The sequence below is a fragment of the Onthophagus taurus genome, chromosome 3 (genome assembly GCF_036711975.1).
Source record: "Onthophagus taurus isolate NC chromosome 3, IU_Otau_3.0, whole genome shotgun sequence".
Lineage (NCBI taxonomy): Eukaryota > Metazoa > Arthropoda > Insecta > Coleoptera > Scarabaeidae > Onthophagus > Onthophagus taurus.
In genome coordinates this window covers 23787405-23911667 of record NC_091968.1, presented here as the reverse complement: position 1 = coordinate 23911667, position 124263 = coordinate 23787405, and the positions used below count along the sequence as shown (strand labels likewise).

The window sequence follows — 124263 nt, the reverse complement described above, 5'->3', positions numbered from 1 at the left end:
CATAACGTTGCACAGTGGTCCGAGCGGTAAGAAAACCCGATCGAAAATATTATTTTGGTGTTAGCAATTAGCTAGCTTTATGAAACTTGGCATATGATTATATAAGACCAAAAGGGTAATGTTGTGTCAAAATTTGAATTAAATTCGTCAACCGGAAGTAGTACTACCCAAGCAGTACTTTATTTAAATTCATACACATTTTCTTTTCATATTAATTAGGACTTTAAAGAAGAATATTACTATAAAATTTTGTGCAAAACATTAGACGTATATTACTTCACATTTTTTTATGTAATTACGTGATCGCAAATTCCTATCGAAATTGTTTTATAGAGGACCTATACCGGATGTCTCACGCAACTGGTTCGTTAGAACTTTTTTAGGTACCACTATTCGTAGCGGTTTGAAATTTTGACAACATGGGTTGTTCATTCGAAGCTTTCGATCTAAAATACTTTCAAGATGGCCGCCACTTCCGGTCTACCGGACAACTTCGTTATTTTAAATGGAATGCTATAGTTTTTAATGCACCTTTTAATTATATTCGACAAAATAAGTTGACTTTGATAAAAGTTATTGGTACCTACCATTTTTCGTTTTCGAGTTATTTTGTTTTTAAGTTTTTCTTTGGCAAATTACTTTATGCTCTTTAAAACCTTATATCTCAGCCAACGCTCATTCAAAAAAGCTCTAAATTGGCACGATTACTCTTGAGATGTTGTCAAACAGATTGTCATTTGTTGTATTAAAGTATCTTATACAGGTGGTCAAAAATTGAATTATCGTTTCTCCATATTCAATGGTAAGAAAGTCGAAAATTTTAAATGGAACGCCCCATATTTTTTTACCCTATCAGAAATGGAATTTGATAAAAATGTGGCAAAATTAATTGGCAGAATTAGTTGGTTAGATAGCTCAATTTTACTTAGCTTTTACTAAAAATGTTTTAAGAACTATTCGAGAATAAACTCATCGCTCTTAATTTGAAGTGATATTGGAGACCATAATACGTAAGTTTGAAGCCTACTTATAGTAGAATTTTCCCATGATACTGAGATAGTCCACATACATTTCAAATTATTCGAGATAATATAAAATATTTTGTTATATTCACCAACATAACAAAATTTATCTCAATTTGTGGGAGTCTTCTTCATTTTCTAGATCTTGTTCCTCTATATTTACTTCTTCATCATTATTGTCTTCTTCTTTACTTTCTTCATCATCATCTTCTTCTTTACCTTCCTTTTCTTCTAGAGACTTGTCCAGTATAAGTAAATTTTTCATGTCTTCATTTATATTTTTATATCTTTCTGAACATTCTTTATAAAAGTTACTAATAAATGGATCGGAGCTCAGTAATAGTCTTTTAAATAAATCTTCATTTGTTTGAAGTCTACCCAAAACAGAAAAGATAAAAACCAAAACATAGCAACAAAATAACGAAAATCATAACAAGGATAAATAAGATCCACAATTATGTGTTAAGTAATCTTTGACTGCCAATTTTTTGGTTAAGGCGCACGTTGGCGCAAGATTTCTTTCTTATGCTATGTACACCATACCTTCAGCAATAAAAAAATGTTAGCTACAATTGTTCGATTTTGTTCGCTCGCAAGATAGTTAATATAAAAGATTGAATGGTCAAAAAATATAAGTATTTATTGACGTCAATAGAAATGGTTGTAATTTTTTTCAACAAACATCTTTTGAAATTTGGAAAGTCGTAAAATGAAGACCTTTCTGTACTTTATAAGAAACCAACGACACAATATTTTCAAGTAGTGATATACCATCTTTTTTGTTTTCTAAAGTTGTGTCGTTTTCTAAAAAATTTCCTTATACAAAATAAGGTAATTGTAATAGCAATTTATTTCGCGCAGTAGCTATTATAAAACATCAAAGACTTCATAAACTTCACTAAGGGACTATTAATAGTTAAAATATATGTAACATTTAAAAAAACAACACTATAAAATTTTTTTTTTAATTGATTTTCGATCGGGTTTTGAGTGTTTTCGGACCACTGTGCGTTGGCAGAAGACTAGATACTGCTTCTAGAAGACTAAATACTGCTTTATGAAGACTAGATACTGCCGACAGGTCTAAATACAGCGTCTGGAACACTAAATGCTGCTTTCCAAAGACTAAAATTGCTTTGTGGAGACTAAATACTGTTGTCTGAAGACTAGATACTGCTAACAGGTCTAAATACTGCAAAAGAAAGATAAAATATTTTGGAGAAAACATACATAACGTTGGCAGAAGACTAGATACTGCTTCTAGAAGACTAAATACTGCTTTCTGAAGACTAGATACTGCCGACAGGTCTAAATACTGCGTCTGGAACACTAAATACTGCCTTCTAAAGACTAAAATTGCTTTGTGGAGACTAAATACTGCTGTCTGAAGACTAGATACTGCTAACAGGTCTAAATACTGCAAAAGAAAGATAAAATATTTTGGAGAAAACATACATAACTTTGGCAGAAGACTAGATACTGCTTCTAGAAGACTAAATACTGCTTTCTGAAGACTAGATACTTCCGACAGGTCTAAATACAGCGTCTGGAACACTAAATACTGCTTTCTAAAGACTAAAATTGCTTTATGGAGACTAAATACTGCTTTCTGAAGACTAGCTACTGCTGACCAGTCTAAATACTGCAAAAGAAAGATAAGATATTGTTGGAGAAAATATTAAAAAGGCGCCGGCGTGAAGCTGAAGGAACACCTCTTAAGAAAACAAGGAAAGGAAAGTATTTAGGTTCCAATAAGCAAGGTTTAAAAGATTCTTTAATGTTTGAAAAACATCGACAAAACCCGATTTTAAATAATAAATACTGATCCCATAGGCAATTACAGGCAATCTAAATTAATAATAAACTATATTTGATTGCGGATTTGACAGTATTTTCCAAATTTTATTTGTTGCTGCTGTAGATAATCCACACATAATGGAGTATTTTATTGAAGAGAAAGAAAAAAATTATTTATTTAATGCCATTGCATATACTTTAATTAGAATAAAAATAACAAAAAAAGCATATAGTATAAGGGCAGATGCTATAATAAAATCTATGGACATTACATTAAAAAAAGGCATTCAGTACGTAGATGGAACAGTGAATATTGTCATATTGTTTGAAAAATTATCTGTTAAACAACCTTCTCTAATTAAAGCGACTGTAAAAATTGGAAAGATGTTAAATGGAAAGTATCACACATAGGTAAGCATTTTATGGATGTCAGATTTACAATTATATTTTTTCATTTTCCAAGATTAGTATTGATTTTTTTAAATGTTCTTGCTGGTTCTAAATTTTAGGTCCAATGTCCTGAAATTACCCTAAATAAAATTCCTAAATATATACAATTTCAAGATAAACAATTTAAAGTTATTGGTTGCGTTGGATATTTAGGCAATCAAAATAGCAATACCGTCGTAGGACATTATATAGCAATTTCATACCGAAATAGCATTAAATGGGTTGTTTACGACGATTCGAAAGATGTCGCTAAGGAGGTTTAACTTTCAGGCCTTTTGAACCCATACCAGCATTAATTATATAACAGGGTGTGTCAAATGTCTGGAATATAGCCAATAACTTCGCCATTTGTGGATTTAATAGATTTTCATGTTCATTGTTGTTTATGTAAAATTCTTCCCATATATCCATTTCCTTCGATTTAGTCAGTATTTTAAGAATTTTCATGTTGTTTAGGTCAGTTCTATGTATGTGTTTTGTGATGTGTTTGAAAAATATGGAGTTATGTTTTGAGATATGTTCTTTGTATCTCGTTTTTAATTAGTACTCTTTTAATATAATTTTCAAAATTCGCTATAAAATTAATTTCTTGAAGGATTCTTGTGAAAATATAATTTCTTGGAATATGAGTATGAAAATTTCTCAAAATATTAATAAGAGTGTCCTCTTTCCAATGAACCAACACGTTTTGAAAAATAACTTTTAGTTTTTGAGAAAACAATATTTGAAGTTTTGACAAAAATTTTCGATGTTGCAATTTTCAAAATTCGTTATAAAATTAATTTCTTGAAGGATCATTGTGGAAATATCACCAATTATTAATTAAAGTATCCTCTTTTTAATGCAACAAGCCGTTTTGAAAAATCTCTTTTAGTTTTTGAGAAATAAATTTTTGAAATAATCGATATTTTTCGAATTTTGCAATTTACGCCGATTAAGTTTTAAAAATTCGTATAAAATCCATTTCTTGGAATATGAGTATGAAAATTTCTCAAAATGTTAATAAAAGTGTCCTCTTTCCAATGAACCAACCCGTTTTGAAAAATAACTTTTAGTTTTTGAGAAAACAATATTTGAAGTTTTGACAAAAATTTTCCATGTTGCAATTTTCAAAATTCGTTATAAAATTAATTTCTTGAAGGATCATTGTGGAAATATCACCAATTATTAATTAAAGTATCCTCTTTTTAATGCAACAAGCCGTTTTGAAAAATCTCTTTTAGTTTTTGAGAAATAAATTTTTGAAATAATCGATATTTTTCGAATTTTGCAATTTACGCCGATTAAGTTTTAAAAATTCGTATAAAATCCATTTCTTGGAATATGAGTATGAAAATTTCTCAAAGTGTTAATAAAAGTGTCCTCTTTCCAATGAACCAACCCGTTTTGAAAAATAACTTTTAGTTTTTGAGAAAACAAAATTTGAAGTTTTGACAAAAATTTTCGATGTTGCAATTTTCAAAATTCGCTATAAAATTAATTTCTTGAAGAATCCTTGTGGAAATATCACCAATTATTAATTAAAGTATGCTCTTTTTAATGCAAAAAGCCGTTTTGAAAAATCTCTTTTAGTTTTTGAGAAATAAATTTTTGAAATAATCGATATTTTTCGAATTTTGCAATTTACGCCGATTAAGTTTTAAAAATTCGTATAAAATCCATTTCTTGGAATATGAGTATGAAAATTTCTCAAAATGTTAATAAAAGTGTCCTCTTTCCAATGAACCAACCCGTTTTGAAAAATAACTTTTAGTTTTTGAGAAAACAATATTTGAAGTTTTGACAAAAATTTTCCATGTTGCAATTTTCAAAATTCGTTATAAAATTAATTTCTTGAAGGATCATTGTGGAAATATCACCAATTATTAATTAAAGTATCCTCTTTTTAATGCAACAAGCCGTTTTGAAAAATCTCTTTTAGTTTTTGAGAAATAAATTTTTGAAATAATCGATATTTTTCGAATTTTGCAATTTACGCCGATTAAGTTTTAAAAATTCGTATAAAATCCATTTCTTGGAATATGAGTATGAAAATTTCTCAAAGTGTTAATAAAAGTGTCCTCTTTCCAATGAACCAACCCGTTTTGAAAAATAACTTTTAGTTTTTGAGAAAACAAAATTTGAAGTTTTGACAAAAATTTTCGATGTTGCAATTTTCAAAATTCGCTATAAAATTAATTTCTTGAAGAATCCTTGTGGAAATATCACCAATTATTAATTAAAGTATCCTCTTTTTATTGCAAAAAGCCGTTTTGAAAAATCTCTTTTAGTTTTTGAGAAATAAATTTTTGAAATAATCGATATTTTTCGAATTTTGCAATTTACGCCGATTAAGTTTTAAAAATTCGTATAAAATCCATTTCTTGGAATATGAGTATGAAAATTTCTCAAAGTGTTAATAAAAGTGTCCTCTTTCCAATGAACCAACCCGTTTTGAAAAATAACTTTTAGTTTTTGAGAAAACAAAATTTGAAGTTTTGACAAAAATTTTCGATGTTGCAATTTTCAAAATTCGCTATAAAATTAATTTCTTGAAGAATCCTTGTGGAAATATCACCAATTATTAATTAAAGTATGCTCTTTTTAATGCAAAAAGCCGTTTTGAAAAATCTCTTTTAGTTTTTGAGAAATAAATTTTTGAAATAATCGATATTTTTCGAATTTTGCAATTTACGCCGATTAAGTTTTAAAAATTCGTATAAAATCCATTTCTTGGAATATGAGTATGAAAATTTCTCAAAGTGTTAATAAAAGTGTCCTCTTTCCAATGAACCAACCCGTTTTGAAAAATAACTTTTAGTTTTTGAGAAAACAATATTTGAAGTTTTGACAAAAATTTTCGATGTTGCAATTTTCAAAATTCGCTATAAAATTAATTTCTTGAAGAATCCTTGTGGAAATATCACCAATTATTAATTAAAGTATCCTCTTTTTAATGCAAAAAGCCGTTTTGAAAAATCTCTTTTAGTTCTTGAGAAATAAATTTTATACAATGATACAATTAATTTCTCTTTTTAATGCAACAACGATTTCTTATTCGATTCAAAATCAAAATCAATAAGCCTTGGGTTACCTATATAAATAAAATGACGATTTTTTACATCTAATCAGGAAATGAGTACTTCACCATGTGCGGACAAAAATAATGAATCCATTTAAGGAATTTTCAAACACCTGGATTTTCTTTTTTCTTGCCCAACCTTCAACAATACTTTTTATTCCTGTAATGTTTGTTTTTTGTTCTTACAATAATTGTTCTTTCATTACATTTTATTAAAGTTTTTTTTTGAAACATTTCTAATACGATTTCCTAAAGAGACCAAGAGTGGTGTGGTATTTTTTGTGCGTTTCCCATTCGATAGCCGCGTTCCCGAAGAAGATTTATACGATATCAAATGGTAGAGATACGGCCGTCTTGGTATCCGCGGCGAAACGGGCCCCGTAATGGTCGTCGGGGCCTTCGCCGAGAGAGCCGGAATCGGTCCATTTGCGGTAAATTGAACTGAGCACCGACGACGACCGCGCAGACAGCTTGGCACCGACAGTCTACTAGCTAAATCAATCGGTTCCAATAATTATCGGCGACCACTGATCGATTTATTGGTTTATTTGTCCCCGTCGAACAATAAACCATACCCGTATGCAAACATTAACTACGCTTTTAAACTCACTCAATGCACCTTGTACTATAAATTGAAATTTATCGATATCTCTTTAACATTTTCCAGCTCTATTCAAAAGAATTTATAATGAATTTGTACAAGAAATTATATTGGACTACATTTTAACATCTTTACAACTTCAATCAAGAATCCAGATTATTATCCATTAAGTGTAACTTGAACAAGTTTGCAAAATCAATATAAATCTTGACCCACAACAACTTGGTAAGTTATTTTTTGTTCTGCAGCTATGAATCTGCAATTTGCTATACATTAATTAATTATCGCACCCAACGTTATCATTGCAAGTATGCAACCAATATCGCACTGAATATATCTGAATACGCTAATCGCGTATTGCAATACCAATGTTGTGATATTGGTTGCATACTTGATGTCGGGTACTTATGTGTTATCTTATTTTTTAGCTTTCTACAGGACTATGAAGATGAAGGCCGAAGTAAATTGTGATGGAGGCTTTTTCACTTGACATCATAGTATTGCAAGTTGTAATTTAAACGAAAACTTAATGATAAAGGAAGAAAAAAGAAAAGGATAATAAGGATGGATCTTTTTTACCAATCCGAATTCCATGGAGGATGTTATCCGGCGCCACCGTTCGAAATCAATAAATAACTATCCGAAATTCCCGACGGACGTGCCGTTGTCAATATCGATGAGGTCCGGACCCGAGCATCGTCCTCTCCATATAAGGCCACGGGACGCCACCGCCGCGACTCCCGTAGTAAATTCCTTCCACTTGCCTTTCCGAACTTAAATCATTGTTATGTCGTAAAAAAATCGACCATTTCGTGCTCTTTACGTCGTAAACATTGCGCGCCGATCTGCTCATACTATAGCCAAAATGATCTTTTTAAATCTGTTATAAACAAATAATAAGAAATGAAAATCGACGGGTGTAGTAATAAAATTGCAAGTGGATTTAAGGAGTATTGTTTTGGTAAAGTATAGTTGGTGGTGAAGAAAACGAGTTGAAAACCTACGCGATATCAAAACGAAAGTCGTTACTTCCTACGGTCGGGTTTTAAATGACCAAAGAAGGCGTCACCAACCGGATTGGAAGTATATAAAACGGGACGTTTCTATTTGCACAATCGATTCGATTTATGCAAATTGATTCGTTAATATATTTGACCTAGGTCGTTAAAACTATCGCGAAAAATTTACTAAAACATTCTATTTTATATGGGTATCGAAAGTTAAGTCTTATTCGTCTTGTTCGTTGATGATATTTAATTATTTCGTGCAATTTAGTGATAAATTATTCAATACTTCCTCAAGAGTTGCTTATAAGAAGTGAAGATAGAGGTGCTGATTTTGATTTATATCAAATCTAGCCGATGTACTATATTATTATCTACACTATGCAGTGTTGTATTAATATTACCTAGTAGAAATGTATCAATTTGGTATAGCCATCGTATTCCGGAAGTGTACATTTAAGATATGGACATACAAGAACGTAATGCAACTTTCAAAAAAGATGTTCTAAATGTTCGGATCATCATGATTTACATATTTGTCAAAGCGACACTATAAAATGTGTTCATTATGGACAATCACATCTTTCTACCGAGGCAGGAACTTCGTTAGCAAACCGAGTGTGTCCTCAGTATTTACGCAAAAAAAAATAAAAGAAATTATGGCCACTCATAATTACTCTCGAACAGGTGTAGCTAGAAAAAAACATCAGAAATATATACCACACTAATTTTTCCCCCTTTAAAGAAAGATGACGCTATACAAAGGACAATCAATTTTGCTACTAGCACAGCGTCTCGAAGACAAATGGTGGACTATTCTGATATATTCAAAAAAAAATCACAACAAAAAATCACTAGAACTACTCCGAAAAACTCAACAACGACCTCATTACTGATACGATACAAAAGTCAAGAGAGTTCTAAAAGAAAATTTCAAGCCATTTGTAACATGTCTTCACGAGGTGTAGCATTGACAAAAAAAACCAGAATCACTTTTACAAAGGGATCTCAAGACCCAATAACAGAGTCCGAAGGTGAAGAAACATTTACAAATCTAAATAATTTAGTAATGCAAGACAGAAGAAGACAAAAAATATTTCCAGAAGAAGAAATTCCTATCGATGAGGACATTACTTTGGAATTTTTAACATTCTAAACATGTATGAACAGGACGTAGTTATAATTACTGAATCAAGGATGAACAAAAATATATTATATCTACACCTCAATATGGTCATTTATACATGTTTATCTATTTTAATAAACAAAAAAAGAAACTTCACATATTATGATAATGTTTCATGTTCGGTGGATAGAGTACACCTTTTATGCGTTTCCATAAATAATATCATTATCCTCGCCGGACAGTTATGGTTAGAAGACTATATAATAAAGTCAGGAATTCCAAACTCGAGCAAACATGGGACCTCTATAGGAAAGCCCTAACGGAATATAACGTGGCTATCCGCAAAGCCAAAAGAAAAACCTGGCGCAGCTTCTGTGAAGACATAGACAATACGCCTACAGTTGCTCGTCTGCATAAGATCTTGGAAAAAGATCACAACACTGATCTAGGCCACTTATGCAAACAAGATGGTAAATACACTGAGGATGCTAAGGAATCGTTGGAGCTCCTAATGAGTACACACTTTCCTTCCTCAAAAGCCGACCCTGAAGTAATGGACATAACCCGTCCATCAGGTAGGGTTCGCAGCATAGCTGGGAACATTTACTTCACACCCAACAAAGAAAAGTGGGCTATTTCTAATTTCAAGCCCCTAAAATCGCTTGGAGGAGATGGAATTCTGCCTATTTTTCTGCAAAAAGGCTTAGAAGACCTTCTCCCAGTAATAATATCGATATATATAGCTAGCTACAGCTTTAGCTATATACCCACTCTATGGAGGAAAGTAAAGGTGGTCTTCATACCTAAAGGTGGCATACAGACCAATTAGCCTAACTTCATTTCTCCTCAAAGGGATGGAAAAGGTAATCGATCAATACCTTAGGAATGGAGGGCTTGTCACTAACCCACTCCACCGTAGCCAACATGCTTACCAGAAAGAAAAATCAACAATTACCGCTCTCCATGCTTTGACAAACACTTTAGAGGAGGTAATTGCAACCAAATAGATAGCCCTATGTGCTTTCATAGACATAGAGGGTGCGTTTGATAACACCTCATATGAATCCGTCGATAATCAAGTGGTGTATAGCCTTGTTGAAAACTAGGCAGATCACAGCCAGTGTGTGAGGCGAGTCGCTAAATCTATCACCTCTATTATGGTGCCTGGTAGTTGATGACTTGATGAACACCTTAACTAAAAACGGATTTAAGGTTCAAGGGTTTGCTGATGACCTGGTAATCACAATCCGAGGTAAATATAATTCAATCATAACTCAGCTAATGCAAGTTAGCTAATGCAAATTGAACTCTACTTTGTAGCTTCCTTCTCCACTCGGAGAAGGAAGCTACAAATAAACGCACCCTCCATTGAAAGTAGAACTATTAACCTCAAAACAGAAGTTAAATACCTATGGGTAATACTTGACAGTAAACTAAACTGGAACTCACACTTAGATAAGGTGGCACCACGAATGGCTCACTGGGCCTACGTAGCAATAATCAGACCCATGGCCGCCTACGCCTCATTGGTTTGGTGGCCAAAAACAAAACATAAGACAGCACAACACTTGGTCTCACACCGCTCCATTTATTCACTGAAGAAAAGAAATGAACCACCCCGAAGGAGGAGACGCAGAACTTCAAAATTACGTAGAAATAGTTAGTGCCTAGAGACAAACAAATGATTAAATTTTCATAAACAAATGACAATATTTATTGACAATATTGTTAGTAATGTGTTGCATCTCCGCGTACTCTTATACATTCAGTAACCCTTCGTGGCATGCTGGAAATCAGATGGTCGATTGCCTCTTGGGGCAGCTCATTCCAGGCTACCTGTAGCTGTTGACGTAATTCCTCTAAAGTGTTGGGAAGATGGGATAATCGACGCAATTTTCTGTCCATCATGACAGACATGTTCAATAGGGTTGGGCAATTGCAGAACATTGTTTTGTGCTAGAAACTCTAACGTTACGTGAGCAATATGAGGTCGCGCATTGTCGCGTTGGAAGACGGGCTCTGGAAGGTCTTGGAGGAAATGCACTAACACGAGCTCCAGAATGGCGTCAATGTAACGGCGCGCGTTTAGGGTGCCCTGAATGAATGTCAAAGGAGACCTGCCACCGTAGCGTATTGCTCCCCACAGCATTACACCAGGAATTTGAGCCGTGTGGCGACGCTGAACAAACTGTAAATTTTACCTCTGACCTCTAGGTCGTCTGATCCGTAAACGTCCGTCAGAATTCCATAAGCAAAATCGGGATTCGTCGCTGAAGACGATAGTTTCCCATTCATGTTCGCAATGTTGTCGGTTTTGGCTTCACTGCAGTCTGGCATCTTTATGTTGTTGAGTCATAGGAAGACGAAAATAAGGACGATATGAACGTAACCTAAATGTGTGTACTCGACGATAAATCGTACTCATAGACACTCTGCGACCAATTGCTCGTATCCAATTGATTGCAACAGCACGCGTTGTTTCTACTGGGTCTTGTATTGCACTTCGCCTTAATAGCCGATCTTCGCGTGCTGCTGTCACTCTAGGACGTCCACTGCCTCTACGGCGGGTTTCTAAGCGTTCTTCCTGCCAATCCATCCAAGTCTGTCTGATAGTGGCGTGAAGTCGGCCCATGCGTCTGCCAATTTCCCGAAAGCTTAAACCAGCCTTATACATCCCGATAATTCGTCCTCTTTCGAAGGGCTTAAGATGGCGAAAATTTGCACGTCTTCGAACTCGTGGCATTTTTGAGACACTAACTTTACTAATGCAATGACAACAATCACAAACAAACAGCAACACGCAATTTGAGGACGTAACAGACAGATAATTTCTATCATTTGTGGCAGATGACCGTCAAAATGTAATCATTTGTTTGTCTACATGGACTAACTGATTCTACATCATTTCAAAGTTCTTCGCCTACTCGTACGGAGTGGTTAATTTCTTTTGAAAAGCTGAATATATACAAAAGAAGGCAGCTTCAAGCGCCTTATCATTGAAAATAGTTTCTTCACTCAAGTTGTTACAGGACCCATGTCTAAATCACCTGATTGAAATTATACCGACAGAATACAATTTCAACCAGCCGTATAATGATGATTGGGCCTCAACTAAAAAGAGGAATCCTAGCCTGGTACACCGATGCTTCAAAGACAGTTAGATCCGGAGTAGGCATGGGCATCAATGGACCAAATAGCCACATCAAATTGCCCATCAGCTCGGACATAACAATTTTCCAAGCAGAAGTTCTTGCTATAAACTTCTGCACCGCTTTGAACCTACAGAAGGGACAGAAAGGTGCATCCATAAACATTTTCACAGACAGTCGGGCCGCCTTAAAGGAAATTCAGGCCTACACGTGTGACTTCGCACTGATCAGAGAGTATACCAGCAACCTGACAGAACTCGCTAGGGGCAATGATGTTACTCTATGGTGGGTTCCAGGTGACAGCAACATTGAAGGCAATAAGAAGGCGGACAAGCTGGCCAAAGAGGCTTCATTGGACCCCAACCTGGTTGTGGACTACAAAAAAGCCAACTAAAACAAATAATCATCAACTGGGAGGTCTCAAAGGTAGCCTTACGTTGGAAAGAACTTCCTGGTTACAGACAAGCGAAGAGTGTGATAACTCCGTCGCAAAACAAAACCAAAGAGGTTTTATGCCTCAGCAAAAGGGATCTAAGGACGCTCTCAGGCTACCTGACCGGCCATGCGCCCCTAAAATACCACCTCTTCCACATTGGACAAGCTGAGGATCAAACTTGACGACGAATCAGAAACTGCTGAACATATACTGTGCAATTGCGTTGCCAGAGGCCGTCTAAGACACAACATTTTCGGTAAAACTCCCTTGTTACCTACCGACATAAAGGTTCAAGACCTCAGGACAATACTAAGGTTGGAGTAGCGTAGATTTGACAAATTAAAGGTCTCTATTTGAAGTCGTGCACACAAAACACTGAGTTCGTAAGTCATATGCGACTTGTGGCCGTCAATAAATAAAATAATTGGTGGATGGGGATAAAATACGTTGCCAATATATTTATAGAACGTTTCTGCAGTCATCCAACCTGTATCACTTCGGCCAATTCCCCAAGATGGATCAATAGAGTTTGCTATCTTTTGCGGTATCCTTTTGTAAGGATAAACTATCAAAAACTTTTCCTGTTTGGGAACAAATTTGGAAGCTCATTTCGTCTCCATTATAAACTCGTGTAGGGTCTTTGATGACTTCTGCTAAATTTGTTGCATAATATAAGAGTTAATATCTCAAACCAATTTCTTATATTAGTTTCGCTGACGCATGCACTGGCTGAAGTTACAGCTTCACTTGTTCTTTCAGTGATTTGGGGAGGTCTTCTCTAGAAATCTCTCAGTCAGCTCAGTAAATGGGTTGTTGCGAGGGTTATCTTGCAAAAACTTCTGAACGCTAGACAAAATATCTTCTTTCTTCCGAGGAAAACCCTTTTGAGACAAATCTAGAATCCATTTTGTTAGACAGCTTTCCTCTTGTTCTGTCAATATAGTTGGGGGTCCAAATGAATCTCGATGGCCAGGATTTTTTAATTTGAATTCAATAGTAGACCTAGGTTTTTCTTATTGGACATTTTTTTGACGAAAAAACAACTTTAAACTTACCTCTACGTGGTGTCCAGTCAATTTGCAGGTTTTTGTTTATTATTAGTTATAGTTTATTTATAATCACCAGCAAACTTTTTAACACTTTCTTAAGAAACCCGTTGTTTTGAGACGTGTTTACAGATTTTTTTTTAACGGACTATTCGGTTTAAAACTTTGAAATAAAGTTGTTTAATAACGATAGATGGAGCAGCATGAAACTTCTTGCGGTATTAAAAGTAAAGTGGAACGCTTAAAAATTATTGAAATAGTCTCTCTGTCCAATAACTGTCGTCCAATAATTGTGTGGTTTACCTATATAAAAATATATATTTTTGTATATTGCATTTTAAGTAAAACCAACTGTATATGAATAAATTTAAATGTTTTAGATAAGATTAAATCATCCCTTAAATCCTCTACCTATATAAAGTCAATATGTTTTTATTTTTTAACTAATCAATGAAATAATTCTTTTTTTTTTAGTCATTTTTTATTCGCTTTTAATTAGGCCTGTTCTGGCCGAGTCGTGTAATAAATAAAAATCAAAAATACAAAAAGGATGTTTATGAAATCGATTTATAACAATTAGGTCGACTGCGGGGCGTGCATCGAGATGCAAATTCGTCCCCATTGTATAGTGTAAACTGTGCCCCCCGATACGGGCATAATAAATTCACCCTGCAAATTTTATGTACTCCCCAGTATACATTATATCGACCCGCGTTTACTTTTATATATGGCATAGGTATCGATGTATTACAACAACAACAAAAAAAAATAAGCAAAAACAAAAATTCCTTCTTAATTGGCTAACCTAAGTTTAGCAAATTTTCGTTTATGGTATTGTTTCGGCCGGAAATTGCGTTGTTTTGCTTCATATTTAATCAATATCGAATCAATCAATAATTAAATAATAAAAATCGTATTCGCCAAATTTAGAAACGAATAATTTAACGCTTTATGGGGATTTATAACGAGAAGGGTTTTTGATTACTTCACCGATGTTGTTGCAACTTTCCAGGTGTACCAAGCGAAATAACGATTGTATTACGAAAAGATCTTTTACGTTTATGGCAATCACCATACAAGAAAGATACTCTTCTAGTAGCACATCAAAAAATAACAACAGGAAATCGGTCTTAATTATATCTTAATACGGTCTTATTAAAACATCTTGTTATTCTATTATATTTCATTAAATTAATTTATGTATTATTTTTTTTTATGGAAATTAAGAAGTGATTTTGATATCAAATTGAAGCTGAAACGTTCCTCTTTAAAATGATATATAAAACATGATAGGTTGAATAATAAAAATTCTATGATAAAGGGGTTGCAATTTTATGTTGTCAACTTAACCTCAAAATGTCAAAAAAGCCGAGTTTTAAAAAATCGTGGAAGGGTTATTTATGGAAATTAAGAAGTGATTTTGATATCAAATTGAAGCTGAAACGTTCCTCTTTAAAATGATATATAAAACATGATAGGTTGAATCATAAATTTTTTGATAAAAACTTGCATTTATGTTACGATTTCAAGTTAATCTAAAAATATCGAAATGCAACCGAAATCTAAAAAAATCGAGGAAGGGTTATTTATGAATATTAAGAAATGGTTTTGGTATCAAATTAAAGCTGAAATGTCTCTCTTTAAAATGATATATGAAACATGATAGGTTGAATAATAAAAATTCTTTGATAAGGGGCTTGCAATTTTATGTTGCTAACTTAACCTTAAAACGTCAAAAAAAGTCGAGTTTTAAAAAATCGTGGAAGGGTTATTTATGGAAATTAAGAAGTGATTTTGATATCAAATTGGAGCTGAAACGCTTCTCTTTAAAATGATATATAAAACATGATAGGTTGAATAATCAAAATTCTTTGATTTCTTATTTCTAGTTTTAGTTGAATACAAATATACTAAAGTGGGTAAAATCCATGTTGCAAGATCAAATTTAAATAAAACAATACGATGTATGATTAACTTCTTTCTTACCATATTTTTATTCAATTCCTCGGTACCGGTTTCAACCTAATTTACAAGGTCATCATCAGCCGAATCTACATGACCAAGAAATCACAATTACAAACATTCACAAATAACCTTTTAACGAAATATAAAGAAAAAGAAGTAAATGATGTATAATAATCGTTGGGTTGAATTGGAAAAATATTGAGAAAAGAAATGTTGAAACAAAACTTACATTTTCGTATAACCTAAAAGTGTCAAAAAGATGCAAATTTAAAAATTCCTGGAAGCCGTATTTATTGAAATTAAGGAATTAGGCTTGTTTTAAATTAAAGCTCAAAGCTTTCTCTTTAAAATGATGTATAATAATTGTTGGGTTGAATTGGAAAAATATTGAGAAAAGAAATGTTGAAACAAAACTTGTATTTTCGTATACCCTAAAAGTGTCAAAAAAGATAAAAATTTAAAAATTCCTGGAAGACGTATTTATTGAAATTAAGGAATTAGACTTGTTTTAAATTAAAGCTCAAAGCTTTCTCTTTGAAATAATGTATAATAATTGTTGGGTTGGATTGGAAAAATATTGAGAAAAAAATGTTGAAACCAAACTTACATTTTCGTATAACCTAAAAGTGTCAAAAAAGATGCTAATTTAATAATTCCTGGAAGTCGTATTTATTGAAATTAAGGAATTAGACTTGTTTTAAATTAAAGCTCAAAGCTTTCTCTTTAAAATGATGTATAATAATTGTTGGGTTGGATTGGAAAAATATTGAGAAAAGAAATGTTGAAACAAAACTTACATTTTGGTATAACCTAAAAGTGTCAAAAAGATGCTAATTTAAAAATTCCTGGAAGCCTTATTTATTGAAATTAAGGAATTAGACTTGTTTTAAATTAAAGCTCAAAGCTTTCTCTTTAAAATGATGTACAATAATTGTTGGGTTGAATTGGAAAAATATTGAGAAAAAAAATGTTGAAACCAAACTTACATTTTCGCATAACCTAAAAGTGTCAAAAAAGATGCTAATTTAAAAATTCCTGGAAGCCGTATTTATTGAAATTAAGGAATTAGACTTGTTTTAAATTAAAGCTCAAAGCTTTCTCTTTAAAATGATGTATAATAATTGTTGGGTTGAATTGGAAAAATATTGAGAAAAAAAATGTTGAAACAAAACTTACATTTTCGTATAACCCAAAAGTGTCAAAAAATGCAAATTTAAAAATTCCTGGAAGCCGTATTTATTGAAACTAAGGAATTAGACTTGTTTTAAATTAAAGCTCAAAGCTTTCTCTTTAAAATGATGTATAATAATTGTTGGGTTGAATTGGAAAAATATTGAGAAAAAAAATGTTGAAACCAAACTTACATTTTCGTATAATCTAAAAGTGTTAAAAAAGATGCTAATTTAATAATTCCTGGAAGACGTATTTATTGAAATTAAGCAATTAGACTTGTTTTAAATTAAAGCTCAAAGCTTTCTCTTTAAAATGATGTATAATAATTGTTGGGTTGAATTGGAAAAATATTGAGAAAAAAAATGTTGAAACAAAACTTACATTTTCGTATAACCTAAAAGTGTCAAAAAGATAAAAATTTAAAAATTCCTGGAAGCCGTATTTATTGAAATTAAGGAATTAGACTTGTTTTAAATTAAAGCTCAAAGCTTTCTCTTTAAAATGATGTATAATAATTGTTGGGTTGAATTGGAAAAATATTGAGAAAAAAAATGTTGAAACAATACTTACATTTTCGTATAACCTAAAAGTGTCAAAAAATGCAAATTTAAAAATTCCTGGAAGCCGTATTTATTGAAACTAAGGAATTAGACTTGTTTTAAATTAAAGCTCAAAGCTTTCTCTTTAAAATGATGTATAATAATTGTTGGGTTGAATTGGAAAAATATTGAGAAAAGAAATTTTGAAACAAAACTTACATTTTCGTATAACCTAAAAGTGTCAAAAAGATGCAAATTTAAAAATTCCTGGAAGCCGTATTTATTGAAATTAAGGAATTAGACTTATTCTAAATTAAAGCTGAAAGCTTTCTCTTTAAAATGATGTATAATAATTGTTGGGTTGAATTGGAAAAATATTGAGAAAAAAAATGTTGAAACCAAACTTACATTTTCGTATAATCTAAAAGTGTTAAAAAAGATGCTAATTTAATAATTCCTGGAAGACGTATTTATTGAAATTAAGGAATTAGACTTGTTTTAAATTAAAGCTTAAAGCTTTCTCTTTAAAATGATGTATAATAATTGTTGGGTTTAATTGGAAAAATATTGAGAAAAGAAATGTTGAAACCAAACTTACATTTTCGTATAACCTAAAAGTGTCAAAAAAGATGCTAATTTAAAAATTCCTGGAAGCCGTATTTATTGAAATTAAGGAATTAGACTTATTTTAAATTAAAGCTCAAAGCTTTCTCTTTAAAATGATGTATAATAATTGTTGGGTTGGATTGGAAAAATATTGAGAAAAAAAAATGTTGAAACAAAACTTACATTTTCGTATAAACTAAAAGTGTCAAAAAGATGCTAATTTAAAAATTCCTGGAAGCCGTATTTATTGAAATTAAGGAATTAGACTTGTTTTAAATTAAAGCTCAAAGCTTTCTCTTTAAAATGATGTATAATAATTGTTGGGTTTAATTGGAAAAATATTGAGAAAAGAAATGTTGAAACCAAACTTACATTTTCGTATAACCTAAAAGTGTTAAAAAAGATGCTAATTTAAAAATTCCTGGAAGCCGTATTTATTGAAATTAAGGAATTAGACTTGTTTTAAATTAAAGCTCAAAGCTTTCTCTTTAAAATGATGTATAATAATTGTTGGGTTTAATTGGAAAAATATTGAGAAAAGAAATGTTGAAACCAAACTTACATTTTCGTATAACCTAAAAGTGTCAAAAAGATGCAAATTTAAAAATTCCTGGAAGCCGTATTTATTGAAATTAAGGAATTAGACTTATTCTAAATTAAAGCTGAAAGCTTTCTCTTTAAAATGATGTATAATAATTGTTGGGTTGAATTGGAAAAATATTGAGAAAAAAAATGTTGAAACCAAACTTACATTTTCGTATAATCTAAAAGTGTTAAAAAAGATGCTAATTTAATAATTCCTGGAAGACGTATTTATTGAAATTAAGGAATTAGACTTGTTTTAAATTAAAGCTTAAAGCTTTCTCTTTAAAATGATGTATAATAATTGTTGGGTTTAATTGGAAAAATATTGAGAAAAGAAATGTTGAAACCAAACTTACATTTTCGTATAACCTAAAAGTGTCAAAAAAGATGCTAATTTAAAAATTCCTGGAAGCCGTATTTATTGAAATTAAGGAATTAGACTTATTTTAAATTAAAGCTCAAAGCTTTCTCTTTAAAATGATGTATAATAATTGTTGGGTTGGATTGGAAAAATATTGAGAAAAAAAAATGTTGAAACAAAACTTACATTTTCGTATAAACTAAAAGTGTCAAAAAGATGCTAATTTAAAAATTCCTGGAAGCCGTATTTATTGAAATTAAGGAATTAGACTTGTTTTAAATTAAAGCTCAAAGCTTTCTCTTTAAAATGATGTATAATAATTGTTGGGTTTAATTGGAAAAATATTGAGAAAAGAAATGTTGAAACCAAACTTACATTTTCGTATAACCTAAAAGTGTTAAAAAAGATGCTAATTTAAAAATTCCTGGAAGCCGTATTTATTGAAATTAAGGAATTAGACTTATTTTAAATTAAAGCTCAAAGCTTTCTCTTTAAAATGATGTATAATAATTGTTGGGTTGGATTGGAAAAATATTGAGAAAAAAAAATGTTGAAACAAAACTTACATTTTCGTATAAACTAAAAGTGTCAAAAAGATGCTAATTTAAAAATTCCTGGAAGCCGTATTTATTGAAATTAAGGAATTAGACTTGTTTTAAATTAAAGCTCAAAGCTTTCTCTTTAAAATGATGTATAATAATTGTTGGGTTGAATTGAAAAAATATTAGTATAGTAGAAAGTACCGACAGCTCTAAATGCGCCGAATAGATGACTACAGTTTAAAATGACTGTTTAAAACTACCGGTACTTTAAAGTACCGTCGGGACACAAAGGGTTAAATATTAAAATTCAATCTGTTTTCAATATTGCTTATTTTAAGATTTAAAAACTTTATTATTTTCTAACACGATGGTGAAGTTTAATTTATTGTGTAATTGGTTGAGATATTTTATGAAATTCGTTTAAAACACTAAGATTATCTTCCCATATACAAAAAACGTCATCCACATATCTTATCCATTTAACTATAATATGCTTTTTGAAAAGATTTTTAGCATTCATAATATGATGGTTTTCAAAATACTCTAAAAATATATCGACGAGTATGCCCGATAGAAAAGAAAGGCATGTCCATCGGTAAATATTCTGATATTTTGTAAGTTTTATTATTAAAAATGCATTAATTTTGTGTAACTATATGAATGTACAGGGTGGTTAAAATTAGTAATGATTAAATAACAATGTAAAAACATCTTTGATCGTAGATAGTATTTAAAAAATAAAAGACTAGAAATAGCGCAACGAATATTATTGATAAGAGAGTTAATTATTAAATGTTGTATAAAACAAGCAGAAGAAATAAATAGATTATTATTACAAGATAAAAGACCTTTAAATAACTAACAATTAAAACGAATAGGCTATCTCCGAAACTATAAGAGTTAGAAAAAAAGTAGCTTACATGTCATGATCTAGTTTTTCGAGAAACTGCTAATGTCAAAAACCCCAAAGCGCTATCGTCTTTTGTTTTTCCCCTAGAGGCCAAAATTGAAAATATCGTACAAGTGCAATTATCTTGGTTATTATTATTATAGGTGGAGTATTATAACTAATTGTAAGACATTATATGGACACTTTTTTACAGAGAATTTGATGACGTAGTCAAAATTGTTTGGTTTTGGATTAACCATTCGTTTATTAAATTCGTTATTTTACAATAAAGCTAAAAATAAACTATAAAAGAAACAATTTATTTCTTTTTTAGATTATTTGTTCTTGTCTTTCTTGGTAATTCCATACGATTGTTATTAAATTGGAAAGTTTGAGGAGATACCAACCAACCTAAACCGAAATTGGTCTCCCACCAACGATCGTTGGAAATAAAGGTGGGATTACAGACTCAGCCCAGTGCCATATTTAGCTTAGCTCGATGCCATTTATGGTAAAAACGTCTCTGAAGGGAGGTCCCCACGTGAACCACGTGCTCCTTCTTTCCCCACCTATCTTTACATCAACTTATTAACGTTTACTTTAAACTTTATTATGAGTTTAAAATAGACGTTATAAGAGGAAATGATCTGAATTCTGAATAGAACTAAATTTAGAAAGTTGTTTGTCCTGGAATCTGCTCATTTTAAAATAAATTTGTATCAAAAAAGTCAAGTTAAATAATCGATAATTAAAAAAAGATTATTTATTACAAATTACGAATTAATTTCGAATTAATTTCATTAAATTCATAAATTAAATCTTAAAAATAAACAAAATTTGATACAAAAAAAACCACCTGTATATAATAAAATGAAATTCGCGCAGAAAAAGATAGGAGGGGAAAAGTAAGGTTATGTTTGACGTTTGTATCCGCGCTTGCGTATAGGTAGTTTGTCAATTGGCCGAGTGGAGGCGCGACACGTTAAAACAGTTGCTCGACAACAGTCGAAGTGTAAGCACTGAACGCGTTTTACTTAGTGAAGGTGCGTCGCGTTCTCCCCTTTTATTTTGATTTATTATTTATTTTGTTGTTGCCATAAAACGAAAATCGTGTTCTTTATAAACAGGCAAAAAAAAAGTTTAACGCGGTGCCGTAAAACGGAAAAATCAATCAAACTGTGGTGCAGCATGGAGCCCCCTGGTGGGAGAGAATCCCGTCTTAACCTCAACTACAACATGGATCTAGTGTCAGGAGGTTGGCCAAGTACGAGTTTACAACCGGCTTCACCACGCCATATGACATCGAATTTTTCTTCTCATCGTGGTATGAAAGCGGATTCTTACGATGAAAGGGGTTTGCCATCGCAAACGATGGGTTTAGACGGTATCGTTAATGATATGCCCGAAGATCCGTACAACTCGCAATTACCACCCAAGAAATCACCCCCGAGTAACGGCAAGAAAACTAAAGGACGTGTTAAAATCAAAATGGAATATATCGAGAACAAATTAAGACGATATACAACCTTTTCAAAGCGAAAGACTGGAATTATGAAAAAGGTAAAGCGATTTTAAAAAAATATTACAGTTTTCTTTTTTACCATAACCTATTAACATATTATTTATTTAATAATTTTATTTATTATATCACTTTATACGATTTAATATCTAAAAAAACACTTTTTAAAACAATACAACAATTAATCTAATTAATTAAAAAATAAATTTAATTAAAATTACAGTTTCCTTCTTTACCACTAAAAAAATTTGACAATTTAAACGTCAAATTAATCGCAAATAATTTTCGTTTTATTTAAACTAATTGATCGTTTTTATTAAATTTGATAATTGATTTCGATTTAAGTAAATATATATATGTTTCATCAACACATGTAAAGAGTTGCGCGCGCAGCGCTTCTTGGACCGCTATACAAAAAATGACAACAGATAAACATCTGTTCTAAAACGGGTGATTTCTCGAATACAGAGTGATTTTCCGGTATCGTACCTCCAGGGAACGGTTTATCACGGTTCAAAAATGCGAGTGGACGCGTTTCGCGTTTAGGAAATGAACGGGAAACGCGCATAAACGCTTCCGTTTGTAACACGTGACCGATAATTACGTTGGGGTCCGTACGGTAACTGCACCAACTGGTCAGTTGATCTTACCGTGGAAGACATATGGTCGGTAAATTTCGGGCTTCTTAGATTGCGAAATACCTAAAGGTGTCTTGACTCTTCATTTTTTAGGGATTCATCTTTATGATCAATCTGAACAATTTTTTTTATTGAGTTTTTAGATTATTCATAATATCAACATCATTTTTGATACATTTATTTGGTGTAAAATGGAAAAACTTTTCCAATAACATATAAATCCCGTTATTTTTATACATGATCCTTTTTTTTTTGGCAAAATTGTCTTTTTTAGATTATTCAACCTCTAACTTTCTTTTTTTCGCATTTTTAGTTATTTGAAATCCATCATTGGTGTAAAGCTGGAATCAATTTTGTAAATTATTGAAGTACACCTTTTGAAGGAAAATTGTTTAGAGAAGATTAAATATTTGATTGCCTTTTTGTTGAGCAACTCCTTATTAGCTATTGTTGTTCTTTGAGCTTACATACTTACGGTCTCAGTGGGGCTGTGATTGGCTGTGATAGTTCTAGGTCTAGTGTTAGTTCTAATTTTACACCAGTACTATGACTAGAACTAACAGAAGACCTAAAACTAGAATCATTCGGGTTTAGCCGTCTTGAGAGACGTGCGGCTAAACCCGAATGTTTCTAGTTCTAGATTTAGTGTTAGTTCTAGTTTTAGTTGTTATTCAGCGCTAGGTTGTTGTATATATATTGTATGAGAAAATGTTTATACGTCGAACACATATGGTCGGTAAATTTCGGGGTTCTTAGATTGCGAAATACCTAAAGGTGTCTTGACTCTTCATTTTTTAGGGATTTATCTTTTTATTGATTATGTTCAATCCGAACAATTTTTTTATTGAATATTTAGATTAGTCATTGAACTAAAGTTATATCTTTTTATATCAACATAATTTTTGACATATTTATTTGGTGTAAAATGGAAAAACTTTTCCAATAACAAAAAAATCCCGTTATTTTTAGACATGATCTTTTTTTTTTTGGCACAATTGTTTTTTTTTAGACTATTCAACCTCTAACTTTCTTCTCTTCGCATTTTTAGCTGTTTGAAGTTGATTGATGAACATCTTTTGAAGGAAAATTGCTTAGACGACATTGAATATTTGGTTGCCTTTTTGTTGTTGCAGCTCCTTATTAGCTATTGCAGTTCTTCGACCTTACATCCTTAGGGTCTCAATGGGGCGATGATTAGCTATGATAGTTCTAGGTCTCGTGTTAGTTCTAGTTGTACACTATCACTAGAACTTAGATTGCAAAACACCTAAAAGTGTCTTGACTCGTCATTTTTTAGAGATTCACCTTTTTCTTCATCTTTATGATCAATCTAAACAATTTTTTTTATTGAATTCTTAGATAATTCATTGAACTAAAGTTGTATCTTTTTATATCAACATCATTTTTGACATATTTATTTGGTGTAAAATGGAAAAGATTTTCCAACAACATAAAAATCCCGTTATTTTTAGACATGATCTTTTCTTTTTGGTACAATTATCTTTTTATTGAATTGTATTCCTAGACTATTCAACCTCTAACATTCTTTTCTTCGCATTTTTAGTTGTTTGAACTCCATCACTGGTGTTAAGCTGGAATACATTTTTTAAATTATTGAAGAACATCTTTTGAAGGATAATTGTTTAGAGAAGATTAAATACTTGGTTGCCTTTTTGTTGTTGCAGCTTCTTATTAGCTATTGCAGTCCTTTGACCTTACATCCTTAGGGTTTCAGTGAGGCTGTGATTAGCTGTGATTAGCTGTGACTATCACTAGAACTAACAGAAGACCTAAAACTAGAATCATTCGGGTTTAGCCGTCTTAAGAGACGTGCGGCTAAATCCGAATGTTTCTAGTTTTCGGTTTAGTGTTAGTTCTAGTTTTACACTAACTCTATTACTAGAACTGACACAAGACCTAAAACTAGAATCATTCTGGTTTAGCCGTCTTAAGAGACGTGCGACTAAATCCGAATGTTTCTAGTTCTAGGTCTAGTATTAGTTCTAGCTTTACATCATACTAGCACTAATGCAGGGTCTCAATGCTTCTACGAAGTCTTTTTACCTTATAATTGTTATGCATTGTTTTTAGGTTATTAATTCACTAAGATTTGTAGCTTATACGCGTTCCTCATTACCAGAAATCATTCAAGGAGTCAAGCCGGGGGCTGTGATTAGCTGTGATAGTTTTAGGTCTAGTGTTAATTCTGGTTTTACACTACCACTATCACTAGAACTAACACAAGACTAGGGAATGCATTCCCGAGATCCCGAATTCCGGGATCCCAGATGATTTTTGGACTCGAAAATCCCGGGATTTTTAAAGCTGAATCCCGGGATTATAACAAAATTGAAATAATTTTGTAATAAAGTGCCCAATTTCCTTAAACGATTTTGCCTTAATTTCCTTATTTCTGAAATAATAGAAGTACTTGAGCCAATTAAATTAGCTGTAGATGCGTAGTGTAGACGAGACGCCAATTTATGTACGGCAGATGCTGTATTAATATTTTTATTTCGGCAAATTTTTGAAGACCAGTCTAATTTTGCTAATAAAATGTTTCAAGTACTAAAAGCTTGTATGGAAAAAAGATGCCATGTAGAAATTACTAGTGTATTAAAATACCTTCAAAATCTTAAATATAACGTCGAGAAAGACCAGACAAATGTTTGTAAAGTTTTTGGAATTCCTTCTCGAACCGTTATTGAAAAGCAGATAAAAAAATGTATTGAAAGACTAACAATTGTAAACAAAGATAATTTAGAAACATGTTGCGATAAAGATATGGAAGACAATATGGAAGTGGATCAAAATGAAGAATCACCAATTCGAGCACCTTTATCATCAAAAGAAAAGCTGCAAGCAGAAATTGAAAAGTGCATGAAGCCAAAAACACAAACTTCTAATTTAATGGCAACAATAAGGAAGGATTTAAGAAGGATTAAGGAAGTTCATAATTTAAGCAAAAGCGAAATTATTAAAGAAAAACGAAAATAAAGTATTAACTTTACCTTACCCATCTATCTTCGTTATTGTTAATAATTGGACTAAGATAAATTGGGTTAAATCGTAATAATTTAATATAAGGAATTCACTGTTGCTCTGTGTCCCATTAGTAATGGACCACTCTGTATAATTTCGGGATCCCGGGATTGTAAAACTTGCCTGGAATTGCAATCCCTACACAAGACCTTAAACTAGAATCATTCGGGTTTAGCCATCTTGAGAGACGTACGGCTAAATCCGAATGTTTCTAGTGTCTTAGTTCTAGTTTTAGTTGTTATTCAGCGCTAGGTTGTTCTGTATATAAGGATCGCAGTGGGGCTGTGATTAGCTAAGTTTGATAGTTCTAGGTCTAGTTTTAGTTGTTATTCAGCACTAGGTTGTTGTGTACAGGGTGTCTCAGCGAGACCGGTCATTAGACGTTTCTGGGGTTCTGGGGAAAATAAAAATTTGAGAATTCAGACTTAAGTATTATCAATTACGATCTCTTCGTCTAAAATATTTTCAGATTTCTTGCACTCCCGGTTATACCGGAAGTCGCCACCAACTTTATTTTTTTAAATGGAACACCCTGTATATTTTTACATATTTGGATTTGTCTGTTTTCAAGGTTTATAAATAACTTTACTTTTTGCAATTTGATTCGGTCGTCCTCGAGTTATTCGAATTTTTCTCGAAAAATCTGCTCCAGCAGACATTTGTTCAAAAAATCAGAGAACACTCGATTTTTGGGATATCAATTTAGGATTGAGAACATGCTTAAGCAACATGATGGAGTATGTTTTGGTGCCGAGAACTGCGGTCTAGAACGTTTGATCACTTTACTATGGCACGTTATCTTTTCAAAATTTGGAAGTACCATAACTTCATTTTTTTAAATGGCACCCCACATATTTTATTTTTTAGTCGTCTTCGGTGTCTCATTCTACATCTTTTATATCCCATATGGCCCATACCTAATATTAATAGTTTGGGAGATAATTAGGGTTTTTTGAAAAATGCACATATATCATATGGATATTTAGCCTAGTGTACCATGAAAAACAAGCCTTCTGAATGAGTTCTTGTCAAAGACTCACTTGTTTACGTCATTTGATGCATGTGAGCTAATAATTATCTGTTACGTCCCTTAATATTAGTACTGAAACGAGTTAAAATCGATAACAATAACGAAAGTAATATTTACACAAATCAAGAAATTCTTAATTTATTTTTTTTGCATAAAAAGTGCGACAAAGTTCGTAGTATGATTCCCAGATCTTCTTTGGCAGCTCGAATTGAGGTGTTGGGACTAGGCTCGAAATAAGCCAAGGTATTCACCTCTTCCGTTGCATTATCTACTACATTTTTTGGTCAGTTTAACAAGTGATTAATTCGTCCAAAATGCAAAAATTTGCTTCTATTCCTCTAAATTTACCTTTTGTCATCGGACATAAATGTGGATAATTTTCATTAAACATTCTGCAAGTTCTACTAAGAACTTTGTCGCACTTTTCGTGCACAAAAAATAAATTATGAATTTCTTCATTTGTATAAACATTATTTACATTATTAATATCCATTTTAACTGGTTTTAGACTCACAAGCATCAAACAACCTAAATTAGACTTTGACGTTTATCAATAAGTCATTAAACATTTGTTTTCCATGGCACACTAGGTTAATATCGATATGATATGTGAGCATTTTTCAAAAAACCCTAATTATTTCTCAAACTATTAATGTTAGGCATAGGACATATCGAATATAAAAGATGTAAAATGAGACGCCGAAGACGACTAAGTAATAAAATATGGGGGGTGCCATTTAAAAAAATGAAGTTATGGTGCTTCCAAATTTCGAAAAGTTAACGTATGATAGTAAAGTAACCAAACGATCTAGACAGCCGTTCTCGGCACCAAAACATACTCCATCATGTTGTTTAAGCATGTTCTGAATCCTAAATTGATATCTTAAAAATTGAGTGTTCTATGATTTTTTGAACAAATGTCCGCTGGAGCAAATTTTTCTAGAAAAATTCGAATAACTCGAGAATTGCTGGTTCAAATTGCAAAAAGTAAAGTTATTTGTAAACCTTCAAAACAGACAAATCCAAATATGTAAAAATATACAGGGTGTTCCATTTAAAAAAATAAAGTAGGTGGCGACTTACGGTATAACCGGAAGTGCTAGAAATCTGAAAATATTTTAGATGAAGATAACGTAATTGATAATACTTAAGTCTGCATTCTCAAATTTTTTGTTTGGCCAGAACCCCAGAAACGTCTAATGACCGGTCACGCTGAGACACCCTGTATATATATACATATATACAACATATATATACACAATATATATATATCTATTTTTTTTGGCAGAATAATCTTTTATTGACTATTCAACCTCTAACTTTCTTTTGTTCGCATTTTTAGTTGTTTTGAAGTCCATCATTGGTATTAAGCTGGAATAAATTTTGTAAATTATTGAAGAACACCTATTGAAGGAAATTTGTTTAGAGAATATTAAATATTTGGTTGCCTTTTTGGTATTGCAGCTCCTTATTAGCTATTACAGTTCTTCGACCTTATATCCTTGGTGTCTCAATGCATTTACGAAGTCTTTTCACCTTATAATTGTTATGCATTGTTTTTAGGTTATTAATTCAGTATGACTCATAGCCAGAAATCATAAGGAGTCAAGTCTGGATAGCTATAATGGCTTTTAATGTAACATATCTTTTATGCAACGACTACATCATCTTTCTCAAAGTATTCTACTACTCCAAACTTTAAAATGCCACATCATACAGTAAACTCAACGTATAGCTAATCTGTTTGATTTATATATATTGATACAAAACTTGTATAGTTTGCGAAAAAACTCGGCCGAGGTGTTACATAATTTCCATAGTGAACAAAAAATAAACAGTTTACCTAAAATCTTTTAATTAAGCTGAGATGACTTGCGACTGAGGCGCTATATTGATACCATATCGATACAAAACACTTACAGTTTGCAAAAGAACTCGCTATTTTGTCTACATTTTGTCGCATTAAATTGTTATCATATCGATGCAAAAGATTTACACTGGGATGTTCCAATGTGCATGGCAGCTTTTTAACATAATATTAATTGCTGAACCTCAGCTACAAGCAACCTCGGCTTAATTAGATAAAACCCAACGTTCTCTGGTCTTGATTTATCAGTGGCCGTTTCAATGCGCTGGGCAACTTTGTTTCCGGGTTAATAAGATAATACTCAACGTTTTTCGGTCTTAATTTTAATTTGCAATTCATTCTGGGACGTTACATGGCAGTGGATAGCTTTGTTCTAGCGTGATATTCATTACTTGGTCATTACTCGTCGGATTGAGGGTGACTCAAACTCTTCCAACGAAGCTTCTAGTCTTTAACTAGTACCATACGAGTGGTAACATCTTTTTGGAATATCGGGTATGGTATGCCAAGACCAGTAAAGGTTTTTACGACTTAAGTTGATACTTGATGCTTATTATAGGTTTGTTTAATGTAATAGTTATTGTATCCAAGCAAGCGACAAACTAGTTGTCAAAAATAATTGATGATTTTATTTTTGTATTCTTTGCATCAAATAGCAGCGCTTTATGCTAGACTACATGATATAATTTATTTCTATATTTGAGTAATACATTCTGTTGTAGAATCTTAATAGATTTGATAAAGTTGTGTTGAAAACACCGTTTTTCGTTTATTTATTTTTTGAGGTCCAAGTTTTTCTTAAATGTAGTAATTCCCTTTGCTATGTTCTCCAACATCTTGCTTTTTTACTCCACATCGACATCGTTTTGATCATCTATTTTGTGCAAATGTTATGAAGCTTTTCCTCATTTTGCGTCATCGATTTCCCAATAATTAACGTTTTATAACGAAAAATTTCGCAATATTTTACAATGAAAGAAATAGGTGAAATAAAGATGTGGTTAGAATTTTCATTTCACAATACTATATCTGATAATGGGGTCATTCATTTTTTTTTCGCTAAATTCACGAAGATTTGTATTTTAATATGTACATTCAACACTTTACATCTAAGCAGTTAGTTAGAATATTGTTGAAAATTCAACAAAATCAATTCAGCTCCGTGATCAGGAATTGGGCAATCTGAAAAGTTTTTTTGCAACTTTATGCTTACAAAGTTTAATTGAGTCAAGGACTGAAAGCAACTGATTACGCACATCGAAGAGAATTAGCTGAATGGATTATAGATCATTTTCTTCAAAGATTTGGATTTTTTTTGAAACGGACAACTAGAAGGGTGAGGAAATAAATTAAATAAAGTGTTGCACCAAACACTATTCCAAACCTCAAGCTAATAATGTCATCTTGTCAGCTGCAAATTTCACAAAATTATAGAAATTAGGCTCAAGTTTTACTTGATTGAAATGAAATATGATTTCATGCAACTTTATTTTAAACTTCTGAAGTGTTCTGTAGATATTGAACTTAGAAGATGTTCCAACACTAGGTAACTTAAACTTCTTTATTTCATCCACCTCAACAAACACATCAATTAAATAATTTCTTTGACATATATTAATGGTTTTTATTGTACTTGCTGAAGTAGTGCTTCTTATACTCCAAATTTACTCCAAACGTTGTAAGTTGTGTGATTTGTGCACAATGTTTTTATTTTTCAACACTACACCTAGAACTAGAATCATTCGGGTTTAGCCGTCTTAAGAGACGTTCGGCTAATCCCGAATGCTTCTAGTTCTAGGTTTTGTGTTAGTTCTAGTTGTGGTTGTTATTCAGCGTTAAATTGTTGTATATTTGCATTGAACTAAAACTAGAACCAACACTAGACCTAGAACTAGAATCATTCGGGTTTAGCCGTCTTAAGAGACGTTCGGCTAAACCCGAATGATTCTAGTTCTAGGTCTAGTGTTAGTTCTAGTTGTAGTGTTAGTTCTAGTTGTGGTTATTATTCAGCATTAATTAGATTGTTGTATATTTGTATAGAACTAAAACTAGAACTAACACTAGACCTAGAACTAGAATCATTCGGGTTTAGCCGTCTTAAGAGACTTTCGGCTAATCCCGAATGCTTCTAGTTCTAGGTCTTGTGTTGGTTCTAGTTGTAGTGTTAGTTCTAGTTGTGGTTATTATTCAGCATTAGATTGTTGTATATTTGTATTGAACTAAAACTAGAACTAACACTAGACCTAGAACTAGAATCATTCGGGTTTAGCCGTCTTCATAGACGTTCGGCTAAACCCGAATGCTTCTAGTTCTAGGTCTTGTGTTAGTTCTAGTTGTGGTTTTTATTCAGCGTTAGATTGTTGTATATTTGCATTGAACTAAAACTAGAACCAACACTAGACCTAGAACTAGAATCATTCGGGTTTAGCCGTCTTAAGAGACGTTCGGCTAAACCTGAATGCTTCTAGTTCTAGGGTCTAGTGTTAGTTCTAGTTGTAGTGTTAGTTCTAGTTGTGGTTATTATTCAGCATTAGATTGTTGTATATTTGTATTGAACTATAACTAGAACTAACACTAGACCTAGAACTAGAATCATTCGGGTTTAGCCGTCTTAAGAGACTTTCGGCTAATCCCGAATGCTTCTAGTTCTAGGTCTTGTGTTAGTTCTAGTTGTGGTTGTTATTCAGCGTTATATTGTTGTATATTTACATTGAACTAAAACTAGAACCAATACTAGACCTAGAACTAGAATCATTCGGGTTTAGCCGTCTTAATAGACGTTCGGCTAATCCCGAATGCTTCTAGTTCTAGGTCTTGTGTTGGTTCTAGTTGTAGTGTTAATTCTACTTGTGGTTATTATTCAGCATTAGATTGTTGTATATTTGTATTGAACTAAAACTAGAACCAACACTAGACCTAGAACTAGAATCATTCGGGTTTAGCCGTCTTAATAGACGTTCGGCTAAACCCGAATGCTTCTAGTTCTAGGTCTTGTGTTAGTTCTAGTTGTGGTTGTTATTCAGCGTTAGATTGTTGTATATTTGCATTGAACTAAAACTAGAACCAACACTAGACCTAGAACTAGAATCATTCGGGTTTAGCCGTCTTAAGAGACGTTCGGCTAAACCTGAATGCTTCTAGTTCTAGGGTCTAGTGTTAGTTCTAGTTGTAGTGTTAGTTCTAGTTGTGGTTATTATTCAGCATTAGATTGTTGTATATTTGTATTGAACTAAAACTAGAACTAACACTAGACCTAGAACTAGAATCATTCGGGTTTAGCCGTCTTAAGAGACGTTCGGCTAATCCCGAATGCTTCTAGTTCTAGGTCTAGTGTTGATTTTAGTTGTAGTGTTAGTTCTAGTTGTGGTTATTACTCAGCATTAGATTGTTGTATATTTGTATTGAACTAAAACTAGAACTAACACTAGACCTAGAACTAGAATCATTCGGGTTTAGCCGTCTTAAGAGACGTTCGGCTAATCCCGAATGCTTCTAGTTCTAGTGTTAGTTGTAGTTGTGGTTAAAACTAGAATCAACACTAGACCTAGAACTAGAATCATTCGGGTTTAGCCGAACGTCTCTTAAGACGGCTAAACCCGAATGCTTCTAGTTCTAGGTCTAGTGTTAGTTCTTGTTGTGGTTATTACTCAGCATTAGATTGTTGTATATTTGTATTGAACTAAAACTAGAACCAACACTAGACCTAGAACTAGAATCATTCGGGATTAGCCGTCTTAATAGACGTTCGGCTAATCCGGAATGCTTCTAGTTCTAGGTCTAGTATTAGTTCTAGTTGTAGTGTTAGTTCTAGTTGTGGTTATTACTCAGAATTAGATTATTGTATATTTGTATTAAACTAAAACTAGAACCAGATTTTTAACCCCTAATTAAATATTTGATGAGAAAACGTTTATCAGCTACTTTTCTATGTATAAAATCTCGTTAAAATAGTTTTATTAAAACGTTGTTTACAAACCCGGATGTGGTTTCGAGCCTCTCCCATTGAAAGGTTAAAGGTTTCCGTACTTAATTATAAACGAGAGAAATGGTATGAATTTAAAAACGAATATTGATTACAACAATAATTATATTATCGAGTAAATCGATATCTTCGAGTACCTACATTAAAAAAAGATAATATAAAGTATTTATGACGTTATTTTTTTTGCAATAACAAAAATAAAATGAATTTGTTGTTCGTTTAAAATTGTGTTTGTTTATACATTTAATTATGTAGTCGAAATGTGGGTCGAATTGGGCCAATGGTAATCTCTTAAATTTGCATAACACCAGGTAAATCCAATGAAGTTAACAAGGCGGAACACGATAAACAAGAAAAAACATCTTAATTAAAATTCTCATCTATGATATATCGATAATTAAGAAATACATTGAACAAAATAAAAGAATACACATAAAAAGAATAAATCTAGAATATCTATAAATAACACACGTTTAACCGCTTATAAATTATCGACGAACAACGTGTAAAATGCGAACATGTGTGTACGTATAGCGGGAGTGTTCTATATATACACATACAGCCGTAGAGTATTCCATTACACCTGAAAGAGGTTGTTCAAACCAGCTTCTTGAACTAATAAACGCCGCACTTCTCAGTTTTTAATCTTCTTTTAAGCGCCAGGTGCGTGCTGAAGATGTACATTTGAAGTGGCAGTTTTAGTTTTAGTATGTGCTAATTAAAATTGTTGGAATATAGGGGACGAAATAAATCGGGATTATTCAGATGGAACGTTGTACGAAGTCTGTAAATAAATGTTTTCGCGATGTTCGTTCTCCGTGATTATATGAAAGCGATTTGAAAAAGATTATTAACGAAACTTCCGTCGCTGAACCATAAAGTGTTCAAAAAAGGAAATTGTTTGGGCGCACCTTGTAATAATAATAATTAGCTTTATTACCAAATAGACTATAGGATACTACTAAAAAGGACATCAAATAATTAAGTAGTTAGGAAATGTTTTTCTGAAATTTTGCCAAGTAAATGAATCTAATGTGATGAATTGCATGTAGAAAATGTATGTACAGAAATAATACTTGAAACCATGATTTGTGTGGAGTAGATAGTGCAAGGAGAAGATCTAAAGATAAAGTGCAAAATAATGTCTTAAAATTTTGGAGGACAAGATGTGTTAGATATCTAGCATGTTTTAACCTCAGAGGACACTCCAAAATTCTCATGGACCCATATCTAAACTACGTGATTCAAATTAAAACGAACCATATACCGACAGAATGTAATTTTGACCAGATAAACATAACCATTTTCAAGTAGCTATCTATGGTGAGTTTCAGGTCACAAAGACATTCTGGGCAATGAAACCTTACATCCTTAGGGTCTCAATGCATATACGAAATCTTTTCACCTTATAATTGTTATGCATTGTTTTTAGGTTATTAATTCAGTATGACTTATACCCAGAAATCACAAGGAGTCAAGTCTGGATAGCTGCAATAGCTTTTAATGTAACATCATGTTTTATAGAGGTAATCTTGAACTATAAAAATAATGCCTTTGCATCATGCAATGACTGCATCATCTTTTTTAAAGTATCCAAGTACTCCAAATTTCAAAATGCCACAGCATACAGTAAACTTGACGGATAATTAAACTGCTTGGAGGTTTTTATATATATTTATATATATATTGATACAAAACTTGTATAGTTTGTGAAAAAAATTCGGCCGAGGTGTTAGATAATTTCCATAGTGCACAAAAAATAAACAATTTACCTGAAATCTTTTAATTAAGCTGAGATGACTTGCGACTGAGGCGCTATACTGATACCATATCGATACAAAACTCGAATAGTTTGCAAGAAAACTCGCTGTTGTGTCTAAATTTTGTCGGACGATTCATTACATTGTTATCATATCGATACAGAACTACACGAGTTTCAAAGATTCATACTGGAACGTTCCAATGTGCATGGCAGCTTTATTTTAATATGATATTAATTGAAGGGTTTCTTTCAAAAACGACACATGGACACAAAACATTTATGGACATGTGTCGTTTTTGAAATAAACCCTTCAATTGTTCAGCCATTACTTTGTTTTTCTGAAATATCTGTGATGAAATATCTAGATAGTGCAAGGAGAAGATCTAAAGATAAAGTGCAAAATAATGTCTTAAAATTTTGGAGAACAAGATGTGTTAGAAATCTAGCATGTCTTAATACAGCGGATGCAATAAGATCTTGTCCGACAAAGTCTCTTCACTGTATGTCTTGCTCTTCACTCAAGTTGATGCAGGGTAACTTCAGAGGACACTTCGAAATCTTCATGGACCCATGTCTAACTTTAGTTGAAACCGTTTTTTGAACAATTTTGACACACACCAATCAATTTTTATACTTTTTGATATCTTTGAAACATTTTCACATAACATTAAAAACATTTTGTTTTAAATATTTCAACCCCCTTAAGTATACTGAATATATTTTTAATCGATTAGACCATTTTGGTTCACACCAATAAAATTTTTCCATATTCCAAAAACTTTGAAACTTTGTGGAAAACATCTCTTTATCAAGAACCAGAAACTGTCGCAATCTGTGACTCGATTATATCCTCCTGTACACTCTTTGCGTATCCGCACCCCAATATTACCCTTTATGACAGAAAAAATTTTTATTGCTAACTTAAGATTCACATTTTTCAAGAACCTGAAACTGTAGTTACCTGAGATATTATTCGAATATGCTTACAGACACTTTTGGTTATTGCAAAAATTAAAGACCAACACCGAAAGAAAAAGAAGTGATGCTTTAAAAAAAAATATAGTTTTCTTTCAATACAACTTTGCCTTCAATCATTAAATCTTCAGCAAATTGTTCTACAGGCAAGAAACTTTGTTTAATGGAGCTATTAAGAAAAATTCCAAAACTCCTAGTCTAAAAGTGTCTAATATGCTGAGAACCTCAATGTTGCTCGATTAACGTTTATCTACCAACTTGGAAATAGACTTGGAATATGTCAATTTAAATGAGTTAACATAGCATTAACGTCGGGTTAAGTATTGATTACCGTTCGATTTAAATTTTATAAAAATTGCTTCGACTAAATATTATGCAAATACTGGATGTAGATTATTATTGGATTAATGTATTAAAAATTAATGAAGTTTTCGCTAAAGCAGACTTCGATATTGAATTATTAATCGAGTTCTCTTTCGGTATCGTTCACGTCGTCTTAAACAAAAATTTTCTTCTTTGTGAAGTCACAAAAGAGAGGACCTCACGCAATTTATTGTTTATATCTTTCTCGGCTGGTGCAAAACTAAAACTAGCACTATCATTAGAACTAACACAAGATCTAAGTAGAAACATTCGGTTGTCTCAAAAGATGGCTAAATCCGAATGTTTCTAGTTTTAGCTCTAATTTTAGATTAATAAAAGATAGCTCTGTCTTCAACGGAGGGTGCTCTCAGTTGTAGCTTCCTTCTCTGAATCACTAGAACTAATACTCGTCCTTGAACTAGAAATCTTCGGGTTTAGCCGTCTTTTGAAATTGTGCGGCTAAACCCGAATGTTTCTATATATAGATAAGAATATAAGATTCTATATATATAAATCTGTATAGATATAGTATATATATATAAATATACATATAAATATACATAAATACATATAAATATATATAATGTATATTTATTTAACTAACACTAAACCTAGAACTACAAACATTCTGGTCATTCCGTCTTACTGGAGCTATTAAGAAAACTTCTAAAACTCCTAGTCTAAAAGTGTCTAATATGCTGAGGACCTCAATGGTGCTCGATTAACGTTTATCTACCAACTTGGAAATAGACTTCGAATATGTCAATTTAGATGAATTAACGTAGCATTAAGGCTGGATTAAGTATTGATTACCGTTTGATTTAAATTTTATAAAATTTGCTTCGACTAAATATGATGTAAATGTCGGATTTAGATTATTATTGGATTAATAATTTGTTAATGTAGGAAATAGACTTGGAATATGTCAATTTAGATGAGTTAACAAAGCATTAACGTGGGATTAAGTACTGATTACCGTTTCATTTAAATTTAATAAAATTGCTTCGACTAAATATGATGTAAATACCGGATTTAGATTATTATTGGATTAATAATTTGTTAATGTAGGAAATAGACTTGGAATATGTCAATTTAGATGAGTTAACAAAGCATTAACGTTGGATTAAGTATTGATTACCGTTTGATTTAAATTTTATAAAATTTGCTTCGACTAAATATGATGTAAATACCGGATTTAGATTATTATTGGATGAATAATTTGTTAATGTAGGAAATAGACTTGGAATGTGTCAATTTAGATGAGTTAACAAAGCATTAACGTTGGATTAAGTATTGATTACCGTTTGATTTAAATTTTATAAAATTTGCTTCGACTAAATATGATGTAAATATCGGATTTAGATTATTATTGGATTAATAATTTGTTAATGTAGGAAATAAACTTGGGGTATGTCAATTTAGATGAGTTAATAAAGCATTAACGTTGGATTAAGTACTGATTACCGTTTGATTTAATTTTTATAAAATTTGTTTCGACTAAATATGATGTAAATATCGGATTTAGATTATTATTGGATTAATAATTTGTTAATGTAGGAAATAGACTTGGAATGTGTCAATTTAGATGAGTTAACAAAGCATTAACGTTGGATTAAGTACTGATTACTGTCTGATTTAAATTTTATAAAATTTGCTTCGACTAAATATGATGTAAATATCGGATTTAGATTATTATTGGATTAATAATTATTAATGCAGGAAATAGACTTGGAATATGTCAATTTAGATGAGTTAACCAAGCATTAACGTTGGATTAAGTACTGATTACCGTTTGATTTAAATTTTATAAAATTTGCTTCGACTAAATAAGATGTAAATACCGGATATAGATTATTATTGGATTAATAATTTGTTAATGTAGGAAATAGACCTGGAATATGTCAATTTAGATGAGTTAACAAAGCATTAACGTTGGATTAAGTACTGATTACCGTTTGATTTAAATTTTATAAAATTTGCTTCGACTAAATAAGATGTAAATACCGGATATAGATTATTATTGGATTAATAATTTGTTAATGTAGGAAATAGACCTGGAATATGTCAATTTAGATGAGTTAACAAAGCATTAACGTTGGATTAAGTACTGATTACCGTTTGATTTAAATTTTATAAAATTTGCTTCGACTAAATATGATGTAAATATCGGATTTAGATATTATTGGATTAATAATTTGTTATTTAATGAAGTTTTTGTTGGATTAACACTCAGTTAAAATTAACGTGGTGCTATTTATCGTAGTTTCTAAAAAAAATTGTGTTAATCTCAACTAATAAATATTTTATCCGGCGCATCCACCATAATTCCTTAAAACTGATTACTCAACACCTTCGCGCTTTATTCAAAGTCTTTAAAGTTTAAAATGTTCCCAAACACTTTTGCCGCATCGACAAATAATGAATAAAGAATGAATAAACAATACGGCGTTTTCTAATTAATTTCCCTATTACATCATCATCGTAACATTAACCTAAGCCGTTTAATAACCATTTAATGGGATATTGTTTTAGAAATAACTTGTAAAATTAATCTTCATTCAAGAATCTTTTCTGTTAACTATGATTATAAAAGTGCTAATTATAGATTTTTATTGTTTACTCATTTTTTTATTAAAAATTTTTTTAATTCCAGGCTTATGAACTATCAACGTTAACTGGGACCCAAGTGATGCTGCTGGTGGCTTCGGAAACCGGTCACGTGTACACCTTCGCAACGAGAAAACTTCAACCCATGATAACCAGCGACGCTGGTAAGGCGTTGATCCAAACGTGTCTAAACTCGCCCGATCCGCCGGCGGGTTCTTCGTCGGGTGATCAACGGATGTCGGCGACAGGGTTCGAGGAAACGGAACTGACGTACAACATTAGCGACGAGGATTCAAAAGTAAGGCAAATGGTCTACGGTTCGCCGCACACGCACTCGCATGCGCTACAAAGCCAACATTACGGCCACCTGGAGCAAAGCCATCTGGGTCTGGGCGGGTCGCCTCAACACGGGGCCTACTCGCAGGCGTGTCCAAGCCCGTTACCGCCACCCCATCAACCTTACGGTCATCCCCAACACCCGCACCATACCCATATGGCTCATGCTCATTCGCAACGATAAGAATTAAAACAAAAATGTAGACCCAAGTTATTATTAACTTGACGTTTTACACTTCGATTATGTTCGTGCGTCGATTCGGTTGATTCCGGTTGAACGAAATTCGATTTTTGAATGTGTAAAAAGACAATTTCAATCTAAATCTTGTAAATTCTAGTAAATATGCTTCAATTAGAACTCGGCGATTAAGCTTCGAGTATGTTCGTATGTTTTCGGTCGAATAATTAAGGAGTGGGGAGAACGAAACTTGTTGCGACTAGTTTCAAGGTCATTTGTAGGGTAATTTCATTTAAATCCGACTACATATTCATATGGTGATTTATAACCGGATTTAAATCGATTACAAATTCAAATTAAAACATTAAAAAAAATTACGAAACCACATTCCAACAAAAAAAAAAAATTGTAAAAAAATTATAAAAAAAATCATTCTTACTTTACTTTAAACTTGAATGGTTTAAAAAGAAGTTACAATCGCGTTCTCGAATTCTTTCTTCTTTTTATCGTTTTCGATCCTTTAAACTTGAACACTTTTTGAGATTCGAAAATGAAAAGGAAAAAACGACTTTAAACGGTGTCGATGGGTTGAAAAAGTCAATTTGGTCTGGTTGAAAAACACAGTCGGGTTGTTTTAAAATTTTTTCTTGTCGGATATTGCCCGGGTGAAAAGACAAAGATATGTTGAAGAAGAAGACGACGAAGAAGTCGGAAGAAAAGAGTATCTCGATCGAAAGAGGAGAACGATGATGTTGCGTTGAGAAAAGAAGGAATCAAAAAGAAGAAGAAGCGCGTCCGCGACGAGAACGAACCGCGCGGTCCCGTCGAAGACAATCGATCGTTTGTTAGGGGGTTTTTCTCGGTCGGCGGGGGCCCCTTTTTGCGATGACCGCTGCGACCAATTAGCAGTAGGCCACGGTCGATCTGAAGCTGTCAAAAATCGCTCGATAGACGCCGAATCGCTAAAGCAGACTTCGATATTGAATTATTCATCGAGTTCTCTTTCGGTGTCGTCGACGTCGTCTACAAAAATTTTCTTCTTGGTGAAGTCTCAAAAGAGAGGACCTCACGCAATTTATTGTTTTCATATCTTTCATTATTGGTGTGAACTAAAACTAACACTATCATTAGAACTAACACAAAATGTAACTAGAAACATTCGGTATCTCAAAAGATAGTTCAATAAAAGATAGCTCTACCTTCAACGAGGGTGCTTCATTCTCCAAATCACTAGAACTAATACTCGTCCTTGAACTAGAATCATTCGGGTTTAGCCGTCTTTTGAGACGTGCGGCTAAACCCGAATGTTTCTAGTTCTAGGTCGAGTGTTAGTTGTAGTGACAGTGCTAAGTAGCCTTGGTTAGCACTAGATAGCGCTAAATTGTATATTATTATTGAGCTAAAACTAGAACTAACACTAGACCTAGAACTAGAAAGTTTCGGGTTTAGTTGTTATTTAGCGCTACGTTGTTATATATATATATATATATATATAAATATATATAAATCTGTATAAATATACAGGGTGATTTATAATATACGAAGCAGATTAAAAGGGTAGGTACTTGGGGTCAAACTGAAGAGATTTTCTTAATAATATTTTGTTAAAAACTTAATAGTTATATCGCATGGTAATTTTTTAAATAATTGATCGTCCATTTTTTAGTAAAGAACAATTAAAATAGAATATATTACATTCTGTCACTTTTTAAGTACAATAATGACATTTTATTACACATTTTTTTTTAAATTCTAAATATAAGAAAAAGCCATTTGAAAAACATTAAAAGTAACTAAGCTTTCTAAACATCCTGTATAGTGTATCTAATATCTTTGAATACTGTCATCTGCCCACTGGCATTGACTATTGTCTGACATAGTTTCAAGGCAAAATCGGAAAAAATGTCGTTTTTACACCGTTTTTAAAAAGATCCTGTAATGGGCACATTTTGGAAGAGCAATGAATATATCAGGAACTATGAACGCTGTGAAATAGTAATATATACGGTTGTATAAACAAATTTAGTTATATTCATAATATACTAACATAAACAGGGTGTTCCATTTAAACAAATTGACGTACTCTCCGTTACGCTTAAATGGAACACCCTGTATGAGTGAAAATAATTTTACGTAATAGAAAGTGATGAGTCAAACAACTTTTGTACAAAATATTTTTTTGTTTTTCAAACGGTTTAGTAATTATCGACCGTCGGGATACTAATAACTCACCCTGTATATTTATATACAGGGTGTGTCAAATGTCTGGAATATAGTATATAATATATGGTTTTAAAGAATAATGTTTCAATTAAAAAATTCTTTATTAATTGTGGCGCATTTTTTTGCGGTACTTGCTTTTTTAAATTGTTCTTTGTTTGGTTGCTATGGCAACCAACATTGTTATTTTAAATGGGATGTACATATTTTTCTATAGTCTTCAGACGCACGGCTAAACCCGAATATTTCTAGTTCTAGGTCTAGTGTTACTTCTAGTTTTAATTGTTATTCAGCACTACGTTGTTATACATATATATATATATAAATATATATAAATCTGTATAAATATACAGGGTGATTTATAACATACGTAGCAGATTAAAAGGTACTTGGGGTCAAATTGAAGGGATTTCCTTAATAATGTTTTGTTAAAACCTTAATAGTTATATAGATATTCCATGTTAATTTTTTAAATAAGTTATCGTCCATTTTTTAGTAAAGAACAATTAAAATAATTCTTAAATGACAGGTCCGCTGCTAGTTAACCAAATCAACTGGATTGGCAGCAATAAAAACATGATATCAGCGGTTCTCAACAAACAAACACCAATTTTTGAGCGATTTAACAAATTTTTAAATAGCCGGAACTGCCATATTACAAAAATTTTAGTATTGGTGCTAATTCTGTATTGTTTAAGTAACCTCAAAATATTCGCAGTTTGAATTTAAACGTAGTGTAATACCGTATAAACATTATTAAGAAAATATCTTCAGTTTGGGCCCTAGTACCCTTTTAATCCGCTCCGTATGTTATAAATCACCCTGTATATAAATATACATAAATACAGGGTGTTTAGAAATTGGCGGATAATCTACACATAACGACATTCTACAACCGATTCTGAATCGAAAATCTTAATGTTAAAATGTTGTTCTACTATGTTGCCAAATGTGTTTTTCATGAAGATATGATAATGGAAAAACGAACTTTAAAGCTAAAGAAAATAACTTTAACAAAAAACTAGTTTTCAAAATTCTTTTTATTCTAAATTGCAGCTGATTTATCAACAGATATTGAATATTAATGATTATTTATGGACAAATCATCCAACTTTGAGAACCTCATAAAGACGTATGAAGCATGATACAATATTTTACAATTAACACCCTGTATATATCAATATATATAAATATATACAAATATATACATATATATACATATATATACATATATATACATATATATACAAATATATACAAATATATACAAATATATATAAATATACATAAATATACAGGGTGTGTCAAATGTCTGGAATATACCCAATAACTTCGCCTTTAGTAGTTTTAAAGAAAAATGTTTCAAATACAAGTTTCTTTATTAATCATGACACATTTTTTGGCGATATTTGCTTGTTTGTATTGTTTTTTGTTTCGTTGTCAACGGCGTTATTTCGGCGCCTACTTTGGTTGTAATTAGCTGATTTTACATCCCATTTAAAATAACAATGTTGGTTGCCATAGCAACAAAACAAAGAACAATTTAAAAAAGCAAGGTTCGGAAAAAATGCGCCATAATTAATAAAGAATTTTTTAATTGAAACATTATTCTTTAAAACCATATATTATATACTATATTCCAGACATTTGACACACCTGTATATAAATATACAGGGTGAGTTATTAGTATCCCGACGGTCGATAATTACTAAACCGTTTGAAAAACAAAAAAAATTTTTATACAAAAGTTGTTTGACTCATCACTTTCTATTACGTAAAATTATTTTCACTTATACAGGGTGTTTCCATTTAAGCGTAACGGAGAGTACGTCAATTTGTTTAAATGGAACACCCTGTTTATGTTAGTATATTATGAATACAACTAAATGTGTTTATTCAACCGTATATATTACTATTTCACAGCGTTCATAGTTCCAAAATGTGCCCATTACAGGATCTTTTTAAAAACGATGTAAAAACGACATTTTTTCCGATTTTGCCTTAAACTACGCCAGACAATAGTCAAAGCCAATAGGTAGATGATAGTATTCAAAGATATTAGATACACTATACAGGATGTTTATAAAGCTTTGTAATATAAAGTGACAGAATGTAATATATTCTGTCCTTTTTTTGTCACTTTTTTTGTTTGTCTGTCATTTCTAAATCAGTAATATTATATTAAAATACAATTTAAAAAAAACTTTAATAAATAAATAATCAAAACGTGATAAAAATACAATTAAATGGCAGAACAATAAATCCCTTTTTTAATTCCTAAATTATTTGAAGGAAATGCTCAACAAGTAGGTATTAATTTAATTGATATTTAGAAGTTGTTCAAAATACTGTATAAAAGATCTTGAGGTATCTCTTAACATGTGCATCTTATTTTCTCTAAAGTTGTAAATTATATGGCAGAACAATTGCATATTTTGTTACTTACATCTTTTTAAAATCTCATAAAGTACCAAGTCGAATTAAAATCTGGTGTATGGCAGCAAAATTATTTTACATTATAAAATATTAATCAAATAATAAAAGAGAGAACAAAAAAAAATGATAAAAATAGACAGAATATAATATTAGGTACAATAACGCATATTTTATTACATATTATTCTTTAAATTCTAAATATCAGGAAAACTACTAAAGTTAGATATATGACATATTTATCTTTAATTAAAGAGGGCTTGATGGGCAATTCAATTAGCACACAATGTACAGGATGTTCCATTTAAAAAACTTATAAAAAAACCATTTGAAAAACATCAAAAGTAACTATGCTTTATGAACACGCTGTATAGCGTATCTAATATCTTTGGATATTATCATTTATCTACTGGCTTTGACTATTATCTGAAATAGTTTAAAGACAAAATTGGAAAAAATTTTGTTTTTACATCGTTTTTAAAAAGATCCTGCAATGGACACATTTTGGAAAAAAACAATTGAATATCTCAGGAACCATGAATGCTATGAATTAGTAACATATACGGTTGTATAAACAAATTTAATGCTATTCATAATATGATAAAATGTATAGGGTGTTCCATTTAAAAAAATCTACATACTCTCCGTTACACTTAAATGGAACACCCTGTATAAGTGAAAATAATTTTACATAATAGAAAGTAGTAAATTTTGTAGAAAACATTTTTTTCTTTCTCCAACGGTTTAGCAACTATTGTCTGCCGGAATACTAATAGCTCACCCTGTATAAATATATATTAAATTATATACAGGATGTGTCAAATGTCTGGAATATAGCCAATAACTTCGCCATTTGTGATTTTAAAGAAAAATGTTTCAAATAAAAAATACTTTATTAATTGTGGTAATTGTTTCGTTGCTATGGCAACCAACATCGCTATTTTAAATGGGATGTATATGCTTTTTTTTGCATATTTTGATAGAGGATATATTCCTCTACGCTATGAACACATCAAATCGTATGGTTGTATAAGAAAAAAAATCGAGAAAAAACGCGTTTTCTGAAAACACGTGACTTTTGGGTCACCTGTATTAAATAATGCCGTTGACAGCTTTAAATGTCAAAAAATTGACAGTTTAAACAAATATGGCACAATTAAGCGAACGACAAAAGATCCAAATATTAATACCAATGACGAAACTACATAAAAATTTTCGTATTTATTGAATCTGTCATTTTTTTTGACATTTAAAGCTGACTTAATATTTTCAGAAAACACATTTTTTCTCGATTTTTTTTCTTATAAAACCATATGATTTGATATGTTTATCACATAGAGAGATTTATCCTCTATCAAAGTATGCAAAAAAACATATGCATGTTTATTTAAAATAACAATGTTGGTTGTCATAGTAACAAAACAAAAAACAATACAAACAAGCAAATATCGCCAAAAAATGCGCCACGCTTAATAAAGAAACTTCTGTTTGAAACATTTTTCTTTAAAACTACAAGTGGCGAAGTTATTGGCTATATTCCAGACATTTGACACACCCTGTATAAAATATACAGGGTGTCCGGAAATGACGTGTACAACGCACTTAACCAAAAATATGTTTAGAAACTATTTTCTCTCTTATAAAAAATCATTTGGGTAAACGATTTAGCCACAAAAAAATATTTTCTAAATAAATAATATAACGTTTTTTTAATAGCTGGCTATTTATAATTAATTTTAAAAACAAAAACAGTTTATATCACTTAAAATTGATAGCGGTATTCGTATTTTTCGTTTTATCTTCGATTCATCATGAATTTTTAAAGCCCTTTAGTAACTAAACTAAGCAATTTTGTATATGAGTTAAATCATCATATTTTTATTCAAAGTAATTGTGGTCTTCGCTTTGAACACGTCATTTCCGGACACCGTATATAAACTTTATTCGAGGTCTAGTGTTAGTTCTAGTTTTAGTTATTATTCAGGGTTGATTCTAGGTTGTTATATATATTATATATAATATAAATATAGAACTAACACTAAATCTAGAATTAGAAACATTCGGATTTAGCCGTCTTAAAAGACACAGGGCTAAAGCCGAATGTTTCAAGTTCTTGATTTAGTTGTTAGTTCTAGTGATAGTGTTAATTTTAGTTAAATCAAAATTTTTAATTTATAATGAAATAACGAAATTTTGACCTAAAATATTTAGTGTAATGATTTGGTTGTGAGTTAGTTTTGAAAAGTGATAGTAAATAACCTAACCCAACATTCCGCGAGAGAAGTAACTCTTTATACGAGTACATAACTTAGTCTGGGGACGTAAATTATGCACTGAGGGCAACTCATGCGAGCACAAGTGACTGTAAATATATCAAATTAACGTTCGTAAATCAGTTATTGCATGTTTTATTGTGACTAATTTCGTAATGTGTTAAAGTTTTCATAGATGTTACAAAGATATGGAAGTTTGAATTAATTAAAATATTTTTTTTTAATCGAAAGACGACGACGACGTTTGTTACCGAAAAAGGATTCGACTAAAAGCAAGCAAACGGTAAACCCGATCGGTTGTTTGCAAGGTTGTTTTGCAAAGTTCATAACATAATTACGAGTGAGTCTTCGTCCTACACAAAGAATTGGAGTCTACCCACGATGGGTTTACTCACGATTTGTATTTGAATTATAAAAGTTTGTTAATATCGAAATTTTAGGTTTAAAATAAAACTTGGAATCCGACGCGACGCTTCAAACATAACAAAAAAGCTTTAAATTTTAAACGAATGAATATGTTTTTTATTTGTATGATACGATTTTTGGTGGTGATTTTTTTTTGTTGATTGTTGTTGGTTGTTGGAAGTTTTGCTCGGCATGAAATAATGCACTGACTGAACTCAGGGGTTTATTTAGAATGAAACGCGCTGAGAAAAAAATAAATTAATTAGTTACGAGTGAATAAAAAAATTTATAAAAAATGTTTTTAACAAAAAAAAATTAAAAAAGAAACCCTATTTTTTAAATTAATAAGAAAAAAATTAGTTATTAAAAAGATATCGCACTATAAAATTAAAAAAATATATATTTTAATCTCTTTTTTTTTTTCTTTCGAGTCTTCTAGCAAAAAGAACTCACCTCATCTTAAAAATTTTATTATTTAACTTGCGATTTTTTTTCTTTTAATATTTTTTGTATTATATAAATTAATAATTCAACAAATATTTGGGAGATTTTATATTTAGACACTTATAAAAATATTATAATTTATTATTTTTTATAATAATAAATTTATAGATACATTTTGAAAGATTCTCTTCGTCTAATTATATCTTCATGGTATAAAGTTGATAATAATAAAACATTAATTAATTAATCGTCCTTTAGGATTCTAAAATTTCAATGAGGGTAATTCGAGGTTGTTCTTTCTGATTTTCCCCAAGTGGGTCAATTTAAATAGAGTTCATAGACTCTATAAATAAAGATCCATTTTTCTACTCTTATTGGTATAAATTTTTATCGATTTTTTCATCTCTCATAAACACGCGCCTCATTAATTTTGGTTGCTTTTTGTAAGTAGCTATTTCTTATAACGCAATTTCACAGCGCCGTCGCTTATAGTTGAGTGACTCTATAATTTAAAATATTGAACTAAGAAGGGTACAAAACCTCGGAAGACTTTCGCAAATACTATTTAAACCAGGATTGTAAAATCATAAAAGTTCACCTGGATGTCTGTTAGTATTATTTTTTAATAGAATGTTATAGTTCTGAAATTGTGTTCAAAATCTTCTATCCCATCCAAAAAGTCTAACTTGTGATCTGAATTACAGTTTAGCCTTAAATATGGATATTTAAGATTTAGAAGTTGATAACTTAGGCAAGGATTTCAGTTTCTGGAACTTGGAATTGTCTCCATCATTACAAATGCTTACTAATTAACTTGGTTATAGAGGAGATTTTAACCTTGTATTTATCTTTTGTTAGTCATTTCCGAAACAATGCTGCTTATTTGCGTTACCATTCCTTAGAAGTTAATCGAGGTTGTTAATAACCGAGGCACAACAATTTTTGCAAAGCACGAAATTGACCAGTTTTGACTGGATATGACTTTACTTGCAACGTCTCAATCGCAGAAACACTACTTTTTATGTTTTAAACTTGTCACTTTATTTGTTAACCAATTTTGTGTCTGTTCATTACTAGTTGAATTCTTATATTGGTCGTTTTCTGTTCTTGCTTCTTGCCTCTTCTCGTTTTTTTGTTTGATGGAGATTCTTCATTTTTGCCATTTTTTGTCAAAATATTAAAAGAACTCAGTGTAGTATTGCATACTCTCACTTTTGGTCATCTAATTTTTAAATATGATACCTTTTTAACAACAAGAGTCGTTACAAAAACTTGTTTTTCATATCTCTCAAAATGTGACCATATTAGTTTCTTTTTCTCGTAGTTTATACCAAATTTTATCATTTTAAACGATGATGACTTTCAGTTTGTATGTAAATGGCATTTACCTCTCAGTTACTGTTTCTTGTTGCCTACCATTTGTGAGTTATGGACTGTGTATAAAAGATTTTTCTTTCTAATGTAATATCTACATTACTGATTTTATCATAATTCCAGGTACATTAGTGGATTATTTGATGATTTTTACGTAAAAAAGTACTCTTAGTAAAACGTGCTAACAACAATCGTGATTTCGTATCAACATATTAAATCGTTGCCTTTATTACTTAGTTAGTAAAGACACAAAGCTTCTTACAGTATTGGAAAAAAGTAGAACACCTTTTTTATTTTTCTTTTTTAAATTTTAAATTTATGTTTTTCCTCAGATTTTACATTAATTTGACAAAGATAGCTTTATTTTTATAGAAATTAAACAGAATTGCATTAGTTGAGTTGGAAAAAAGTAGAACAACTTAACAATTTATAGGTAAATAACAATTAAATTGAAGATTTTTAAGATTTTTTAGTACTTAATACAATCTCCATTATTATTAATGACAACATTTTTATAAATTTTTGTTTTTTTAAACATCCCCAAACCATCACAGAACCACCTCCATGTTTTAATGTTCGCTGCATGTATTTAGAAGTCAGCCTTTTTCATATTGGACACCTCACATATTGCACTCCATCATTTTTAAATAAGTTAAACTTGGATTCGTCACTAAACAATACCTTTTTCCATTCGTTGTATGTCCACTCTTGATGGGTGCATGCAAACAGCAGTCTTGCGGCTTTTCTTTTTTTTTTTATAGAAGTGGTTATTTCGCTGGTCTTCGGGCAAATAGTTTATTTTCAATTAATCTATTGCGTATTGTACGTGTTGATACTTCCAAATTGTGTGTTTCTTGTAACTCAGCCTTAATTTTGGCTGAAGAATAAAATGGATATTTTTTAGCTGTTCTTACAATTATTCCATTAAGACATCCATTGGTTTTTCTGGGACGTCCAGACTTTTTCTTCCAAGTCCCGTCTCACGATATTGTTTAATAATTCGAGATACTACACATTTGTGTAAAGAGAATTTGCGAGCGATATCACATGGGTTTTAAAATCATTAATAACCATTGCGTTCACAGGTTTTCAAACAGCTACAGGACGAGGCATGGTCCTATCGAATGTATCTTATCAGAAACTCGTTCTTATTTGCCATATGTTTATACATATTTCCTAGCAAAGTTGTTTTACTTTAAAATAAGGCTACCTTTGTGAGATCTTCACTACATAAATGCTATACATATAATATACATTACCATAATAATGTAAACCGTAAGGAAAAGCATTAATTTAAAAAATTAAAAGTTGCTCTACTTTTTTCCAATACTGTACATTTACCCTCCAACTGTCAAGGTCACTTGCGGGCGAGGCGCTACATTTGATATATCATCATGAAATCGTTAGATTCGGGGGATTCTAGCACCTCGCCCACAAACGACCTTGGCGGTTTAATGATAAATGTCTCCTTATAGGAGAATTTGTATCTTTACGAAGATGTCTAAGGAATGATTTCGTCCTAAATCGGCGAGGCGCTAGAATCTTTTAAACCTGACGATTTTATGTTGATATACAAAATGACCTTGAACGCTTTAAATTGGAATGCACAAAAGGCGGGAATTTTAAAATTGTCCTTTTTTTTAAATAATAAGTACTATGAAAAACCTGTGGATATCAATGATTGCGATTCGTCACATTTGTAGATGTGGTTTGTTATTGTCAGGGCGTTTAAATTGGAATGTCTTCCTATCTCTTTTCAAAACTAGAGTTTCTCTACTATCTACTAGAGTATCGGGACCAATACTATACAGGTGTTTACGAAAGTTTTTCCCTTAAAACATTTTTAATATGTCGTAAACCCATAAATTTTCCAACTTTGATTTTCACTCTTATAAATTTTGATTAGACGCATCGTTTTCGAGTGATTCGCAAAAAAAAATACAACCTCGTTTTTGGAATATTGTCATTAATTGTAGGCGCCCATGAAAACAAATCGTAAGTAAAGCAATTTGTCAAATTATTATGCAACGTAGCTTAAAATTTGGATTTCTCAAATTAATGGTCATCAGCAAAAGCATTTTTTCTAAAAACTTAGCATCTTTAAATCATACGCAACTTAAACCAGCTTCTTTCGAGAGAGAGAGAGAGAGAAAAGGGAAGCGAGCGACGTTGCCAGATCGTTGAGAAAATCGAAGGCACACCAATAACAACCCGGGATACCCTTAGTCTCCTTTTTGGTTATTCTGTGGTACTATGATTTGCCACAAAATAGAAAATGTTTTCTTTTAGTCCAAGTGTATTCCCGTTATTTACTTGAGGTTGAGATTTTTTTTACAATATCATCTCCCTGGTCCAAAAATTGTAATTGTTTGCCATTTTAAACAAATAATGTTGGGTAATAATTTGACAGTTGCTTTACTTACAATTTGTTTGCATAGGCGCCTACGATTAATGAAAACATCCCAAATTAAGATTATGAAATAAGCTTTGAGAATCAGTTGGAAAATTTAATGGCTATTTAAGCCATATTGAAAATATTTAAGAAAATGTTTAAAAGATTCTTAATTTTGAAGGCCCATATCTTAGCTAGACTAAAAAATTTTACACGAATCATCATCATTTTGACTGTAGTATTTGTGATTAAAATTATGATTATATTACAGAAACACCCTGTATATACGAAATCGTCAGGTTTGGATGATTCTAGCGCCTCGCCCGCAAGCGACCTCGGCTGTTTGAGAATAAATGTTTTCTTATAAGAGACTTTATACTTCTACCAAGGTACATAAGGAACTCATCAGTATTCAGGGTTCAATACTTGTATGTTTCCTGTTTAACTAAGGGCCGGTTGTGCAATATATACCTGATGGCTATCCGGCCTATAAACTTATCGGGAGGATAAAGATATTCGCTGTTGTACAAACTGGTAGGATTGCTATCGGCGAAATAAGGGTCGGTTGGTAGTAGTTTTTTCTCATATCTAGTGATTTGTGTATGATTTTGACAATAATATGTACGTATAGGATGTTATGGGTTAACCTATGTAGTAACCATACAAGATTTTTATATAAAAACCTTGGTAACCATAAATATTTGGCGGATAAGTAGTTATCCTGCCGATAATCTCACCGACAAAATTATCCGTACATTGTAATATAGTACGAAATACTACCGGCCCTTAGAGGATTAATAAAAATTGGGTATTTAGTAACGAGCTATATTTTATTTAATTTTGGCTGTGATTGTAATCTTCATTCTTGGACTTCTAGTACAGTACATTCTTTCTATTTGGTTAGGCTATAATTCCTAGAAGTATTTTCATTCCCAAAAAAAACGTACAACTTATTAAGAGACTATGCAAATCTTAATATGATATAGATTTATATCATCGCAAATCAATTTTTTGATACATAACTCCTTAATTTGAAATTCGATTTAAATTTTTTTATTATTATCAAAAAAAATAAACTTTATACTAATTTTTTTATATCTATCATATTATTGGAAATTTAGTAACATTTTTCATATTTTTAAATCAAATTGTATCAAAGCTATTTTAAAATATGACTTTGTTAAGTTTTATTTTCACCTCATCAATGTAGGTGTCAAAATATAAAATAACACCCCGTACATCTCGTTTTTCCGCCCACGAAAACAAAACATTCATTTTATCGACCAGTATTGTATTTTTACAGTCTAGGTTTAACAAAACGTGGGTTTACAAACATCAAATTTTTATCGCATAATGATACAAAATTAATTCCGATGAGTTTAAGTACTTTATGTGCCATCTTAATTAATTAAAACGAATTTTTTGAACTGAGTTATTATTTTTTTTAGGTGCTTTTACTCATCTTTTTGTATCATTTCTTTATATTATTTTTTTTTGGTATAAATACGTGTATATAGTATTTATAAAAATAAATAAGTTAAAAAATCGCAAGATGGGGTGAGTTAATATATTAAACTAGTTAGATTTTTTTTTTTAATTAAATTAATTTATATAAATATGTAAGTTAAACTTGTAAATACACTCTTTGATGTTATAGGTTGGTTAATCTCTTTATGTACAAAGATTACTTCAAGAACAAAAAAAAATCGAAAATCTACGTACTTATATACGAAGTAGTTTTTTAAGATTATGTTTGTTTATATTTTTTTTTTTTTTATTTGACACTGGTTATTTTTATGTATTCGCTTTTTGTAGAATTTTTTTTTTTTCAATTTAAATTAATCAAAAACATGTTTTATAGATCGATATATTTATATTTATTTACTTGTTATTTATTTTTTATTCTGTTTTATAATCCCTTTTAATTTAAAAAAAATCGATTTTTTTAATCCTTACTTTTAATTTAATTCAATGCCAGTGTTTTTTTTTTTATTTTATTTTATTTTATACGATTTTTATTATTTAAAACAAATCCTCCCACCTTCTTCATTTCTCTCGTATTATTCTCCGTCCAATATTTGTTTCCTTATTGTGATAATAAACATGTTTTTTAATGTACGACTTTTTTATAACTGAGCCGCACTACCTCTTGGTGACATTTTCGATGGAAAGGCCAATTAAGACTTATTTTGTTGTCTTGGATAAAAAAACACCAATTAATGCGATGTGGAAACGTTATAACATGTTCCACATTTCTAAATTGTTACGGTTAGATTGAGAATTTTTATTTTATTCGGGAAAGAAATTAAATCGAATTTGTTTTGGGGTTATTCAAAATTTATTTATTTATTACTTAAAAAAATGAATTAAAAATAGGATTACGATTTAAATTATGATTTAGGATATGATTTAGGTTACGATTTATTTATTATGATTTTTTATAAACTTATTAAATTAAAGCTCGACCAGCTATTATTGACGTTGATTTTTTTATCAATTTTTTTTAAAATTAAATTAAAAACTATTTACGATTAAGATTTTATAAGAATTATTCTAGATTTTAATCTAAATTTTTTTCTATTTATAATTACAAATTTTGTGTCCATCAAAACATTTTTTTCTTATCTATCGAGACACGCATTAAATTCAAACGTCAAAAATGATTGACTTTTTCTTTATCTACGAACTTAATCACTTAATCTAGATACTATTTCAAAAACTTAAAAGCTACCTTAACTTAATCGATTTTAAATTTTATATGGCACCGTATCAAAATTTATAATTTTTTTTATTAATTTTCTTAACTAATCAGTCTTCATTTTTACTAACTTAACCTTAATCCACACCTAACTTAACCTTAATCTACACCTAACTTAGCCTTAATCATACAAATTTTTATTAATCCTAATTTTTTCCATCTTTTTTATTTCTTATTTATTTTTCGTGGGTGGTTTTGCAAAGTGTGACTCAACCTTAACGATTCTTCTTGTTATCTTCGATCTAAGCTGTCTGTCAAGTTGTCCATGGTCGCCCACGCTTTGTCTACAACACACACACAAAGAAACACGATTATATAGAGACATAGATACAAAATAACAACAAAACAAGTCGTTAATGTCAATATAAATTAAATTATTTCAATTTTATCCAATTCTTTTTGTTAATACTTAATTATATTAATAATTATTAAAAATTAAAAAAGTCGTACAAAAAAAAACCAATTTTTTTCATAAATAAATTGTGGCTAAAACCGCGTTCGAGTTCTCTCTTTCTCTTTTAACATCCAAAGAGATAGAGTGAGACGCTCGGAGTGAAGAAGGGGGGACTACTCTCTCTACTCTTTGCGCACACCTGTTAACTTTTAACCCCCGGGATTCTAAAATTTCGCCCCGAACCGTTCAATTTTCGCACCCCCATTTCGTTTTTGCGTTTACTTCGGATACTCGCCCAAAAAAAATCGAATTTTAATCAATTTTCCCCCGAAAAATCGAAAAAACCTAACAGATGTGAGCGAAGTTTTCGAATCTGCGAGGAGAACATCTTTTCCCCGAACATCTGAGTTCAAATTTACCTTTTTCTATTGTTAAATTTAAGTTTTTCTTTGTTAATGATTAAGCGATGATTAATTTAGCGTTAAAAATTAATATTATCAAAAAAATTTTTGTAATTAATTTAATTTATTAATTTTAAGTTTCCACCACTTATTTTTAGTTAATTTTTTAAGTTAATTTCTAATTTAAAAATTTGAGATGTTTCAAAAAAAATTTTATCATAATTTTTTTGAACCACCTCAAATAAAATAATTTATTAATTAAAAAAATGATTTAAAATAAACTCACCTGTTGGATTTGAGTGGGCGCCTTAATAAAAAGGTCTCCACGAAGAGAGTGAAGAAGGAAGGTGGCGTCTACATCGCAGCGAACAGAAGAAGACTGTCGCGCGTTATTCGCTGCTTGTCTGAACGGCGACGGCGAGCGGCAGCAGGAGCAGCAGCGACTCCTACCGAGGCCTAAGCGAGCTTTGCCCATAATGGGACAGTCCCCTTTTAAGTCAGACTTATTGTAGCGCGGCCGCTACCGGGCTTTAGGCCGCGGCCACCGCGGAGGGTTTCAAAAAAAAAGACAAGAAAAGATGAAAGAACAAAAAAAACAACGGCACCCGAACGCAAGAAGACGAAAAAAAAAGAAAAACCAAAAAACAAAATCGAAAACGGCGAAAAAAGACGAACGTCGACGCGTGCTATTGTTTCTCTGCACGCGGTCTGATGAGAGGAGGTTCCCGGCGATTTTTGGCCCACGCCGTGGAATGTTGCATTTTTTTGCTTTTGGTCTTTTACAAGAAGGGGCGCACGAGTATCACTTAAGTACGGGATGGATGGGTTTCAGTTAGTTGGAATCGAATAATAGTGTTTGAAGAATTTTTGATGAAGATATAAAAAGGATTAAATAGTCAAGTGATGTCAAATCTAGTAATCTCAATGATGAAGATTTACAGAAAACTTTATATACTACATCTATTAAGTCAGAAGAAACATAAAGAAGACGCAGATTTCAAAAATTTATGTAGATCTAATTATTATGCACTTCTAGATGCAGTATTGATACAAACCCGATATAGATATGATGTGGTCTTAGTGCAATCTTGATAAAAATTTGATACAGAGATGATGTAAACTTTATATGGAGTTATTTCGATGAAACTTTACTGCATCTATCAGTTTAGGAATTAACTCGGTATAGATGTGATGAGAGGAGGTTCCCGGCGATATTTGGCCCACGTCGTGGAATGTTGCATTTTTTTCTCTTGCTTTTGATCTTTTACAAGAAGGGGCGTCAAGTATCACTTAAGTACGGGATGGATCCGTTTCAGTTAGTTGGAATCGAATAATAGTGTTTGAAGAATTCTAGTAATCTCAATGATGAAGACTTACAGAAAACTTTATATACTATATCTATTAAGTACATCTATTAAATACTACATCATAATTAAGAAAGATAAAGCAGATTTGACGCAGATTTAAAAAAAATTATGTAGAGCTAATAAAAACTGTATACACTTTATGCACTTCTAGATGCAGTACATACCTGATATAGATATGATGTGGTCTTATTGCAGTCTTGATAGAGAGTTGATACAAAAACGATGTAAACTTTATATAGTTATCTGGATGCTGATATGATGCTATGATGATAAATATTGATGAAAGTTTACTGTATCTACCAGTTTAGAAGGTTTTAAAATGTTGAGTTCTTTTATTAAATTGCTTTATTGGATTTCTTGAACAAAAAAAAATGATGCTTATTATCTTATAATTCATGTAATTATTGAAACAAAAACGAAAATAATACATAATTGGCTATTTTAATTTGGACAAATAATGAAGGACACTAAGTTTTTTTTTATAAATTAACAATTAACTAATTAACAACGTTTTAAATGTAAATTGTCATTTAAACCTAATATTTAGTAGGATAACCCTTTAATTTAAGTACGTTTTTGCACCTTCGAGGAAGACTAGCTACTAAATGCTGACATCGTTCGATTGGAATATTCTGCCATATTTCTTTTACAGTTTGAACAATGCATGAACATTTTTGTAAGATATATTTTCTTTTCTAGAGCCCTTTCAACATCTGCCCAGAGATTTTCAATTGGATTTAAGTTGGGACTCTGGGCAGGCCAATCCAAAACATTAACGTTTTCGGCAGAAAACCATGCTTTAACACTTCAAGCAGTATGCTTTGGTTCGTTATCCTGCATAAAAATGAATGGGACAGGCTTATATTCGTCCGCAAATGGCTTCATTGTATTCGCCATGATGTCTTTGTATAAATGTTGGTCCATTCGTTGAGTATAGGACCCACACCAAACCACGAAAATGCAGCCTAAACCATAATATTTCCTCCACCATGCTTTACGGTCTTTAAAGTATAGCGAGGGTCTAATTCTTTGTTTGGGGGTCATCGTTCATATTTTTTACCATCTTATCCAAATAAGTTGAACTTTTTTTCATCGCTCCATTGAATTCGACGCTTTAAATTCTTATTCGATACATGTGGCTTTTTCCTTGCAGTGCATCCATGGAGTCCACTTTCCACTTTGCTTAGAACTCAAAAAAGTGTTTGTTCTGCAAATTAAGCGATCTTCTACTGGAGTAGTTTTCTTGGGCTTGGATTTCCGTTATGCGGCATGAAAGTGACTTGGCGTGATGATACGAGCCAGGAATATTTATGTATAAAATGTAAACTTTTGAAGTATATTTGAAAAATTTGAAGTGTATTAGCCGTCCAAGCTAAAATAATCATTTATTTATTTTATTTTTAAGTTATTATGATCGCATTATTTTCGTTTCTTTTTCAATTAATACATAAGTTATAGGATAATAGACATAATTCTTTTTTTATGAAAATAGATCTAACATTTTATTAAAAAGAACGCAAAGTTTTAAACTGATAAATGCTGTTCTTAATTATATGACCACCACTGTAGATATGATACGGTCTTGATAGAGACTTGATACAAAGACGATGTATACTTTATACAGAGTTATCTCGATGCAAATATGATGACAAATATTGATAAAACTTTACTGCATCTATCAGTTTAAAACTCCTAGTGATGATTTAATGCAGATTTAATAAAAGGTTATATGCACTTGATGTGCTAGATGCAGTTCCAATAAGGACATGATGCAGTATTGATGGGGATTTAACTGTGAGATGATATTAACATGATGAGGACTTAAGTAATAGAAATTTGGACTCAATACAGATTTGACTTGATAGGCATAAGGTGAATACTTAATACAGAGATGATGTACTAAACTTGTGCTTGTCTCTGCATTTCAAAATCGCTCAAGACCGTGTTATGTTGACTTTGATCGATCTTAGTGACCAATGTGTGGCACGTAGCGCCATCTTGCTAAAACCATATATCGTCCACGTTCATATCGTTTAATTCGAGGCAAAAGAAATTGATTTTAAAGTAATGAAAGAAGTATAGACCATGATACCATCGGCCCAAACTCTGCACCAAACAATACCTTTTTGTGGATACATTGCCACATGGTGAATCTCGCGTCGAATCATATACTGCAATTTTGCTTGTTAATATAACTATTTATCATAAGATGCTATCATTAACATTGAGCTTTTGGGTTAATTGGATTCTGTACAAGTGGAGGCCCAAGGTTGGATGCAAAATCCGCCAAGTTGAAGTCCAGTTTCCTGCACATTTTCACAGACAGTGGCTATTTGTTTACCTCTTTAAATTGGTCACCAAATGTTGGAAAGCTGACTTTGAAGCGCAACCACGTCTGTCATAAAATGGCTAAAACGCGAGCAGCGAAGAAATTATTGGAGATTTGATGCAGAATTCAAAGACTTGATGTAAATTGCATAAGGACATTTGTATGGGGAGTTTAAAGAATCTTTAAGGAGTCGTGATTTAAGTATAGATACAACTTTGACATGTTAGGAGATAGTGAATACTCGAGGCAGAGTCTATCATACATATTATATGGAGTTATCTCGATACAAAGTTGATGGAAACTTTATACATAATATATGAGAATGTGTTAAAGCAGGCTTGATCAAATCAGCAATTTGATTGCTGACTTCAAAAACTTATTGCAGACTTAATATGCAACCTTGAACGAGTTGGAAACGGCGTTTTCGAGAAATAAGCTTTAATCTTTCACCCCATATTCATTGAGCTCGTGGATGAAATTTACTTTATACACTTGATTGAAAATTTTTTTGCACTATCAAATACAGGTTTTTTCCAGATTTTAGATAATTTCGTGATATTTAGTTTGCTTATATGTCGCTTATATGTTGACTAATAGGCTTTATGAACTTCGAGTTTTGATGCAATGTTGAGCTACTACCAAACAAGATACTGAGAGACAATTTATTAATCCTGACACTATGGCAGATATCTGCTTTCCATAATATGGCTCATAATGCAACATGTTTCGAGATAAAACTATGATGAGTGAATGATTTCAAATCATGGATCAATACAATGGCTAACTCGACTTCTTTTATTTTCACCCCACCACTAAAAACAAAGTATTAACTAAAACTTTAAAGTAAGACAAGCGATCTTAGTTATAATATTTCTTTTAGCTGTTTCTCAAGACGGCTAAATCCGAATGTTTCCAGTTCTCGGTCTGGTGTTAGTTCTAGGTTTATACTAGCACTATCATCTAGAACTAACACTAGACCGAGAACTAGAAACATTCGGATTTAGCCGCACGTCTCTCAAGACGGCTAAACCCGAATGATTCTAGTTCTAGGTCTTGTGTTAGTTCTAGTGATAGTGCTAATGTAAAACTAGAATTAACACTAGACCGAGAACTAGAAACATTCGGATTTAGCCACACGTCTCTCAAGAGGGCTAAACCCGAATGATTCTAGTTCTAGGTCTTGCGTTAGTTCTAGTATTACATTAGCACTATCACTAGAACTAACACTAGACCGAGAATTAGAAACATTCGGATTTAGCCACACGTCTATCAAGACGGCTAAACCCGAATGATTCTAGTTCTAGGTCTTGTGTTAGTTCTAGTGATAGTGCTAGTGTAAAGCTAGAACTAACACTAGACTGAGAACTAGAAATATTCGGATTTAGCCGCACGTCTCTTAAGACGGTTAAACCCGAATGATTCTAGTTCTAGGTCTTGCGTTAGTTCTAGTTTTACATTAGCACTATCACTAGAACTAACACTAGACCGAGAACTAGAAACATTAGGATTTAGCCGCACGTCTCTCAAGACGGCTAAACCCGAATGATTCCAGTTCTAGGTCTTGTGTTAGTTCTAGTGATAGTTCTAGTTTTAGTTGTTATTCAGCGCTAGGTTGTTAAATCAATATAGTATATTTATAATATATCTATATATTATGAAATTCATTGTATACAACTTTAATATAAAATTTAATTTCTTCAACGCTATTCTTAGCAGCTGATGATAGTTATTTAGCCGAAACACGTTCTCATTAACTCAATAAAACTCTTTAGGTAGAAATGTTTTTAAATGTTTTTCGTGACACTTCTATAGAATACTTTGAAAATGAAATGAGTAAACATTGTTATGATTTCTAGCAATTATATTGATTCATTAGCTAATAACAAATTCTGTTGTCGTCTTATGAGATCTTAAACGACTCGAAGCGTGTAAAAATAATAAACGATTTGATGACTCATAGAAATATGCAACGTTGTAACATAACGCATTTGGATGTGGAAATGAATTAAAAAATAAAATGCGATTTAATTTGAGTGAAATTACAAACAATAACAAAAATGAAATTTAAAAAGCGGGTCAATTCCATTAATCAAGATCCATTTTCTTTGTAAGGAGCGACCTAACTGGCCCCCGTTTTCTTGTCGTTGAAACCGAAATAAAAAAGGAAAATAAAGGAAATAAAAAAGGGGTTCTCGAGCGTACAAAGACTACCGGCGGTTATTACAATAGCGCCGACAATAAATAACCACATCGAAGAAACGAACGAGCGTCTTTGGATTTTACCGTATTTCTCGCGGATCCGCCCCGAATTTATGTACACACACACATTGCCTTCCGATATATAAATCGAAACGTTGTTGGGGTCCCTTTCATCCGCGCGGCGCTAATCTACGGCCGCCCCGTAAAAATCCCCCTCAAGAGAGCAGTTCCCCCATAAACCATGGCGCGAACTATTCGAGAATTTAAACCTCCGCCTGCCTGTTCGTTGGACCGCGGAGCTCGCAGAATGCGTACGAGAGACGCTTGCCGATTTTTTTATTTTCATTTTCGTTTTCTTTCTTATATTCGAACGAATGAACCGGCCGAAGGGTGCGCGAGAAAGAGAGAAAGACATCCAAGCCGTACGTTAAAATGTATAATATCGCGGATATAACTAATAGCGGTACCGGTAACTATGCGAAATGGGTGTGTGTTGCGTCTCCGCCCGTCGTATATTACCAAGGAACCGCGTGAAAAACCAACGCGCATGTGAGATGTGTCTCCTACGAAGGAAATTACTACATATATACCCAATCGCAACCGTGTTATATCGAAACTAAAGGAGAAACTCTATCAATTTTGTTACATTTCGAAATGCATTTCACAAATATTTGATACCATTTAGGTTGACCTTGAGATTGTAGCATCTCGGCTTTTATCTATTCTTTATAAAGAAACTTTATTAATAAAGAATTATATTATATTACTACATATATACCCAATCGCAACCGAGTTATATCCAAACTAAAAGAGAAATTTACAAATAATAACGTAATAAAGACTTAGCCGAGGTTCGCTTGCGGCCGAGGCATTACATTTTGAAGGTTTTTAAAGATATTAACAGATTAATGATGTAATAAAAACTTATCCGAGGTATTAGCTTTTCAAAGTTATTAAAGATAAATTTACAAATAATGATGTAATAAAGACTTAGCCGAGGTCGCTTGCGGCCGAGGCATTACATTTTGAAGATTATTAAAGATATTAACAGATTAATAACGTAATAAAAACTTATCCGAGGTCGCTTGCGGCCGAGGCATTAGCTTTTCAAAGTTATTAAAGACAAATTTACAAATAATGACGTAATGAAGATTAGCCGAGGCGTTACATAATTGTAGAGGTAAATTTATTAATGAGTGATGTAATAAGGACTGAGCCGAGGTCGCTTGCGGATGAGGCATTAATTTTTCATAGTTATGGAAGATAAATTTACAAATAATGACGTAATGAAGACTTAGCCGAGGTCGCTTGCGGCCGAGGCATTAGCTTTTCAAAGTTATTAAAGATAAATTTACAAATAATGACGTAATGAAGATTAGTCGAGGTCGCTTGCGGCCGAGGCGTTACATTGCCAATAACTTTAGAGTTATATTTATTAATGACTGATATAATAGGGATTTGGCCGAGGTCGCTTGCGACCGAGGTATTTGTTATTCCAAATTATTGAAGATAAATTTACAAATAATGACGTAATGAAGATTACCCGAGGTCGCTTGCGGCCGAGGGATTTGTTTTTCAAAATTATTAAAGATAAATTTATAAATAATGACATAATAAAGACTTAGCCGAGGTCGCTTGCGGCCGAGGCGTTTCATTGTCCATAACTGTAGAGGTATAAATTTATTAATGAATGATATAATAAGGACTCAGCCGAGGTCGCTTGCGGCCGAGGCATTAGCTTTTCAAAGTTATGAAAGATAAATTTCCAGATATAGACGTAATATAGACTTAGCCGAGGTCACTTGAAGCCGAGACATTACATTTTCAAGGTTATTAAAGATATTAACAGATTAATGACGTAATAAAGACTTAGCCGAGGTCGCTTGCGGCCGAGGCTTTAGCTTTTCAAAGTTATTGAAAATAAATTTACAAATAATGACGTAATAAAGACGTGATAATGCCTCGGCCACAAGCGACCTCGGCTAAGTCCTCATTATATCATTCATTAATAAATGTATCTCTAAAGTTATTGATAATATAACTCCTCGGCCACAAGCGAACTTGGCTAATCTTCATTACATCATTATTTGTAAATTTATCTTCAATAACATTGAAAAGGTAATGCCTCGGCCGCAAGCGACCTCGGCTAAGTCTTTATTACATCATTAATCCGTTAATATCTTTAATAACCTTCAAAATGTAATGCCTCGGCCGCAAGCGACCTCGGCTAAGTCTTTATTACGTCATTATTTGTAAATTTATCTTCAATAATTTTGAGAAGCTAATGCCTCGGCCGCAAGCGACCTCGGCTAAAGCTTTTTAAAGTTATTGAAGATAAATTTGCAAATAATAACGTAATGAAGATTTAGCCGAGGTCGCATGCATTTTTGTTTCACCACAAATATTAGATACGACTTAGGTTGACCTTGAGATTGTAGCATCTCGGTTTTTATAGTGTCCGCCAAAAAGTCTGCAACATCCGTTTTATTTCTGTTCCATTGCATCAACGATTCTGAAATTTAGCTTATATTTGGGGGCTCATGCCGATCTTTCGATCTAAAGTATTTGCAAGATGGTGGCCACTTTGGAATGCTATAGTTTTTATTGCACCTTTTAATTGTATGCAAAAAAATATGTTGACTTTGATAAATATTACTGGTACCTAGCATTTTTCTTTTTCGAGTTATTTTGATTTTAAGTTTTTGTTTGATAAATTTCACTGACAATTTCAATATTTATTCAAGAAAGCTCTGACTTGGTACGATTGCTCTTCAGATGATATCAAATAGATTGTCGTTTGTTTTATTAGAGAATCTTATACAGGTTGGTCAAAAGTTGAATTATCGTTTCTCCATATTCAATGACAAGAAAGCTGAAAGTTTTAAATGGAATGCTCCATATTTTTTTAACCTACCAGAGAGAGAATAACATTTTCTATCCAAACCTAATTTTTATTTTTATTGTTTCATTTATTTGTTCTTCTGTTTGTTATTTTTGGTAAATAAAAGATAGTAAAGTAAGAGATTATCAACCAAAGTTAATTGTAAAAATAAATTAAACGAAAAACTCAAAATATCATGGCCTAATAAAAATATAAACGGTTTCCAGCATTTCTCGGCAAATTTCCTTTCTGGTGAGCCAATAAAATATGGGGCGTACCATTTAAAATTTTCGACTTTCTTGCCTTTGAATGCGGAAAAAAGGTAATTCACTTTTTGACCAGCTTGTATAAATGTGATACAGCAAATGGCAATCTATTTGACAGCATTTGAAGAGTAATCGTGCCAATTTACAGCTTTTTTGAATGAACGTTTGCTGAGTTATGTGGTTTTAAAGAGTATCGTGAAAATTGCCAATAAAAATTTAAAATCAAAATAATTATTCAACTTATTTTTTCGCATATAATTACAAGGTGCAATAAAAACTATAGCGTTCCATTTAAAATAACGAAGTTGTGATCTACTTCCGGAGGACTGGAAGTGGCCACCATCTCGATCTAAAGTATGAACAGAAATAAAACGGGTGTTGTTGACTTTTTGGCAGACACTGTATATACGCAATCACAACTGTGTTATATCGAAACTTAAAGAGAAACTCCATCAATTTTGTTACATATCGAAATGCCTTTTTGTTTCACCACAAATATTAAATACGATTTAGGTTGACCTTGAGATTGTAGCATCTCGGCTTTTATATCTTCTTTATAAAAAAACTTTATTAATAAAGAATTATATTATATTACTACATATATACCCACTCGCAACCGTGTTATATCCAAACTAAAAGAGAAATTATTGAAGATAAATTTACGAATAATGACGTAATAAAGACTTAGCCGAGGTCGCTTGAAGCCGAGACATTACATTTTGAAGGTTATTAAAGATATTATAAACCGTCTGAGGTATCAGTATGTTCAATAACTGTGAAAAGCTAATGCCTCGGCCGCAAGCGACCTCGGCTAAAGTCTTTAAGACTGAAAATATAAAATATAGAATTTATTTTAGAGTTTATTAACGAAAGGTATTAAAAATGTTATTCACTTATAGTTAATTGGAGCAAGTTGACGCGATTTTCTTGTAGTATTTTTGTAACGTCGTCGCCGTTTTAATGTTACAAAGAGATGAAGGATAGGATCGGGTTTGCGGGGCCCGGTTCGGGCATTTATCGAGCCACGCGGGCAAAATGCGGTCTAATTAATATATTAAATGGGCCTTTTCATAACCGGGATGCAGCGGGCCGATTAAAAACGCGTGCAACCGCCGTCGGTGCCGCCGAAAAATCCGCCGCTAATTGCGTTATTTATGGGATTTTAATTTGTTATCCGCGACGCCCCCATTAATAATCCATCAATTCCACGATAAACCAACATCAATTCCTTCAAAATTCATTTAGAAAATTATCAATATCATATATCTTAAGAAAATTGTTCGGCTCTAATTAAAAATTAAAACGAGTGTTGCTTAAAAATAAAACAATTTCAACTTGAAAGTAAATTTGTGTAATTAACTTTTCAATATACCCGGCGAAGACAGTAAAAGATTGGGCAAATATTGTCGGATTCTATTTATGTTGGCTTCTAGCAAGGCTTAAATTTGCACACGATTTGTCCGCGAAGATAAACGTAGTATTAATTTTCAATTTCCCCGTGAAAAATGAGTTAAAACGACGCCGAGGAGCTGTCGTTGTGGTTACCAAGCGTTAAGAAGACTATAAATTTTACAATTATCATAGGGAAAATTAGTTTGTACAGGGATGGATTTAAAAGAAAATTTAATTTAATTCATTTCAAAATAAAATAATTATTTCAATTGTAACCTTTTAAATCGTATCTTATTAACATTTTTTTAAAACAAATTCATTTTAAAAATTAATTAATTTCCTTTTAAATTTAAATCCAACCCTGTTTTACCCGATAAACCAATGTGTACATCGTCCTCATTAAAACGATTAATCTTCGCAATCAAAGACTCGGATGCGCCTAGTTTATTAGCATAATTCACGTTCTACACCGATTATTTATGAATATCGATCGAACCATTTAACTAAGAACGAATTAAGAAAAGAAACCGAAAAATCGAAACTTGTCTATGGCGATTTTAACTCCGCTTAGTTGCGGTTATTATTTATTTACTCGCCCGACTTATTTATGACTTATTTATGTGGTTGATTTCATTTTATTTTTATTCGTTGAAATGAGCAAAACGGACCATTTTAAAGATACACTTGTCAGATATGCGATACGGTTGAATTGCGAGAAAACGAAATTATCTCATTCGCAATTCGATACAACGGAATTTTGTTGCATCTATCCGCGAGATAACATAAATATCCTTCGCGGTTGCGCTTTCGTTATAATTCTTTATTAATAAAGTTTTTTTTTTATTAAGAATACAAAAAAGCCGAGATGCTACAATCTCAAGGTCAATCTAAATAGTATCTAATATTTGTGTAATGCACTTCGAAATGTAACAAAATTGATGAAGTTTCTATTTTAGTTTCGATATCTTGAAGACTCACGATAGGTCTAGTGTTAGTTCTAGTTTTACACTATCACTAGAACTAACACAAGACCAAGAACTAGAATCATTCGGGTTTAGCCGTCTTGAGAGATGTGCGGCTAAATCCGAATGTTTCTAGTTCTAGGTCTAGTGTTAGTTCTAGTTTGAAATCAATAAACACGTTTTGGATAATTTGATAAATGTTGAATTTTAATTAATTTATTTTCCAAAATGCAAAATGACGTTTAAATGTCAAATCATCTTTGGCTACGTTCATTTACAATTTTCTTACGGTATGACATTCTAAATAACATTAATTGTTGCTACCAATTGACGTTCTAACTGTCAAATTTGATTATTTTATATCATACGGAGCTTTGAATGTCAAAAGTGATATCTAAATGCTAGCTTAACGACAAAATTGACAATTTGACATTCTAAATGACATTTACTATATTTTCTGCTACCAATTGATATTCTAACTGTCAAATTTGATCATTTTCTATCAAAATAGATTTTAATGTCAATAGTGACGTTTAAATGACATCTTAAAGATTAAATTTACAATTTCCTTACAGTTTGTCATTCTAAATGACACATCAACCTCAATCTTTGCCACCAATTGAAGTTCTAACTGTTAAATTTGATTATTTTGCGTAACAATAACTTAGCTGAGGTTGCTTGCGGCCGAGGCATTACATTTTAAAGATATTAACGGATTAATGATGTAATAAATACCTAGCCGAGGTCGCTTGCGGCCGAGGCATTACATTTTGAAGGTTATTAAAGATATTAACGGATTAATGATGTAATAAAGACTTAGCCGAGGTCGCTTGCGGCCGAGGCATTACATTTTGAAGGTTATTAAAGATATTAACGGATTAATGATGTAATAAATACCTAGCCGAGGTCGCTTGCGGCCGAGGCATTACATTTTGAAGGTTATTAAAGATATTAACGGATTAATGATGTAATAAAGACTTAGCCGAGGTCGCTTGCGGCCGAGGCATTACATTTTTAAGGTTATTAAAGATATTAACGGATTAATGATATAATAAAGACTTAGCCGAGGTCGCTTGCGGCCGAGGCATTAGCTTCTCAAAATTATTGAAGATAAATTTACAAATAATGACATAATAAAGACTTAGCCGAAGTCGCTTGCGGCCGAGGCATTACATTTTGAAGATTTTTAAAGATATTCACAGATTAATGATGTAATAAAGACTTAGCCGAGGTCGCTTGCGGCCGAGGCATTAGCTTTTCAAAGTTATTGAAGATAAATTTACAAATAATGACGTAGTGAAGACTTAGCCGAGGTTGCTTGTCGCCGAGACATTACATTTTGAAGGTTATTAAAGATATTAACACATTAATGATGTAATAAAGACATAGCCGAGGTTGCTTGCGGCCGAGGCGTTACATTGTCAATAACTTTAGAGCTAAATTTGTTAATGGACGATATAAAGCAGACTTAGCCGACGATTTTCAAAAAAAAATGACCTTAAAGTTTCATAATTTTCTATTAATTTGAGATTGAAAAATAGCACTAACCATGCGTAATTGTTTTAGACATTTTATTGAGACAACGATTAATTTTTGATATGTAAAAATTGGTTGCCATGGTTACGCATGGCTACTGCTATTTTTCTATCTCAATAGACTTGCAAATTATGAAATTTTAAGGTAATTTTTCTCGAAAATTTTCTTATGTAACTATAAAATTCTGAATAAAATCCTCTTTCATATTCCGTCATAAAAAAGGGGGGTTACTATTTGGAAAAAATATCGATGATACCATAAGTTATTTAAAAATAGCGAATTTATCTGTTACTTTTGGCAAGCACTGTATAAGGAAAATTTCGCCGAAGTCGCTTACGGCCGAGGCAATACAATACTCAAGGTTATTAAAGATATGTTCACAAATTCATAAAGTAATGACACTTGGCATTATATTTTCAAGATTTTTAAAAGGTATTAAAGACAGAGCTTGGTTATTATGTACCCTGGTTGTAACGTTCAATCGGATATAACGTATGTTTTTTTTGGTCTGTACAAAGTTCACTTGTTTATGTGAAGTTGCAGTGTTTCCCAAAAGTAATGGATAAATTCGCTAAAACAATTGAAAACAGTTTATGGAAAAATCGCCGAGACGGGTTTAAAGATAAAAAAATTGTTTCAGATATCAAGAATTAATCATCGTTTTTAATTGGCTAAGAGCGCCAATGAGAGCGTGGGCCTAAACATACATTCGTAAATTAATGATGGCTCGACTAAGGCCCACTTTTACCAACCTCTTGATAAATTTATCCGATAGATAAATCCAGCTCTTAGCCAATGAGAGCGCTTAAAACCGCTGTAACCATGGCAACTATCCTCTAGATAGTTTATCAGGAGGATGGTAAAAGTGGACCTAAGGCCCGTTACTACCAAACCAATGCTATCTGTCAGTTAAGCTATCTATAAGATACAATTTATCTCGTAGATAACAGTGTCTTGCATACTACCACCTCCATTTATCTCATAGTTAAGAAATCCTCGAGATAACCAAGGAATCTAAGGATTTTTTGGTCTATTATGTTAAATTAAAAGCTTTATGTGGTCAAAAGAGCTACTATTAGGTATTTTGACGATATTCTAATCTGTTCTAACCTTAAAATTAAAATTTCGAAATGGAGACTGAGAAAAGTCGATGAACCACCAATTTCACCAAAGAAGAATGCGAACATGTTTTTGAATTTGTTATTAAACATAAAAACGTAATAGAAAACAAAAGAGTGATGCAGTTACATGGCAAGGAAAGCAAAAAGTATGTATATCTCGTATTATTGTTTGTTAAAATGTGACGATAAACAATAATGGCACAATTAACATGATGACCGAGTGAAGATGCCAATTGTACACTCACTCCTGCAGTCAGCAACAAACGGTTTGAAGGAAGTACAGCATTATTACTAAAATTTTGATGAATTTTACATTAAATAATAGCAATCAACAAATTACTTACGTCATGGATGGACTCTACTTCTTATTATCCTTTCGCTTCTTATAGGAAATAATTCATAAATTTGTTCTTCATCTCCAATGTCGAAGAAATCATCCTTGATGATTTTATCTAATGTTAATTATTAATAGTTTTTTATTTAAGTTTATATTACTTTTCTTATTTTAACTGAAATAGCAAAACGCTCGAATTTATACGTTATTATAAATCCTATTTGAGGTTAGGTATCCGCAGTTATCTCTTAGATAGCAACTTATCCAACACCCAATCCACGGGTTACAGATATTTCAAAAGTTATCCCTTGGATAGCGGTATCTATAAGATAAATACAGTGGTAGTAACCAATTTTTAAGCTATCCGATAGATAACGCTATCAGAGACAAGTGGTAGTAGTGGAGCGCCAATTTATCTATCTATATTTTACCACCTCTTGATAAATTTATCCGATAGATAAATCCAGCATCCACTGGCTAAGACAATGACAGCGCTTAAAACAGCTGTAACCATGGCAACTTTCCTCTAGATAGTTTAGTTATCCCTTAGATAGCGGTATCTATAAGATAAATACAGTGGTAGTAACCAATTTTTAAGCTATCCGATAGATAACGCTATCAGAGACTTTAACTATGAGTGGTAGTAAGGGGTCAATGAAGATTTAATAAGAATATAGAATATGATTGAAAATTTTCTACATTATCTACATGAACTTTCTAAAGTATACTTTTTAGGTAATAATTTTCGACATGATCTTTAAAGTTTTCTTTCGTGTGTTACATACACAGGTGGTTGTGGTCGGTACCGAGTAGAAACAACGAATTTGATCCGACGGAGTCAGAAGACAGTGACTATGTACAGAGATGGCGATGCCCATAACCGCCATAAACCGGCCGTTAATTGATGGCCGTTTCTTTTTCCATTTTTTTTTCTTTTTCTCTCGTTGTTGTCGAAGATATCTTTTCTTTTAGAGCGCGAGCGTGCGCGCGCTTGCTTGGTTTGCCTGTGCTTACCCGTAGCACTACCTACCACCCCTTATGAGGCCGAACCGCGAGCCAATTACGGCCATTCTGGGCGCTGGAAATTTCACCGTCGCCGCCGCCGTCGGTCGCCACGTCGTCTACCGGAAAACGTGGCAAAATTCGCGGTGTAAAACCGTCATAGCAGCTGGCTTTCGATTTTTTTCTTTTTCTTTTGGACGTATTGGTGGAGAAGAAAAATCTCGCCGTCGACTAAATGAGAAAGGACAAGTCTCTTGTCTTGGAGTTGAAGAATCAAAGCAATTCCTGATATGTATTGAACTAAAATAGTTTACTTTCATTTTTTTTTATTTAAATAAAAAGGATTTGGGGAGCACGTGCAGTTATTGAGCCACCTACGCTGTAGGAAGGAGAAGAAGAAGCCGGGGGCAGACACTACAAGAGGAGACAACGGCACCACACGGGAGCGCTGAATAGATGTTGGCTTGCATATAATAAGTCAATATTTTTGCGGGAGAACGCCCGCCCCGATAACAATATAATAGCCATTGTTTTGGCGTAATTGTGGGACGGACGGCCATTAGTTAGAGTAAGAAGAAAGGAGAACCCGAAAGAAAGAAGAAAAGAGGAGAGGAGGGTTAAAGTGGGAGCACGATTACCATCGATGAAACGAAAAGGTACCACCGATAGAACGGATCCCCATTTTTCTTAGATTACTATCACCTATTTATTGAACGATAATTGAACGACTGTTTCTGGTCGGGGAAAATATGCCGCGATTTATTACCTACGGTGACCTTTTGTGTTTGTTTTCCATCGTTAACTTACTTTGTATAAATTCTTTAAAAGGGAAAACGTGGATAGAATTGGAATTTATTTATATATACAGCATTTCTGATTTTATTTTAACTTAATTAATTAATAGGTAAATGGGTTTTCATCCATATTGGTATATTATATGTGTTTTTTTAAAAAATAAACTGTTTATACTCCAATATATAATATAAATTTATTAACTCTACCGGTTTCGGCCTAGACTATCATCAGGAATCTCGTTGTATAAGGTTGAGGTTAGGAAACACATTCAATTATATTCAAATTTTGATATATCATATCAAATATGATATGACTTGACACATCTGCTACTTTAGTCCATTAATGATATATTAAAATTTGGATATAATTGAATGTAAATTTGAATGTGTTTCTTAACCTCAACCTTATACAACGAGACTCCTGACGATGGTCTAGGCCGAAACCGGTAGAGTTAATAAATTTATATAATATATTGGAGTATAAACATTGTTTATTTTTTAAAAAAACACATTAATTAATTAAATTGTGCTCAAGAATCAAAATTTGAACAACTTTTTAATTAGAAGTATATTTTTTCGTTTTGATTAAATAGATAAATGAGATGGTTTTTGCCCCATTATTAATGGAACAATCGAGGTAGTACAGGAGCGCGATCCTAAGAGAATGCGCCATTAAACGAACCATATATTCTCCGACAAAGGATTCTAGCATTGCTCTTCTAATAAACTATTCGTTCGCCCATTTAAGCTTTGTCGATTGTGTCCGGGAACCTCTTCTATGCATATTTTACCTCACTACGCAATTGTATGCTTTCATTATTTTCAAAGATATTTAATAAAACATTTCTTTATTACTATCTTATAAATTTAAGATAATTCAAAGTGTCTCATTTTATTTGTACTAAAGTTAAGAGACAAATTTCACTCTCAACTCCTTTTTGACAATGTCTGTTTTATGTTTGTGTATGATATCCGGTTATTAGGCATATCTATCAAGCTATTATGGTTATAACTTCTGGTGCATTTCTGAAATGATACCCTACATTGCCTACAAAATGAACTTTTTTGATGATACGTTAGAAGGTTTAAATAAAAACCACTTTTTCCTCTGTAAATGTTCTATATTAAATGGTTAGAGACGTTTCAGAATCACTTCCCATCTTCAGCCAACAACTTTGTTACTCTTAATCATCATCATATCAATCAAAACTCGAATTATGCAAACTAACTTAAAAATAGAAAAGAAATAGCCGGTGTCGAATGTTAAAAGATTTACCTCAAATCCTGATATGATGTTTTAAAAAACTTTTACAACTTACTATACATACATGTGTAAATGTATAAATGTGCAACTATCTTGAAATGACAATGTATGAAAATTCAAGATTAATTTTCGTTACTCTCCAAAACTGAAAAACGTTCTCACTCTCTTCAACTCTCAATCGTCTTCTTTATCTCTCAATTTTATATATTTAATTTATCTAAGATATTTGCGTAATGTGCTCCAATTTTCCCAACATCAGTTTTGAAATTGACTGCATGATTGATATTCTTTGTTATAATAATAATAACGATATCGATTAATTCTGTTCTTCATATTTGAAATTAATGTGTTAATTTTATTGTCATTGTATTTTGCAAATTTAATGTCTTCAAAATCATAATCTCTGAATACTGAAGTTATTTTATTCGTTAATGACGTATGTATTTAATCTCACAAAACTTGTTCAAATTGGTTACTTTATTTGTTTCATCATTTATGTTTCTATTATCTTGTTCTGTCTCAATCTTCTGATTATGTTTATCGAAATATTGTGTAATTAATGATTTGTTTTACTTCTTAAAAAATATTCATTATTACCTTGTTCTATAGAATTTATAATTCTATACCAAGCAATATTAATTTATCTTTTTGCATTAAAAAGAGGATACTTTAATTAATAATTGGTGATATTTCCACAAAGATCCTTCAAGAAATTAATTTTATAGCGAATTTTGAAAATTATCGACGAAAATTGCAATATCGCAAATTTTATCGAAACTTCAAATATTGTTTTTTCAAAAACTAAAAATTATTTTTGAAAACGGGTTGGTTCATTGGAAAGAGGACACTTTTATTAACACTTTGGGAAATTTGCATACTCATATTCCAAGAAATCGATTTTATACGAATTTTTAAAACTTAATCGGCGAAAATTCGAAAAAATTTTCGATCATTTCAAAAATTTTTTTCTCAAAAACTAAAAGTAATTTTTCAAAACGGCTTTTTGCATTAAAAAGAGGATACTTTAATTAATAATTGGTGATATTTGCACAAGGATCCTTCAAGAAATTAATTTTATAGCGAATTTTGAAAATTATCGACGAAAATTGCAATATCGCAAATTTTATCGAAACTTCAAATATTGTTTTTTCAAAAACTAAAAATTATTTTTGAAAACGGGTTGGTTCATTGGAAAGAGGACACTTTTATTAACACTTTGTGAAATTTGCATACTCATATTCCAAGAAATCGATTTTATACGAATTTTTAAAACTTAATCGGCGAAAATACAAAAAAATTGTCGATTATTTCAAAAATTTATTTCTCAAAAACTAATAGCGATTTTTCAAAACGGCTTTTTACATTAAAAAGAGGATACTTTAATTAATAATTGGTGATATTTCCACAAGGATCCTTCAAGAAATTAATTTTATAGCGAATTTTGAAAATTATCGATGAAAATTGCAACATCGAAAATTTTATCAAAACTTCAAATATTGTTTTCTCAAAAACTAAAAATTATTTTTCAAAACGTGTCAGTTTATTGAAAAGAGGACACTTTTATGAACACTTTGGGAAATTTTCATACTTATATTCCAAGAAATGGATTTTATACGAATTTTTAAAACTTAATTGGCGAAAATTGCAAAATTCAAAAAAATTTTCAATCATTTCAAAAATTTATTTCCCAAAAACTAAAAGTGATTTTTCAAAACGGCTTGTTGCATTAAAAAGAGGATACTTTAATTAATAATTGGTGATATTTGTACAAGGATCCTTCAAGGAATTAATTTTATAGCGAATTTTGAAAATTATCGATGAAAATTGCAACATCGAAAATTTTATCAAAACTTCAAATATTGTTATCTCAAAAACTAAAAGTTATTTTTCAAAACGGGTTGGTTCATTGGAAAGAGGACACTTTTATTAACACTTTGGGAAATTTTCATAGTGATATTCCAAGAAATCGATTTTATACGAATTTTTAAAACTTAATTGGCGAAAATTCGAAAAAAATGTCGATCATTTCAAAAATTTATTTCTCAAAAACTAATAGCGATTTTTCAAAACGGCTTGTTGCATTAAAAAAAGCATACTTTAATTAATAATTGGTGATATTTCCACGGCCATCGTATCGGCATATTGGCAAATTTTGCAGATAATCCGCATCAGCAAAATTTTGCCGATAATCGGTATATTTAAGATTAACAATTTTATACAGGGTGTATTAAATTGATGCGAAAGACTTTAAGGGGTGATTTTTCAACGAAAATTAAGGGGGTTGGGTCTTCCTTTTCGGCCTTAACCTCGTATTATTTGGCAATTTCTTGATTTGTTGAATAAGTAGATCTATTCTTTCTTTAAGGGAATTTCTTGATTCCCTAGAGTCTGTCCAGACTTTTTGTCAGGTTCAATTCTCTGGTTAGTCCCTTAATTCAATTACAAGTCATCTTTTGTTTTTCCAGCGTCTGCATCCTTTCTGCCAAGTCTCTTTTTCTATTTTCTATTGAGTTAAATTTGGTTTTGTTGTGAATGAATTCGGTAGGGTTTTTGTGATTTGGATAGTATCTACTTTGAGTATAAACAAGTAGAGCTTTGCTTGGATTGGGTTGAGCTGGATTTGGTGTCGTTGTGAATAGATTGTCAGATTTGCATGATTTGGGTTGGAGTATGTAGGAACAGTATTTACTTTGGTTTGGAATTGGGATGGATTTGGTTCCGTTGTGCACAGATTCAGCTATCTTTGCGTGATTTGGGTTGTACTCAGTTTGAGTATGCATGAGCTAGAGTTTGGTTTGGGTTGGATTTGGTTTGTGTATGAATTGTTCTTATTCTTATTATATTATTATTATTATTTGGGTTGGATGTATCGTCAGTATGTATGAATGAGAGGATAAGCAGAGTTTGATTTGGGTTGAGTTTTATTTAGTTGTAGATGAATTCGTGTAAATTTGGGTTGGATTTTTTTTGAATATGAATAATACATGGCACACAATCTTTAAATGCGCTCGTCACTTCCTCAGAAAAGATGACGAAAGAGAAAGAAGACAAGAAGACAGATAGAACAAAATGAACATACAAAAAGTTAACAACTTTACGCCAAGACTAGTCTGTTCCAAGTTTTTTTCAGTCTTCCGTCATTCTGCCCAGTCTTATTCTTCTATTACCGGGTTTTTTAGACCTCCCTTTTTTCTACAAGGTTTCTGTTTCTTCTCTCCGGTCTCTTTCTTCTCTTACAAATAATCTCAAAGTTCCTTTACAGTTCTACTCAGTCTCTTTCCAGTCTATTCGATCTTAACCTCGTATTATTTGGAAATTTCTTGATTCCTTAGAGTCTATCCATACATTTTATCAGGTTTCAGTCTATGATTAGTCCCTTTCTTCAATTATAAGTAATCTTTTGTCTTTTCAGCATCTGCTCATTCTTATCTTTGTGTTACAAATCTTTTTCACGTCTCCATCCTTTCTGCTAAGTCTCTTTTTCCATTTTCTAGTGTCTGGCCAGTCTCTTTCTCCTATTACAAGTGCCTCTACAGTCTTCCTTCTTTCTGTTCGGACTCTTTCCAGTCTCTATTCGGCATTAACCTCGTATTATCTGGAAATTTTTTGATTTTTTCAGGTTCGAGTCTCTGGTTAGATCCTTTCTTTAATTATAAGTCATCTTTTGTCTCCATTCTTTCCGCTGAGTCTCTTTTTCCACTTTCTAGTCTTTGACCAGTCTTTTTCATCTATTACAATTACTGCATAGTATTTGTTCATTCTCATTATCGTATTATCTGGCTCTTCTATGCATATTTTATCCCACTACGTAATGAATTATTTTCAAAGATATTTAACAAAACATTTCTTTATTACCATATTATAAATTTAGGCCAATTCAAAGTGACTCATTTTATTTGTAGTAAAGTTGAGAGACAAATTTCGCTCTCAACTCCGTTTTGACCATGTCTGTTTTATGTTTGTGTGTGTGTGTTCGGGTTCGAGTTCCGTAAAACGCGTGGATGTCGGTAAATGATGATGGTTTTTAGAGAGAACGCGGTACATGTGGGCGTGGAAATTTCCTATTTAGGCCGTTTGGGCGGAAAATTGGCGAGGCCACGGTCAGTTCTCGACTGGCTTTGTTATTGGACATTATCGGGTTACGTCAGACTAACATCGAAAGAAAAAAAATGATCGGTTGCATTGAAGAGAGAATGAGTGTATAAGCTTATTATATCGTTGACCTTATTAGGTCGATGTCACCTACCTACCTAATGCTAAAATTATCTATTATGTGTTCTTTAGATACTCGATTTGGCAACTGACTATTTCTAATTTAAATACTCAATGTGTGTGTTAATCTAATATAGATGAGGATATTGTTGAAATCGACTCCTTTTTATTACGTCGATTTTGTATCAACGACTTTTCTACTACTTCCGCATACCGTTGGAATTGTTTAAGTGTCGCGGATGTGATAGGATAATTTTTGGGTGAGAAATGTTTAATGACCATCCCTTTTTGGGCTAAAAGGGGTTCAGATGGTCTTCGCAGCCTCCGAGTCGTAGCGTTCCTGCTTCTTGACCCCTATAACCAAACTGTAGGGTCAATAGCCGAATTGATCAAAGAGACCGAGTCCGGCGGCGCCTAAAACACTTGACGTCGTCGTCGTCGTTGGCTGGTAGCCGAGCACCATCTCCTCCTACTCCACCTCCTCTTCTTCTTCATCATCATCATCATCTCCTTCTGTTACTTTTCATCTTAATTCCCCTTCACATTTTATCTTTCTTTTCATACACTACTCGTGTTGATTCCAAATACTAACAGGTGCGTTTTATCTTATTTTATTGTTTCAATAAATTTTTTTTTCAACAACAACAACCAAGCACTTTGCTCTCGATGTACTGGTTCTTAGCTCGCGCGCCCGCAACAACAATTGGCGAATAAATATTAAATGTGTTGATAGTTTCCACCGGAGCTCATTGTTCGATTTCAACAGCCCTCGGACGGCGGCAACGGTTCGGCCATTGGCGGCGTTAAAAGAATACGCACACACGCGAATCGTAGCAAGAAGCAAGAGCAGTAGTAGTACAAAGAGCGTGTCCGAGGGCGAAACAATACGATTTACATTCGGTGCGGGAAATTATTTTATTGGACGATTTTGCGCGCGAACGAGCTCTGGTGGGGTTCCTACGAAGAAAACGTTCTGGTCAACGTAATAAAATTTTTTGGTCGGTGAATCACCGAAGAATTACCTTATTCTTGTGTCGGTGCGTGTTGTAATTCTTAATAGGTACAAGAAAGCTTTATATAATTTAATTTTTAACGTAAAGTTTCAAAACTCTATGTCTTACTGTTACTTTATTCTCTGCTTGCGCACTACTACAAACTTGTAATTGAAGAAAAGAATTAACCAAAGACTGGAAACTGAAAAAAGAGCCAGATAATACGATAATGAGACTGCACAAATAGTGGAAGGAGAAGAAAGAAGGTGAACAGAATTCAGAGGGACTATAATGGTACTTGTAATAGATCAAAGAGATTGGCCAGAGACTAGAAAAGGGAAAAAGAGACTTTGCAGAAAGGATGGAGACGCGAAAAAGATATATAACAGATGCTGGAAAGACAAAAGATGACTTATAATTGAAGAAAATGACTAACTGGAGACTGGAACCTGACAAAAAGTCTGGAGATATCAAGAAATTGACAGATAATAACCGAACAGAAAGAATTAAGATTGTAAAGGTACTTGTAATAAAAGAAAGAGACTGGCCAGACACTAGAAAATAGAAAAAGACACTCAGCAGAAAGGATGGAAACGCGAGAAAGATTTGTAACACAAAGATAAGAATAAGCAAATGCTGGAAAGACAAAAAATGACTTATAATTGAAGAAAGAGACTAACCGGAGACTGGAACCTGAAAAGAAGGCTGGACAGATTCTAGGATATCAAGAAATTGTCAGATAATACGAGGTTAATACTAAATAGAGACAGGAAAGAGACTTAGCAGAAAGAAGGAAGATTGTAAAGATCAGATGACTTGTAATAGAAGAAAGAGACTGGGCAGAATGATACAAGACTGAAAAAAACTTGCAACAGACTTGTATGTTCATTTTGTTCCTTCTGCCTTCTTCTCTTTTTCCTTCTTCGTCATCTCTTGTGAGGAAGTTCATCATGATTTCTCTAGTTCCTATTTTGAGTAGGAGACCTACGTTGGTTTCTGCAAACTTATTTTCTATTTTTATTTCTATCAGTTCTCTTTCGTCGTAGAAACTAGCGGATTTAAAGATTTTGTGCCATGTTCAATTCTAACGTAATCCATCCATAACAATATGAAATCCAACTCAAACCAAACTTTCGTTCATCCATACTTAAACTGGGTCCAACCCAAATCACGCAAAGCTAACTGAATCTATCCATAACAGAACCAAATCCATCCTAATTCCAATTGTTCATACATACTGAACGCAGATCTACTCCAAATCATGCAAACCTGACAATCTATTCACAACGAAACCAAATCTAGCTCAACTTAATTCAAGTAAAGCTCTGCTCATTCATACTCAAACCAAATCACCCACACTTAAACGAATCGCTCTACAACTGTAGTATAGTTAATAATAATAATAATTTATTGAATCAATCGCCAAGAAGAAAATAACAAAGAAAATATAATAATAATAGTTATAATAAAACAGAGCTTCTATCTTCCGACGACCAACCAATCGTATGGCATGATTCGGTAGCTCGTTCTTCCATCATGCTATAAATAAACCATACTATATCCTAATTTACGAATGCGCTCGGTGCAGGATAACAACATATATATCAAAATATTAACAGTGATAACAGCTAACTAAAAAAGAACAACAAAAAAAATCCTAAACTAAAAGTTGTTACAAAAAGTTCGGAAAGCTCTATATTTTACAACATATGTACTATAATTTTAGATACAAGCATGAAGTGAAGTGTTTATATAACATGGTCAAGTCTATTATTATTATTTAGTATCTCGATCTTTTGAAAATCGTATACAAAAAAAAATATATGGTAGCACATTTGTGTTTTAGGGAGTAGATTCTGTAGACAAGACGCTACAAAAAAACTCCCCCTTCCAAGAAACTTAAGGTCAAGAACCCAAATTAGATAAAATAGGATAAAACCCAACCCAAATCAGACTCTGCTTATCCATACTGAAAACAGATGCTAGCTAAATTACATAAATTTTACCGAATTCAACCACAACAAAACTAAATCTTGCAAATTTAACAGAATCTTGTAATAACTTAAAAAAGTTCTTCTTTTGGGTGTTGGGAAGATTTGGTAAAGATAACCAATTAATAACATTCTATCGTTGTCTTAACTTCTATTTGACTTCTCTTAATGTTAACTCTTAACTTTTACAATGAATTCTTACAATTAATTACACTATACTTATACTAAACTTACCGCTAGCGTAGCATAACAAATCTTGTTATGTTTGTTGTACTAACTTTATTACTCCTAACCTATTTAATATTAATAACAACTTTTAGTATTAGATGTATTACAATGTATCCACAACGAAACCAACTCCAAACAAAGCTGTTTATTCAGACTCAAACCAAACTCTAGCTCATCCATACTTAAACTGGGTATAACCCAAACCACGCAAAGATAAATGAGTCTGTCTCAATTTCAACCCAAAGTAAACATTGGTCATGTATATTCAAAAGAGATCCAACCCAAATCATCCAAACCCAATCTAGACAATCTATTCATAACGTAACCAAATCCAGCTCAACCCAATCCAAAGAAAGCTCTGCTCACCCATACTCAAACTGAGTTCAACCCAAATTAAGCAAAGCTAACTGAATCTGTTCATAACAGAGCCAAATCCATCCTAATTCCAACCCAAAGTAAACTTTGTTCATACATATCGACACCAGATCTAATCCAAATCATGCAAATCTGGCAATCTATTCACAACGACACCAAATCCAGCTCAGCCCAATCCAAACAAAGCTCTGCTCATTCCTACTCCAACCAAGTCTAACCCAAATCATCCAAATTTAGACAAATTCATCTACAGTGAAATAAAACCCAACCCAAATCAAACTTTGCTTATTTATAACCAAAGCAGATACTATCCAAATCACAAAAACCCTAACGAATTCATTCACAAGAAAACCAAATTTAACGCAGATCTCGCAAATCTAACAGAATCTATCCACAGTGAAATCAACCCCAACTCAATCCAAGTAAATCCAGCTTAATTTCAACCCAAAGTAAACTGTTCATACATACCGATACCAGATCTAATCCAAATCATCCAAATCTGGCAATCTATTCACAACGACACCAAATCCAACCCATCCCAATCCAAACAAAGCTCTGCTCATTCTTACTCCAACCAAGTCCAACCCAAATCATCCAAATTTAAACAAATTCATCTACAATGAAATAAAACCCAACCCAAATCACGCAAAGCTAAATGAATCTATCCATAACAGAACCAAATCCATCCTAATTCCAATTGTTCATATATACTGAACGCAGATCTATTCCAAATCATACAACCCAAAGTAAATATTGGTCATGCATATTCAAAAGAGATCCAACCCAAATCATCCAAACCCAATCTAGATAATCTATTCACAACGTAACCAAATCCAGCTCAACTCAATCCAAATAAAGCTCTGCTCATCCATACTCAAACTGGGTTCAACCCAAATTAAGCAAAGCTAACTGAATCTGTTCATAATAGAGCCAAATCCATCCTAATTCCAACCCAAAGTAAACTTTGTTCATACATACCGACACCAGATCTAATCCAAATCATGCAAATCTGGTAATCTATTCACAACGACACCCAATCCAATTCAACCCAATCCAAACAAAGTTCTGCTCATTCTTACTCCAACCAAGTCCAACCCAAATCATCCAAATTTAAACAAATCCATCTACAATGAAATAAAACCCAACCCAAATCAAACTTTGCTTATTTATAACCAAAGCAGATACTATCCAAATCACAAAAACCCTACCGAATTCATTCACAACAAAACCAAATTTAACGCAGATCTCGGAAATCTAACAGAATCTGTCCATAGTGAAATCAACCCCAGCTCAATTCAAGTAAATCCAGCTTAATTTCAACCCAAAGTAAACATTGGTCATACATATTCAAAACAGATCCAACCCAAATCATCCAAACCAAATCTAGACAATCTATTCAGAACGAAATCAAATCCAGCTCAAACCAATCCAAACAAATGATCTGCTCATTCATACTCAAACTGGGTCCAACCCAAATCAAGCAAATTTAAACGAATCCATAAACCCAAATTAAACTCTGCTTATTTATACTCAAAGCAGATACTATCCAAATCACAAAAACCCTACCGAATTCATTCACAAGAAAACCAAATTTAACGCAGATCTCGGAAATCTAACAGAATCTATCCACATTGAAATCAAACCAACTAAATCAAGCCCAATCTAACATAGCTGCAAACTATGTTTTATCGAATGTAATCGAATGTAAAGAAAAGAATACTATATCTTAACAAGTTAATTCAAAAATTTTTGCTCTATGGGGTAATATCATATTCAAGTAACAATAAGTACAAGAATTATTATTATTATTATTATCACATCGCAGCAACAATGACTTGATCCTTCCTTTCAGAAATGTAATTGAGTGCAAATGCAATACATATATTTTGTACATTTCCGGTAAAAAAGTCTGTTAAAAATTTTATTGAGTAATACCGAGTAGCACTGTTCACATATTTTCTTGGCAAACTTAGGTTGAAGCACGTTTCTCTATGTCGGGTATTGTAGTGATGGTCCACATTCTTTAGCAGATGTCTATGTTTGCATATATAAGTTATAACCTCCAATACAAATAACTTCCGGACATCCAAAATTCCAAACTCCGAATATAGGTGTGCTAATGGGTACAAATTTTCCTTTCCTAATATCTCCATGCCAAAATTCCATAGCGCAGCCTCGACTCTACCAAACAATAATCTTTAAGTGATAAACATTGAGTATGCAGCTTAAATATTTGAATTTAAACAATAAAGTTCTCAATGTTCTTGATATACTTTCAATGTGCCTATCAATGACCACTCCGAGATGTTTTGAAAAATGTTTTGTCCACATTCACTGTCAAACGATTATAAGAAAGCCAATCAAATATTTTAATTATGTCACTCTCTGCCTTAACCTTCACCCCATCCCACGTTGTATCTGAATATACGACAACAGTATTATCAGCAAAGCATGTCATATCCCTCGTAATGTCAGAATTCGATAAGATATTCATATAAATATTAAATAATAAGGGTCCCAAAACTGTTCCTTGAGGCACGCCATTTTTAATAGTTTGATCTGAATTATGCACATCATCAACTTTGATTATTTGCGTTTGGTCCATTAAATAATTGTAAAATAGAGTGTTGGATATACCCTGGTGGTTTACTGAGTCAAATGCTTTTGGTAGATCCAAGAATATTGTTTGGGGGATATTAACTTAAATTTTTCAACATAGTTTTGGATAAAGCCTATAGTTTTGCAGCAATGTTGTATTCCCTTTCTTGTGTATTGGGATCACTATTGATTGCTTAAAATGTTACAGTATCTTATTCTCTTCCCCTTCTTTTTGCCATAAGTAGTGCTTCAATTTACAATATAGTTTGTTATAACTTTGCATCAAAAATAAGTAAAGATATTAATAAATGTAATTTAAATAATGAATATAGAGGTAGATAATATCATAAGTATTTGTGAGTTAGTTGTCTAAAATAGGTTTGAAGCGCGTTGAGAAAACGCAAAGAACGCAAGTTATTTTTACGGTTTCTAAAAAGACCGTCGCACATATAAATCTCCCGTTCCGATTTCCAGGATTAATTCGTCTAATTAGTAGTCTGGTCGCACACGTAGATTTACGCTTCTGCCGTCGTTCTTCTCGTCGTCGTCTAGATACCAAATTTGAAAAGGACGAAGAGATCGGAAGAGTTGCAGGGACGTTGAGACCGGTCGCCGTTGAGCATAACATCGGCAGACTGCGCGGCTTTGCCGATGCCTATTATAGCCTCTTTCTGTTATCGTCCCGACCCGAAGATCGAAGACACGCCGAAGGAAGGAAGAAGAAGAAGAAGAAGAAATCGAAGAGTTGAGAAGAGAGAAGTGTTGAAGGGGGGAAAAGCCGCACATCTGGAAGAGAGAATTCATCGCCAAATGGAGAGTTCAAGGGAAAAAACCCCTCGTCGTTGCGACAACGAGACTCTTCAAGTTAAAAATCTTGCTTCTACTTCAGGTTACTCATGGAGTTAGTCGGGAGTGAAGAGAGGCGAAGAGAAAAGGTTTTTTACTTGCAGTTACCAAAGAACGAATTGACGGATCGCCGTGTTCGAACCGTTTATCAAAGGAGAACATTCGTAAAATGTCGTATTTGTCGCTTACGAAGTACTCGTCCTATAAATTTTCATTCCACACCGAAAATTTTCTTCTTTGACTCATCTTAAACTTTACCTACGTTGTTAACCCGTTCCGAAAATATAAATCTATTTTCGTCCGTAACCAAATTACGAGACGTCGTTTCATAGTGGGACGCTATAATAGTAAAATTCTTTAGTAGTAAGATGATTTTTCGAATGAAATTCGTTTATTTTGGTGTATTGATGCGAAAGGTATCGGCGTTTTGTCGAATGGGGCGCGAATTCGGGCACCGGGAGCCCCTTTTCCGGCCATATGTTGCCGCCGTCGGCCCGATTAAGATCAAAAGAAACGCGAACGAAGGCATCTTGAACCTGTAGCACAAGAGAGCCGGGCGCAGGGTCAGGAAAAGACGAGAAGAGAACCGCTATCTGTCTACCGCGCCGCTGCTGCTGCTGCTTCGGCCCGGACCCAACAAACCAGACAACTCCCGAAGAGTTCTTCTTCTTTAGCCGAAGCGACACACGTTTCGTTCTATCGCTAATTTATGACCATTTCGTTATGGTAATCAAACGCGAACTAGCAATATCACTTTCTTAACTCTTAATAATTTGTTTTATGCAAAAACGAACGCGATATTCAATGTTTTAATAAATCTTGTTTATTTTCAGGATGATAATATGTCCGGAGGTGATTCAACCGGGGATAGCAGCGATGGTGAAGTAACGGAAGATTTGAAAGAAAATTCCCCCTCAATTATAATCCCGGCTAATTTCCCCACATCAAAATCATCCCAACATCAATTATCCCCATCAACAACAACAACAACCCAAGGTACTACATCTTCTTCAACAATACCAATTTCCTCCTCAACAAATTCCACAAATTCATCAAAACCCTCAACGACAACTTCACAACCCATCGCCTCTTCCGGTGTTGTTTATCAAACACCTCACGGTTTAATGTACGCAGCGCCATCAAACGGAAATGTTATCTTTGGTTTAGCAAGGACCAACGATCAAAATCTTCCTCACGGGTCGCAACTATTGATACCGTTATCCGTTATGGCGACGAACGGTCAGGGTGAACTCGACCTCTCTAAAAGGAAGTGACGAAAAGTTTAATTTAATATTCCTTCCGGTTAAACAAAAATGAACCGTTATATTATAAACGGTTTAGAAGTTAATATTGGTGGTTTTGTTTTAATAAAAAGAAATCAAGTACTTATTATTTGATGATTTGATGAAGAAATAAAAACTGTTAATTAAAAAGGAAATGACGTCGATCACGCGCAATTCGCATCCTACTTGCTGTTCCTTCTTCCTGTTCGGGAACGTGTCTTCCTCGTCCTATATAACCAAAAGTTGAGAGAGAAAACGGAGCCCCGTTAGGGCATTGCTTTGCAACGTCACGTCATGCGGAAGGTTCTTCCTATTTGACATTCAACGGACACGGTAGAGTTCTTCGTTCTTCCTTATTTACACCAGATGCGCTTCTTCGAATCGAATCGTCCTATTTTACAACTTTTTTCGCTTCGAAAATGTTCACATTTTAGTACTTGATTTCGAAAAAAACCACCATAAAAAAATGTACTTACTTATAAATGTAAAAACAGACTGAATCGTTTTTGTTTTATAATCAACATTTTTCGTTTTATCATTTTCTTTCTAGTCATATTTTTGGTTTGGAAAAAATAAGAAAAAGTGGTGCTTAAAAGAAAGTTAATTTTTAATTAATTGACTTTTGTGTTTTTATTTTGGTCGTGCAATTTTTTTTATAACTATATTTGTATACAAAATGAGCTTCTTTATTTAGGTGCTGATCAAAAGTTAATTAATACGGTTTATACGTTTAATAATAAATAAATAAATAATAGGTGGTAAATTTAATAATAAATGATAGTGCCTTCAGTAGATTTTTCATATCCACTTTGTATCACAATTGTTTTTATTTAATTTTAAATGAAAATGAATGCTGCCAAATATTTATCTAATAGTATTATAATAGGTTTTTGTGTGTCTTTTCGCCTAATCGATCTTTAGTTTTTATAAATACGGATTAAGAATACAATATGAGCTCAAAAAAATAATTCAAATTATATGTGTTATTGTTACGTTTTAAAATCGGTTATTAATTATTATAATTCTCTAAAAATTTTTATGTTTTAAAATTATGATTATTATGTCTATTTGGGGTTGAAACTAAAAATCAGTTATTCCAAAGCTTTAATCAGCAGGGCTAATTTATTATGCTTACTTTATTTCTTTATTTTCTTCTAAGACTTAACTTTTAATTCCAAGCTTTGTCTTGTATGCAACTACTATCCGTGCAAAAAATCAAGGCCCCTCACTTTAGAGATCGATATCTTCGTAACCGCTCGATGGAAAAAATTGCTGTAAAGTTTATGGTAATCAGTGAACATTTCTGTGCGTCCCAGACTGTACGTCGCGCCTTTATCTTGCCTACATAAAGAAATAAGGCGCGACGTCCTGTCTGGGACGCACCATCTGTTCCGATTGGCCGGAACCCTCGTCACCCCGCAGAGCTTATTTCTGTTTCTTTTTAATTTGTAATTCCATTAAATCGCTCTTAAAAAAATAGAGAGCCTTAATATTGAAAAACTGATAACGGAATCCGACAACCAACATTATTTGACATATTTTGGTAGCCAACCGTTTTCGACATAACGGCGTCTTACTAAACCGCGATTAAACTGTATGAAATATCGAAAAAATAAAACATGCCACTCATTGAGAACACATCAGACTACCACCTGTTCAAAATTAAAATTTTTTCGTACGATAGTTTTCGAGAAAAAAAATCGCAAAGTTGATAAACTTGACAATTCCGTAAAAAATCGGGTACATTTTTCATTTAACTCGCGGTAACAAGAAAACCGTGGATCCGAAAATTTTCAGATTAACATAAGTTACGTAGAAATGTTCAGTGATTACAACAAATTTTGTTGCAATTTTTTTTATGGAGCGGTTGCGAAGATATCGATCTCTAAAGTGAGGGGCCTTGACTTTTTGCACAGATAGTAGGTGTGCCAAATAAGGCTCAGGCAAAATTTGAAAAGTGTAAATTAACTTCGGACTTTGCCTAAGTGAATTAGGCAAATTAAGGATGCGCAGAAAATTTTAGAGTGCGCACATTCAAAACACTCTTTACTGCTATCAGCGTTATCAACAAATTGTCACATAAAAACTCTATCTTTGTTAATAAAAAAAAAAATTGAAAACATACCAAAAATATCAATACGTAAGATTATACAGTGTGTCCCAAGATAGATGTTACAAGAGGTAAAATGACGAATGAATGATTAAGCCCTGCTTGGTGTGGAGAGAATTTTAAGTACACTTTCATATTTTGAAAACCAACTTGGCCTTGATAGTAAACTTTTTGTTCCTGATACGGCAAAATATCATTAAGAAGAGTTGTTCAGAATGAGAAATTGTGGCACAATGCAAAATTTCAGAAAGATCTACCTACATTGATTAAACCACCATATGTTAGATAAGATTTTTTTTTTGCTGATAGAAAGACAGGCAATTTACTTCCAACAGCACGTGTAGCTGAAAGGTTAAATTTAATATTTCGAGAAAAAATTATATCTAGAAATGCTCCAATTGCGTGGCGTCGAAGGTCTCCCGACCTTACAATATTAGATTTTTTTCATGGGGTCGCCTTAAACAACTAGTTTTCGCTCAACCAATACCGAACAATGGAAAAATATAAAAAAAACGGATAACAAATGCTATACGCATCGAAGAAATTCAGAACAGCTTTAGAGAATTTAGGCATCGTATAGAAAAGTGTGCAACAGTTTTTCAGTATCATGATCAAAAAGGTTACTTTACCTCAACTAAAACTAGTTTTCTCTTCACTATTAAGGCCGAGTTGATTTTCAAAATATAAAAATTTACTTAAAATTCTCTCCGCACCAAGCAGGACTTAATTCCTCAGCCTTAAGATAAAATTCAAAAATTTTTAAGTCATATATCTTGTAACATCTATCCTGGGACACACTGTATAAGAAACTGTGAGTCTATATGAGTCTGAATGGTGACATTTCGAGTTGCAAAGCACTTTGGCCCTATTATATTTGCATAAATTTGTTTGACATTTCTTATTGCAGTTACACTTCAAAAACCCTTGGCCCCCGAAGGCAAAGTTTTGGCTACTAATCTGACGCAGAGAGTTTTCAAAACTACAGCGAGTTCATCATTCGTTGTTTCCAAAACTACGCTAATTAAGTTTCGCGCATCTCTTTTGCTCCTATCAAGACTTGGAACAGGCACAGTAACTGATGTTCCAAATTTTTTATTAGCTGTAAACTTCATTTTCTCTGTCTATCCTTCGACAGCTTCCTCTGGATTTGAAGTCATCATTTTTCTTATTGCACACTGAAGACATAAAACTTCATGCACAGCTATAACACTTGTGGACTCCTGAAATTTCTTTTTTGCATATACAACAAACAGGTTCCAATTTTGCCATATCAACATCAAGGGCGAGAGTTGTTCCTTTAGTATTCTCTTCATCGGAAAACGGAGTTGATCCTCCAACACTTTCTGCATTAGGACCACGAGTGGAATTTTCCTGCTCCGCTGTAGTTGCAAGTTCTAAGAACTTTTTTGATAGAATCAGGCAATAACTGTTATTACTTACCGAACATCACTTCAAAAGGTGTTTGTCGTGTTCTTCTATGGTATGCATTGTTTATCTGAAGCTGACAAAAACGAAGACCTTCGCTCCAATGCTTAGTCTTATTGCCTTTCATCCACATAAATAACATACCTTCCACACTCCCTTGACTTTGCGAGTGTCTGGGTTTGCCATGGACTATTGCTAGCTCAGGCCATACTTTAATTAACTCTTCAATTACCCAATTAGCAAATTCTCGTCCGTTGTACGACTGCAACACGTTGGGAGTTTCCAAAATACAAAAAACATCCAATAATGTGTGATCCACTTCCTCTGCTGTCTTCGTCTTCTTACTCGATTTCTTACTTATTTTCTTTATAGCTTCTACTTCTTTAATAATTTCTTGGTAGCGTTGCTTGCTTTCAAAGAGAAATGAATGTATGTCATCAAATTCATCAATTTTTCCATAAATTTAGATCTCAATTCGTCAGTTCCATCTTCCAAAATTGACGATTTCAAGTTGATGTAAAAAATCTTGCGCCTCGCCCACAAGCGACCTCGGCGATTTGATGAAAAATGTCGTCTTATTGAAGCCTTTATACCGTCACCATAATATATACAGGGTGTGTCAAATGTCTGGAATATAGCCAATAACTTCGCCATTTGTGGTTTTAAAGAAAAATGTGTCAAACAAAAAATTCTTTATTAATTGTGGCGCATTTTTTGGCGATACTTGCTTGTTTACATTAAAGTCCCTAGATTATCAAAGTACCGCGGTTTGCCGCCATTTTGGCTCGAAAATGAAGAGGGAAATTTAAGACTACGTCGTTCTGTTGATAAAATTACGCCAAATTTCCTTTGTTTTTTTTCTCTCGTGGTACTCTGAAGAATCGAAGCCCTTCTTACTGCTATTTTTGTAACTCCAAAGGCAACAAGACGGCATTTGGCATTTAGCACTGACAAGCTGTCAAACCGCCATTTTGGCTCTACTATTTCGAATACCCAGGCTTCATGAACTTCTTTGTTTCGTTGCTATGGCAACCAACATTGTTATTTTAAATGGGATGCATACGTTTATTTTGCACATTTTAATAGAGGATAAATCCCTCCACGCGATGAACCTAGCAAATCATATGGTTGTATAAGAAGAAAATTGAGAAAAAATGCGTTCTCTGAAAATATTAAATCAGCAAATTATAATCAAGGTAGGCGTCAAAATAACGCCGTTGACAGCTTTAAATGTCAAAAAAATGATAATTTAAACAAATATGGCGCAATTAAGCGAACGACAAAGAATCCAAATATTAATAATGTATGTGTACGGTGCAGGTGATAGAAAACGCACTGAAAGTGAAGGTGTAAGAAGGAACTGTTCAATGATATTTACCCGGATACACAAATTGCAAAAAAAATATATGCATCCCATTTAAAATAACAATGTTGGTTGCCATAGCAACGAAACAAAAAACAATACAAAGAAGCAAATATCGCCATGATTAATAAAGAAATTTGTATTTGAAACATTTTTCTTTAGAACCACAAACTGCGAAGTTATTGACTATATTCCAGACATTTAACACAATAAGGAACGATTTCTTCTCAAATCGCCAAGGTCGCTTGCGGGCGAGGCGCTGCATTTGATATATCCATACGAAATCGTCAGCTATGGATGATACTAGCGCCTCGCCCACAAGCGACCTCTTCAAATTGATGAAAAATATCTTGTTATAAGGGTTTGTATCTTCACCAAAATGTATAAGCAACGCATTTTTCTCACATCGCCGAGGTCGCTTGAGGGCGAGGCGCTACATTTGATATATCCATACCAAATCGGCACCTATGGAAGATACCCAGCGCCTCGCCCGCTAGCGACCTCGGCGATTTGATGAAAAATGTCGTCTTATTAGAGACTTTGTATCTTCACCAAAATATATAAGCAACGATTTTTTCTCAAATCGCCGAGGTCGCTTGCGGGCGAGGCGCTACATTTGATATATCCATACCAAATCGTCACCTATGGAAGATACCAGCGCCTCGCCCGCAATCGACCTCGGCGATTTGATGAAAAATGTCGTCTTATTGGAAACTTTGTATCTTCATCAAAATATATAAGCAACGACTTTTTCTCAAATCGCCGAGGTCGCTTGCGGGCGAGGCGCCGCATTTGATATATCCATACGAAATCGTCAGCTATGGATGATACTAGCGCCTCGCCCGCAAGCGACCTCGGCGATTTGATGAAAAATATCTTGTTATAATTTGTATCTTCACCAAAATATATAAGGAGTGATTTCTTCTGAAATCGCCGAGGTCGCCTACGAGCGAAGCGCTAAAGTCTTCCAAAACTGACGATTTCATGCTGATATATGAAACCTAGCGCCTCGCCTGCAAGCGACCTTGGCAGTTTGATGAAAATTGTCTTCTTATAAGAGACTGTGTATCTTCACTAAAATATATAAGGAACAATTTCTTCTAAATTCGTCAAGGTCGCTTGCGGGCGAGACGCTGGATTATATCATATGGGTTGGGTTGACATTTGGGAACGATTTTACTTCAAATCGCCGAGGTCGCTTGCGGGCGAGGCGCTAGAATCCTCTATAGCTGACGATTTGTTGTTGATATATCAAATCCAGCGCCTCGCTCGTAAGCAACCTCAGTGGAGTAATGACTAATGTCTTCTTATAAGAGTGTTAAACTTTTTGTATCTCTACCAAAATATTTAAGAACGATTTTGCCTCAATTCGCCGAGGTCGCTTGCGGGCGAGGCGCTAGAGTCTTCTATAGCTGACGATTTGGTGTTGATACATCAAATGTAGCGCCTCGCCCGCAAGCGACCTCGGCGGAGTAAAAATAAATATCTTCTTATAAGAGTGTTGAACTTTTTGTATCTCTACCAAAATATTTAAGAACGATTTTGCCTCAATTCGCTGAGGTCGCTTGCGGGCGAGGTGTTAGGGTCTTCTATAGCTGACGATTTGTTGTTGATACATCAAATGTAGCGCCTCGCCCGCAAGCGACCTCGGTGGAGTAAGGATAAATGTCTTATAAGAGTGTTAAACTTTTTGTATTTTTACCAAAATATTTAAGAACGATTTTGTCTCAATTCGCCGAGGTCGCTTGCGGGCGAGGCGTTAGGGTCTTCTATAGCTGACGATTTGTTGTTGATACATCAAATGTAGCGCCTCGCCCGCAAGCGACCTCGGCGGAGTAAAAATAAATATCTTCTTATAAGAGTATTGAACTTTTTGTATCTCTACCAAAATATTTAAGAACGATTTTGCCTCAATTCGCCGAGGTCGCTTGCGGGCGAGGTGCTAGAGTCTTCTATAGCTGACGATTTGGTGTTGATACATCAAATGTAGCGCCTCGCCTGCAAGCGACCTCGGCGGAGTAAAAATAAATATCTTCTTATAAGAGTGTTGAACTTTTTGTATCTCTACCAAAATATTTAAGAACGATTTTGCCTCAATTCGCCGAGGTCGCTTGCGGGCGAGGCGCTAGAGTCTTCTATAGCTGACGATTTGGTGTTGATACATCAAATGTAGCGCCTCGCCCGCAACCGACCTCGGCGGAGTAAGGATAAATGTCTTATAAGAGTGTTAAACTTTTTGTATTTCTACCAAAATATTTAAGAACGATTTTGTCTCAATTCGCCGAGGTCGCTTGCGGGCGAGGCGCTAGAATCCTCTAGCTGATGAATTGGTGTTGATATATCAAATGTAGCGCCTCGCTCGTAAGCAACCTCGGTGGAGTAATGACAAATGTTTTCTTATAAGAATGTTAACCTTTTTGTATCTCTACCAAAATATTTAAAAACGATTTTGCCTCAATTCGCCGAGGTCGCTTGCGGGCGAGGCGCTAGAGTCTTCTATAGCTGACGATTTGGTGTTGATACATCAAATGTAGCTCCTCGCCCGCAAGCGACCTCGGCGGAGTAAGAATTAAATATCTTCGTATGAGAGTGTTGAACTTTTTATATCTCTACCAAGACATTTATGAACGATTTTTTTTAAATCGCCAAGGTTGTTTGCGGACGAGGCGCTAAAATCTTCTATAGCTGACAATTTGGTGTTGATACATCAATAGGCGCTGGGTAAATATCCGGCGAGGAAGGGGAAGATGATGAAATAGACGTTGAAGGCGTGGAATTGTGATTATTATCATCAAGCAGCCCTCTACGCCCATTGTTGGACATAGACTTCCCCTATTCTGTTCCATTCTATTCTGTGCTGTCTGAATTCAATTGTTGGTCATTCTTTTGATGTCTACTTCGTCTGTTCGCTCGCAGTCTCCACTCAAGCAACCGTTTTGTCCACTGCTCATTCTTCAGTCGTGCGACATAATACCACTTAAGCTTTGCCACAATGTTGACAAACATCATTTACGCCAGTTCTTCTTCATAGGTCTTCATTTCGTATGTAGCCCCTCAGAGTTACACCCAGGATTGACCTCTCTATATATCTTTGCGTTACTTGGACCCTCCTGGCAGTGGTTACCGTTAATGTTAAAGTTAAAAAGAAAGCCTTTCTCTTGAAGATGTCTCTAAGTTTCCTGTAGGCTGCCCATACGAGTGTGATCCTTCTGTTTAGTGCGCTTGTTTGATTATCTCTAAATACACGAACCTCATAACCAAGATATACGTAGCTGTCACTCCTCTCAATCTTATTATCTCCAATGTTGATGTTAGAGCTGGGAAGAAGATTTGTCATAAATTTTCACACACCTCCTTTAAGTCATTCAGCATTAGTTTAATCTCTCCAAGGCTATCCGAAATAAGAACTAAATCGTGTTTATGCTTTTTTGGGTCCAATCTAGTTGTTTAAATGCACCCTCCAGTACTGTGATGAACAATTTGGGTTCAACAGTGTATCACCTTGTTTTGCTCATAATCAGTGCTCTACTACTTCTTCCCTCTTCTGTAGTTTCATGCAATTTTACCGTCATTGTAGCATTCTTGTAGATGTTGTAAATACGTTTGGTATATCGATAATCGATTTGGTGTTGATATATCAAATTTAAAAGAATAAATATCTTCTTATAGGAGTGTTTAACTCTTTATATCTCTACTAAGACATTTAGGAACGATTTTTTTTCAAATCGCCAAAGTCGCTTGTGGGCGAGGCGCTACAATTTATAACTAAATTTAAAATTCCCGCGCTTTATTTTAACCCAACCCCAAAGTAGCATACCAACCTGAAAAAGATAATAAGTCAATATATTTTTTGTGGAGAATCAGAATATTTATTAAAAACCATTCCATTTCAAATAATAAAGTTAAAATTTAATTTTTGATTAATAACTGATTTTAAATTCGAACAATAATCCATCACTTATTTAAATAATAGTGATTGATGTATATTGTATATAATCCTTAATTTAAGTTAACAATAAGAATAAGATGAAAAAAGAAAAAACCATCTCAAAATAAGCTTTTTATTTATATATTTAATTTTACTTTTTAAATGTGCCATATTAAATGAGATGAATAAATTTTATTACGGACGTTGTAACTTGGTTGAAACCTTTAATGTGTTAAATTTTCCTAATTTTTTTTTGTTATTTTGTTGTAGGTTGTTAATTTTCCGCTCCAATAAATCCTATCCCAATTTCCCGATTTGCCGTATTTGTTAGGTAAGTAATTTTAATGATTAAAACGAGTTAATATAGAAATTATCAAGTAAAACATTCTAAAAGATTTATTTCGCATCGTGTAATTATAAATTGGAAATTTATATGCGCTCGCGAGCAATGACAGGAATAGCATAGCTCGAAAAGTTGGAGAATTTCAGCGTGCGGCAGCCACGCAGCGCCACGATTAATAATATTCTTGTCTCTCGGTGCGAGATATTTCCAGAAGAGAAGAGAGAAGTTAACGTTACACTCTCGGTATTCGCACAACGAACTCCTCTTTTCTTTAAATACACTACGTTTGCCGAGGCCTAGCGATTATTGATACGCACGTGTCTTATGAGAAATCGCTAAGACCAAGACGACACGGTTTTCCTTTTATTATTTTAGAGATGAAGAGGAAACCATAACATCGTAACACAATCGTTTCGTGGCGCCCCTACGTTTATGGCATTCGATTTAAATTATCTTTACAAAACTACATCTTCCTCTATTTATTTAAATCGCGAATCCAACCGCTACGAGACTATGAGATACTCATTTATCACAAAAAAATAAAGAATTTGTCTTAATGAATCGTTTTTTGAATGCAAAATACTTTATTAATATTCTAAAGGTGATTTTTCTAAAGACTGTAAAGAGTAAATGGCGAAATAAATATGTAAAGAGTAACGTTTGCTAATGGTTCGGACGCGAGATGGATATAAAACGTTGGGTTAAAATTAACCGATCGGAACTAGGATATACGATTTCTGGTCTAATTGGGTTAAAGGCTTTTGGGCGTGTGGCCGGCGGCGAGGGGGGGCCGCGGTTCGGCGCCAAATTCTATTAAAACATCTAACAAAAGTAAATTTAGTTCGGACCGGCGCGGCTCGCGCAAGATTAGGCTAACATTCTTCAGCCTGAGTTGGCCAAACGAGTCTCCCGGTGCACTATTTTTGGTCGAAAGCTATTTTTGCTATAATACGAACCGACGGAAATCGCCTTAATCTTTTAAGAGAACCACTTATTCCTTTGCTACTTTTTTCCTCTAATTCTAAATCAATTTGCATTTCTTTTTAAATACAAATTTTAATCTGGTCGTCATAGTTTATTTTGTATTGTAATTTTATCTGATATACCGTACTGATTAGAGGGAATTAAAAATCTAAAATGGATCATTTATCCAGCTTAGATTACCACATTGTTTCTTAGTGAGTTGACATCGTAAGCATAACTTGATGTAATAAGTTATAGAAACTTTCTAGACACTTCTGGACATCTTTAAAAATCTTTTGAAAATCACTATAACTGTTTAGAGAGCATTTAAACACTATTTGATAATTATAGAGACCATTAGAAAGCTTCTGGACACTTTTTGACATCGTTAAAATCTCCTAGTTTATTGCTAGAAGTAGAACTAATACTAGACCTAGAACTAGAAACATTCGGGTTTAGCCGTCTTGAAAGACGAACGGCTAAAGCCGAATGATTCTAGTTCTAGGTCGAGTTTTAGTTCTAGTGACAGTGTTAAGTAGCGCTAGTAAGCACTAGATAGTGCTAGATTGTATGTTGTTATTGAACGAAAACTAGAACTAACACTAGACCTAGAACTAGAAAGTTTCGGGTTTAGACGCACGACTTAACCCGAAACTTTCTAGTTCTAGGTGTTAGTTCTAGTTTTATTTGTTCTTCAGTGCCAGATTGTTGTATATCTTTATTGAACTGACACACTAGACCTAGAACTAGATACATTCGGGTTCAGCCGTCTTAAGAGACGAACAAAAAATCATCAGAAAGTTTCTAGACACTTCTAGAAATCTTTAAAAATCTTCTGGAAATCTTTAAAAATCTTCTGGAAATCTTTATAACTGTCTAGAGAGAGTTTAAACACTATTTGATAATTATAGAGATCATTGGAAAGCTTCTGGACACTTTTGAACATCTTTAAAAATCTTATGGAAATCTTTATAACTGCCTAGAAAGAGTTTAAACACTATTTGATAATTATAGAGACCATTAGAAAGCTTCTGGACACTTTCTGTCTCATGATTTTTTACTCGTCTCTCAAAACGGCTAAACCTGAATGTTTCTAGTTCTATGTCTAGTGTGTCAGTTCAATAAAGATATACAACAATCTGGCACTGAAGAACAAATAAAACTAGAACTAACACCTAGAACTAGAAAGTTTCGGGTTAAGTCGCGCGTCTAAACCCGAAACTTTCTAGTTCTAGGTCTAGTGTTAGTTCTAGTTTTCGTTCAATAACAACATACAATCTAGCACTATCTAGTGCTTACTAGCGCTACTTAACACTGTCACTAGAACTAACACTCGACCTAGAACTAGAATCATTCGGCTTTAGCCGTTCGTCTTTCAAGACGGCTAAACCCGAATGTTTCTAGTTCTAGGTCTAGTATTAGTTCTACTTCTAGCAATAAACTAGGGGATTTTAAAGATGTCCAAAAGTGTACAGAAGCTTTCTAATGGTCTCTATAATTACAAACAGTGTTTAAACTCTTTCTAGGCAGTTATAAAGATTTCCATAAGATTTTTAAAGATGTCCAGAAGTGTCTAGAAACTTTCTAATGATTTTTTGCTCGTCTCTTAAGACGGCTAAACCCGAATGTTTCTAGTTCTAAGTCTAGGTTAGCACTAGATAGTGGTAAATTGTATGTTATTATTGAACGAAAACTAGAACTAACACTAGACCTAGAACTAGAAAGTTTCGGGTTTAGACGCACGACTTAACCCGAAACTTTCTAGTGCTATTTGTTAGTTCTAGTTTTATTTGTTCTTTAGTGCCAGATTGTTGTATATCTTTATTGAACTGACACACTAAACTTAGAACTAGAAACATTCGGGTTTAGCCGTCTTAAGAGACGAGCAAAAAATCATTAGAAAGTTTCTAGACACTTCTGGACATCTTTAAAAATCTTTTGGAAATCTCTATAACTGTTTAGAGAGCATTTAAACACTATTTGACAATTATAGAGACCATTAGAAAGCTTCTGGACACTTTTGAACATCTTTAAAATCCCCTAGTTTATTGCTAGAAGTAGAACTAATACTAGACCTAGAACTAGAAACATTCGGGTTTAGCCGTCTTGAGAGACGAACGGCTAAAGCCGAATGATTCTAGTTCTAGGTCGAGTGTTAGTTCTAGTGACAGTGTTAAGTAGCGCTAGTAAGCACTAGATAATGCTAGATTGTATGTTGTTATTGAACTCAACTTTATTTGTTGTTCAGTGCCAGATTGTTGTATATCTTTATTGAACTGACACACTAGACTTAGAACTAGAAACATTCGGGTTTAGCCGTCTTAAGAGACGAGCAAAAAATCATTAGGAAGTTTCTAGACACTTCTGGACATCTTTAAAAATCTTTTGGAAATCTCTATAACTGTTTAGAGAGCATTTAAACACTATTTGATGATTATAAAGACCATTAGAAAGCTTTTGGACACTTTTGAACATCTTTAAAATCCCCTAGTTTATTGCTAGAAGTAGAACTAATACTAGACCTAGAACTAGAAACATTCGGGTTTAGCCGTCTTGAAAGACGAACGGCTAAAGCCGAATGATTCTAGTTCTAGGTCGAGTGTTAGTTCTAGTGACAGTGTTAAGTAGCGCTAGTAAGCACTAGATAGTGCTAGATTGTATGTTGTTATTGAACGAAAACTAGAACTATCACTAGACCTAGAACTAGAAAGTTTCGGGTTTAGGCGCACGACTTAACCCGAAACTTTCTAGTTCTAGGTGTTAGTTCTAGTTTTATTTGTTCTTCAGTGCCAGATTGTTGTATATCTTTATTGAACTGACACACTAGACTTAGAACTAGAAACATTCAGGTTTAGCCGTTTTGAGAGACGAGTAAAAAATCATGAGACAGTTTCTAGACACTTCTGGACATCTTTAAAAATCTTCTGGAAATCTTTATAACTGTCTAGAGAGCGTTTAAAGACTATTTGATAATTATAGAGACCATTAGAAAATTTCTAGACACTTCTGGACATCTTTAAAAATCTTTTGGAAATCTCTATAACTATTTAGAGAGCATTTAAACACTATTTGATAATTATAGAGACCATTAGAAAGCTTCTGGACACTTTTGAACATCTTTAAAGTCGCCAAATTTTAATCTGGTCATCATAATTTAGGTTGTATTGTGATTTTGTCTAATATACCATACTGATTAGGGGGAATTAAAAATCTAAAATGGCCCATTTGTATCCCACGTGTTTCTTAGTGGGTTGACACCGTAACTATAACTTGATGTAATAGTCAATTATCGACTCCGAACTATTACAGGATGGAGATAAGCTAAAATATCATCAACAGTACTCTGCAACGTAACATTTTCCCAATATGACCACCATTGAAACAAGATTATTGCAGAACTCATTGTAGTCTCTTTCCACTCTTCTACTTCTCTATCTAATCTGCTTCTTGTCATTAGAATCTTCATAAAACTTCAAGAATCATCATGTGGCTTAAAAATCGACAATTTTTTTTTAATCAATGTGACATGACCCAAAAAAATACTTCAAAATAAAAAGAAAGTGCGGAAAAGTGTAGAACACACCGAAAAACAACGTACAACCTATATTTACGGTTTTTTTTATTATTTTTTTTTGTTTTTTGAGAGAAAAGTTAAAAAATAAAGAATACATCATGAAAGAACACCTTGAAGTTGTCCATTAGTCTGAGGATTAAAATGTCAACCTCAATTTTGACATATTTATAATCTTCATTAAAAAACCTTTAAAATGAATACAAACACGACATATTTATCTTCAATATTGATGAAGTTATGGTCAACTTCCGGTTTGAAATGTCAACGTCATTTTGATATATTCTTAATTTTTATAAAAAGTCTTAAAATTTGTCACAAAAACAAAAATATAATAAAAATAATCAAAAATTAAGGTTGGTATTAATATTTAAAAACTAAATTGCTATCTTCATTGTTGCTAACTTCGGGTTTAATGATTTTTATTCTAACTTTTTTGTCTTCTGAGATAAGTGCGTCATGTTTGGACTCATTTTAAAGGTAATTTGACAAAGATTACGAATATAATAATAAAATTAAAGTTAACATTAACATCTGAACAAATACACCGTGACCTGGAGTTTCTGCAGAACAACCATCTTAAACTGCCGAATGTTTTGCTGGGCGCATTAAAAAGACCGTCATCGTACTCACTACCTGGACCGCAGGTATCGAGGACAATGGATTAGTACAATCCATGATGATTCAAATTGTGTGTGTACGAAAATGGCAGGAATTTTGTAGTTATTGTAAGTTTTTTTTGTTGTTCTTATCAATTTTAATAAGGAAAGTTGCACAGTTTTTGATGCTCTATCACATGGATGTAATAAAAAGTTTGTGATGGCGTGAAAGTTTCTTTTGACTGCAGCGCCATCTTTATTTTTGTATAATAAATAATAACAATACTTAAAAACTGAAGTCATTTACGTACTCTAACAACAACTTCTTACAAAACTAAGATATCTCAACCCATTCCAGAGATACTAGGTACACCCTGTATAGTCCTCTGCAATTAGTATCCATCTCCTCCAAGTAGTGTCAAATCATCTACAAGTGATATCCAGGCTTCTGTCATTAGTATATCGTCTTCAGACGCATGGCTAAACCCGATACTTTCTAGTTCTAGTATTAGTGCTAGTTTTAATGCAATAAAAATACACAACGTAGTGATATCTTAAGTTTTACGCTTTTCCGCACTTCTTTTTGTTTGTAACAGCTTGCTCAAGTGATTTCGTCGATTTTTAAGCGACATGATGATTCTTGAATTAAACGGAATCTTCTCCCAGTCTTCCTGCTCTGTGTCCAGTCTTTTTTCTTGTTTTGCTAATCTATTTTCAGCTTCTTTCTACTTTTGCCAGTCCTTTTCCAGTCTTTCTCTTCTTTGGCTAATCCGTTTTTTGACTTAAGAAATCCTTTCCATAAGTACGAAGGCTTTTACGGCCGGTGTTAATTAAACTAAAACTAGAACTAATAATCAATAAACAAGTTCGAAGTCTGTTTCTGAAGAAGGTTGCAACATGGCATCCGAAACGTCAAACACTTCTTCAAAGGACGCATTTTTCTAATCTTCCAAAATTGACGCTTTTGTGTTGATATATCAAATGCAGCGCCTCGGTCGCAAACGACCTTGGCGGAGTAAGAATAAATGTCTTATTATAAGAGTGTTGAATTCTTTATATCTTTACCAAGACGTTAAGGAACAATTTAAAAAAAAATCTAAAGCTAAAATCTTCTATAACTGACGATTTGGTGTTGATATTTCAAATGCAGAACTAGATTCCAGCGCCTCGCCCGCCAGCGACCTTGGCAGAGTAAGGATAAAATGCAAAATTGCAAACTTTGATAGCAGAGTAGATTGCTAACAGTTTTCTACCAAAAGTTGAATATTTGGTTTGGCATGAAGTAAATTTTTCAGAAGAAAGAAGTTGAAAGATTTACTTTTCTATTTTCAATTTTTTTTTTTTAAGTCAATTGTATTTTCATAAAGAAGTACTTAGTACAAGGTTTCAAGATTTTCTATTATATAACTAAATGGAAAGAAAGTTTTTGCAATAACATGTTAAATGAGAAAATGAATTTTAGGTAAAATTGGATGTTAAGGTTAAAACCATTGAACCTAAACCGAATGAAAAGGACGAGGTTTATAAACGATACGCATCGTTTTCCCCGAGGGGCGGTGGTACAACAAGCGGGATTTATGCGATTAAAAATTTATAAACGCGCACGATAAACAGCCGATTATTGGAAATTAACTGTGAAATGATCGAAGACCATTTAGCACCAACACCCTTTTCCCACGGACCCTCATTATATGCTAAATATTAACGACGCGTAAAATTATTTAAACAAAAAATTTAACATCCACCTGTCTTTTATTAATTCAATTATCGTTATATGGTATCAATTAAAACGAAACAAGTAGGAAATGAAAGGTCGAATTTGATACTTTCGGCGAGATCACCAAAATATAAAAGAAAGATCGAAATCCATATTCAGTAACCGGAATTGTTCAAAATGAAGTCGTCCCAAAATCGATTCGAAGCACGCGTCCGCGATCACTTTAATATGCAGCCAAGATTTCATGCTGTAAATTCATAAGGAAAGGAAGCCGTTTTATAAGTGTTAAATTATTAGGGGGAATCTTCGAAACAATCTCCTCATCAATAACATCATCTTTTTTTTAAACGATCAATTTGTTCCAATAAATCAATTCCCCAAATTCTTTTTTACACTCGATTTCTTTTATTTATTTATTTTTTTGCTTATAAATTCCAAATTAGAACCGTTGGATACACTCGAAATCACTTTTAAAATGATCAAGCGAACGCTAAAAAGTCTAAGCGTACAAACAGTATATATATTTATATACAGGGTGAGTCAGAAAGAATGGAGTTAGTAACATATACGATTGTATAAACAATAATATAATAAAATGTATAGGGTGTTCCATTTAAGAAAGTCTGCATACTCACCGCTACGCTTAAATGGAACACCCTGTATAAGTGAAAATAGATATCGCATATTAATTTTGTAAATAATTTAATGTCCATTTTTGAGAACCGCTGATATTCAGTAAAGAACAATTAAAATACTTGGCAACGCCATCCTCATTTTTGAAGGAGCTGTAAAACTAGATAATTTATTATTTCAGTATTTTTGTTATTTTAGATAATACGTAATATGTTAAAAGAAGTAATCGATGTTAATTTATGAAACGTCTAATAATAACGTTTTAAATGCAAAATTAGAAAATGTTTAAAACAATTATTTAGCTACTCTAAAATTGTAGCCACAAAGAATAATCAGCGGGGGTCAGTCCTTGCACCTTTTGCAAATGGTAGGGATATAAACTATTACTTTTCAATGTACGCCAAACAAAGTTCTGGGAAACTTCGAGATGGTGAGAAATTTGACGAGTACTAGTACTTGCATCTGCATCAACAATTTCTAGAACTTCTGCATCTGTCGATTTAGAAATCGTTTCAAATACAGATCTCTTGCATGTGCAACGTTTTCTCCAGCAGCTTCATAAACAATAAGCACATCTACGTATTCCTCGTTACTGTAAAGTGCCATTGTAATTTTTGATTTGTAATAGTTCTAATTTTGATGTTAAACGACATTGTTTATTAACTGTTAAATGACATGTCCGCTGCTAAGTAACCAAGTCAACTGGATTGGCAGCAATAAAAGCATGGTATTATAATCAGCGGTTCTCAACAAAAAAACACCAGTTTTTGAGCGTTTTAACAAATTTTTAAATAACTGTAACTGCTATAACACTAAGATTTTATTATTTTTGTTAATTATGCATTGTTTAAGTAACTCCGAAATATTCGCAGTTTGAATTTAAACGTAATGTAATACAGTATATTGTAAAAAATGCTCGGCCATTAATTCAATTTTAACGTTCTATATCTTTGTGATTATTAAGTTGTGGTCAAAACATTATTAAAAAATATTTTTAATTTGACGCCTAGTACCTACTCTTTTAGTCTGCTCCGTATGTTATAAATCACCCTGTATATATTTATACAGATTTATATATATTTATATAGATTTTATACAGAATTATATATATTTATATACAGTGCTTCCCAAAAGTAACGGATAAATTCGTTAAAACAATTAAAAACGGTTTATAGAAAAATAGCAGTAGCAATGCGTAACCATGGCAATCAGTTGTTTTCGATATTTTATTAAGACAATGATTAATTTTTGATATGTGAAACAGTTGGTTGCCATGGTTACGCATAGCTACTGCTATTTTTCTATCTCAAATGAATGGAAAATTATGAAACTTTAAGATAATTTTTCTCGAAAATTTTCTTACGTAACCAATATTAATATTGACTGTATTCGATTCAGAAAAAAGTCCTCTTTCTTATTCCGTATAGAAATGGGGCATTGCTATTTGAAAAAAATGTCGATGACGTCATTACTCGTTTAAAAATGGCGGAAAAAATTTAAAATCTGTACCAAACAATTGTAAAATATTTAAATCTTTAGACCCGTCTCAACGATTTTTCCATAAACTGTTCTTAATTGTTTTAACAAATTTATCCGTTTCTTTTGAGAAATCCTGTATATATTTATATATATTTATACAGATTTATATGTATTTATACATATTTTATACAGAATTATATATATTTATACATATTTGTATATATTTACACATATTTTATACAGAATTATACATATATATTTATACAAATTTATATATATTTGTACCTAGGCAATTTATAGAATACAATTCTTAAAGGCCAGTAGATCTACGTCTTGTTTTTACAGAATTATTTTGTTTCCTAAGCTTTTAATACTTATTACTTGATTACTTATAAGCAGATGACATTATGTTAGTTAACCCAAAAAAATGTTATGATTAATTGTGATTTTACTATAGTTACAAAAAGTACTAGGTGCCTTATTTTATACAATAACTTATAGATTATAAAAAAGTTTATTATGAGTAAAAATTGATAAATACGGACCAAAATCTATTTATTTTACACATTGCCGGTCGACCAACAGGTACTCTATGTGATCCCTAAGAATTCTATACATTACCTAGGTAAAGTATCTAAGGGACAATAATCTTCATAATATTTCATACATTGCCTAGACACCCCAGGTATTTTATACATTACTTAGGCATTGTATAGAGTACCTGGATTATATAGATTGACGGTAACATTACATACAGATTTATATATATTTTATACAGAATTATATATATTTATACAGATTTATATATATTTATACATATTTTATACAGAATTATATATATTTATACAGATTTATATATATTTATACATATTTTATACAGAATTATATATATTTATACAGATTTATATATATTCATACATATTTTATACAGAATTATACATATATATTTATATAGAATTATATATATTTATACAGATTTATATATATTTATACATATTTTATACAGAATTATATATATTTATACAGATTTATATATATTTATACATATTTTATACAGAATTATACATATATATTTATACAGATTTATATATATTTATATATATTTACACTGATTTATATATATTTATACATATTTTATACAGATTTATATATATTTATATATATTTTATACAGAATTATATATATTTATATATATTTTATACAGAATTATATATATTTATACATATTTTATACAGAATTATATATATTTATACAGATTTATATGTATTTATATATTTGTATATATTTACACTGATTTATATATATTTATACATATTTTATACAGAATTATATATATTTATACAGATTTATATGTATTTATATATTTGTATATATTTACACTGATTTATATATATTTATACATATTTTATACAGAATTATATATATTTATACAGATTTATATATATTTATACATATTTTATACAGAATTATATATATTTATACAGATTTATATATATTTGTATATATTTACACTGATTTATATATATTTATACGTATTTTATACAGATTTATATATATTTATATATATTTTATACAGAATTATATATATTTATATATATTTTATACAGAATTATATATATTTATACATATTTTATACAGAATTATATATATTTATACAGATTTATATATATTTATACATATTTAATACAGAATTATATATATTTATGCAGATTTATATATATTTCTACACATTTTATACAGAATTATATATATTTATACAGATTTATATATATTTATATATATTTATACATATTTTATGCAGAATTATACATATATATTTATACAGATTTATATATATTTGTATATATCTATACATATTTTATACAGAATTATATATATCTATACAGAATTATATATATTTATACAGATTTATACAGATTTATATATATTTCTATATATTTTATACAGAATTATATATATTTATACATATTTTATACTAATATATATAGATTTATACAGATTTATATATATTTATACATATTTTATACAGAATTATATATATTTATGCAGATTTATATATATTTATACACATTTTATACAGAATTATATATATTTATACAGATTTATATATATTTTATACAGAATTATATATGTTACCGTCAATCTGTATAATTCAGGTACTCTATACAATGCCTAGGTAATGTATAAAATACCTCGGGTGTCTAGGCAATGTATGAAATATTATGAAGATTATTGTCCCTTAGATACTTTACCGTATACAATTCTTAGGGATTACATAGAGTACCTGTTGGTCGACCGGCAATGTGTAAAATAAATAGATTTTGGTCTGTATTTATCAATTTTTACTCATAATAAACTTTTTATAATCTATAAGTTATTGTACAGAAAAAAGAAGTTTAGTACCTTTCTGCAACTGCAGTAAAATCACAATTAAATTACATTACACTTAAAATTTTTCTGGGTTAACTAACATAATGTCCTTTGCTTATAAGTAATCAAGTAATAAGTATTAAAAACTTAGGAAACAAAATAATTCTGTAAAAACAAGACGTAGCTCTACCTACTGGCCTCTCAGAATTGAGTAAGTAAAAAAATATATTTAGTTATTCTTACATGAGTTCCCTGTTGTCGTCTTTTACACACATTGCCGGCTTCGCTTTCGGTATTTTATAGAATACCTAGGCAAAGTATAAAATTAATAATATTTTATATATTACCTAAACGTTTTAGGTATTCTATAAATTGCCTAGGTATTGTATATAATACCGAATTATACAGATTGCCGGTAACATATATATTTAGACAGATTTATATATAATACATATTAAATTCAATATAAATTTGTACATATTTATACATATTTTATACAGAATTATATATATTTATACATATTTTATACAGAATTATATTATAATTATATATATATTATAATTTGTTCCCCGAGTCACCGAAACACCCTGTATATTTATATGTATATATAACAACCTAGCACTGAATAACAACTAAAATTAGAACTAACACTAGACCTAGAACTAGAAAGTTTCGGGTTAAAGGGCTAGTATTAGTTTTAGTTTTACCTCAATAATAATATACAATTTAGCGCTATTTAGTGCTAACCAACACTACTTAGCATTGTCACTATAACTAACACTCGACCTAGAACTAGAAACAGTCGGGAATACTCTTTATAAAATCCATAACTTGACTATAATGTCAAGGAAGCCGATTTATAAGTGTTCAATCAATTTGTTCCAATAAATCAATTCCCCTTTTTCTTTTTTCCACTCGGTTTCTTTTATTTATTTATTTTTTTTGTTCTATAAATTCCAAATTAGAATCGTTGGATAATGGTACACACTCGGAATCACTTTTAAAATGGTCAAAGCCAAAAAGAGCGATCGCTAAAAGGTCTAAGCGTACAAACAGTACAGTTACGCTGGGCGTTGTGTCCATATAGACACGATAATGTATATAGAGGTGATGGTCTATTTGGTAAAACCCCTCGTATATGGTGGTGAGTAAAACGCCGCCGCCGTTGGCGCCTTTAAATGCAACTCGACGTCGACTAAATTTATGAATGGGATGTTGGTTAAAAAGGAATTTATTTTTTTAAATATATACATACAATCGTATAATCAGAACAATCCAAACGATTTCATCGAAAAAGCATTAAAATATACAGGAAAGGACAATTTTTTTTTCTTTTGGCATAACAATAATGTGAAAGCTTCTTTTAACTGTTGAAACCGGTCGATTTTCCAACGAGTGAGAATCATCCAATCGTTCGGTACACACGGTATAAATAAAACGGGAATAAAAAGAAACTTGTACCGGTAAGTGGTACATGTTATTAATAAAGCCCAATCTCAAATATTTTTCCGGGGTCCTCACGAGATTCTCTCATATGAATTATGTATGGGGTCGATCGCTGAGAATTGTCACTTTGCGGGGGCCCCACGTCGTCTCCATCGTTCATCCAATAATAATCATGATGAAAATCCGTTAACTCATTTTTTTATTTTTATTTAATTTTTCTTATATTAATTAATTTTTAACTTTAAAACTCTCTTTTCTTCGACGCCGTTGTTGTCGACGTTCCATTTCTTATATGGTCGTTTCCGGCAGGTTGTCCTATTTGGGATTTGCCGTCGCCATCGCGGTCGAGATCGCGTGGCTTCGAACGTGTGGCGAAAAAGAAAGAGGAAAAGAAAAAGAGGGAGCAGAAACAACAAAAAAAAACTTAAATAAATTAAAAAAAAAAAAAACTAAGAAAAGAACCGACGCGTCTCGCATTTTTGCACGCATTGTCCTCCGTTTTGTGGTGGTTAATGGCGTCGCCGTCGTCCCCCCGAACTTGTTAACTGACTTGGAAAAGAAGAGTATTTCGACATTTCGAAATCGATCGATTGATCGATCTACCGATCTTTTTGTACGTACGCGAAAGAAAAGTTGATGGCTGTTTCGAAAAAGATGTTAAAATAAGAATAAAAAAAAAAGAAATGGGTTTCGAAATGCTATTTGTAAGACAAACACGTTTTAAAAAGTTATATAAAGCGTCATGTGCGTAAATAAAATTCGCCGTGGTGTGTCATAAAGGAAATTCGATTTAAATACAATAGTCTATGTATGATTTCATTAATTAGCACGTCAATGAATTAATCGTTTTAATAAATTAATCTGGAAATCATGCTTTAATAATTTATAAAACTTTTAATACCAATTATCGAAGCATTAAAAAACAATCTCAAGGCTCTTTGGACAGAGAGCAGGAAGATTGTAAGGAAACTCTAAAGTAAGAAACAGATTAGTCAGAGAAGAAAAAGACTGGAAATGGAATTGGTAATAGAAGAATGAATTTAAACAGGGACTGATAAACCATGAAATTAGCTGATAATAGAAGAGAGAAGCAGAAGAGATACTGGAAAGACAAGAAAATAGTCTGGGCAGAGAGCAAGAAGACTGGAAGGAGACTCTAAAGCAAGAAACAGATTCTGCACAGATAAAAAAGACTGAAAAAGGATTGGTAACAAGAAACAGTTGAAAGTAGTGATGGTTATATTTCAAAACGGGTTGGGTCATTGGAAAGAAGACACTTTTATTAACACTTTGAGAAATTTTCATACATATGTTCCAAGAAATCGATTTTATACGAATTTTTAAAACTTAATCGGCGAAAATTGGAAAATTCGAAAAAATTGTCGATCATTTCAAAATTTTATTTCTCAATAACTAAAAGTGATTTTTCAAAACGGCTTGTTGCATTAAAAAGAGGATACTTTAATTAATAATTGGTGATATTTCTACAAGGATCTTTCAAGAAATAAATTTTATAGTAAATTTTGAAAATTATCGATGAAAATTGCTACATCGCAAATTTTATCAAAACTTTAAAGATATATAACGTATATATACGTTTTTAATATCTATCTATTTTATAAAACGTTTCCTATAAAAATTAATGATAATTAATTAAGATAACATAATTCATAGTCAATGCCACCATAGATATCACCATTTCTTAGGTTCAAGCCAGGAATTCTCAAAATTGACAATCATCTGCGTTAAATTCTGTTATAAGTAGAAAATTAAAGGTGATAGAGAAAAACGCTTAACATAAAAATTAATGATAATGAATCAAGATAACATAATCTATAGTCAATGCCACCATGGATATCACCATTTCTTAGGTTCAAGCCAGGAATTCCCAAAATATCAAAATTGACAATTATCTGCGTTAAATTCTGTTATAAGTAGAAAATTAAAGGTGATAGAGAAAAACGTTTCCCATAAAAATTAATGATAATGAATCAAGATAACATAATCTATAGTCAATGCCACCATGGATATCACCATTTCTTAGGTTCAAGCCAGGAATTCTCAAAATATCAAAATTGACAATCATCTGCGTTAAATTCTGTGATAAGTAGAAATCTAAAGGTGATAGAGAAAAACGTTTCCCATAAAAATTAATGATAATGAATTAAGATAACATAGTCTATAGTCAATGCCACCATAGATACCACCATTTCTTAGGCTCAAGCTAGGAATTCTCAAAATATGAAAATTGACAATCATCTGCGTTAAATTCTGTGATAAGTAGAAATCTAAAGGTGATAGAGAAAAACGTTTCCCATAAAAATTAATGATAATGAATTAAGATATCATAATCCATAGTCAATACCACCATAGATATCACCATTTCTTAGGTTCAAGCCAGGAATTCTCAAAATATCAAAATTGACAATTATCTGCGTTAAATTCTGTTATAAGTAGTAAATTAAAGGTGATAGAGAAAAACGTTTCCTATAAAAATTAATGATAATGAATCAAGATAACATAATCCATAGTCAATGCCACCATAGATATCACCATTTCTTAGGTTTAAGCCAGGAATACTCAAAACATCAAATTTGACAATCATCGGCGTTAAATTCTGTTATAAGTAGAAAATTAAAGGTGATAGAGAAAAACGTTTCCCATAAAAATGAATGATAATGAATCAAGATAACATAATCCATAGTCAATACCACCATAGATATCACCATTTCTTAGGTTTAAGCCAGGAATACTCAAAACATCAAATTTGACAATCATCGGCGTTAAATTCTGTTATAAGTAGAAAATTAAAGGTGATAGAGAAAAACGTTTCCCATAAAAATGAATGATAATGAATCAAGATAACATAATCCATAGTCAATACCACCATAGATATCACCATTTCTTAGGTTTAAGCCAGGAATACTCAAAACATCAAATTTGACAATCATCGGCGTTAAATTCTGTTATAAGTAGAAAATTAAAGGTGATAGAGAAAAACGTTTCCCATAAAAATTAATGATAATGAATCAAAATAACATAATCCACAGTCAATACCACCATAGATATCGCCATTTGTTAGGTTCAAGCCAGGAATTCTCAAAATATCAAAATTGACAATTATCTGCGTTAAATTCTGTAATAAGTAGTAAATTAAAGGTGATAGAGAAAAACGTTTCCTATAAAAATTAATGATAATGAATCAAGATAACATAATCCATAGGCAATGCCACCATAGATATCCCCATTTCTTAGGTTCAAGCTAGGAATTCTCAAAATTGACAATCATCTGCGTTAAATTCTGTTATAAGTAGAAAATTAAAGGTGATAGAGAGAAACATTTCCCATAAAAATTAATGATAATGAATCAAGATAACATAATCCATAGTCAATACCACCATAGATATCACCATTTCTTAGGTTCAAGTCAGGAATTCTCAAAATATCAAAATTGGCAATTATTTGCGTTAAATTCTGTTATAAGTAGAAAATTAAAGGTGATAGAGAAAAACGTTTCACATAAAAATTAATGATAATGAATCAAGATAACATAATCCATAGTCAATGCCACCATAGATATCATCATTTCTTAGGTTCAAGCCAGGAATTCTCAAAATTGACAATCATCTTCGTTAAATTCTGTTATAAGTAGAAATCTAAAGGTGATAGAGAAAAACGTTTCCCATAAAAATTAATGATAATGAATCAAGATAACATAATCCATAGTCAATACCACCATAGATATCACCATTTCTTAGGTTCAAGCCAGGAATTCTCAAAATATCAAAATTGACAATCATCTGCGTTAAATTCTGTTATAAATAGAAAACTAAAGGTGATACAGAAAAACGTTTCCCATAAAAATTAATGATAATGAATCAAGATAACATAATCCATAGTCAATGCCACCATAGATATCACCATTTCTTAGGTTCAAGCCAGGAATTTTCAAAATATCAAAATTGACAATCATCTGCGTTAAATTCTGTTATAAATAGAAAACTAAAGGTGATAGAGAAAAACGTTTCCCATAAAAATTAATGATAATGAATCAAGATAACATAATCCATAGTCAATGCCACCATAGATATCACCATTTCTTAGGTTAAAGCCAGGAATTCTCAAAATATCAAAATTGACAATTATCTGCATTAAATTCTGTTATAAGTAGAAAATTAAAGGTGATAGAGAAAATCGTTTCCCATAAAAATTAATGATAATGAATCAAGATAACATAATCCATAGTCAATGCCACCATAGATATTATCATTTCTTAGGTTCAAGCTAGGAATTCTCAAAATTGACAATCATCTTCGTTAAATTCTGTTATAAGTAGAAAACTAAAGGTGATAGAGAAAAACGTTTCCCATAAAAATTAATGATAATGAATCAAGATAACATAATCCATAGTCAATGCCACCATAGATATCACCATTTCTTAGGTTGAAGCCAGGAATTCTCAAAATATCAAAATTGACAATTATCTGCATTAAATTCTGTTATAAGTAGAAAATTAAAGGTGATAGAGAAAATCGTTTCCCATAAAAATTAATGATAATGAATCAAGATAACATAATCCATAGTCAATGCCACCATAGATATCACCATTTCTTAGGTTCAAGCCAGGAATTCTCAAAATATCAAAATTGACAATCATCTGCGTTAAATTCTGTTATAAATAGAAAACTAAAGGTGACAGAGAAAAACGTTTCCCATAAAAATTAATGATAATGAATCAAGATAACATAATCCATAGTCAATGCCACCATAGATATCACCATTTCTTAGGTTAAAGCCAGGAATTCTCAAAATATCAAAATTGACAATTATCTGCATTAAATTCTGTTATAAGTAGAAAATTAAAGGTGATAGAGAAAATCGTTTCCCATAAAAATTAATGATAATGAATCAAGATAACATAATCCATAGTCAATGCCACCATAGATATTATCATTTCTTAGGTTCAAGCTAGGAATTCTCAAAATTGACAATCATCTTCGTTAAATTCTGTTATAAGTAGAAAACTAAAGGTGATAGAGAAAAACGTTTCCCATAAAAATTAATGATAATGAATCAAGATAACATAATCCATAGTCAATGCCACCATAGATATCACCATTTCTTAGGTTGAAGCCAGGAATTCTCAAAATATCAAAATTGACAATTATCTGCATTAAATTCTGTTATAAGTAGAAAATTAAAGGTGATAGAGAAAATCGTTTCCCATAAAAATTAATGATAATGAATCAAGATAACATAATCCATAGTCAATGCCACCATAGATATCACCATTTCTTAGGTTCAAGCCAGGAATTCTCAAAATATCAAAATTGACAATCATCTGCGTTAAATTCTGTTATAAATAGAAAACTAAAGGTGACAGAGAAAAACGTTTCCCATAAAAATTAATGATAATGAATCAAGATAACATAATCCATAGTCAATGCCACCATAGATATCACCATTTCTTAGGTTAAAGCCAGGAATTCTCAAAATATCAAAATTGACAATTATCTGCATTAAATTCTGTTATAAGTAGAAAATTAAAGGTGATAGAGAAAATCGTTTCCCATAAAAATTAATGATAATGAATCAAGATAACATAATCCATAGTCAATGCCACCATAGATATTATCATTTCTTAGGTTCAAGCTAGGAATTCTCAAAATTGACAATCATCTTCGTTAAATTCTGTTATAAGTAGAAAACTAAAGGTGATAGAGAAAAACGTTTCCCATAAAAATTAATGATAATGAATCAAGATAACATAATCCATAGTCAGTGCCACCATAGATATCACCATTTCTTAGGTTGAAGCCAGGAATTCTCAAAATATCAAAATTGACAATCATCTGCGTTAAATTCTGTTATAAATAGAAAACTAAAGGTGATAGAGAAAAACGTTTCCCATAAAAATTAATGATAATGAGTCAAGATAACATAATCCATAGTCAATGCCACCATAGCTATCACCATTTCTTAGGTTCAAGCCAGGAATTCTTAAAATATCAAAATTGACAATTATCTATGTTAATTCTGTTATAAGCAGAAAATTAAAGGTGATAGGGAAAAACGTTTCCCATAAAAATTAATGATAATGAATCAAGATAACATAATCCATAGTCAATTCCACCATAGATATCACCATTTCTTAGGGTCAATCCAGGAATTTTCAAAATATCAAAATCGCCAGCGAACATCTCCAAAAACTATGAATGAATTAATAGATTGTGTTAAAAGTGCCTTCGACGCATTAACTAAAGAAACGTTAGATAACATATTCTCGACACTAAAAAGTGCATGGAATCAACCATGATGGCCTCAGCAGGCAACAACTATAAAATTGAGTAAATTTCAATCTGAGCATGCTACAGAAAAACTTTTCGAACGAAAGTTGTAGCAAATTGTATTCTTAACAAAATTGCTCTCAGACGCATAGATATCGAGAAAAATATGAAAATTCGTGAATAAAGAAAAGCTTCGCCATGAAGGGCGTTTACATTGAACCAGCTGAATTGTGTTTAAATGAGTAAAATTTTCATTAATGTATGATTAAATTAAGTTACAAATTGAATTACTAATTTTACAAACACAATAAAGCAGTTTTCAAAGTTTTGTATACCATAATTTGAGACAAATTGTAAAGAGAAATGTATACCATAATTTGGAACAGAGGGAGTAATATTAATCAGAATTACGATTTCTAGTAAGAAATCTTCAAACCTTCTACTAAGTACTTTTTTTTATAAAAATACAATTGATTTAAAGAAGTAAATCTTTTAACTTCTTTTCTGGCGACTGGCAAAGTTATTAGTGATAGGTCTAACCATGGAAAAGATAGAAAATATTGAAAATATATTCAATGAATATATTCAATTCGCCTTGTGTTGAGCTACCAACTGTTAAAATGCAAACATCCAACATTCATAGAACGAAAATGGCACGCAATTGAAATCCTAAAGCCCAATTTGGATCATCCTTTATTTAAACAAACTTTAATGTCCAAATTGTGCTTTAAATGCTATAATTGAAAAAATTACCAGAATATATTTGAGATGTTAAAAATATGATGCGTTTAATTAACCTATTTTTTTTTAAATATGTTGTTTTGAAATAATCAAAGAAATATTCGAATTAATGGTAACGATTTCCAATGAAATAAATAAAATAAAATAAATCGAACAAGACAACAACACGTTCAAAAGACTACGTAATCTCTCAAAGAATCCAGTTAGCCTCTTAAAAGTTAAACGATTTTGAGAAACGAAACCGATCACAAACTCGAATACAAGGAGGAAACCGAGGTTCCTTTCTTAACACAAAGTTTTCCGTCTCTTCTAACACCTTGAGTTTGAAAGAAAAATGGTTCTCCCGATGACATTTCTATAAAATTGTCGCCGTTTAACCCGTCGGGAATTGGATGTTTCGCGTGCCTTTCAAACTTTTTTTTCTTTATTTTCGCTTTTTTCCTTCTTTTTCTAAGTAGTACAAAACTTAGCCAACACTGAGACTCGCGTTAATGACACAAAAACGCACCTGCTTAGGCAAACGGGAATTAGAATTATCGTTTTATCGACTGCGTACTCTTAAAATGGTATACCGGATCAATGTTATCCAGGTGTTGATGCTTTGTTCCGAGGCTCAACTCGACATTGAACGAAAGAATTTTAGTTGCACAGATAATTTACCTCGAACTAAATTGTTTATGCTCGGTACGTTACTAGAATTTCAAAATTTTCTTTACTCAAGAAACAAATTTTAAAGGTTACTTTTATAACGTTTGTTTTATACTGGGGAAAAAATCTTTTAGAATCCAACTCGGAAAGATTATTTGCAAATCTAAGAATTCCAAGTATTAGTTTCAGTCCCGCACCGAGTGCGTTCAGTGCGAAGAATTCGAATTTATAATGCAAGATAGTGTATCTACGCCGGGAGACGTTCCGTTTCTTTCGTTCTTCTAGCTATAAATTGTTAATATTTGTTGGGAGACAAGATACAAGTTGATATACAAAATTAATTTTAAAAAAATTAAAATTTACCACTTTATTCATTTGCATTTGCATTTAGCTAGTTAATACTAGCACTACAATTAACACTAGACCTAGAACTAGAAACATTCAGATTTAGCCGTAAGTCTTTTAAGACGGCTAAACCTGAATGATTCTAGTTCTAGGTTTAGTGTTAGTTGTATTGTTACTGTTAGTTTAATAAAAATATACAAGAATCTAAGTAATTAGTAGAATTACTAGACTGATGTATATTTTTATTGCACTAACACTAGCACTACAACTAGCACTAAACCTAGAACTAGAAACATTAGATTTTGAACAACATGAGATAGCTATGAATTTTGGACAATCTTGTTACCTCATAAACCAATTTTGAACATGTTGGTACAGTTTTTAGTAGTTCTGAGCAACTTGGTCTTGCTATGAACTAGTTGTTATATATTTAGACAAGTTTTCAATTGCTATCAACTAGTTTTTAGTCATTTTGAGCAACATGGATTGTTTACAAACTAGTTGTTAATCATTTAGACAAGTATTAAACGATATCCAATCGGTTCTTAATGATTTTGAACAACATGAGATAGCTATGAACCCATTTCCAATTATTTTGGACAATTTTGTTACCTTATAAACTAATTTTAGACGATATTGGTGCAGTTTTCAGTAGTTCTGAGTAACTTAGACTTGTTATGAACTAGTCCTTATATATTTAGACAAATTTTCAATTACTATTAACTAGTTTTGAGACATTTTGAGCAATATGGATTGTTTACAAACTAGTTGTTAATCATTTAGACAAGTATTAAACGATGCGTAATCAGTTTTCAATAATTTTGAACAACATGAGATAGCTATGAACCCATTTCCAATTATTTTGGACAATTTTGTTACCTTATAAACTAATTTTAGACGATATTGGTGCAGTTTTCAGTAGTTCTGAGTAACTTAGACTTGTTATGAACTAGTCCTTATATATTTAGACAAATTTTCAATTACTATTAACTAGTTTTGAGACATTTTGAGCAATATGGATTGTTTACAAACTAGTTGTTAATCATTTAGACAAGTATTAAACGATGCCTAATCAGTTTTCAATAATTTTGAACAACACGAGATAGCTATAAACCCATTTTTAATCATTTTGGACAATTTTGCTTTCTTATAACCCAATTTCGCACAATGTTGGTGTAGTTTTTAGTAGTTCTGAGCAACTTGGTCTTGCTATGAACTAGTCCTTCTATGTTTAGACAAGTTTTGAATGACTATCAACTAGTTGTCTAGTATTTGGAGCAACATGGACTGTTTACAACCAGTTGTTAATCATTTAGACAAGTATTGAACGATGGCCAATCAGTTTTCAATGATTTTGAACAATATGAGATAGCTATGAACCTATTTTCAGTCATTTTGAACAATTTTGCTACCTTACAAAACAAATTAGTGAGTGCAGTTTTCAGTAGTTCTGAGTAACTTGGACTTGCTAATTTTGGGTCTAAAACTTTTTGGTCTAAACCCATAAATGGCTAAGATATGCGCTTTCAAAATGCAGAAATTTTTAAATATTTTCAATATGGTTTTTCTTAGAAAGATAAAATTTGGCAATTTTATCATGAAAAATCATTTAAGATCAGTTTTGGAAATATGCAACCACGGGATCAATGTTATACGAGTGTTCACAAAGGTTATTTTCATAAAACTTTTTTATTTTTGTTTAGATGCATCGTTTTCGAGTTATTCGGAAAAAGATACAACCTCGATTATGAAATGTTTTCATTAATGAAAATAATGATAGTGCAAATAACTGATGATTCGGACATTTCCGAATATCTTGTGGACAGTACAACATTTAAAAAATGCAGATCATCCGTTGCGTGTACAGTTTTGCCATATTATGATGGAAAAATGTACTATTGATGCTGCGTATTAAAAAAAAATACTTTTTATTGATGACCATTAATTTGACATATTAAAAATTAAAAATTTCTGAACTTTGAAAGCCTATATCGTAGCCATTTGTGGGTTTAGACCAAACATTTTCACATGAATCATCATCATTTTAACTCTAGTAGTTGTGATTAAAATTATGTCACGACTCACGGGACAGCCTGTATATTTAGACAAGTTTTCAATGACTATCAACTAGTTTCCAGTCATTTTTAGCAACATGGATTATTTACAAACTAGTTGTTAAGCATTTAGGCAAGTATTAAACGATGCAGAATCGGTTTTCAATAATTTTGAACAATGAGATAGCTATGAACCCTTTTTCAATCATTTTGGACAATTTTGCTACCTTATAAACAAATTTTAAACACTGTCGGTGCAGTTTTCAGTAGTTCTGAGCAACTTGGACTTGGTATAAACTAGTCCTTATATATTTAGACAAGTTTTCAATTACTATTTACTAGTTTACAGTCATTTTGAGCAACATGGATTGTTTACAAACTTGTTGTTAATCATTTAGACAAGTATTAAATATTGCCCAATCAGTTTTCAATGATTTTAAACAAAATGAGATAGCAATAAACCCATTTCCAATCATTTTAGACAATTTTGCTACCTTATAAATCAATTTTGGACACTGCTAGTGCAGTTTTCAGTAGTTCTTGAGCATCTTGGACTTGCTATATACTAGTTCTTATATATGAATCCATTTTTAATTATTTTAGACAAATCTGTTACCTTATAAACCATTCCTGGACCATGGTGATGCAGTTTTCAGCATTTCTGAGTAACTTAGACTTGCTATGAACTAATCCTCATATATTTAAAGAAGTTTTTAATCACTATCAACTAGCTTTCAGTCATTTTGAGCAACATGGATTGTTTACAAAATAGTTGTTAATCATTTAGACCAGTATTAAACGATCCCCAATCGGTTATCAATGATTTTGAACAACATAAGATAGTTATGAACCCATTTCCAATCATTTTGGACAATTTTGCTACCATATAAATCAATTTTGGGCGAGGTTGGTGCAGTTTTCAGTGGTTCTGAGCAATTTGGAATGGCTGTAAATCTGTTCTTAATCATGTAAAAAATTTTTCAAAAGGTACCATCCAATTTTGAATCTTTCGAAACAATTTTGCAACGTTATAAATCTATTTTGTACACTTATGGGGGCATTTTTCAGTCATCTCAAGCAACCTAGATTGCTTATAAATTGGTTCTTAATCATTTAAACAAGATCTTAATAATTATTAACCAGTTTTGAACAACCTGTAAGCTTTGAACCAATCCTCAATTACTTTAATAAGTTATCAGAAATTGGTAATAGAAGAGAGAAGCTGAAAAGATAAGAAAAAAGTCTGTACAGAGAGCAGAAAGACTGGAAAGAGACTCTAAAGCAAGAAACAGATAGTACACAGATAAAAAAGAATTTGCAAGAAGCAAATTAGACAGAAAAAAAGAAGATTGGAAAAGAAATAGTTTGAATAGAGACTGATAAATTAAAAGGGAAGCTGGTAATACAAGAAAGGAGCTAAACGGAGATTGGAAACAAAAAAAAGAGACTTCCAAGAGAAGAGTAACAAATGACAAAATATATCTTTCTGGAAATAAATTTCTGGGCTATTACTTCTTTAGGCCTTTGCCCAGGAATCAACCATTCTTGACCTTCATATTTTAGTAACCCTGCAAGATTGTTGTTCAAGATATATTTCTCAGTACTACATTTATATCATCTATTTTGAGAGTTATGGATATTTTATTGTTTTTTTTTTTTAGCAACCAGTCATGGAAGCAAACATAAAGGTGATCCAGATTGTTCTTTGAATAAATCATAAGATATTTAAAAAATCTGAATTTTATTGTTAATAGTGTAAAGTATAGACTTGGCAATTACTTTAATATGCAAATTTTGCTCTATTTGCAACATGGATTGTTAATCATTTAGACAAGTACAAAATTATTGCTAACCAGTTTTCAATGATTTCGAACAACATGGAATGGCTGTAAATCTGTTCTTAATCATTTAGACAAATTTTCAAAAGTCACCATTCAATTTTGAAACACCCTGAATAATTTTGCTACGTTATAAATCTATTTTGTACACTTATGGGGGCAGTTTTCAGTCATTTAGAGCAATCTTAATTGCTTATAAACTGGTTTTTAATCATTTAAACAAGATCTTAATAATTATTAACCAGTCTTGAGCAACCTGCAAACTTTGAACCAATCCCCAATTACTTTAATAAGTTATCAGAAATTGATAATAGAAGAGAGAAGCTGAAAAGATAAGAAAAAGTCTGGACAGAGAGCAGAAAGACTGGAAAGAGACTCTAAAGTAAGAAATAGATAGTACACAGATAAAAAAAGGATTGGTAACTGAAGAAAGAGTTTAAAGCAAGAAGCAAATTAGACAGAAAAAAAGAAGATTGGAAAAGAAATAGTTTGAATAGAGACTGATAAATTAAAAGGGAAGCTGGTAATACAAGAAAGGAGCTGAACGGAGATTGGAAACATAAAAAAGAGACTTCCAAGAGAAGAGTAAGAGTACAAATGACAAAATATATCTTTCTGGAAATAAATTTCTGGGCTATTACTTCTTTAGGCCTTTGCCATGCAAATTTTGCTCTAAATGATTTCAATGAATCAGTTTTCAATGATTTCGAACAACATGGAATGGCTGTAAATCTGTTCTTAATCATTTAGACAAATTTTCAAAAGTCACCATTCAATTTTGAAACACCCTGAATAATTTTGCAACGTTATAAATCTATTTTGTACACTTATGGGGGCAGTTTTCAGTCATTTAGAGCAATCTTAATTGCTTATAAACTGGTTTTTAATCATTTAAACAAGATCTCAATAATTATTAACCAGATTTGAACAACCTGGAAGCTTTGAACTAATCCTCAATTACTTGAATAAGTTATCAGAAATTCCCAATTAGTTCTTAATTATTTTGGACAACTTAAAATAGCAGTGAATCATTTTACAATCATTTAGACACGTTACTAACCAACTTTTAATGATTTCGAACGAAATAATGGAGGAACTTTTCAATTAATTTTAGTCATTTTGACACGCTGTTTCTATTTTTTTTTGGTATTTTTGAAACGCTTTAAATAAGAAGATCTTTGTTAAGTATCATTTTGATTTAACTAGATTTAGAACCCGAAACGTAATTATTACGTTAGATGATGAAATTGAATCGTTTATGATGAATAAAAAAAAGGTTATTGAAGAAAACTACGCATTGGAGACCATATAAAGTTGTTGAGTGCGAAAAATAACTGTAAATATGATTATTCGAAGCCGATATAGTCAAAGCAGGACGTACAAGATTGCAAATGATCGACCTACGCCGCGGAAGAAGAAGGTTGGATCATTTAGAATGTTTGTTTTCGGTGAACAAAATTGAATGTATATAAAAAAGAATTAATTAGAAGCACCCACACGCATCGTCCGGAAATACTAAACAAATTAAGGGCATAGAATTAAAATAATTCGCATCACGACTATAAACAAAGTCGCGTTTTGAATGAAGAAAAACCTATTCATAGTGCGTCAGCCAAATAAAAATTAATGCCGATAATGTATTAATATCGCCTCATATAGATAGTAATAATTGAATTTTTAAACAACGTGAATCGACTTTAATACAATCGCCAATCGGAGTACGTGAAGAAATTTGTTTTTGTTCTGGCCGTCTTAAAACGGAGCGGAATAATTTTCTTTTTTCGTGTTTTCCCAAAAAAAGATTTTTAAAAGCGTGTGCAAATTCTCCCCGCTTAAAATCATTTCCTCGCGACCTTGGACGATCGTTGCCAAAATATTCGAGAATATGTAACCGGCGTTATGAAGCCGTCGCCGTCGCTGTAGTATAACCCAGCATTCAGGAAAACAATAGTTATTTTTAAGACGACGACGAGCGTCTGGACGCAAATGCGAAAAACAAGGCCAAATCTACTCGATACGCACACCCATGCTTTAAATTTAGAATATTTATCTTCATATTGTACGAGCATTTCAAAATTACAAAAAAATAAAAACGAATTAAGAAAAGTTGAAGCGAACTAAATCAATTAATTGGGATGAGTTATTAAAAGAAATCTCATCACTTCAAATAAGGCGTCATTTTTAATAGATAACTTAGAAACCAATCCTTATACAGGATGTCCCGCAACGAGTGTACAATACTTCACCAGATTATTCTCTGGTCGAAAATAGACAAAAGGGTCTAATGAAGATAGGTCCGAAAATAGTCCATTTTCGAGATATTCAAAGTTTTAGTTTCATAAGTTGACCCATTGATTGTAACGATTTAGATGTAGTAACTGGTTACTAATTGTATTTTTCAAATCCTGCACATTTTAAACTTCTTCAGAATAAATTATTTGTTTTGAATGTTATTAAACCCTAAAATCTAACGGATTTAAAAATGGTAAACTAGGTGTCCACGTAACAGAACCATGGCCAATCCAAATCTGTCATCTAAGTATACTCAAGTGATGGTGCTCCATCGTGCATAAAGGTTTGCAAGCATTTGCAGAGGTAATTTACCAAATGCCTCAGTAAGCTCATTTTGTAAAAAAAATATGGAAGCATCGCCTGACAATCTAACTGTTCACCTATAACTCCGGTCCATACATTAACACTGATAGCCACTGATGATGAGTTTTTAGTATTGCATGGAGATTGTCATCACTCAAAATGTGCGCATTATGGATATTAAGAATTCCGTTTTGAGTAAATGTTGCTTCTACTTCCTCCTGTATGGCTCAGCTACAAAAAATCTATTGTTTTTTGCTATAATTTTCTGTTAAAGCTTGAAAAGTGTTGTAGTGATATGGATAAAGCTCCCTTGCAGTGAACGATTGTTTTCTTGTACACAAATCTTTCTAATGCTGGTTGACGTATTTTGTTGAGCTTCTCAAAATTGCTTCTTTTAATTCCACATAAAGGGGTTAATTATTATAGAAGAATTAGAATTAATGATGTTAACAATAGGTCAACTTATGGAACAAAAACTTTGAATATCTCAACAATGGACCATTTTCGGACCTATGTTTATTAAGCTTCTTTTGTCAATTTTTGATCAGAGTGAAGTATTGTACAATTGGTTTTTAATGACTATCAACTAGTTTTCAGTCATTTTTAGCAACATGGACGATGCCCAATCAATTTTCAATGGACATTAAACGATGTCCAATCAGTTTTCAATAATTTTGAACAACATGAGATAGCTATTAATCCATTTCCAATCATTTTTGACAATTTTGTTGTCTTATAAATCAATTTTAGACCATGTTGGTGCAGTTTTCATTAGTTCTAAGCAATTTGGACTTGCTATGAACTAATCTTTATATATTTATACAAGTTTTCATTGACTAACAACTAGTTTTTAGTCATTTTGAGCAACATGGATTGTTTACAAACTAGTTGTTAATCATTTAGACAAGTATTAAACGATACCCAATCGGTTCTTAATGATTTTGAACAATATGAGATAGCTATGAACCCATTTTTAATCATTTTGGACAATTTTGCTACTATATAAACCAATTTTGGGCGAGGTTGGTGCAGTTTTTAGTGGTTCTGAGCAATTTAGACTTGCTATAATCTAATCCTTATGTATTTATACAAGTTTTCAATGACTATCAACCAGTTTTCAGTCGTTTTGAGCAACATGGATTGTTAATCATTTAGACAAGTATGAAATTATTGGTAACCAGTTTTCAATGATTTCGAACAACATTCAACAGTCTTAATCATTTAGACAAGTTTCTAAAAGTTACTATCCAATTTTGAAACATTCTCAACAATTTTGCAACATTATAAATCTATTTTGTACACTTATGGGGGCAGTTTTCCGACATCTCAAACAACCTAGATTGCTTATAAACTGGTCCTTAATCATTTAAACAAAATTATAATTATTTATAATTATAAAATTATTATTTAGGTATTATTAAAAATTATTATTATAATTTTTAAAAACTAATTAAGAAAAGTTGAAGCGAACTAAATCAATTAATTGAGATGAGTTATTAAAAGAAATCTCATAACTTGAAATAAGGCGTCGTTTTTAATAGATATAGACACGAAAATTGTTTTCTTTTTTTTTTATTTTCGATTGATATTGTTGGTATATCTTTACGATTGTATCTCTTGAGATATAGATAACTTCATTACACGATGTGTTACGGTTGGTTCAAGCGCGAAACTTCTCGCAGTGATATAACAATTAATAGAAACGTCGAGTTAATTGCTAAAAGAGTTTTTGGTTCTTGATCTATAATCGGTCAGGATTTTTTTTTCTATCTAAATTAACCGGTAAAGTTTTCATAGAAAACATAGCCTAACATTTCAATTCTGACAATTTAAAGTTTTAATTTAGGTTAAGTTGAGCTTGTATGCTTACACTTTACTATACTTGAGAGCCAGATAAGACATAGAAGACTGTGCAAACGTACGATGAATGATTTGATGAAAGTGATGGGCGCAGAGTTTTAACAATTCTTTATTCTAAGAAACACTTGATGTCCATCAATAAATTCTGCATAGCAGAAGCAGCATTTTAGAACATTTTTCAATTTCTATAATGTTCACAGGGAAGTTAAAAAATTGATAATTTTTAGAAATGCTTCCAATTCCTTTTTATTCCTTTTTTAATTCTTAACCAGTTTTATTTGAAAAATATTTTGATACAAACAATAATTAGGAAGATAATCTTGAATTCAATTTCTATACTATTCACAGGGAAAATAAAAAATTGATAATTTTCAAAAATTGTGCCAATAAAAGTTGTTCCTTTCTTAATTCTTAACAAGTTTTATTTGAAAAATATTTTGATACAAACAATAATTAAAACGATAATCATGAATTCCATTTCTATACTGTTCACAGGGGAAATAAAAAATTGATAATTTTCAAAAATGGTGCTAAGAAAAGTTGTTCCTTTTTTAATTCTTAACAAGTTTTATTTGAAAAATATTTTGACACAAACAATAATTAGGAAGATAATCTTGAATTCATTTTCTATACTATTCACAGGGAAATTAAAAAATTGTTATTTTTCAAAAATTTTGCTAATAAAGGTTATTCCTTTTCGAGTTCTTAACAAGTTTTATTTGAAAAATATTTTGATACAAACAATAATTACGAAGATAATCTTGAATTCCATTTCTATACTGTTCACAGGGAAATTAAAAAATTGATAATTTTGAGAAATGGTTCAAATAAAAGTTATTTCTTTTTTAATTCTTAACAAGCTTTATTTGAAAAATATTTTGATACAAATAATAATTAGGAAGATAATCTTGAATTCATTTTCTATACTATTCACAGGGAAAATAAAAAATTGATAATTTTCAAAAATGGTTCCAATAAAACTTGTTCCTTTTTTAATTCTTAAAATTTTTTATTTGAAAAATATTTTGATACAAACAATAATTGGGAAGATAATCTGGTATTCCATTTTTATACTATTCACAGGGAAATTAAAAAATCGATAATTTAAAAAAATGGTGCTAACAAAAGTTGTTGCTTTTTTAATTCTTAACAAGTTTTATTTGACAAATATTTTGATACAAACAATATTTAGGAAGATATTTTGAAATAAATTTCTATACTGTTCAGAGGGAAATTAAAAAATTGATAATTTTAAAAAATGGTATCAATAAAAGTTGTTCCTCTTTTGATTTTTAACAAGTTTTATTTAAAAAATATTTTGATACAAACAATAATTGGGAAGATAATCTTGAATACCATTTCTATACTATTCAGAGGGAAATTAAAAAATTGATAATTTTATAAAATGGTGCCCACAAAAGTTGTTCCTTTCGTAATTCTTAACAAGTTTTATTTGAAAAATATTTTGATACAATCAATAATTGGGAAGATAATCTTGAATTCATTTCTATACTATTCACAGGGAAATTAAGAAATTGATAATTTAAAAAAATGTTGCCAACAAAAGTTGTTCCTTTCGCAATTCTTAACAAGTTTTATTTGAAATATTGTTTGATACAAACAATATTTAGGAAGATATTTTGAATTCTACTTCTATACTATTCACAGGGAAATTAAAAAATTGATAATTTTAAAAAATGGTGCCAACAAAAGTTGTTCCTTTTTTAATTCTTAACAAGTTTTATTTAAAAATATTTTGATATAAACAATATTTAGAAAGATATCTTGGAATTCAACTTCCATACTATTCAGAGGGAAATTAAAAAATTGATAATTTTAAAAAATGGTGCCAACAAAAGTTTTTCCTTTTCTAATTCTTAATAAGTTTTATTTGAAAAATATTTTGATACAAACAATAATTAGGAAGATAATCTTGAATTCCATTTCTATACTATTCACAGGGAAATTAAAAAATTGATAATTTTCAAAAATGGTTCCAATAAAATTAGTTCCTTTTTTAATTCTTAACAAGTTTTATTTGAAAAATATTTTGATACAAGCAATAATTATGAAGATAATCATGAATTCCATTTCTATACTATTCACAGGGAAATTAAAAAATTGATAATTTTCAAAAATTGTGTCAAGAAAAGTTGTTCTATTTTTAATTCTTAACAAGCTTATTTTGAAAAATATTTTGATACAAACACTAATTATCAAGATAATTTTGA

General features: G+C 32.0%; 1 protein-coding gene and 2 long non-coding RNA genes across 3 annotated transcripts; 2 read left to right on the top strand and 1 right to left on the bottom strand.

Annotated features, from left to right (window-relative positions):
- The first annotated feature begins 6288 nt into the window (after positions 1–6288).
- On the top strand, positions 6289–9376 carry LOC139429567 (uncharacterized). The gene is made up of 2 exons (XR_011640124.1): positions 6289–7156; positions 7360–9376. It is a non-coding gene; the product is annotated as an uncharacterized lncRNA (long non-coding RNA).
- An 11975-nt stretch (positions 9377–21351) lies between these two features.
- LOC111419423 (serum response factor blistered) lies at positions 21352–83843 on the top strand. The gene is made up of 3 exons (XM_071195411.1): positions 21352–21912; positions 38184–38435; positions 83268–83843. The coding sequence occupies exons 1-3, from the start codon at positions 21541–21543 to the stop codon at positions 83706–83708; spliced, it is 1065 nt and encodes a 354-aa protein (XP_071051512.1). The 5' UTR covers positions 21352–21540; the 3' UTR covers positions 83709–83843.
- On the bottom strand, positions 52596–54164 carry LOC111420238 (uncharacterized). Its single transcript, XR_002707066.2, has 2 exons — positions 54032–54164; positions 52596–53234 (listed from the first exon to the last, which is right to left on the bottom strand). It is a non-coding gene; the product is annotated as an uncharacterized lncRNA (long non-coding RNA).
- Positions 83844–124263: the final 40420 nt, after the last annotated feature.

Excerpts from the sequence above, each read along its gene's own strand:
- LOC111419423 (XM_071195411.1), top strand. The coding sequence starts at position 21,541 with ATGGAGCCCCCTGGTGGGAGAGAATCCCGTCTTAACCTCAACTACAAC. Across the intron at positions 21,913-38,183 it reads AGACTGGAATTATGAAAAAG|GCTTATGAACTATCAACGTT; the intron begins GTAAAGCGATTT and ends TTTTAATTCCAG. Across the intron at positions 38,436-83,267 it reads TTAGCGACGAGGATTCAAAA|GATGATAATATGTCCGGAGG; the intron begins GTAAGGCAAATG and ends GTTTATTTTCAG.